The 144,179-nt window shown below is 44.4% G+C and overlaps 1 protein-coding gene across 2 annotated transcripts; it reads left to right on the top strand.

Annotated features, from left to right (window-relative positions):
* The first annotated feature begins 54,747 nt into the window (after positions 1 to 54,747).
* ddo (D-aspartate oxidase) lies at positions 54,748 to 117,488 on the top strand. 2 transcript variants are annotated; one of them, XM_073055904.1, is made up of 5 exons: positions 54,748 to 54,974; positions 69,818 to 69,992; positions 77,178 to 77,286; positions 84,520 to 84,696; positions 116,539 to 117,488. In XM_073055904.1, the coding sequence occupies exons 2-5, from the start codon at positions 69,821 to 69,823 to the stop codon at positions 117,110 to 117,112; spliced, it is 1,032 nt and encodes a 343-aa protein (XP_072912005.1). In that variant the 5' UTR covers positions 54,748 to 54,974; positions 69,818 to 69,820; the 3' UTR covers positions 117,113 to 117,488. The 2 variants fall into 2 exon arrangements, with proteins under 2 accessions (XP_072912005.1, XP_072912006.1); XM_073055905.1 differs by lacking the exons at positions 54,748 to 54,974; positions 69,818 to 69,992 and adding an exon at positions 76,137 to 76,252.
* The last annotated feature ends 26,691 nt before the right edge of the window (positions 117,489 to 144,179 follow it).

Here is a 144,179-nt window from a genome sequence, read left to right as displayed (position 1 = left end):
GAGAATATATACAATATACATCCTGAAATTCTTGTTCTTCACAGACATGCATGAAAACAGGAATGTGCGAGTGACATTAAAAACATTAGAACCCCAAAGCCCCCTACCATCCCCCCCACACACACGTAACAGCAAAGCATTGACACCACCCACCTTACTTCAGCAAAAAAAAAATCAGCACCCTCCACCCAATAGCAAAGCTCCCAAGAAAGACCATGATCTGCTGTACAACAAAAACTAATCATAATGAACCTGATTCTGCTTCCAAATGTATAGATGGTCTGGCCTGTTGAGTAGAAAACTGGCAAACTGAAATTAATTTAGGTAATTGAGAGGTAATGCACTTGGGGCATTTCAACAAGACAAGGGAATATAAAATAAATTGTATTAAGTGGGGTGGTAGAGGGAAAGGGACCTTGCAGTACCTGAGAATAGATTCATGCAGCAGCGCCGGTCAATATGGTGACTGCAAAGCACATGGGATGTTTGCTTTTATTACCCAAGTCACAGAGTATAAGGGTAGGGAGATTATACTGGAGATGTAAACATCCCTAGTTAGGCCACTTGCACTCCTGGTCACCACGTTATAGGGAAGATGTGATTGTACTCGAGCGGGTGTAGAATACGTTGCCAGGATTGGAATATGTAGCCATCAGGAAAGATTGGATAGATAAGGGAAGTTTGGAACAGCAGAGGCTGAGGGGTGGTTTACGAGAAATTAACATGATTCTCATAAATCGGGCCTAAATGGAATAAATGGAAAGAACCCATTTAGCTTAGTAAAGTGTGGGAGGAGGGGTTTAATCAATCAGTGCAAACAAATATGGTGGAGCCGAGGGGAAAATTGGATCAGCCATTGTGAAATGGTGGAGTAGTCTCGATGGGTCAAATAGCTTAATTCTGTTCCTATATCTTATGGTGTTACAGTGTACTTCATTAAGAGTTAGAGGCGATTTTGTATGTAACCAAATATTCTTGCAAATTTCTACAGATGTACAGAGGAGAGCAACATTTCCCAATTTTTTTTTTCCTTCACGGCTGTGTAGACCAATCATTTCTCTGAGCAGAATTTTTTTAAAATATGGCCTGAAAACAGTACAGCACTTTAAATTTTTTATAATATGCATACAATTTTTTTTTTTTTTTACAATACGTAGATAAGCCTACAAGAGGCTGTACTTGATCTGGTATTGGGAAATGAACCGGGTCAGGTGTCAGGTCTCTCAGTGGGAGAGCATTTTGGAGACAGTGATCACAATTCTATCTCCTTTACCATAGCATTGGAGAGGAAAAGGAACAGACAAGTTAGGAAAATGTTTAATTGGAGTAAGGGGAATTATGAGGCTATCAGGCAGGAACTTGGAAGCATAAATTGGAAACAGACGTTCTCAGGGAAATGTATGGAAGAAATGTGGCAAATGATCAGGAGATATTTGCGTGGAGTTCTGCATAGGTATATTCCAATGAGACAGGGAAAGGATGGCAGGGTACAGGAACTGTGGTGTACAAAGGCTGTTGTAAATCTAGTCAAGAAGAACAGCGTATGAAAGGTTCAAAAAGCTAGGTAATGATAGAGATCTAGAAGATTATAAGGCTAGCAGGATGGAGCTCAAGAAAGAAATTAGGAGAGCCAGAAGGGGCCATGAGAAGGCCTTGGCGGACAGGATTAAGGAAAACCCCAAGGCATTCTACAAGTATCTGAAGAGCAAGAGGATAAGATGTGAGAGAATAGGACCAATCAAGTGTGACAGTGGAAAACTGTATGGAACTGGAAGAGATAGCAGAGGTACTTAATGAGTACTTTGCTTCAGTATTCACTACGGAAAAGGATCTTGGCAATTGTAGGGATGACTTACAGTGGACTGAAAAACTTGAACATGTGGATATCAATAAAAAGGATGTGCTGGAGCTTTTGGAAAGCATCAGGTTGGATAAGTCACCTGGACCGGACAAGATGTACCCCAGGCTACTGTGGGAAGTGAGGGAGGAGATTGCTGAGCCTCTGGTGATGATCTTTGCATCATCAATGAGGACGGGAGAAGGGGAAAGGTTCCAGAGGATTGGAGGGTTGTGGATGTTGTTCCTTTATTCAAGAAAGGGAGTAGAGATAGCCCAGGTAATTATAGACTAGTGAGTCTTACCTCAGTGGTTGGTATGTTGATGAAGAAAATCCTGAGAGGCAGGATTTATGAACTTTTGGAGAGGTATAATATGATTAGGAATAGTCAGTATAACTTTGTGAAAGGCAGGTCATGCCTTAAGAGCCTGATTGAGTTTTTTGAGGATGTGACTAAACACATTGATGATGATACAGCAGTAGATATAGTATATATGGATTTCAGCAAGGCATTTGATAAGGTACCCCATGCAAGGCTTATTGAGAAAGTAAGGAGGCATGGGGTCCAAGGGGACCTTGCTTTGTGGATCCAGAACTGGCTTGCCCACAGAAGGCAAAGTGTGGTTGTAGACAGGTCATATTCTGCATGGAGTTTGATGACCAGTGATGTGCCTCAGGGATCTGTTCTGGGACCCTTACTCTTTGTGATTTTTATAAATGAACTGGATGAGGAAGTGGAGGGATGGGTTAGTAAATTTCCTGATGACACAGAGGTTAGAGGTGTTGTGGATAATGTAGAGGGCTGTCAGAGGTTACAGGGGACATTGATAGGATGCAAAACTGTGCTGAGAAGTGGCAGATGAAGTTCAACCCAGATAAGTGTGAGGTGGTTCATTTTGGTAGGTCAAATATGATGACAGAATATAGTATTAATGGCAAGACTCTTGGCAGTGTGGAGGATCAGAGGGATCTTGGGGTCCGAGTCCATAGGACACTCAAGGCTGCTGCACAGGTTGACTCTGGTTAAGAAAGCATATGGTACATTGTCCTTCATCAATCGTGGGATTGAAGTTAAGAGCCGAGAAGTAATGTTGCAGCTATATAGGACCCTGGTCAGACCCCACTTGGGTCACTGTGCTCATTTCTGGTCACCTCACTACAGGAAGGACGTGGAAACCATAGAAAGGGTGCAGAGGAGATTTACAAGGATGTTGCCTGGATTGGGGAGCATGCCTTCTGAGAATAGGCTGAGTGAACTGGGCCTTTTTTCCTTGGAGAGACGGAGGATAGAGGTGACCTGATAGAGGTGTACAAGATGATGAGAGGCATTGATCGTGTGGATAGTCAGAGGCTTTTTCCCAGGGCTGAAATGGCTATCACAAGAGGACACAGTTTTAAGGTGCTTGGAAGTAGGTACAGAGGAGATATCAGTGGAATGGGCTGCCGGCAATGGTGGTGGAGACGGATACGATAGGGTCTTATAGGAGACTCCTGGACAGGTATATGGAGTTTAGAAAAATGGAGAAATTATGACAACCATTTGCATCGTTAGCTTCATTGAGATGGTACCTCAGTGCAGAACACAGATGGAAAATCACTTAACCCCAAACAACATTCTTTAGTTACTTGCAGTAGAGTTATTTATAGTAGTAATTTGATGAAAGTGTCTTTTCTGGGATCTGTACTTCTGATCCAAGATGCCTTCTCGGGTCACTTGGGATTAACATTTGCCTTTCCGGTGGAAGTCTACTATTGGAATGATGCTGGGTAAACTTCTGCGATCAATTATACGTCCCATTGCCTAATTCCACAAGATGATGATAAGCAAATAACTCCAAAAGAGTCTACCACACTGCTAGCAAGGAAGATAATGAAGAGGAGTAGATGATAAGCAAAGGTATGTAGGTGCTGATGCTTTGACTATAGGCCACTGCCTTGGGGAGAAAACTAAACAAAAACAGGCCAGAAGTGACAGGCCCAAGTGAGATAGCTGTGAATAGGAACAACTATTCCTATTTTTGAAGTTTTGGCAGAAGTTTTGAGAACTTCTGCCAAAAGACCAAATGCTTGGAGAAGCTAAAATCAAAACAAGTCATTCAGACTCTAAAGGAGATGATGATCTAATTCTCAAGTACCCTGGCAAAGGACACACAGGGAAGTTGCTCTTCAATCAGATATAGTCCATAGAGCCAAAGAAAAGTACAGGACAGAAACAGGCCCTTTAGCCTCTCTAGTCCATGCCAAAACCATTGCCTACTCCCGTTGACCTGCACTGGGACCATAGCCCTCCATACACCTACCATCTATTTACCTATCCGAACTTCTCTGAAACGTTGAAATCGAGCTCATATTGACCACTTGTGCTGTCAGCTCATTCCACACACTCATGATCCTCCGAGTAAAGAAGTTTCCCCTCATGTGCCCCTTAAACTTCTCACCATTCACCCATAGCCCATGGTGTCCGGTTGTAGTACCACCCAACCTCTGTGGAGAAAGCCTGCTTGCCTTTACCTTATCTAAACCCCTCATAATTTTGTAATCTCCTCTCAATCTTCTATGTTCAAGAAATAAAGTTCTAACCTATTCAACCTTTCCTTATAATTCGGGTCCTCCGGTCCCAGCAAGATCCTCGTCAATTTTATTTGTACTCTTTCAACTTTATTTACATCTTTCCTGTAGGTAGGTGACTAAAACTACAGACAATACTCCAAATTAGGCCTCACCAATGTCTTATACAACTTCAACATAACATCCCATCTTCTGTACTCAATACTTTGATTTATGAAGGCAACGTACCAAAGGCTTTCTTTATGACCCTATCCACCTGTGACACTGCTTTCAATGAATTATGGGTCTCAGAACCCTTTGCGCCACACTGCTACGCAGAGCCCTACAGTTCACTGTGTAACACCTATCCTGGTCGGTCCTCCCAAAGTGCAACACCTTTCATTTGTCCGCATTAAATTCCATTTGTCATTTTTCCAGCTGGTCCAGATCCCTCTGCAAGCCATGATAGCCTTCCTCACTGTCCACTACACCCCCAATCTTTGTGTCATCTGAAAGCTTGCTGATCCAGTTAACCACATTATCATCCAAATCACTGATATAGATGACAAACAACAACAGACCCAGCACTGATCCCTGTGGCACACCACTAGTCACAGGCCTCCAGTCAGAGAGGCAACCCTCTATCACCACTCTCTCGCTTCTCTCACAAAGTCAATGTCTAATCCAATTTACTACCTAATCCTGAATGTGGAACAAATGAGCTTTTTGACTAACCTCCCATGTGGGACCTTGTCAAATGCTTTGCTAAAGTCTATGTAGAGAACAGCCATTGCCTTGCCTTCATTAACTTTCCTGGTAACTTCCTGGAAAACTCTAAGATCATTTAGACATGACCTACCATTCAGAATATCCCTGATCAGCTCCTGTCTATCCAAGTACTCATATAATCAGGTCCCTTAAAATAACTCCCAATAACTTTCCCACTATTGATGTCAGACCCACCGGACTATAATTTCTAGTTTATTTTTAAACAGAACATTGGCTATCCTCCAATCTTCTGATACCTCAGCTGTCACTAAGGATGATTTACAAGCCTCTGCTAGGGTCCTGGCAATTTCTGCACTTGCCCCCCGCAGGGTCCAAGGGAACACCTTGTCAGGCCCTGGGGATTTGTGGTTGTTCAGTCGTTAAGTCAAGTCCGACTCTTCGTGACCTCATGGACTCCTGCTCACCAAGCCTTCTTGTTGGAAGCTGGCCCTCCAAGATCCCCCAAGGTCATACACATTGTCAGAGTAATATTATCTATCCATCGTAGCCTCTGTCCTCGTCTCCTCGTTCTACCTGACATGAGAATCCCACTTTTTAAGAAAGGAGCGAGGGAGAAAACAGAGAACTATCGACCTGTCAGCCTGACATCGGTGGTGGGAAAGATCCATTATTAAGGATGAAATAGTGGCATATCTAGATAGCAGTGATAGGATTGGGCCGAGCCAGCATGGATTTACCAAGGGTAAATCATGCTTGACTAATCTGTTGGAGTTTTTCGAGGATGTAACCAGGAAGTTAGACGGGGGAGATCCAGTGGATGTAGTGTACCTCGATTTTCAGAAGGCATTTGATAAGGTCCCACATAGGAGATTGGTGGGCAAAATCAAAGCTCATGGCATTGGGGGGAAGGCATTGACATGGATAGAAAACTGGTTGGCAGATAGAAAGCAAAGGGTAGCGGTGAATGGGTGTTTCTCGGAATGGCAGGTGGTGACTAGTGGGGTGCCACAGGGCTCGGTATTGGGACCACAGCTGTTTACCATTTACGTTAATGATTTGGATGAAGGCATAGAAAATAACATCAGCAAATTTGCTGGTGATACTAAGCTGGGTGGCAGTGTGATATGTGATGAGGATGTTAGGAGAATTCAGGGTGACTTGGATAGGTTGGGTGAGTGGGCAGATACTTGGCAGATGGTGTTTAATGTGAATAAGTGTGAGGTTATCCACTTTGGGAGTAAGAACAGGAAGGCAGATTATTATCTGAACGGTGTAGAGTTGGGTAAGGGAGAAATACAAAGAGATCTCGGAGTCCTTGTTCATCAATCACTGAAGGTGAATGAGCAAGTGCAGCAGGCAGTGAAGAAGGCTAATGGAATGTTGGCCTTTATTAAAAAGGGAATTGAGTACAAGAGCAAGGAAATCCTCTTGCATTTGTACAGAGCCCTGGTGAGACCACACCTGGAGTATTGTGTACAGTTTTGGTCTCCAGGGTTAAGGAAGGACATCCTGGCTGTAGAGGAAGTGCAGCGTAGATTCACGAGGTTAACTCCTGGGATGTCTGAACTGTCTTACGCAGAGAGGTTAGAAAGACTGGGCTTGTACACGCTGGAATTAAGGAGATTGAGAGGGGATCTGATTGAAACATATAAGATTATTAAGGGATTGGACAAGATAGAGGCAGGAAATATGTTCCAGATGCTGGGAGAGTCCAGTACCAGAGGGCATGGTTTGAGAATAAGGGGTAGGTCATTTAGGACAGAGTTAAGGAAAAACTTCTTCTCCCAGAGAGTTGTGGGGGTCTGGAATGCACTGCCTCGGAAGGTAGTGGAGGCCAATTCTCTGGATGCTTTCAAGAAGGAGCTAGATAGGTATCTTATGGATAGGGGAATCAAGGAATATGGGGACAAGGCAGGAACCGGGTATTGATAGTAATTGATCAGCCATGATCTCAAAATGGCGGTGCAGGCTCGAAGGGCTGAATGGTCTACTTCTGCACCTATTGTCTATTGAGAGTCCTCTCCAAGGAGCACTGTCTTCTCACGATGTGTCCAAAACATTTGAGCTTTCATCTCTATAGTCTGTGTCTGTCTCCTGAGTAACTACAGATGCAAAAAATTCACTCAAGTTCTCACCATTTCTTTTAGCTCCACACATGTACCACCAGAGGACCAATTTTGTCCCTTGCAATCTTTTTGCACTTAACATATCTGTAGAATCCCTTAGGATTCTCCTTCACCTTGTCTGCTAGAGCAACCTCATTCCTTCTTTTAGCCTTCCTGATTTTTTTCCATGTGTTCTCTTGCATTTCCTATAATCCATAAGCCCCTCATTTGTTCCTACCTGCCTATACCTGTTATGCATCTCCTTTTTTTCCACCTCAAGGGTCTCAATATTCCTTGAAAACCATGGCTCCTGGGACCTATTTTCTTTACCTTTTAATCTGACAGGCACACGCAAGCTTTGTACTCTCTAAATTTCACTTTTGAAGGTCTCCCACTTACCAAGTACACCGTTGCCAGAATGCAACCTGTTCCCGGCCACACTTGCCAGATCCTTTCTGATACCATCAAAATTGGCCAAACACCAGTTTAGAATCTCAACCCTCAGACCAGACCTATCCTTTTGCACATTTACTTTGAAACCAATGGCATTGTGATCACTAGATGTAAAGTGCTCCCCTAAACAAACTTCTGTCACCTACCCTTATTCCCTAATAGCAGATCAAGTATCACATACACTCTCCTTGGGACTTCTATGTGCTAAGGAAACTTTCCTGAACACATTTAGAGAAGAGGAACTATTTTCTACGACAATTGCAAGATTTCAAGAAACTATTAAGGAAGAAAGCTCCGTTGAAGGACGACTTTGGACTTGGCTGTCCACAGAAAATGGCACATCTGCTCACAGCTGCTCTTTAAAGGAGCTTTAAACTGCAAACTACTTTTGCCACCCCTTGAACACAACAGATGGTATAATCACTCTGCTTTGAGTGCTCCTTTTATTGTTTGGCCACATGTCCCACAAACACTCTTTAACTGACAAAAATATGCTGCTGACTAATCTTTTCAATCCACTTAATCTCTTGCCTACTCCTATAAATTCCCTCTTGTATCCATTCATTTCGGGTCAGAATAGATTGAGGATCTATTTACATTTTCCTGGAAATGACAGTGATCTCTGCTGAAGTGTCAAATAGTGAAGAGGTTGCTTGATACATGAAACAGTAGGAGGTCAGAGGTGCCGTTCAATCATTTCTAACATTACTCTTTTGTACCACTGCCATCACATCTTCAGTCCAGCAACTTCCAAATCCTCCATCTGAAATAATCAGTCCCTCAATTTCTGGCGCTTTCACGATCATACTAACAGCTCATATTGCTTGGAAACTAGGGCCTTTTCCTCATACACACGTTCTTGTTATCAAACTATGTTGGAGCACTGTTTCCATTTGGTGTAAATCTATGACTTTACAAACAGCCACAGTTAGAAGATGGGGTGAGCAACTAACCTACATGTTGTTCCGTGGTTTCAGGAACCTGGCAGTTGAATGGAAATGTCAAGGACTGCAGTCATAAAGAAACCACATGGGCAGTATTGCCCCAGGGCCACCCTCTTGGATCAATAACTCGCTGCCCCAACCCCATCTCCCCAGTGACATCTGCTTTCCTCCTCTTGCAGTCTGCTTTGTTACACTCGGCTACACCTTAGCCAGCAAGACCAGACAACACTTTGCAGAACTAATGATAGGTCAGTGTTTGGAGGAAGTCCCACCCAGAGTATTGAACCCTTACCACAGCCTCACTAAAATTTTTGTGTCCCACTTTATTCCATACTCTATGGAGATTCTCTCTTTGATCTAATCCAATGTCACAGAGGGAGCTTACAGAAAAACCTGTAATGGTGAAGAGTCAACACCAAACTCAGATCCAGCAGTACCGTTGATAACCTGGAACGTGCTGGGTAACAACATTGAAAACTCCGAGCTTGACTAACTTGGGCCACCGGTCACATGTAATTCTGTGCATATTTAAAGCACCATTCTGGGAAATCAGCAAGATATCAGGAATATTGTACATTCCCCATCGGAGAAAGATGACATCTGGCCTTCAAACAGATGAAATAACTTATTTGGAACCTCAGGCCAACTGTGTTTAGGTTCATTGGAAGTGACAGGAGAGTTTTGTCCCATAACTTCCATTGAATTCCTATCAAGTCCAAAACCAGCCTTTTATTCAGATATGTCAATATCTTTACCTCCAGTATTTTTGTTATCGTTGTTGGATGTTTCCACCTCAGAAGTTATAATGCAGGAACAAACTAATTGGGCAGGAAACCATAGATGAATTGATAAGTTAAACTGTCCTTAAAAGTTGCTTAGATGCATACATGAATGGAAACATTCAGAAGTTTATCAGGAAACTGGATGGGTATCTTGGACCATTTTGTCAAAGGACCTGCTTGTGCACTGTATGATTTGAAAATGACCTCCAGCAGACAGTTCTCCGAGGGTGCTTGGGTAAACCGTAGAACGTAAGCCTACCTGTTGCAGTGGGCTTTCAAGGGCCACACAAGTTACAAACGTAGCTCAGTTGTCAATGTTACTGCATCATGGATGCAGAGACACACGTTCAAGTCCCAGTCCAGAAGACACTCGTACAAATCCCCAGTGCAGAAATCCCAATACAGCAGCAGGAGAATTCAATCAATTAAATACATAAATGCAGAACTTAAAGAAAAGATCAGTCTTTGTCAGGTTACTATGAAAGTGAGAGATTGCTACAAGAGTCCATCTGGGTCATTAAAAAGTGCTCAAAATACACAGGAGGATGGCACCCTTTGAGCCACAGCTGATATCGCAGCACAACGAACTCCAATCGTAACTACAAATCCAGTTGTTGATTTTGCACGTTCCTCGAAATCTTAAAGGAATTTAAGACCGCTTTCAAACAGTTAGAAGACAGACTGGATCGGATCAACGATAAAGTGGACAAACATGCTGAACACTTATCTCGCATCGATTCGACTTCTGAAGATTTAGAAAGTCGTGTTCGATACTTGGAGACTCTCTGTTCCAGCTTAGAGGAAAAATCTAACAAACTTCTTTCCAAAATGGTGGATCTCGAAAATTGCAGCAGACGCTGTAACATCAGAATTCTGGGATTACCAGAGGCGACTGAAAAGGGATCAACCGTGAAGTTTTTCGCCAAGTTTCTCTGTGAGTTATTCGGGGAAGATTTGCTTCCGAAGCCGCCCGAGCTCGAACGGGCACACAGAGTTTACGTTCACCCTGGAATTCTGGGCTCCCGTCCGCGACCAGTAGTCTTGTGTTTCCATCAATACCAGGTAAAACACAGTCTGATCGTAGAGGCGCATCGCAGGGGGTCGCTTCCTTTCAAGGATACAACCATTCGCTTTGTGGAAGATTTTGCACCCCAGACCTTAAAGATGCGCGCTGAGTTTAAAGGCGCAATGAAAGTGCTTTTTGATCGTGGTTTCAAACCTTCCCTTCGTAACCCTGCTGATCTGCGAATCAAGCTTAATACCGGGAAATACAAGTGGTTCAAATCAGCGAAGGAAGCTGAAGCGTTTGTGGCAAGTCTTCCGGCTATCCAGTCATCTTCGGAATCTGATTGGACCTCCTAAAATGGTGGATAAGTACTCCTCGTAGTAAAATTACTTTCTCTGGACTCGGAATTCACTTGAATCACTCAGACATTATTCATTGATTTTGCACGTTCCTTAGGGAGTCTAGATCTTGAAGAACAAATACACTAAACATTAAAATTTGTACCACAAGGCTAGAGAGAGAAAAAAAATAACATCAAGGATTTGGGTTGATTTCTGTAGGGATTAGCGTTAATAAGCAGCAGTTGGAGACTGTGGGAGTTTGTGATGGTGCCCCGTGTTTTGATGGTCAAAGTGAGCATAGCAGGGCATTGAGCTCATCTGGAAGGGAAGCACTATTGTCACCTACGTCACTTGATTTAACTTTATAAGAGTTGATAGCAGACAAGTCCTGTCATAGCTGTCGAGCATCCTTCAGTGATTCAAATTTAGTCCGGAATTGCCACTTTGCCCGCGAGATGGCTTTCCGGAGATTGTACCTGGACCTCTTGTAACTTTCTTGGTCACAAGACTTGAATGCTTCTGATCTGGCCCTCAGCAGACCGCGCATCTCATGGTTCACCCAGAGCAACTGGTCACAAAGCAATTAAGCAAGTTCAACTGCAGATTTGACTCACAGGTCACATTCCTAAGACCTCCTTTAGTGGCCATTCAGCAAACCAATGCCCCCATCCTTAGTTGTCAAGAAAAAGGCAGTGAGAAAGCTGTTCAAAAATCTAAATATCAAGGAGATGGCTGGCCTACACTCTATTTCCCCTGTCATCCTTAAACACTTTGCTAATCAGCTGTCTACAGCCTTCAGAGATATTTTCAATGTGCACTTCTAGCGTGTTTCAAGATATCTGTTATTATTCCAGTCCCTGAAAACTCAAAGATTACAGGACTCATTGAGTCCAGGGCCAGTTGCACTCACATAAGTCACGATGAAAACTCTGGAGAGGCTGGTCATGTAATCGCTGGTTTTGTTTTTAGATCCACTGCAGTTCACCTGCAGATGATGCAGTTAGCATTAGTCTGAGCTTCACACTACAGTTCATCGACTCCTCCAGTACACGTCAGCATTCTCTTTGCCCATTTCAGTTCAGCCCCCAGTGCCATCATCCTACGCAAGAGAAACTCTCCAAACTTAACAGAGCGGGTCCGGTCTGCAGGTGGATCACAGACTTGCTCTCTGACCCGAGCAAAGCACACCTCTACATTCTGCTCACTCAGCACTGGTGTGCCACAGGAATGTGTTCTTTCCTCTCTCCTAGTTCCTCTATTGACCATTAATTGCCTCTCCAGTTAGACCGATAAGAGTTTGTGGTTGACACCACTGCCATTGGACAAATCACCAGAAATGACAAATTCAAGTACCACCAGGGTGTGGACAAACTAGTGCCCTGGAATGATTATCATGGCAATGCCTATCAACTTCAGGTGAAATGTGTCGGCACTCCACCCACTCATCATCAACAATTATACAGTTAGCTCCATTTCAATTTTCAGGTTTCTAGGCATCGTTATTCCACAGGACTTCACGTGGGAGGACTGTATCTCCTTCATGTACAAAAAGGCTCAGCAGAGGATGTACTACTTATGGCAGTTGGTAAAATTCTATCTTCCCCAGAACATACTGATGCAATTGTACACTGCCGTCATAGAGAGCATTCTCACATCAGCCATTTCTGTGCGTTTTTGTGCAGCATCCTTTCACAATATGCAAGAACTACAGAGACCTGTCAGATCAGCAGAAAAAGTCATTGGCTGCAGTCACTACATCACTGCAGGACCTTTATCTGCCCAGGACAAAGAAATGGGTAGGAAAATCATTGCAGACACTAGCCATTCTGCAAGCAGCCTTGTCTGAGATCTCCTTTCAGGAAGGTGTGATAGAGCTATTAAAACAACTTCTCACCATTTCCCCCAGGCAATTAAACTGATCAAGCACTCTAGTTGGCCCTCACCACTCCCCTTTATTACCCCAGTCACAGCACTCTACTGCAAACACATTAAACCACCTTTTATAGTGCTGTTTACATTGTGAATACAGGTAAGAACATACTTGTGCACATTTTATTCCATATCCATACTTCTAACTTCATTTTTATATAATTCATCATAATTGTTGAACATTGTCGCTTTTTGTTGCCTGTCGCACCAACACGCCTAATCCATGTAAATGTGTGTGGCAAATAAAACTGATTCTTGATTCATAACAAGGAAACTGTAACAGTTCAGGATGGAGTTTAGCAGGAAATTAGAAAGTAAAGAATTAGATTAAATTTGTTTACACTAGCTGGTAAACTGTTAGGAAAAGGACCATAGCATTAAGATTATACTTAAGCGCAAGTTTTCAAGCAAGGGAAAGGTTTGATACTTCTGCTGGAGTTGTGGCTGTGAGACTAGAGGTGAAGCAATGGGACTGGGAAACTTCATAATAACTTCATAAATAAGGAATGTGTAAAGCCGCTGGTCAGGTGTACACAAAGCTTCATTAAATATGGCTTAAAACTTGCAAATATGTTATTTAACACTACTTAATAGAGTCTACAAAACATAATGAACTTGTAAAACAAGGGAACATACTTACTTCTTGCCTTTGGAAGCTGCCTTTGCAGAGTCTGTTCTGAGCTGACCTTCAAGGAAATTTGCCAGTAATGCCTTCAAATGCTCATGTGATCTCCACATTTCACAAAGTTTTGGATGGGCACGCCATGTGGCCCAAACCCTCTGGAATCTTCCAAGGTATTACCAAATTAAACTTTGCATTAGTCAATCTGAAATCCTTGAGTCCTAAGTATCTGATTATTTACTTGTTAACAATGCATCAAACCATTAGTAAAACCTGGCCTGGAGTTCTTAAGAGCCAAACCGTTGCGCTTTCCTGCAGGCCTTGAAGTGCTTTATTAATTAGAACCGGGTATCTGGTCTTAGCATTATAGAATCATAAATAAATTTCAAATTGATTAAATAAACTGGAAAAGGAATAGAATTTTAAGTATCCAGTGAGGTGGGTCAGATAGATCTCCTCCTTGCTGATTGTCAACACAGGCACAAATGCAAGGATGTGCGCTTAGCCCACTGCTCTTCTCTCCTCTATGCTCGTGATTGCATGGCTAAACGCAGCTCAGAGATCATCTACAAGTGTGCCCGTGACATCGCTATTGTTCGGAGACCCTCAGATGGTGACGAGGCGTAAGGGAAATGGATCTGCCAGTTGAGTGGTGTCGCAACAACAGCCTCGAACTTAGCAAGACCAAGGAACCGAGAGAGGATGTCAGGAAGGGAGAACACACGCCGTAGCCCTCATCGAGGAGTCAGCAGTGGAAAGGGTGAGCAGCTTCAAGTTCCTGGGTGCCAACATCTCAGAGAGATATTTCTGAGACTAATGCATTAATGCAATCACCTCAGCTTCATTAGGATTTTGAGAAGATTTGCTAAGTGTTCAAAAACGCTTGCACATTACGATAGATACATGGTGAGGAGTATTGTGACTGGTTGCATCACAGCCTGGGATGGAGCCTCCAATACACAGGATTGCAATAGGCTGCAGAAGGTTATAACTGACACATTAGCACACTGATAGAAAGGTAAGATTTACCCTTCTGAGTAATGTGCGCCTGTTTTTTTTTCCATTCTGGTGAATGACTGTGAAGAGCTTGCAATGGTTGATGTATCGTCTGACCACACCCTACCGGGTTTATGCAGCCCTGAAACTTCAAGTTGACAAAAAATGGAAACAAATGCCAAAAACATAGTTTTGCATTATCTTCTAGAGAAATCATTAAAAAACAAACATTGAAATCAGCCGATCTTTGTTGGGGGGAGGCCACTCAATTGTAGGCCTCCTGTTTTATTCTTATGGTGTTATGGGTTTCAGAGGGCTGCAGCTTGGGCTGTGCTGATTGTTCTAGTTCCTAAGGTGCTTGCAAACCAGATCTTTATGTGTTGGCCGTGCCATCTCATCTCCTGTGATTGAGAAAGGGAGAGATGATTATGGACTTCAGAAAGGGTAAGACGAGGGAACAGCAGTCCTCGTCGAGGGATCAGAAGTGGAAAGGGTGAGCAATTTCAGGTTCCTGGGTGTCATCATCTCTGACAATCTATCCTGGGCTCATCATATCAGTGCAGTTACAAAGAAGGCACGACAGTGGCTATATTTCATTAGGCTTTTGTCGAGGTTTGGTATGCCACCATAGACACTCGGAAATTTCTACAGATGTACCGTGGAGAGCATTCTGACTGGCTGCATCGCCGTCTGGTATGGAGGGGGTTTTGCACTGCACAGGATCAAAATACGCTGCAGAAAGTTGTGAATCAACAGAGTTAGCTCCGTCTCGGGCTCCAGCCTCACCAATGTCCAGGACGTCTTCAAAGTACGATGCCTCAAAAAGGCGGCATCCATCATTAAGGACTCCCATCACCCAAGATGTGCCCTCTTCTCATTGCTACCATCAGAGCTACCAAAAAGGTACAGGAGCTCAAAGCACACACTCGATGATTCAGGAATAGCATCTTCCCCTCTGCAAAGAGATCTCTGAATGAACTTTGAACCCATGAACACTACCTCACGACTTTTTTCTTTTTTTTTTGCACTATTTATTTAATTTAACTTTTTAAAGTATATTTATACATCTTTTTTTATTTATTCATTCATGGGATGTGGGCATCGCCAGCTAAGCCAGCATTTATTGCCCATCCCTAGTTGCCCTTGAGAAGGTGGTGATGAGCTGCTTTCTTGAACTGCCGCAGTCCCTGAGGTGTAGGTACACCCACAGTTCTGGTAGGGAGGGAATTCCGTGATTTTGACCCAGCGACAATGAAGGAATGGAGATATGTGTCCAGGTCAGGATGGTGAGTGAACTGGAGGGGGATTTTCAAGTGGTGGTGTTCCCAGGAATCTGCTGTTCTCATCCTTCTAGATGGTAGTGGTTGTGGGTCTGATAGGTGCAGCCTCAGGAACTTTGGTGTGTTGTTGCAGTGCATCTTGTAGACAGTACACACTGCTGCAACTGTTCATTGATGGTAGAAGGACTGGATGCTTGTGGAAGGGGTACCAATCAAGTGGGTTGCCTTGTACTGGATGATGTCAAACTTCTTGAGTGTTGATGGAGCTTCACTCATCCAGGCGAGTGGCGAGTATTCCATTACTCTCCTGACCTGAGCCTTGTAGCTGGTGGACAGGTTTTGGGGAGTCAGGAGGTGAGTTACATGCTGCAGGATTCCCAGCCTTTGACCTGCTCTGGTAGCCACGGTGTTTATATGGCTAGACCAGTTCAGTTTTCTGTCAATAGTAACCCCCAAGATGTTGATAGTAGGGGATTCAGTGATGGTGATGCCGCTGAATGTCAAGGGACGATGGTTAGAGCTTCTCTTGTTGGAGATGGGCATTGCCTGGCACTTGCGTGGCTCGAATGTTACTTGCCACTTGTCAGCCCAAGCCTGGATATTGTCCAGGTCCTGCTGCATTTGGGTATGAGCTGCTTCACTATCTGAGGAGTCACGAATGGTGCAGAACATTGTGCAGTCATCTACAAACTTCTCCACTTCTGACCTTATGATGGAAGGAAGGTCATTGTTGAAGGAGTTGAAGATGGTTGGTCCTAGGGCACTTCCCTGAGGAACTCCTGCAGTGATGTCCTGAGGATGAGATGATTGATCTGCAACCACCACAACCATCTTCACTTGTGTTAAGTATGATTCCAACCAGCAGAGGGTTTCCCCCTAATTCCCTTTGACTCCATTTTAGCTAGGGCACCTTGATGCCATACTCGGTCAAATGCGGCCTTGATGCCTTACAGTAATTATTATTTTGTAATGTAATGTACTACGGCTGCTAGAGATATTAAACCTGATTCTGATCCTGACTTCCTGAAGCAATAAACCGTATATCTGTTCCTCTTCCTGTCCTCTATATTTTAATGTTTCTGTGAGCCCCACCTGTATAAGTAGTAATACGTCATGGTAAAAAAAAATTAGAACATTAAAAAGCCTCTTAGGTCAGAAAATCTGAGAAAACAGCACGATGAGAGAAGCAGGGTCACAATAGACAATAGACAGTATGTGCAGGAGTAGGCCATTCGGCCCTTCTAGCCAGCACCGCCATTCACTGTGATCATGGCTGATCATACACAATCAGTACCCCGTTCCTGCCCTCTCCCCATATCCCTTGACCCCGCTATCTATAAGAGTATCTAACTCTCTCTTGAATGCATCCAGAGACTTGGCCTCCACTGCCTTCTGGGGCAGAGCATTCCACATATCCACCACTCACTGGGTGAGAAAGTTTTTCCGCATCTCTGTTCTAAATATAGGAGACGTCCAAGCCCAACGCTTGTGTCCAGTGCTCAGTAAAATCACCGACTGATACGGCTGAGTCCTGAGCTGCTCACAGCAGATGCAATGTCCACTACTGTATCAGTGTTAGTGTTGGACATTCTTCTGGAAACAAAGTCTCATCTTCGCAATGAGAACAACCCCCCCCCCCCCCACCCCCGCCCATTATGTTGTGTGGTACACAATGTATATGCTAATGGGGTAGACTCAGAGCCCCCCTGGAAGCCCAAGACAGGTTACATGAAGCACCAGCAGCAACCGTAAAGATGCAAGCTCACGTCCCAACATATCCCTCACACTTACATTACCCCTAGTCAGAGGATAAACCTGCTGCAATGAAGAGTGAGGGGGACGTGCTGGGAGGAGTTCCAAGTGTACCTGAAGGTGAGGCCCAACAAGACTCATCTCAATAAAACCTGCAAGCAATAGCTAAGTGATCTCTCAGATAAAAGTGCTGCAGTCAACAGCTAACAGGCCGAGGAGGCTGCAAGGAGGATTAGTGGACAGAGAGGTCTTGAGAAGCAAGCACATATCTCCCTGAAGGTGGGGACAAAACTGTACAGGATGGTAAAGAAGGTGTGCAGCATGCTTGCCTTCATCAGTCGGAACATTAAGTATAAAAGTTAGGAACTCAAGTTGCATCTGCATGAAACTTCGGTTGGCCACATTTGGACTATTGTGTGCATACTCTAGGAAGGTTGTGCAGGCTTTGAGTGGATGCCTGCACTAGGCCTGTATCCTTCTATGTCTACCTAAATGTCCCTTAAATGCAGAGGCTGAATCCCATTTCACAACCTCACCTACCATCATCAACATCAGCACATGCCATGTTGCATGACGTGGACAATCATGGTCATGACCACGATTGTACTTGGCGAATTTTTCTAGCAGCCCAGATATCAACCAGTTTCTGCGTAAAAGAATTTTCTCCTCAAAGACGTAATGTAGCTAAGCTTCTGGCCAGTGATGGCAAAGGTCAAGAGGAACGGAGTGATGGCAATGCCATTGATGAATGCCAGTGAAGACCACCGTTTGAGCCTCGAGCTGCTTGTGGTTTGTATTGTCTAGGATTTACCATCCCAATAATCAGGTGCTACTAATTCTGCTCTTGTGCTTATATTTACTATTTCATTAACTGAGGAATTAATGAACTTTTTAAAGTCCTTTTTAAACTTCATTTTTTTACACAGCTGGGCATCGATATCAAGATGAGCATTTCTTGCTCAACCCCATTTGCCCTTGAGAAGTGGTGACAGCTACTGTCTGGGACAGCTGCAGTGCTGATGGGGAAGAAAAAGCTTGCACAGCACTGTGAGGTAGGGAGCTGCAGTTACTGCGGAGGGCTGGCAATATACTTCTGAATCATGAGGGGACCCCACAGGTACATACATAGACCATAGACAGTACAGCACACAAACCGGTCCTTCAGCCCACAATGTTGTGCAAAATTAACTAAACTAATCCTTTCGGCCTACACAATGTCCTTGTCCCTCCATCATTGATAGGTCATTGATGCACCTATCCAAGAGTCCTTTAAGCTCATCAGAGGTCAATTAGACTGCGGACGCAGCTGGATTCTGAAGTAAGCAACTGGAAAGTCACTTAGATGATTACCATATATCTGCAATATGGTATCACTTGGATATCCGCACTGCAAGTACATTGTTTGTTTTAATCCTTTGCCTTGTAGGAAAAATGGTTGGCATCGTACTCACTTTGTAACTGTCCAATCATGTTCATTACCGTTGGTTTAATCTTAAGCAAAATGTTTGGACAAAGATTAGAGTCGCGATCAAAACATGGGAACAGCAAAGTTGCATTACTGCCAAGCTTCAGGTTAATGGATAATTATTCCACAAATTCTAGACCTTTGGTTCCACTGGAAATAACCTTTCACAATATGTCCTGCAAAACCTTTTCACCATTTTGAATAATTCTTTGTCCCCTTAATTCTCAGAATTAGAATCAGGTTTAATATCACTGGCATATGTCATGAAATTCGTTGTTATCTGGCACTGGTACGTTGCAATTCATATAATAAAGAACTATAAATTACAATAAGAAACTATATATATATCTATATATAATAATATAACTACAATTTAAAATTAAATAACTAGTGCAAAAAGGGAGCAAGAAAGAAGAACAAAAATATTGAGATCGTGTACATGGTTTCATTGTCCATTCAGAAACCTGAATGTGGTTTTTGTGGTTTACAAAATTATGAGAATCATAGATACTGAGAAATTTTTCTTCATAGCAGCAGTGCCTTAGACCAAAAGGTATAGGGTTATGGTAATGAGGAAAAGGTTTAGAGGGGATTTGATGGCTGTTGAAATCTGGGACACACTAAGAGGGTTGTACATGGTGACATTTACTTATTTATTGAGATACATTGTGAAATGGGCCCTTCCAACCTTTCAAGTCATGCTGCCCAGCGATCCCTTGATTTAATCCCAGCAATTTACAACGACCAACTAACCTACCAAATGGTGCGTTTTTGTACTGTGGGTGGGAACCTGAGCACCCAGAGGAAACCCACGCAGTCACGGGGAGGCGTACAAGGCAGTGGTGGGAATTGAACTCAGTTCGCTGGTACTGCAGAGTGTTGTGCTAACCATTACGGTACCATGCCACCCCAGCACAGTAACTTCTTAAAAGTTCTGAGATACTCCCACAACTTCTAAGAAGCATCTAGATGAGCACTTTAATCACCAAAGTATTGAGTGCAGGTAAATGGGATTTCTATAAATAAGAGCACAAGACATTGGAGCAAAATTAGGCCATTCAGCCCATCGAGTCTGCTCCACCATTCCATCATGGCTGAATTAATATCCCTCTCAACCCCGTTCTCATGCCTCCTCCTGTAACCTTTGAAACCCTTACTAATCAAGAACCTGTTAACCTCCGTTTTAAATATACTCAATGACTTGTCCTCCACAGTCGCCTGTGGCAATGAATTCTGCAGATTCTCCACCGTCCGGCTAAAGAAATTCCTCCTCATCTCTGTTCTAAAGGGGTGCCCTCCAAGTCTGGGCATTTCCCTCTGGTCCTAGACTCTCCCACTATTGAAAACATCCTCTCGAAGTCCACTCTATAAAAGCCTTTCAATATTTTGATGCGTTTCAATAATATTCCCCCCTCATTCTTCTAAACTCCAGCGAGTTCAGGCCCAGAGCCATCAAATACTCCTCATATATTAACTCTTTCATTCTCAAGATAACGCTCATAAACTTCCTCTGGACCTTCTCCAGTGCCCAGTACATGCTTTCTTAGATAGGGGGCCCAGACCACTCACTCCAAGAGTGGTCTGACCACTGCCATATAATGTCACAGTATTACATCCTTGCTTTAAATTCTAATTCTCTTGAAATGAAATAATTATCTTTGCAATATTGTCAAGGCACCTGAAAGCATATGATTAAATCATTTCAAAGTCGTTAATATGCTTTGAAGTGGAAAGGGACCTGGCAGGTTTTAAGTTCACCTGGAAATGAAGAACAGGAGATGTGAGGAGATTTTATGGTTTGTGTTAGACAGTGAATGTTACAACCACTCAGCTGAGATGTTCTTTCTGCTTGCATTATCTGACCTTGACCCTCTGTCAGCTTTCCAAAATCCATTTCAGGTAAATGAGCCAAGGAAGACTGACTCAGTAAATGTTTGCTTAAACAACATGCCACATGGCCTTCAAAAAAAAAAGTCCTCTTGCCTGCAGATGGAACAATCTAGCATAGGACACAGATTCTTACTGAACGGGTCTTCCAGAGCAAGTGAGCTGAGAAGTATAGGTGGTTCTGTTGTCCTGCGGAAATGTGTACAGGTCAGAATGTTCCTACGTCTCTGTTGAAGCTCGTGGCTCACATTACCCATGCTTTGGGCCACATGACAACAACCTCTCTCTCAATGTCAGCAAGACCAAGGAGATGATTATTGACTCCAGGAGGAGGAAACCAGAGGTCCATGAGCCAGTCCTCATCGGAGGATCAGAGGTGGAGAGGGTCAGTAACTTCAAATTTCTCTGTTTTATTATTTCAGAGGACCTGCCTGGGCCTGGTACGTAAGTGCAATTATGAAGAAAGCACAGCAGCACCTCTCCTTCCTTAGGAGTTTGCGGAGATTTGGCATGACATCTAAAACTTAGACGAACTCCTATAGGTATGTAGTGGAGTGTATGTTGACTGCTCGTCACAGTCTGGTATGGAAACACCAATGCCCTTGAATGGAGAATCCTACAAAAAGTAGTGGATATGGCCAAGTCCATCACGGGTAAAGCCCTCCCCACCATTGAGCATATCTACATGAAACACAGGAAAGCAGAATCCATCATCAGGGACCCCATCACCCAGGATGTGCTCTCTTTTCTCTGCTGCCATATGGAATAAGGTACAGGATCCCCAAGACTCACACCACCAGGTTCAGGAACAGTTATTATCCCTCAACCATCAGGCTTCTGAACCAAAGGGGATAACTGCAATCAACTTCACTTGCCACATCACTGAAATCTTCACACAACCAATGGACTCACTTCAAAGGACTCTTCATCTCATGTTCTCAATATTTATTGCTTATTTATTTATTATTTACACAGGTCTGCACTCTGGTTGAACATCCAAGTTGGGCGGTCTTTCATTGATTCTGTTATGGTTATTCTACAGATTTATTGAGGATGTCTACAAGAAAATGAACCTCAGGGTTGTATATCGTGACATATATGTACTTTGGTAATAAATTTACTTTGAACTTGCTTATACGTTGCTGGCTCTGGATTTTTATATATTTATGGCCAAATTGGGTGAGGATGGCAGATTCCCTTCCCTGAAGATCGGTAGATTGTTTCTCAAACAACTACCCAGTGGTTTCCTGGTTAACGTTTATTAGATCATCTTTAATTCCAGATTTAATTACTTGAATTTAAATTCCCCAGTTGCCAAACTCATGGTCCTGAACTCTGACAGTTATTTAACCAAAATGCCACCAAGCACCTTTATTCTTATGTTCTTATTTTTTCTTGTGACTAGCAAGGTGCAAATAGTTTGCTGTGTCCAGAGAATTTATTTCATGGTCACTGCCCTTTGCTGGAGGACTCCCCAGCGACACAGTCATCAATTCTCTGCCATTCGTCACTCCTCAAACATTCAACTCCCACTTATATTTGTAATTAATTATACGGACTTACTGCTAAGCAAAATGTAAACAAAGGCTAAATTCTTGAATACTAGGAATTCTATACAGTCTTAATGAGGTCCCCCCAAAAGGGAAATGTAACAACATAACATAAAAATAGCATAACCATTTCTGAATGTTCCCCTCCATTTAGACAATAGTGTATGCCTTTATTCCTTCTAGCAAAATGCACTGCACTGTATTCCATCTGTCATTTCTTTGCCCATTCTCCCAATCTGTCCAAGTTCTTCTGCAGACTCCCTGCTCTCTCAATATTATAAGCCCCTCCACCTGCTAACTTGGCCACAAAGCCATTGATTCCATCAATTCAGTTTATAAACACATAACGTGAAGAGAGACGGACCCGACATCAACATCTGTGGAACACCAGCCAAACAGAAAAGATCCCTTTACTCCAGTCTTTGCCTTCTGACAGTCAGCCAAACTCCAGTCCATGCTGATATCATTCCTGTAATACCATGGGCTCATACCTTGTTGAGCAGACTCATGTCTTTTGTCCCTCTCCCTTCTTAAAATGAGGAGTGCATTTGCAATTTTCTAGTCCTCCAATACTAGTGATTCTTGGGAGATCACTTAATGTCTCCTCAATCTCTTTTGCCACCTCTTTCAGAACCCTGGGGTTTAGTCCATCTGGTCCAGGTGACCTATCTACCTTCAGACCTTCCAGTTTCCCAAGAACCTTCTCCCTAGTAATAGTGACTACACTCCCTTCTGCCCCCCGACACCCCCCGAATTTCTAGCATGTTGCTGGTGTCTTCCACAGTGAGTAAAAGGCTCAGTAGAGAGTCCAAGCTGCACAGACAGGGTCCAATCCAGAAAGTCGCCCACTTCACTGGAATCCAACAGAACCTCTTGTGTGTGTAGCTGTTGGGGTGTGGAGGGGGACAGAGAGAATGACTCGGTCATGATACTGGAAGGAGAGGCCAGGTGGAGCTTACTAGGTAGAAGGTCCTTCATCTCTGCAGTGGGCATTTGATGCATGAGTGACTAACGGTTCCACAGAAAGCACTCAGGATGTTTCTCCACCACTGCTCAAACTGCTGGGGAGCTAAGGGACCTCTCCATACCTGCATGGGTTCTGGAGGTGTAGACGATGTGGGTCCTGCACCCTGAACTGGTTCTGGAAATGGAACTGGGGTTCTGGCCGGTGATCTGGAGTGATCACTCCAAGAGACGCTTGTCAATTGAAGGGCCAAGGTTTTGAGGTCAGAGGGCATCTCCCAGGCAGACTGCTCATCTTTAAAGCACTCTAAGAGGCCAAGATGGCAATGGGCCAGCAGTGCTTTCACATCCCAGCTACACTCTGCCATGAGGGTCTTGAATTCCATGGTATCACCTAGCACTAAGTGCATCTTGATGCAGGTGAAGTATCCGATCCACTGCCCCCCCCCCCCCCCCAATACCCCTTCTACTTCCTGGATGGTGCATCGCAGCATTAAATTCCCATAATTGTTGCCAATAATAGTTTTATTGTTCCAGGTCATAGCTCGCCCAGTCAGGAGAGAGATGATGAAGGCAATCTTGGCTCAGTCTGTAGAAGTGCAAGATGTACCGTGAGAGGAATTTGCAGCGTTGGGCTGGGGATTCATGGATCCATGTTTATTCGGGGCTCTGAGGGAGGAGGCTGACTGGTGCGGGGCTGAGATGGAGAGTTGGTTGAGAGGGGTGAGCAGATGGTCAGTGGCTTCATGCTGCTTTGGGACCATACCGTCCTTTTGATGGATGACCTCCTTTAGGTGAGCGTACCCTGCTGGGTCACCCACCCTGTCAGGGAAAGTAGAGGAGGCTTGACAGAGAGCAGTAAACAATATTTTACTAATAAACTGCAAAATAACAAGCCACAAGGGGCCACAAAACAAGAGAGAACAAACATAACACAACAAGGTAATTGAAGGCCTGGAGCAAATTGGTTGAGGCTAGCTGGTTGAATGGGTGAACAAAAGACTGTGGATAAGTCCTGCTGAAGGATCTCAGACCAAAACGTCAACTGTACTCTTTTGCATAGTTGCTGCCTGGCTTTCTGATGTTACTCCAGCATTTTATGTGTGTTACTTGGATTTCCAGCATCTGCAGATGTTCTCTTGTTTGTGACTGTGGATAAGAGCTGGGTTTAAATAGGTTGCAGGTGATGAGCTGAAAACAGCGGCAGAAGACGCCTGTTAGCTGGGAGATGCAGGCCTGACAATTAATTTAGTTTGTTGCTTAACAAAGATTTTATTTCCTACAATGAATTGTAGTAAATGTATTTGGAGAAAGCCTTTCAATCACGTCCATAAAAATAAGAACAGTTGTTTTTTTTTGGAAAAGAGTACAGTCGGTGTTTCGGGCTGAAACCCTTTGTGTGTGTTGCTCGGATTTCCAGCATCTGCAGATTTTCTCTTATTTGTTTTCTGTTATCTTGTAATACCCTGGTTAAGATTCTTACTGCTAATGCTGTAGGGTATTTCATTTCATAGCTTTTTGCAGAAGCACTGTGTCCTGCTGACAGCACATTTGGGTTGTGGCTAAACTTAAGGGGCTATGATATTCAACTTGGGAATGTTGTCTCAACCAATCAGGATGGTGGAATTGGGAGAAGGTTCTAGAGAAAGCTGGGCAGAGGGAGATTTGTGATGGACACTGGTGGGGTTCATGGCCTTTTTGGCAGATGCAAAGTGGAGAAAATTGGGAGAGACAGCTATAGGATTCAATCCGACAGGAAGATGCGATTGCAAGGAAGGATTCCAAGATGTGAAGTTTTACCGATGATTGGTGATGAGAATTCAGCACTGTGAGTTGCAGTCATACCCAGCTTTTGGACAATACGAGCTCCGATGATGTGCACATTTAGACTGGTTTAATTGTAATGAGCCCTTTTATTTTTTCCCTTCCTCTTAATAACTGGTTGATAAAGCTGAAATTAGTAAATACACTTCCTTTAAATTTGTTTGTAGTGTACGACTGGTTATTTCTTGCCGACAGATAATTGTGTATAGATAGTATTTACACAGCAATTGCTCAAGTTGGGGTTCCGTTAATCGAAACATCCTAATTTTCCTGTTTGGTTAGACCCAAATCATACCGACTCTAGACGTATATTGTTTAAGAAAGATGGCCTTCTCGCTGCTGAGTCCCGTGGCTGTGAGCAGAGCTGGCTTATGGAGCCAGGAGCTCAGTTAGGGGGGTATATCTGATCAACGGGGAAAAGTCTATGAAATGAAACTCTGGTAGCAGATACAGAGTGAAAGTAAAATTTTGTTGGACATATAGAGTAACTGGTACAGAGCATTAATACACAGAGAGTGTGCTTATAGCTTACTGAGGTGGCAACACAGGTGGGTTGAACATCGACATAAAGTGTACAACATAGGACAGGCCCTTCGGCCTACAATGTTGTGCTGAACCAAATAAATTACCAATCAAATGGACAACTGAGCTAGCCCCTTATGCCTACACAATGTCCATATCCCTCCATTTTCCTCATATCTTAGCGCCTATTTAAGCATCTCTTAAAAGTCCCTAATATACCACCACTCCAGGCACTCCCACTCTCTTTGTAAACAACTTGCCACTCACATCTCCTTTAAAATTACCCTCTCTCACTTTAAATGTGTGCCCTCCAGTATTGGACATTTCAATTGTAGGAGAAAGATACCAGCTATCCAGCTTTATCTTTACTCCTCATAATTTTATAAACTTATCAGATCTCCTCTCAGCCATTGCCATTCCAGAGAAAATTTGTCCCATCTTTCATTATAGCACGTGTACTCTAATCCAGGCAGCATCCTGGTTAATCTCTTCTGCACCCTCTCCAAAGCCTGGACATCCTTCCTATAATGGGGCGACCAGAACTATGTGCAATCTCCAGATGTGGCCTAATAAAGCTGCAATATAACTTCCTGGCTTTTGAACTCAATGTCTCAACTAATGAAGACAAGCAAGCTATGTGCCTTCCTAACCACCCCATCAACCCGTGTAGCCACTTTCAGGGAGCTATGAACTTGGACCCCAAGATCCCTCTGCTCATCTGCACGGTTGAGGGAAACACCTTGTCTTTTTGTGTTTTTGCATTTGTCACTGTCTCTTTGCAACATTTTTCATTTGTCCAAGTTAAACTCCATTTGCCAATTCTCTGCCCATATCTTGCAATTGATTTTTATCCCACTGTATTATTTTCTAGTCATCCACGCTGTCCACAACACCATCAATCTTCATATCATCTGCAAACTTACTAAACCACCCATGTAAATTTGTATACATCACAAGCAGCAGAGTCCCAGTTCAGGCCTCTGTGGAACACCACAAATCACCGACCCCCAGCTAGAATCCATCCCTTTGACCGCTACCCTCTGACTTCTATGGAGTTCTAAATCCAAATGGCCAACTCACCACGGACATGCATCTTAACTTCTGAATGAAGCTCATATACACTCAAAAACTTCTATAGTTATACCGTGGAGAGCATTCTGACAGGCTGCATCACTGTCTGGTATGGAGGGGCTACTGCACAGGACCGAAAGAAACTGCAGAAGGATGTAAATCTAATCAGCTCCATCTTGGGCACTAGCCTACAAAGTACCCAGGACATCTTCAAGGATCGGTGTCTCAGAAAGGCAGCGTCCATTGTTAAGGACCTCCAGCACCCAGGACATGCCTTTTTCTCACTGTTACCATCAGGGAGGAGGTACAGAAGCCTGAAGGCACACACTCAGCGATTCAGGGACAGCTTCTTCCCCTCTGCCATCCGATTCCATAATGGACATTGAATCTTTGGCTACTACTTCACTTTTTTTTAATATACAGTATTTTTGTTTCTGCATGCTTTTTAAAATCTGTTCAATATATGCAATTGATTTGCTTGTTTATTTATTATTTTTTTAAAATTATATTTATTATTATTCTAAATTTTTTTCTCTCTGCTAGATTATGTATTGAATTGAACTGCTGCTGCTAAGTCAAGAAGAAAAAGGAAAAGTATGTGAAAGCTTAGGAAATTAGACTCAAACAGAGCCCTGGAGGATTACAAAGAAGCCAGAAAATAACTCAAGAAGGGAATTAGGAAAGCCAGGAAGGGCCATAAAAACTCCTTGACCTGTAGAATTAAAGGGTGTCCCAAGGCATTCTATACATACATCAAGAGCAAGACAATAGCTAATGAGAAGGTGGGACCACTCAAGGATAAAGGGGGAGCATTTGCTTGGAGGTGAAAGATGAGTGTGAGGTCCTTAGTGAGTACTTTACATCAGTATTGACCAAGGAGAAGGACATGGAGGATAGGGAGATCAGTGCCGGGAGTGCTAGGACAACTCTCAGTAAAGAAGGAGGTAATGTTGGGTCTCCTAAAGAGAATTTAGGTGGATAACTCCCCAGGGCCTAGTGGGATATACCGCAGGTTATTGAGAGATGCAGTTGAAGAGATTTCTGGTGTCCTGACCAATATCTTTGGTCACGGCAATGAGTTCAAGTTCTTGGAGCTTACCGGATATGTGTCACCGGATTCCAATATGACCCAAGTGCAGAGCGAAACGGGTTGATAGTTCACAGACTTTAATGCGAACAGTTAAAAGGGAAAAGACTCTAGGCCAAACAGGGCCGTTAACTAAAACTCTCAAATGGAAAACAAAGCCTACACCATGGCTGAAAGGAATAACTAAATATAAAACAAATACTGCTAGTCTTCAGAATCTATTTGACTCGACAGTCCAAATTTTCAGGCAAGGCCGATTGCAAGCAGGCAGTGAAGTGTTGCTGTGCTGTGTCCAAGTCTCGACAAGCACTACGATGGAATGAATGGAGTTACATACTATCACAATGGTAATAATTAGCTGACACATGCATATTCAAGAGCGCCATTGCCGTATCTGCTGTGCTGCCGAATCCATGGTTGTGACAATCTGCCCCTGAAATCCCACATCTCACAGGAGGAGCATTCCACCCCATAAACCATCTGCCTAAGGACTAAGGATTTACAGACAATAAGGAAACCTTACCTTTGAGTTCCACACTTACCTCGCTTGTTCTCGCTGAAGCCTGTTGAGCCAAATCCTGACCACTCTAACGTTAGCCCACTTCAACAAGGATAGGATAGTGAAAAAGGCATTTGGTGTGCTTGACTTCAGAGGCCAAGGGATTGGATATAAGAATTGGGAAGTCATGTGATGGTTGTATAAAATATTGCTGAGACTGCACTTAAGAGTATTATCTACATTTCTGGTGGCCACACTACAGGTGGGAAGTAATGGCAATAGGGACAGTGGGGAAGAGAATGGAGGGCTTTAGTTATAAGGAGAGATTGGATAAACTGGCTTTATTCCCATGGAATGTAAGAGGCTAAGGGGGTGACCTTACTGAGCTTGATAAAATTATGAGGGTCATAGAGAGGATAGATTGTCTTTCTCCACCCCACCCCACCCCCAGGAATGGAAAGAATAGATTTAGAGAGCACAGGTTTAAAGTGAGTGGGGAGAAATTTAAAGGAAATCTGAGGGGTAAGCACTTCACTCAAAAGTATCTGCTACCAGAGGAGGTGGTAAAGTGGATACAATTGCAACATTTTAAGACGGGTACTTGGATAGAAAAGATGTTGAGGGATGTGGGCTTAATGTGGGTACACGGGATTAGTGTAGACTGACATCATGGTTAGCATGGATGAGATAGGTGACAGGGCCTGTTTCTGTGTTGTGCTTTTCATTGATTCTACAACGATGAAATGAACAAGCTACTGTTTATAAAACAGAAGAAATCCTCTGCTGCCCGCCTGAGCGTCCATCCAGCCCCAGTGGCGGCATGTCAGACTCCATAATGAAGGGCATCATTACCCTCGTCTATGAGCAGAAGGGGAACAGGGACATCTTCAGGAATTGAATGTAGATCAGAAGATCCTGTCCAAGGCCGTCACCAACAGGATCAAGTCTGCCGTGGAGCAGTCAAGCCTATGCTGTGCCTGGCGGGAAGATCTTTAACAGCCTCACGCTGCTGAGTGATACCATCACCCATGCGAAGGACAGGGCGTGGACACTGCTTGGCCAGGAGAAAACCTTTGGCAAGATATCACACATGTACAGTACGAGAGGGACATGCTCTCCAAAATGGGCTTTGGGGAAGGGAAAAGGAATCGGATCCCACCGCTCTACACAGACATCTGTTGTGCAGTCCAAATCAATGGGTGGGAAACAGATACGGTAGCCTCCCCGTCTAGTCGGGAGTCAGGCAGGGTTGTCCACTCTCCCATCTTGTTTGTGTGCTGTATAGAACCCTTTGCCGAAGCATTCAGAAAGAATGGAGGGGTGACATTGCTGGGTAGTGGAGTGACTGGAGTGAAAAACTCCCCATATATGGATGTCACCATCTTCTGCTCAGATCAGAGGTTGGTCCACAGATTGAACGGCATCAGGGTCACCAGGTGCCAAGGGTCTATCCCAGTGGCCACCCATTTCAACCGCATGAAGAGCGTGGCCCTGCCGTTCGGCAGCTGGCCCAACCAATCCGGCGTCCCTTTCACCGGCAGCTCTGATAACCTGAAGGGTTCTGATTCGGAGGGGCTGAGGGTTGCAACAAGAATTGGCTGGAGTGGATTGGGAAGGTAAAACAGCACTGGGACCGAGGATTGTGGGAAGAACCTGGTCATCAGGTGTGAGTTGCTCTTAGATCTGCTGTACTCGGTGCTGGTGTGGCCCGTCCCCTGCTCCCCCAGGCTGGGATTCACCCGAGTCATCTTGAGATTCATCTGGGGATCTTGTATGAAGAGGGTCAGACAGGTTACTGTGCAGAAACTCCTGGACAATGGAAACAGGCAAACACGTGCACAACATCACCCTCACCCTGATGTCCACCTGCAACTGCATCAGGCTGTGTGTGTGTGGAACCTAAACACATGGGGACCAAGTACCACCATGCGCCAAGGTTCTATCTACGATCTCCCAGTGGCCACCCATTTTAATTCCACTTCCCATTCCCATTCCAATAAGTCCATCCATGGTCTTCTCCACTGTTGTGATGAGGCCACACTGAGGTTGGAGGAACAACAATTTATATTCTGTTTGGGTAGCCTCCAACCTGATGGCATGAACATCGACTTCTTAAACTTTCAGTAATGCCCTCCCTTCACCATTTCCCATTCCCTTTTCCCTCCCTCACCTTATCTCCTTGCCTGCCCATCGCCTCCCTCTGGTGTTCCCCCTCCCTCTTTCTTTCTTCCATGGCCTTCTGTCTCTTTCACCAATCAACTTCCCAGCTCTTTACTTCATTCCCCCCACTCGAGGTTTCACCTGTCACCTTGTGTCCTGGTGTTCCTCTCCCCCCCCCCCCCCCCCCACCACCTTTTAAATCTACTCCTCAGCAATTTCTTTCCCCCAGTCCTGCCGATGGATTTCGGCTCAAAACGTCGACTGTACTTTTTTCCGTAGGTGCTGCCTGGCCTGCTGAGTTCCTCCAGCATCTTGTGTGTATTCATCAGTACTAATGAAGGGTCTCGGCCCGAAACGTCGACCGTTTACTCTTTTCCATAGGTGCTGCCTGGCCTGCTGAGTTCCTCCAGCACTTTGTGTGTGTTCATCAGTACTAATGAAGGGTCTCGGCCCGAAACGTTGACCGTTTACTCTTTTCCGTAGGTGCTGCCTGGCCTGCTGAGTTCCTCCAGCACTTTGTGTGTGTTGTTTTCATCTACAAGAGTGGTTCTGGCCCTGTTGCCGTGCAACGTCCCAGACAGCTGGATGCTGACACACTACCGGTCTTCCGTGGAATAGCTCTTCCAGACCAACACCTTTGACCACAAGTCTCCAGACAGTGGTCAGCACAGAGGTTCCCGCAGACACTTCAGGAGAAGGATTTGTTGGACGGGGTAGGGTGGTTCCCTAAGCAGACGGTCAAGACTATCTGGCAGATGACTCATTGCCAGGCCTCACCAACAGGCAGCTGGCTGGCAGTGAGAGCGGCCCTACCAGTCAGGTCCTTCCTGCATTTCTGGGCCATCGCGCCACTGCAAGCTGCCCCCAGGGGGACTTTAGTGGGGACGAGATGGCTGCTCACCTCTTTGCCGACTGAGGGTTTGCGAAGAGGGTGTGGAGAAAGGTACCGGGGCCCGTGTCACAGTTCACCCCGAGCGGCTGTAAGACAGAGGACTCTTTGAACTACAAGCTGTTACCAGGGACACACACAGACATTGAGTGCTGCTGCCAAATCAACAGCTCAGTGATAGACACCTTTGGTCTGTCTGAAACTCGTTGGCCTGCCAGCACATTGAGATGCCAGCAGAGGAATGCGGCTGACAGACTGCAGGAGTACAGGTGCATGCTGAGACACTGCAGCTTGGTGCAGGGCCTGCTGGGGGAGGACCCACTCAATATAGGGCTCTTCAGTGACTGGAGAGAGAGGGGCCGGATTGGGTGAGGAAGCCTCTCAATTACTGCAATGTTATACCATCCTAGGGGCCACATGAGGGGCAATAGACCTACTGGTTTTCTAAATAATGTAATAGGACACGACATAAAGCGTTGATTCTGAATGTAAGTGAAACCCACCTGGTTTCCTTGGCTGCGTAAGTCTAGGGAATACACACCCTGCTCCCACCAAACCTGTGAGATTGAGACTGCTCTCCCACCCCAAACCCTGGATGCTGTGTAATTTGCTCAGTGCCAAGAAGTAACAGGCAGCAAACTGCGTACAATTAGAGGAATCGTATTTACGAATTTCAATTTACCTAAAGGGACAGTAAAGAAATTTAAAAAACCCAAAAAGGGCCTATTATAATTAAACAGTCAAACTTGCACAAATTGGGGCTCAACTTTTCCAAAATTCATGCATATTCACCCATCTGCAGTCGACTGTGTCACCTTCCTCCATTGAATCCCGGTTCCCCACCGGATCGAATCCTACAACCGGTTCTCTGCAGTGTCTTCTCTCTTCATCCCCCACCGAACGAAGGACCCAGCTCACATTCCAAAGCACCGGTTATCTCTCACCATAACCCAAACACTGCTTCTACAGAAAGACCATTACGTCAGCAGTGAAACCTCTCCCACAAGATTGCAAAGGCATTGCGTGGCTTTTGCTTGTAATTTTTAAATAATGAATGAAGTATAATTTGATTTTTAAAAAGTTGAAAATATGAAGGACCACACCCCTTCAGCTTGTTGTACGTTATTGACCAAAATCCAGGCTGCTGCTTTGCATTCAAGTCAAGTTCACATTGAATTGTCATTCAGCCATACATGATTACCTATGAGTACAGCCAAACGAAGCAGAGTTACTCCAGGACCATGGTGCGAAACACAGCACAAGGCACATATAGCACATGTAAGAGATCAGTAAAATGAAGTCTCACACAAAAAAAAGTCCAAGACCCTGAATTTTTTAATGTTGCTGCAGTCCACAAACATTATGCAGCATGTCTTCTGCTGAACGAACACTAGGGAGCAGCATCAGCACCAGCTTGGATGCTGTGTTCCACCGCCTCTGGTAGAATTTACCAGCTCCAACAGCTCTGTTTTGGGTGGCTGTAAACAGGCGACACTGCGGCTCGAGGCCTATTCCTCATTCTACAGAGGTCACACAGCTCACCTGCCGTCCGCCAATAAATCAGTGAATTAGACTTGCAGTATTCCACATTAACAATGTCCAGCAGGGTCTTGCGTTCACAAGGAAAGTGACTAGGACAGTCACTTAGCGTTAGACGGCACAGCGTCTTTGAGCACTGATTCCTCTGATGCCTCTCCGATGCACCAAGTCCAACTCCTTCAGTTTCTCCGCCAATGAACAACTCACTGATGGGGTAGACCTGCAGTATTTTAAATTCTTAATGATTCTTGCAATCATAATGTTGTAGCCCGGGGGAAAGTACACACTCAGGACAACAACTGCTTTTTCGGGTTTTAATTCCTTTATGTGTTTTAGATGTTTAAGAGCCAGAAGAGGGTCTTAACACTGTGGTAAACTATGTATACCTGTCTGGACACGCCCCTCTGCTGACTGCTCCTGTGGCTCCTCTCACAGACCCCTGTATAAAGGCGATTGGAGGCACTGCTCCTCCCTCAGTCTCCGAGATGCTGTGCTCCGGTTCGCTGCTAATAAAAGCCTATCGTTCACCTCCCGTCTCCGAGAGTTATTGATGGTGCATCAAAAACAAAACGAACGACTTTACAATTAGGACCTGCCATTACAATCTCCGTTTAACCTTCGATCCACACACTTGTGTATCAACCAATTGCGTATGCAGTATAAAAATACAAAGAAAATCGCACAAAACTAATACAGTACTAATATGGTGGTGGCAATTCTGAAGGAACACAATACAAACAACATTAGAATCCCCCCAACCCTGTACCTTATACATAGCAACAAAAAATGTAAGTGAATACATTTCATCTAAGACGTCTACTACTCTTTAGTACACCCGTGCTGAACCCCCGAACGGAGACTAAACATTCACGTTATGCGGTTACATGCACAATGAGTCATGATACAATAAAGTTAGACGAAAGGTACACTTTGGCACAACTTTTACAAGATATTGCCTGGTAGTTAAGTTACAGGAAGACTGACCTACTTGGCCGGTGAGGAACTTTGCAAGCCACGCTATCCAGCGTCGAGTTCTTTACTCGTGAAAATCTAAAGCATCCACACTTAAAACATGTCAAATTACTGATATTCCCGATTCGCCAACAAGCATAAACGAATTCACGTGGATATCGTCAATTAATGCTCACCTTTCCTCACCATGCCTAGCACCTCTGGGGGAACTTGATTCCAACGCCCCACCAGCTCCTGCGGCAGAAAACTAAATGTTCTCTCCACTATCCCGCGTGTGCGTAATGTCGTCACCATCTCCACTTAAAGGCACAGACAACTATTCTAGCATTACCCGGATGAATGCCTGAGTACACTTTTTAACGCTAATGAATAGCGTTCGATGGTCACTCGGTTACAATAAAATATACGTTTAAAAAAGACATTTAATTATGACAGCATAATTTCAACATGTGAATTAATTAATCAATTACTTAAAATGGAACTATTACCTTTCTTTATTGAGATACAATGCGGAACAGGTCTTTCTGGTCCTTTGAGCCACTCCGCCCAGTAATCCTCCGATTTAATCCGAGCCTAATCATGGGACAATTTTCAATGACCAATTCGCCTCCAAACCTGTATGTCTTTGGACTGTCGGAGGAAACCCACAAGGTCACGGGGGGAATGTGCAAGCTCCTTACAGGCAGCAGCGGGAATTGAACTATGATGCCACCCCAAGAGTTAAGCCAAGTTCAGATCAATGTTTGAATGCTTGAACCTATGCCATTCAGAATGCCTTCCATCGGCTCTGAATCAAAGAGAGAGAACGTGCTAAATTCTTCCCCTGATTAAATAGACACTGGGATTAACACACAAACTTGCCATTTCTTTCTTCCTTCTGAGACCAGTTGAACATGACTGTAGAAGGAACAAATGTAACACGTTATGAATCCTTTGAATTTTCACAGGCTTGGAATATTCGTTTAATAGTGGGTACATATTGATTTCCCTGACGGCTGGTTTTAAAGAAGCGCTGTCTCAGAATTGAATTGAATTTATTTCTTATGTCCTTCACATACATGAGGAGTAAAAATCTTTTATGTTACATCTCTGTCTAAATGTGCAATTTGCAATAATTTATAACAAATAGTATGTACAATGGGACAGTCAATATGGCGTAGAAGTACAATTGTGTCAGTGTGAATTAATCAGTCCGATGGCCTGGTGGAAGAAACTGTCCCAGTGCCTGTCGGTCCATGATATGAAAAACTGACTTCAACTTGCACCTGCATCGTGCCTTTAATGTGGAAAGTACTCTCAGCTGCAAACCGTGAAAAAGATAACCCAACTCTCGAACTGGGTGGGGAGAGTTTGCGGAGAAGTAAAAACAGATTTCATAGATTGTTTTAGAGATATGGAGAGGGCGATTTTGCAGAACGTCCATGAGAGCTGGCTGAAGGGTTTACCATTAATGAGAGTAAAGGTACAGGAATACACAGTGCAACTGAACAGAAAGCAAGGTACGTGGAAGCCGCAGAGATTTGATCTATTTACTTGGAGAGGTCAGGTGGAATAAGTTGGTGAATTGGCTTGTTCTTGTCACACATACTGTTCAGTGAAACGGTTGTCTTACATGCCATCTGTACAGATAAGTTTACAAAGTATTAACAGAATGACACTTTATTCTGTTATTGTTTTACCTTGTATTATCTATTGAGGTAGTGCAAGGTATAACAGTATCAGAACAAAGTTCCACAGTACAGAGAAAGTGGAGTACAGATAGGTGTAAAGTGCAAGGTCACAACAAGGTAGATCATGGCACTGAACCCATCTTATTGTATTAGGGAAATGGCCAATAGTCTCATATGCCTTTCGTGGTAAAGTACGTGTACTTTACAGACAGGGATAGATAATGGTTAGACAGGATGGACAATGTTCAGAGAGGGACGGACAATGTCTAGACAGGGATGGACAATGTCTAGACAGGGATGGACAATGTCTAGACAGGATGGACAATGTCTAGACAGGGATGTTAGAAAGGTGGATAAGATGGCAGGAAACTGGAGAGTGAGCCAGGGCTGGAGCTAGAGCAGGAAACCTGGGATGAGAGAGGCAAGTAGGCAGGAAACCTCAGGGGAGGGAGTCAGCAGACAGGAATCCTGGGAGAAGAAATGGATTTCTTCAAATCCATTTTCTAAAGATAGAAAACGGATTCAAAGGAAGACTGACATTTCTGAAGTTCAAGACACCCAAAGTTGCAGCCCATGCTGGTGATGACAGGGCCCTCAAGCAAATGTTAAAGATGAGGCATTCACAGTTAGATACAAGCAGAAGTGCAGACCGTTGGTGTGCTGAAGGGATTGGCGCTGGCTTTACCCCTGTTTGACATCTATATTAACAACAACCATGTTGTGAATATTGCTCATAATGTTCACCAAAATTGCTGATATTGTGGACTGTGAAGGGGGCTATCTAAATTTAGAATAAGTTTGGGAGTTACACCAATTGGGAAGTGGGCCAGAGAAAGGCAAATGGAATTTACCTGGAAAAAGTGCAAGGTATTGCACTTTGGTCAGTTAAACCAGGGCAGGACTTACGGAAGCTCTGGAGAGTGTTGTAGGACAAAGGGACTAAGGGGAGTAAGTAGGTTGTTCCCTGAAAACAGAGGCACAGGTAAGCGAGAGTGGTGAAGAAGGTGTTTCTCATGCTTGCCTTCACCAGTCAGGGCATTAAGTACGGGAATTAAGACTTTGTATTATAGCTGCAGAAGATGTTGGTGAGACTGCACTTAAAGCACTGTGCAGTTCTGATCACTGAGGTACAGGAAAGACATACGAGGAGTTCCTGGAACTGGAGGGCGTAAGCTATGAAGGGAATTTCTCCCTGGAATGTAAGAAGCTGAGAGGTAACTCTATAGAGGTATATACAGTGCTGTGCAAATGTATAGGCCCATATATACAGCTAGGGTGCCCGAGGCTTTTGCACAGTACTGTATTTGTCAATGTGGAGCGGAGAGTGAGTTTGCAAATCTGGCGGGAGCAAAGGATGTTGGGAATGGCGGGGGGTGGCGCTCCGCGGGAGGGGTGTGGGACGGGTGGCAGAGGAGTGCCGGGGCGGGGGTGGGGGGGCATGGATGCAGACGCACACAGACCTGAGACAACAGGCGAGGATGGTCGTGAATATCAGTAGCTCGGGCTGAGGCGTTTGATGTTGTGGTGTTCGGCGAGCTTGGCAATTTGCTTCGGGATGAAATGTCAGCCAGCCAGTTACCAAGCTCGGGAAAGACGGCAACATCAAACACCAGGCAAGGTCATTTGATTCCAGGCAACTGGTTCATTGACACCACGGTACAGAATGTCTCTCGGATGCTTCCTGTTCCCTTCCCTTGTCCCAACCATGATTCCCCTTCCCTCTCTCAGCCCCCAATAGAAACCCCTATCAGAATGAGGTTGGTCGTCACTCACTCATGTCATGAAATTTGTTTTTTTTTGTGGCAGATGTGCGGTGCAATATGTAGAATTATTGCAGTACTGTGCAAAAGTCTTAGGCACCTTAGCTATACGTATGTACTTTTGCACAGAACTGTAAAATCATGAGGGTCATAGACAAGGTGAATTGTCACAGCTTTTCCCTGGGGTAGGGGAGGACATAGGTTTAAGGCAAGAAGGGACACTTTTAAAGAGTCCTGAAAGACAGGCTTTTCACACAAAGCATGGTGGCTGTATGGTACGAGCTGCCAGAGGAAGTGAAGGAGCTGGTACATTTATAACGTTTGAAAGACAGTTGATCAAGGACGTGGTTGGGAAAAGTTTAGGGGTCAAAGTGCAGGCTTTGGGCGTGCAGCTTTAAGGCAAGGTGTTTACTTTTAATCCACAAGTTCTTACAGGGGCAGCACAGGTAGTCTGCCCCTCCTGTGAGACGTGGGGGGGGGGATCACGGAACGCCAAGTGTCTGAGGCAACTCCGCCTGTTGGGAGGTGCGCCCAGCGGCAGCTCGTCACAGACGGCGCAGAGCTTCGGAAGTGGCAGTTAGACTCGGTGAAGAGCGGCCCGGAGTCTGTGAGTTATAGACGGGCGTTGCAGGGTGATGGTCACAGTGTAAGGAGGCCCCTGTGTCTGTAGCACTCTGGAGGCGATGGCCTCTCAGGGAAGAACAGTAGCAGCTAGATCAACGGCACCGTGGCTGGCTCTGCGGTGCAGAAACCTCAACAAGTCACAGCGACAGGCCACTCTATGACCACTGGGGCTCTGCGGAGGTGAGCCAGCCTCCAGCGTGGTGTGTTGCCTCCATGGAGCCAGGGGGAACTATGTCTCTGAGTGGGCATCTGACCTTCAGAAAGGGGCAGAGTGAGCATCTAGGGTCCTCCGTTCATATTAGTGCTAACAACAAAGGCAGGAAGAGAGATGAGGTCACGCAAAATGAATACAAGGAGGCTGAAGGTTACAACCCTATACCTCGAGGTCTGTCATCCTGGGCTTACTCCCCGTGCCACGTGGGATAAGAACTAGAACAACAGAGCAGTTGAACGTGTGGCTGAGGAAATGGTGCAGGAGGTAGGGCTTCAGATATCTCGATCATTGGGCTCTCTCCCAGGATAGAAAGACGGGTTGCACCTCAGGAGGGGGCACCAAAATCCTTGCGGGGGAGTTTGCTACTGCTACTCGAGGGTTTAACTAATGCGGCAGTGGTTGGGTTGAGGAGAAGCTGGAGATTAAGTCAACTAGGAACAGAGATGAGTTTAGAGCCTGGATTAGCATATGGAAGTATGATGTTGTAGCCTTTACAGAAACTAGGCTGGAGCAGGGAAAATCTAACAGGTTGAGAGAGAGGGATATAAAATAGGTGGGGAGTTGTTTTGCCGAACGGGGAGACTGTCACAGCTGCAGTTAGGGAAGACATCTCGGTGGGCTCGTTTAGCAGAGCTACGCTGGTTCAGCTCAGAAATAAGAAGGGTGCTGAGCCGGCTGCCGTACGCTCTGCTCACGCGCGACTGGACGGCCAAACACCTGAGCAATCACGTTGCCCAGTTCGCTGATGGTGGGCCCCATCGCCAGCAACGATGAGCTGGCCTACAGAGAGGAGCAGGAAGAGATTGAGGCCTGATGCCAGGAAAATGGCCTCTTCCTTACTGTCAGCAAGACAAAGGAGATGGTTATGGACTTCACACCATTCACACCCCCCCCCCCCCCCCTTTACATTGGCGGCACAGCAGTTTCAAACTCCTGGGAGTGCACATCTCATGCATGTTCCCGGAACACAGTTCAGAAAGATCACCAACACCTCTACTCTGTAAGGAGGCTGAAACAAGCTGGATTTGGCACATCCACACTCACGTTATTCTCCAGGTGTGAAGAGGCATCACAGCTCGGTACGGAAACGGCACTGCGGCAGACAGCGGGGCTCTACAACGGGTGGTCAAAACTGCCCAACACATCACTGGCACCAGCCTACCCGCCATCAAGGACATATGTTCAGAAAAATGCTGGAAAAAGCCAGTAACGTCATAAAGGATCCCACCCACCCTGCTCATGGACTGTTTGTCCCACTCCCACCGGGGAAGAGCCTACGCAGCTTCCACACCAGGACCACCAGCCTCAAAATCAGCGACTTATCCCCAAGCAGTAAAGCTGATCAACACCTTCCACCTCTGATTTAATATCTCTCATCTGTCACCTTATGTAGCACCTGGTATCGCTATTTGGACATATAATCAACCTACGTATATAAACCGTCTTAAGTATTCATATTTTCAGTGTCTAGTTTGATTGTGTTCTTTGTATTGGATCCAGAGTAATGATTATTTTGTTCTCCTTTACACTTGCGGAATGGAAGTGACATTAAGCAATCCTGAATCTTGAATCTGCTGAGTTCCCCCAACATTTTGTGTGTTTGTGTGTTGCTTTGACAGTGGACATCCCGCGGCGTGATGTGTGGTGAGCTATGTCATTGTTTTGCTATTCATCTACAACTAAACGAGAATATGAAACGAAAGTTGCCAGGCTTTAAAACATAGGGAAGAATCCCTTCATCATATTCTCTGAAAATGCAGTCCAGATCTTCATCAAAAATGTACTAAACCTCCCATATTAGCAGATTTTTCACTCCTTTTATTGTAAAGTTCCATGACTCACATTGTCATTTCTGTTCAGGTCATTTCAGTCAGAACTGCTACATGCTGGCTTTCAATGTGACACTGATATCATAAGACATAGATCAATACAGTACCTTCGACCCTTGATCTTGTGCCAAACTAATTAAGCTAAGGGTATTTAATCTTTCTGCTGACACAAAGTCCATATCCCTCCGTTGCTTGCACATTCATGGGCCTTATCTAAGAGCCTCTAAAATGCACCACTCTTTTCAAACAAAACTTCCCCTACATATCTCTTCTGAACCCCCTTCCCCCCCCCCCCCCACTCACTTTAAATCAGAATCAGGTTTAATATCACCAGCATGTGTCATGAAATTTGTTAACTTTGCGGCAACAATTCAATGCGATACATGATAAATAAACCATCAAACCCGAATTACAGGAAGTATATATCCGGTATGCATATTAAATATCTCAATTAAGATAAGTGCAAAAACAGAAATTACAAAAAAAAGTAGTGAGGTAGTGTTCACGGGCTTGATGTTCATTTAGAAATCGGATGGCAGGGGGAAGAAGCTGTTCCTGAATGGCTGAGTGTGTGCCTTCAGGCCCCTGTACCACCTTCCTGATGTTAACAATGAGATGTGGGCATATCCTGGGTGGTGAGGGTCCTCATTGATGAAAACCTCTTTTCTGAGGCACCCCTCCTTGAAGATGTCTTGGATACTATGTGGGCTAGTACGCATGGTGGAGCTGAATAATATTACAACTCTCTGTAGCTTGCTTTGGTCCTGTGCAGTGGACCGTCCCCTCATATGCAGAATGTCAGAATGCTCTCTGAGGTACATCCGTAGAAGTTTTCAAGTGTTTTAGGTGACAAATGAAATCTCCTCAAACTCCTAAAGAAATATAGCCACTGCCTTGCCTTCTTTATAGCTGCATCGATATGCTGGGACCAGGTTAGGTCCTCAGACATATTGACACCCCCAGGAACTTGAAATTGCTCACTCTTTCCACTTCTGATCCCTCTTTGAGGATTGATATGCGCTCCCTCATCTTTCGCTTTCTGAAGCCCACAATCAGCTCTTTGAACTTACTGACAATGAGTGCATGGTTGTTGCTGTGACACCACTCCACTAAGTTGGTATAAATTGCTCCTGTACGCCCTCTCATGTCCGTCTGAAATTCTGCCAACAATCAGAAAATTTATAGATGGCATTTGAGCTATGCCTAGCCACACTTGCTCTCTAGTATTTGACTTCAGGGAAAGGATACCATCTAATCCTATAAATGTCTATCGGCTCTTCCCTCAATCTCCACCTTAGGTTCTGTCCAAAATCTTAAACAAGATGTAAAACTGTAATTTTTACAATGGAGGTGATTGCCTCCTGCTCCTCTGCTTTAATCATCAACACTTTTTTCATAATAAAACTTAGACAAAAGATTAAAACGCTGGAAACACTAAGTTGGTTAGTCAGCTTAGAAGGAAAGAAAAATAGTGTTAATATTTTGAGTCTGGGAATCCTTCATCATAACTGGGAAACAAAGAACACAAGTTAGTTTAAGTAGGGCAAAAAATGGGGGTCTCTTCCACCTAAAATTAACTTTTATTTCACTTAATGATTCGACAATGCTTGACAATTCCGTTGAATATAAAGAGAAGGATTTTCAGTAGTTTCATGATTCCAGCCAGGGTATGTTATCTTGTCCAGGCATTTTACTCCCTGCTGATTAAAACAAAACAGGAATCCAGAAAAACTATTTCTCAGTCTAAGCCATAAAAAGGGTCAGAAAGAAATGATTAGTGACATTGAGTTTGAATAATATTTTTTACAATAAAGTCAAACAAGTTATATGAATCTATGTTTTGAGGTAATTTTCTACTTCTGAACAAGTATGAATGTGGCAAAAAGGAAATATTTTCAGGACATGAAAGGAATTTAAGGAAAGTGGTGGCATTAAATTATATTGCCAAAATGGAGAAAGGGGAGAATGCTTCTAACAAAAAGAGAATGTGTGTGAATTCTGATCAAAGGCAGAGATAAATTGCCTCTCAAAGTTCAAAGTAAGTATATTATCCAAGTCACCATATGTCACCATATACAACCCTGAGATTCATTTTCTTGCAGGCATACGTAATAAATCCATACTAGAATAATAACCATAACAGAATCAACGAAAGACCGCTCCAAATTGGGTGTTCAACCAGTGTGCAAAAGACAACAAACTGTGCAAAAAAGAAAGAGATGATAATAGTAACAATAAATAAATAAGCAATAAATATCGATGATAAGCTTCCTTTGGCAGCCTGCCCGAAAGACTAGGGAGAGGGGTAACTTAGACCTAGAATTATAGTAGGTTAGTCAGCCACTGAGATTGTCCCTAGTGTGTAGGTTCTTATAATTTGTAACTCCAAAGCACACACCTAATCAAAAGAAAGACACGGGAGCTTGGGGATAACGTGATGCTCCGTTTATGCTTTAGTGAGGTTCATGCATTGTGGCGTGCTGACGCATGGCATTCACGTATAATTCACCTATAACCCACAATGAATTATCTAAACAAACAAAGAATGCTTAATCAAACAATATATTTGCAATATTATTCAAATGCTAAATCTTCTTCTTCTTCGGTTGTCCATCGGAATCTGATGACGATGTCCACTCCTTTAACGATGAGATCTTTGATGACTATACAGTCCTATCCTGGACCCACAAGTTCTATTGCAGGTGGGACATGTATATGTGGTAGTGGTAGTCGTGATGGCAACCATGGCTGCATTTCTCCTGGCTCTCTTCTGCTGCCTTCTCATTGTTCTTTCCATCTCCAGAATACGAACCCCGTCCCTACACAGCTGTCGCCCAGTGTTACGGTCGGCAGCAACATCCTCCAGGTCCTCAGGTCTGATTTTGCACTTCCTTAAAGCATTCTTCATCTGATCCTTATAGCACTTCTTCAACCCTCCAGCTGAGCATCAACCATGATGTAACTGGCTGTATAACACTCTGTGGGGTAGCTGACATGGGGGGCATCCTTATCATGTGCCCCTCCCACTGCAACTGACACTGGGTGATCATGGCCTCAATACTTCTAAATACACAACACTACACCCTGCTTAGCTCTGAACTCGAACTCAATATAGAATGCATCTCAACTTATATATAGGGTGTGTGGTATGTATCTATATACTGTATACACACAGTATACTATGTAATACAGCTACTATATGGACATCCATGGCATGGTCAATTTTCAATTGTCCCATTTAGGCCTAAAGGTGTAGGCCCTGTGGAGGATTTCTTACCCTGTGGGATAACTTCTTTCCTGACGGGTGGGGGCCGGGGGTATCACTCTGTTTGGCAGGTGGGACTTGTGGCTGTGAAACAATCTCAGATTCTAGGACCTGCACCATGCTGGTTGTTGGAGTTGACTTTGGGACCGGAAGAAGTGCCTCTGACAGCTCTGGACACCCATCTTCTCTAACATTGACTCCACTCTCCTCAGCTGATCGATGTTTCGTCTCCGGATGACATCAAGTGCAGTCCCCACTGTGTAGGATAGTGGTCCACTACTGCCCTTCATCTTTCCAAGTACCCACTTTTAATCCCCTCTGTAGTCCCTTGTCAGGAATGTTTGTCCAAGAGTGAAATATAGAACCTCCTTGTTTGAGGACCCCCTCAATTTCTCTCAGCTGATTATCCTGCACATACCTTCGAAGGTTGGCTTTGAGAAGATCCCAGTATGACCGCAAGGGACGATCCAGGAGCAGCATAGCTAGTGAGTTGTTGGTTGTGGAGTGAGTTGCATTGCGATATGCAAGGAGGAAATTGGTGACCTTCTGATTCGGTCTCAATGTAGTGTGCTCTCTGACATGCTTGCATTTGTTCTTTTAGACTTTGGACCAATCTTTCCTCTAAGCCATTAGTAGCTGGGTGGTATGGTGCACGTGTAATATGTCTCCTTTCATTCATTTTCAGGAATGACTGAAACTGTTCTCCCACAAACTGTGGTCTATTGTCACTGATTAAATGTTCTGTAACACCAGACCTTGATGAAGAGGCTTCTCAGCACGTCAGCAGTGTGCGAGGCTGTAGTGGAGGTCACTGGGAAACTCTTCTGGTCGTTTTGTAGCTGCATCACCTACTACCTAGAGATCTATGCCCATGGATGGTCTGGCAAAATCCATATGAATCCTCTGCCTCTAGAGGCACTGCTCTTGGCATCTTCTGGACATGTTGGCATCCCGAACAGTGCAGGGTAAGCTGCTCAATCTGTCATCTATCCCAGGCCATCAGACAAAGCTACAAGCCAACGCTTTCATTTTGACCACCCCTAGATGACGTTCATGTGGCTCCTCCAACACTTCAGCTCTCAGCTTGGGTGGTACAGCAACTCTCAATCCCCACATAAGGCAACTCCCATCAAGGGCAAGTTCGTCCTGCTACTGGTAAAAATGGGATTTCTGCTGCACATTTCAGCCATTTTGGGTTGCTACGCAGACCTGAGACAGTGTGGAGTCTTTTCTGGCTTTCCTTTCGATTACCTCTGCTGTAGCAGGGAGAATATGTCAAGAGGAGTGTCCTCTTTTATAAACTTTTCAGGTATTGCCTTTCCCAATGATAAACAGGACAATCCATCAGCATTCTCATGACTAGTTGTCCTCTTGAATTCCATCTTGTAATTGTGTCCTCCAAGAAACAGAGCCCCTCTCTGCATTTATGTTGTTCGGTTAGTGAGACACCCGTCTGTGGAATGAAAATGGACACCAGTGATTGGTGAACAGTAATGAGGGTAAACTCTCTACCAAGACAAGTACTGGTTGAAATGTTCTACACCCCAAATCAGACTTAAGGTCGTTCTGCCATTCTGTGTGTATTTCTTTCTCTGCAATGGTAAGGCAGTGTTTGCAAAGGCTATGGACCATTCACTTTCATAACGTGTGACATGACTGCACCATTACCGTAAGGTGAGGCGTCACAGGTAAGCTTCACTGTACGATACGCATCATAATGTGTGAGTACAGTGTCTGACATCACCATTTCCTTTCCTTTTTGAAAACACCTCACACTGCTTTGCCCATTGCTATTTCTTCCCGATCTGTGGAAAGTTGCCAAGTTTAACGGGACAAATCCTAAGAAGGACTACAACTGTGACATGTCCTTTGGCCTGGGGGCATCCATCACTGCTTGAATTTTCTCAGCACACTTGCGTAATTCTTGTGCGTCAATGGTGTGACCCCAGCAAGTGATGCTTGGTTTACAGAATTCACAATTATTGCATCATGCTCTAAGGCCATAAGATTTTAATCTTTTTAACACCATCTTGTGATTTTGGAGATGGTCCTTGTGATCCTCACTGGTAACAATGAAGTCATCCAGGTAACACTGGGCAGCCTTTCAGCACCTGGTCCATGACTTTCCGCCAGAGTGCAGGTGCAGACACTGTTCCAAAAATAAACCTATTATAGCAATAAAGCCCTTTGTGAGTGTTTATGGTGAGAAGCACTTTGGACTCTTCATCCATTTCCATCTGTAAGTCAGCCTCAGCTAAGTTCACTTTGCTGAAGTGTTTCCCTTCAGAAAGGTTTGCAAAGCTACCTTCTATGCTGGGCAGAGTGCATTGCTCTACTCTTAGTACTGGGTTGATGGTGACCACCACAGAACCTCCCAGACCCATTTGCCTTAACTAGTGGGACCACTAGTGTCGCCCATGGGCTCCACTCAACTTTGAAAGAAGTCCCTTCCACCTCCATGTGGTCCAGCTCACTGACCGCCTTATCACAGATGGTATAAAGAACTGGGTGGGCTTTGTAGAACTTGGGTGTGGCATCTTCATTTGACACTATGTTATCCTTGTTGGCTAGAAGAAACTACCGTCTACAAATAGACTGTACTTGACTTGATGATGCAAGGGCAGGAAATGCAGACAAACCAGCTGTCTTTGCAATGTTGGTTAGATGAGTAAGAAGGTGATCTAGTTAGGTCAGCTGGCCTTGAGCCAATAGGATGGAGATCCACCAGTTCAACTGATAAGGAACACGAGAAGAGTCAGGAGCTCCAAATACTCTCCAACAACCAGAGACCAACCATCGCAGATAAGGAGGACCCCACAGATATGTGGAGATCAGGACTACGGGAAACGCCTGGCCAGCATAGACTCCTTTCTCGAGCAATACGTTTTCTCTTCATTCACTGTTCATGGAGGCCCAGAGATTCTAGTGGGCTGCCCAAAGATAGCTGGTCTGTGAACCCACATGCTTCCAGTTGAGGCAATAAAGGCTCCTTGTTGGTAAATACAGATTCTCTGTGCCTCACTGATCATTATTACTTGAACTGATTCTTATAAGACCCTTAATATGTTTGAGTTTTTCGGTGTCATCCTTGGACACTTCTGTGGTTTCATCCAGTACCTTTCTTAAGTCACTTTCCGTTGACTCTACTGCAGGGGATGTGACATGCAAACGGTGGATGGATCTCCAATCAAGTTGTAGTTGTCTCAGCAAATCACGGCCCCACATTAGTGGCCCACCTGTTTTTAACCACATACAAGTCCAGTGTGGCTTGTTGGTTGTTGTATTTCACTGTTATGAATGTCATTCCCACAGGAGTTATCTCTTCTTCATTATAAGTTCTCAGTTGGATATCTGCAGGCTTTGTTTCAGTGTCTTTTGAAATGCCTTTCAAACACATTTTGTGGAATGGCTGAAGCAGCTGAACCAGTATCTAATTCCATTTTAATTGATTTGCCGTTCATTTTTGGTGTAAGCCATGATTGTCTCTTGCTAGTTTTCACATCGTGTAGCTCAAGTCCTGTGTCACTCTCATCATTGTCAGATTTTTCATCAGTAGCATGCCAATTAGTGCTCTTTTTGAAACAACACCTTGACGTTTCATCTTTTTCACTTCCCTGTGCAGTGCATTAATCTTTCTCTGCCCTACATGCTCTATATATGCATCCTATTTTGTTGCATTTTCTGAAAGTTTCACCTTTAAACCTGCATTGGTTGGGTGTACATGAGCCCCTGCCACGGTGGTAACACGATTTATTCAGCCTGGCTGGTTTCTGTTGTTACGAACCCTGTAACTGGGTCACTTACCAGCAAAGATAGAGAGGTCCGTTGAAGTCTGATGGTACTATTTTTAACAGTATTTATTAGTAAAAATACACAAAAATAATATCAATGCAAACATACAGATAATATACGTCGTCAATACTAAATCTAAAAGTGCGGGTATAATAATAATCAATAAGAAATAGCTCTATCATTGTCTAGGGGATACTGTATTGTCCGATAGAAATGTAAAGTTCGTTTCAGTTCACACAGGTTTCAGCCTTTGGGGACTGCTGGGTTTTCAATTGTTGGAGAGAGAGATTTTGAGAAAAGAAACTTGCCAGCTTTCCTTTATCCAATCTTGATCCGTATTCATCCTTTAGCGAGGCTGTTCCGTGGAAGACTTGTCATCCGGGCAAGGATGGACACACACACAAGCCCCCACCGGTCTCATACGTTTCTCCTGGTGTGTCTAAAGGGGTTGTTCCCCAGACCCTCTTTTATCCTTACTCACGGGGTCTCAGATATCAATCAGGTTGGGATGATGCAATCCCTCAACCAGCCCACTCTGGTCGTCCCCTGAGGGCTTCACTGAATAGTACAGTACTCAATACACAATTCCGTCTCCAAGAGACAATGGCCGTTATCAGTGGCTTTGTTTTCGCTGAGGCCAGGACACATTCCAAAACCTTGGGGATTCTGCGTGTCTCTCTCTCATTTCCTGGGTCCCAGACCCGAATTAATAGCGGTCTTGCGATTCTCAAAAAGGAGGAGGTGACTTTGTACCCTTCGGCCCCTCAGAGTTGTGGCACATTCGTAACACTGTTTACACGCTGTAGTTTTGTCCATGCTCACTTTCGTTCCTGACTGCATCTCACTTTCATCTCTGTCTGCCTTTTCCATTGATACAGCTATTTCAACTGCTCTTTTAAGTGTGAGTTGTGCTTCTGTTAGGAGCCATTTTGAATGCTTTCTTGTATGATTCCATAAACTAAACAATATCTCAGTGCATCATTACTGAACTGACAATGCTCAGACAACTTGTTTAATTCAGACATGTGCAATGGAATGGACTCCCCTTCTTTTTGATTCTGATTATGAAACCGCAAGTGTTCTGTCATCAACAATGGCTCCAGCTCTAAATATGTCTGCATTGCTTACATGATACCAACAAAGCTCATTTCGGTTGGATTGCTTGGAGTAGCCTGAGCAAACTGTACCCTTTTCCAGCCATTGCACTCAGCAGAACTGGCTCCCATCTTTCATTAGCTTCAAAATTCTGTTTAGTTCACTCAGTATACAACATCCAGTTATCTCCTGTGCAGTTGAATATGTCTATCTTCCTAATGTAGCCATTTGTACTTTTGTTATGTTTGCCTCTTTGTTTCTAATCGAAAGAAAAACATGGAACCCAAGGATAACGTGTACTCTGCTTTTACTTTAGCCAGGTGCTCACTTTTGATGTAGTAGCATAATTAAGTACTTTTACATATAACCTGTTATGAATGAGGAGCAACTCTGATGGGCAGAAGGGTACAGAATCGCAAAGTCCCCCCCCCCACCTTTTTGAGAATCGCAAAATCGCTATTATTTCGGGTCTGATACCCAGGAAATGAGAGAGATACACAGCATGTCAGTAATGAGAGAGAGACAACGCAGGGATACACAAAGGTGGAATGTCTCCTATTGACAAAGAGAGAGATTACTGTTATTGTCTCTTGAAGGAGACATTGTGTATTGAGTACTGTTCTATTCATTGAAACCCCTCAGGGGGCAACCAGAGTGGTCTGGTTGAGGGATTGCATCATCCCAACCTGATTGACACCTGAGACCCCGTGAGTGGGGATAAAAGTAGGGTCTGGGGAACACCCCTCAGACGCACCAGGAGAGACGCTACGAGACTGGTGGGGGCTTGTGTGTGTGTCCACCCTTGCCTGGGTGACGAGTCCACCACGGAACGGTCTAGCTAAAGGATGGAGATGGATCAAGATCGTAAAAGGAAAGTTGGCAAGTTAATAGCTGTTATTCTCTCTCTCTTTCTCTCTCTCCAACAATTGCAACACCGTGAACAACAACTACTGCAGCCTGCATGAACTGAACTGAACTTTATATTTCCATCGGACAATTCATTATCCCCTAGACAACAATAGAGGTTATTTCTTATTGATGATTATTATACCCGTACTTTTAGGTTTAGTATTGATGACGTATATTATCTGTATATTTGCATTGATATTATTTTTGTGTATTTTTACTAATAAATACTGTTAAAAATAGTATCATCAGACTTCAACGGATACTCCTATCTTTGCTGGTAAGACACCCAGTTATGGGGTTCGTAACAACTTGGGGCCTCGTCTCGAGATTTGATACCAAATTGGAGGGCCAGGGAATTGGGCTTTTAAGTCCAGACTTGGATCTGGTTGCGTGGGTAACCAGACGGGAATCCAGCAAAGATGGACGTAGACGAATTTACAAAAAATCCGACTCCGGAGGTGCTAGAGGATGCCACAAAGTCGGACTTGGTAAATATTGTGAAAAGATTAAAACTCACAGAGGTGAAGTCGTCAATGAAAAAGTGGGAGATACAGAGGACCATAGCTCAGTATTATGTTAATAAGGAGGTGTTTTCGGCTGAGGTAGTGGAACCTACCCCTGAAAAAGTACCAGCTAGTGGGACGGTTCAGTTAGAGTTGGAAAAATTGAGGCTAGACGCGGAAGAAAAGCAGAGGGAGCATGAAATTAGGTTAAAACAGCTGGAAGCAGCTGAAAAGGAGAAGGAAAGAGCTGGAAAACAGAGAGAGTATGAGGAGAAGGAGAAACAGAGGCAGCATGAGCTGGACATGGAGAAGTTAAGGCTAGAGCGAAGAGCTCAAGGGGCAGACCGAGAGGAGAGGTTTAATGTTAGTAGGGAGTTTAGGTTAGTACCTCCGTTCAGGGAGATGGATGTTGATAGTTATTTCTTGCATTTTGAAAAGGTGGCAGTGAATCAGAAGTGGCCCAGAGATCAGTGGGTGGCGTTGTTACAAAGTGTGTTAAAAGGGAAGGCACAACGGGCATATGCGGCGTTGTCTGTGGAAGAGGAGGAGTATGAGAATTACGAGGAAATAAAACAGGCCATTCTTCGGGCCTACGAATTGGTACCTGAGGCCTATAGACAAAAGTTCCGAGATTTAAAGAAAGTGTGGAATCAGACGTATGCAGAGTTTGCCTATGAGAAGGGTGTGCTCTTGGATCACTGGTGTGCGGCAGAAAAGGTGGAAGAGGATTTTTGGCGTTTCAGGGAGTTAATTCTGATTGAGGAATTTAAAGGTTGTGTTTCGGATGATATCCGGATGTACTTGAACGAGAAGCCGAATAAGTCCATATCTGAATTTGCCAGGTTCGCAGATGAATATGCCCTAACCCACAAGACAAAGTTTTCCTCGACTAAGAGTTACCAGAAAGACCGTAGGAATGGTAGAGAAAGCCCGCCGGCTGAGGCAGAAATTCAGCCGGGAGCTAGTGGTAAAAGTAAGGAGGAAGAAAGTCAAGCTGGCAGGAGGGTTCCTGGCTTGACCTGTTTTAATTGTGGAAAGGTTGGTCATATTGCATCTAAGTGCTTTGCTCCGAGGAAGGAGACGGGAAAATGGAAAGCAGCAGTCCCTACAGGATGTATTGTGTCGATCAGCAAATCGACGAGAAAGCCCCAGGTAGATAGAATACGAGAGGGGCGTGAGAAATTTATTTCAGAAGGGACCGTGTCTGTGAAAGAGGGAGTAACACCAGTTCCAGTGCGGATCTGGAGAGATACTGGAGCTGAGCAGTCATTGATTCTCAGTAAGTTACTAGATTTTGGTCCTGAGATGGGAGAGGTAGTTTTGAGAGGCATAGGAAAAGGGACAGAAGCTGTGCCTTTGCATAGGATCATTATAAATTGTGAGCTGGTATCTGGACCAGCTGAAATAGGGGTGCGATCAGAATTCCCGAGAGAAGGCGTGGACGTCCTTCTTGGTAATGATTTAGCAGGTGGTGAGGTTTGGTCAGCAATGAAGCTGATGAGCCAGCCTGTAAGTGTTGAGGACCTGCCCCTAGATTCCAAGATCTATCCCGCATGCGCGACCACTCGCAGCATGTCGAGAAAGGCAGCTGAGAATGAGACCGGTTTAAATCAGTCCTGTATCGATTTGGCTGAGACGTTTTTACTGACCCTGTACCAAGAGGGGTTAGAGGGTGGTAAAACGGAGAATAGGGAGGTGAAAGAGAGTAAAGGAGAGGAGGTAGACCTACCCTTAGCCAGGAGGAAATTTATAGAGGCACGGAGTAAAAATGAGAAACAGATAAGGCTGTTAGAAGGTCCAAGGTTGGACATGGATGATCTGTCTGGCTTGACAGAACTGTTTGAAGAAGTTGAAGAATTTAAAGATGTTCCCGATAATGAAATAAGGGCAGTCCTAGATGAAAAGGATGCCATTACCTTGAAGGAGTCTGCTGGGTTGGCAGATGAGGTTGTTTCAGCCCGCAGGGTTGAGTTTCCTCCGGAAGGGAGTTGCCCAGAGAGTAGCTGGGAGGATCAGGGGAACTTAGAATTTGAAAAGGGGATGGGTATTGAAAGCCTGGAAGAGGCAGATGTCCCGTTTGAGTGTGTTCAAGATGTGGATGCACGTGGTACTGAACCTAGTAATGAAACTCAGGAAAAGTCTGAGGTATCTGATTTGGTTGAAAAGGAACGCAGTCCTTTTGGGTCAGATGGACTTGGTTCAGTGAAGAAAGGGTTAACCTTGTTACTAGTGGGAAGTGAGAATTCCCAGTTGTTTGTGTTCAAAGGTGTGTTAAAAGTTAGTGAGGAGATAAAAGGTGGTGATGTGGATATTATTATTGAAGGAGAAGGGAAAAGTGTAGTTCCTAAATTGAATGAAGAAAATTTAAAGTCTGGATTGGTTTCAGAAGCAGTAACCAGGCTGAATGGCTTGTTAACAAGGTGCCTGTGAATCAATTACAGTTTGATGTGGAATGTAAAGGTACTCCACTCGCTGATGTTATTCAAGGGTGTGCTGTGAAGAGGCAGAATTTGAAATGTTGTTTGGACAAAGAGGGATCGCTTGCAGATATTAAACTGAAAACTAATAGAATGAAGGGTCCTGAAGATAAAACTAATGACTTGCTTAAAAATAAAGAATTGTGTGGAAGTTCAGAAGATGGGCTAAGTTTGAAAAACATTGTTGATAAAATAACTCCTATGAAAGGAGTATGCAAAAGCCTATTCCACACTGGTGAGCAAGCTAACCACGTGAGAGTTAACTGGAAAAGGGGCGAAGGTTGAAAAATGCCACTTTAAATAACAGGATCTGGTTTTAAGGGATTTCGACAAAGCATGTAAATAATAAAGACAACACCATGGAAGATTGACTGTTAAGTTTGAAAGTAAAATAAAGATTAGTATTTGCATAAACTTTTGTAATAAAGACGTAAGCTAAGATCACAACTCTTTAGTTTTGTTTTGCTGAAGAAAAGGAATAAAAATAGGTGGTTATTAAATTGGAGTCTGATGCTACAGGAATTTATTAAGGTACAAGATATTAGGATATTAAAGGAAGTGACAATGTAATCGCTAAATGTTTAGATGCTAAATTGAATGTATAACTGTATTACTCTGTAGTGAAAAACTCTTTTGTATTGTGTTAGATTCTGAAATTCTGTAAGACTCTGTATTAGTTAATTTTTCCCTGTGGTAAAAATTCTTAGAAGGATGGGGATGTTACGAATGAGGAGCAACTCTGATGGGCAGAAGGGTACAGAATCGCAAAGTCGCCACCCCTTTTTGAGAATCGCAAAATCGCTATTATTTCGGGTCTGATACCCAGGAAATGAGAGAGATACACAGCATGTCAGTAATGAGAGAGAGACAACGCAGGGATACACAAAGGTGGAATGTCTCCTATTGACAAAGAGAGAGATTACTGTTATTGTCTCTTGAAGGAGACATTGTGTATTGAGTACTGTTCTATTCATTGAAACCCCTCAGGGGGCAACCAGAGTGGTCTGGTTGAGGGATTGCATCATTCCAACCTGATTGACACCTGAGACCCCGTGAGTGGGGATAAAAGTAGGGTCTGGGGAAACACCCCTCAGACGCACCAGGAGAGACGCTATGAGACTGGTGGGGGCTTGTGTGTGTGTCCACCCTTGCCTGGGTGACGAGTCCTCCATGGAACGGTCTAGCTAAAGGACAGAGACGGATCAAGATCGTAAAAGGAAAGTCGGCAAGTTAATAGCTGTTATTCTCTCTCTCTTTCTCTCTCTCCAACAATTGCAACACCGTGAACAACAACTACTGCAGCCTGCATGAACTGAACTGAACTTTATATTTCCATCGGACAATTCATTATCCCCTAGACAACAATAGAGGTTATTTCTTATTGATGATTATTATACCTGCACTTTTAGGTTTAGTATTGATGACGTATATTATCTGTATATTTGCATTGATATTATTTTTGTGTATTTTTACTAATAAGTACTGTTAAAAATAGTATCATCAGACTTCAATGGATACTCCTATCTTTGCTGGTAAGACACCTAGTTACGGGTTTCGTAACAAACCCATAATGAATTACATAAAGAAAGAAAGCCTCAAACAATATATTTACAATATTAAATATTTCAGTAATATCTGAGTACTGTAATAGCTGGATCCTGGACTTCCTGTCAGATCTCTGGGAGGTGGTAAGTATGGGCTCCCTCACCTCTGCCCTTCTGACCCTCAATACAGGTGCCCCTCAGGGCTGTGTACTAAGCCCCCTCCTTTACTCTCTGTATATCCATGACTGTATCACCACCCACAGCTCCAATCTGCTGATTAAATTTGCTGATGACACTACACCGATTGGCCTAATCTCAAATAATAATGAGGCAGCCTACAGAGAAGAAGTCACCACCCTGACACAGTGGTGTCAAGAAAACAACCTCTCCCTCACTGTCGCAAAAACAAAGGAGCTGGTTGTGGACTACAGGCTAACCCCTATTGACATCAATGGATCTGGGGTTGAGAGGGTGAACAGTTTTAAATTCCTCGGCATAAACATCTCCGAGGATATCACGTGGTCTGTACATACTGGCTCTGTGGTGAAAAAGGCACAACAGCACCTCTTTCACCTCAGACAGTTGAAGAAGTTTGGAATGCCCCCCCCCCCACACTAAATCCTAAGATCTTTCTACAGAGGCACAATTGAGAGCGTCCTGACTGGCTGCATCACTGCCTGGTATGGGAACTGTACCTCCCTCAATCGCAGGACTCTGCAGAGAGTGGTGTGGACAGCCCAGCGCATCTGTAGATGTGAACTTCCCATGATTCAGGACAATTACAAGGACAAGTGTGTAAAAAGGGCCCGTAGGATCATTGGGGACTCAAGTCACCCCAACCACAATCTATTCCAGCTGCTACCATCCGGGAAGTGGTACCGCAGCGTAAAAGCCAGGACCAACAGGCTCCAGGACAGCTTCTTCCACCAGGCCATCAGACTGATGAACTCACGCAGACACAACTGTATTTCTATGTTATACTGACTATCCTGTTGTACATACTATATATTATAAATTACTGTAAATTGCACATTTAGGAGACGTAACGTAAGTATTTTTTACTCCTCAAGTATATGAAGGATGTAAGTAATAGTCAATTTAAATTCAATTCGAACAACATAGGTGAGCGGAGAAAACTGGAGGGATGTTGATGGGAGTGTGGGGAGAATAAAATGGGTTTAGTGTAAATAGGTCAGCACACACTAGATGAGCCGAAGGGCCTGCACACGTTGCCTGTGACTGCGGCGACAGTCAAAGGCACATGACATAGCCGCACACCCGTGCCAAGACCTCCAGGAACCATAAATGGGATGAGCTGAGGCGCACTCGGGGGGCACAGCAGGGCAGCTTGGCGCCGGGACGGGATCATTTCGGTTCCAGGTTCATGAATGATTGCGCGGCGGCGAGCAAAGTAATAAACCGCCGTCAGCGGAAGTTCAGCGAGAAGGAACACCGGAACTCGGATACTTCTGCGGGAGCAGGGATCCATTCGTCTGCCAAGAGAGGGACGCCTGTGGAAGCTTCGACCCTACGGTGCCGAGGTTGGTTCTCTCCTGGTTGGCGGGGTACAGAGAAGACTGTGCAATCAGAAATTAAATGCGTTAGAGGGACTGAGCTAAACCTCTCCAAATTCCACTGTTTACGTTATCAATGCATCACACATCGCCTCCTTAATTTGAATAACAATTATTGTCAAGCGTCTCTTCGTGTTCAAAGCAGTTAATGCCGGCTTATTTGTGACCCGTGTGTCGGGGTCTTCTCGGAGATGGCGAGTGTTTGAGATGTCAGGTGTTTAAGGTGCTTTTCCTCTTGGGTAGCAAAGTCCCTGGTGAACTCTGCATCGCTGCTGTGTACAGTCTGTAGTTCCTCCTATAGTTTTTCTTTTAAAGTTGCGAACTAGTCCAGATATGAAAAAGTCGACCAGAGCAGGAAAAACCCAGAATACTTTTCTTTTAAGCAGTTTATTAAAACCTGGCCACATTGCCACAAACAATATTATATAAACACGACACGCCCCCCCCACGGAGGGTCTCAGTTCAATCCTGATGAAGGGTCTCCTTCTCCGTCCCCGCCCCTACCCCCCACTCTAGCATCGCCCCTCTTCCTCTCCCGTCCCGAAGAAGGGTTTTGGCCTGAAAGTCAACTGTTTACTCTTTACCACAGATGCTGCCTGACCTGCTGAGTTCCTCCAGCATTTTGCGCGTGTTGTGCTGCAGAATCTCTAGTGCTTATAAATACAATTGTTACTAATAACAAGTATTCATTTCAGCGGATGCTGCCCGACCTGCTGAGTTCATCCAGCTTGTTTTTAAGTATTACCAATGATGTGATGTCATATTAAATTACCGAAGGGAAGGTGTAATTTTGTTTTGTTTTGCGAACTATCGCACATTAATAGGATCTCTGTGTACCTTTCACAAGTTAACACCAAATGATAGCTGCTAACTATAATTGGCCCACCGGGTGGCCAACTTAATTTGAAGTTGCCTTTTACCTTTATAGAATACATATCTCAAAAAGTAGATAGTTTTAGACAGAACGTGTAACATTGAGTGGTCCTCCAACCTCTTGCAAGGATTCCACTGCAACACTTCAACCCTTAACTGTACCTGCTTCCTTCTCACTTAATTGCAACTTAAAATTGCAAATGGGGGAATTTAATTAACGTAATTGAGCCGTCCTGAATGACTGATAGAAATATTTGATGCCACAGGAAAGACGTTTTGATGGAGTAACTTTTTAGAAAAAAAAACTTAATCAGCTATCGAAAACTTATTAAGTGTTTCTACTAACGTACATGTCTACATGTGTGTGTGATAGGGACAGAGTAAGACGCTCTGGAATCGCCCTGTTATGCAATGGCTTGTGTCCTTTGCGACGTTCAGTATTTTCTTTCCCGTTTTTGCAGCCTATTTGAGAAGTTCAGCTCTGTCACGTGACCCCGAGATAGGACTTCCAGTTAGCACTTCGGTCGATTTTCCATTCCTGCCGCGAACACTTGACGAAGCTGTGCTTGGTGCTGTTTTTAAAAACGGCGTTCAGTGTCTTGTTCCTGCCGTGTTAAGGCTTATTTCTGACTGTTTCACGCGACTCGCGGTATCCGGTATCGTCTGAGTTTGCGGGTCTCATTCAATATCAGTGTCATGTTACCGATTTTTTTTCCTTCCCAAATCAGTTCCTCTCAAACAAAAGCTTTTGATACGGGTTGCAGTTCTGGTGCAAAGACAAGACCATTTGCGAAGTTCATGGTCTAACTACAGTAACACCCTCAAGAATGCTGGAGGAACTCAGCAGGTCAGGCAGCATCTATGGAAATGTCGACGTTTTGGGCTGAAACCCTTCTTCAGGAGTGGAAAGGAAGATGCCAGAATAAGATGGTTGGGGGTGGGGTGGGGTGGGGAAGGAGGCTAGCTGGAGGGCAAAAGGTGAAATCAGATGGGTAGAGAAGATAAAGAGCTGGAGAAGAAGGAATCTGATAGGAGAGGGGAATGGGAAGGGGGTTTAAAGGTGAGAAGAGTTCAGAGTGGGGAATAGAAGAAGAGGGGAGGGGTGATTTTTTTTTACTGGGGAGGAGAAATTTATATTCATGCCATCAGGTTGGACGGTACCCAGATGGAATACGAGGTAAACATGAGGAAATCTGCAGATGCTGGAAATTCAAGCAACACACACAAAATGTGTGTTTCCTCCCCTTCCTGTTAGTGAAAGCCCTAGACCAGGGGTTCCCAACCTTTTTCATGTCATGGAACGCAGCAGGACAGGCAGCATCTACAGGGAGAAGCACCGTCGACATTTCGGGCCGAGACTACAAGGGTGGAATACAAGGTGTTGGTTGTGGACTGCAGGAAGAATGGAGACGGGCTAACCCCTATAGACATCAATGGACCTGGGGTTGAGAGGGTGAACAGCTTTAAGTCCCTCAGCATAAACATCACCGAGGATCTCACATGGTCTGTACGTAATGGCTGTGTGGTGAAAAAGGCACAATAGTACCTCTTTTACCTCAGATGATTGAGGAAGTTTGGTATGGGCCCCCAAATCCTAAGGACTTTCTACAGGGGCACAATTGAGAGCATCCTGACTGGCTGCATCACTGCCTGGTATGGGAACTGAACCTCCCTCAATCGCAGGACTCTGCAGAGAGTGGTGCGGACAGCCCAGCGCATCTGTAGATGTGAACTTCCCATGATTCAGGACATTTACAAGGACAGGTGTGAAAAAAAGGCTCAAAGGATTATTGAGGACCCGGGTCACCCCAACCACAAACTGTTCCAGCTGCTACCATCCGAGAAACAGTACCACAGCATAAAAGCCAGGACCAACAGGCTCCAGGACAGCTTCTTCCACCAGGCCAACAGATTACTTTAACTTATGCAAACACAACTGTATTTCTATGTTATAGTGACTATCCTGTTGTACATACTGTTTATTATAAATTACCATTTAGGCAGACATAATGTAAAGATTTTTACTCGTGTATGAAGGATGTAAGTAATAAAGTCAATTCAATTCACTTAGGCTGCTAACAGGGGTAATTATCAGGAGTGAGATTAGTGGGAAGGGATGAATGGATGAGGATTGAGGGAGCGAGAGTGGAGGAGGTAAAGGCGTGTTTGGTGGTTGGATCCCTTTGGAGATGGTGGAGCTTGTAGAGGGTGATGTGTTGGATGTAGGGGCTCATGGGGGTGGTAGGGGAGGACAAGAGGAACTGTCACTGTTAAGGCAGCGGGAAGATGGGGTGAGTGTGGATGTGTAGGAAATGGAATCAGAATCAGGTTTATTATCACTGGCATGTGATGTGAAATTTGTTAACTTAGCAGCAGCAGTTCAATGCAATACATAATCTAGCAGAGAGAGAAAATAATAATAAATAAAAAAACAAGTAAATCAATTATGTATATATTGAATAGATTTTAAAAAGTGCAAAAACACACTTTAAAAAAAAGTGAGGTAGTACTAAGATGTGGTGGAGGAAGGGAACCCCCATTTTTCTTTTGTAGAAAGAGGAGGTTTCTGATGTCCTGGTAAGGAAATCCACATCCTGAGAGCTGATGCATGGAGACGAAGGAACTGAGAAAAAGTAATTGTATTTTTACAGGAGACAGGACGGGAAGAGGTATAGTCATGATAACCGTGGGAATCAGTAGATTTATAAAAGTTGTAGGCGGGAAGAGGTATAGTCATGATAACCGTGGGAATCAGTAGATTTATAAAAGTTGTAGGCGGGAAGAGGTATAGTCATGATAACCGTGGGAATCAGTAGATTTATAAAAGTTGTAGGCGGGAAGAGGTATAGTCATGATAACCGTGGGAATCAGTAGGTTTATAAAAGTTGTAGGCGGGAAGAGGTATAGTCATGATAACCGTGGGAATCAGTAGGTTTATAAAAGTTGTAGGCGGGAAGAGGTATAGTCATGATAACCGTGGGAATCAGTAGATTTATAAAAGTTGTAGGCGGGAAGAGGTATAGTCATGATAACCGTGGGAATCAGTAGATTTATAAAAGTTGTAGGCGGGAAGAGGTATAGTCATGATAACCGTGGGAATCAGTAGATTTATAAAAGTTGTAGGCGGGAAGAGGTATAGTCATGATAACCGTGGGAATCAGTAGATTTATAAAAGTTGTAGGCGGGAAGAGGTATAGTCATGATAACCGTGGGAATCAGTAGATTTATAAAAGTTGTAGGCGGGAAGAGGTATAGTCATGATAACCGTGGGAATCAGTAGATTTATAAAAGTTGTAGGCGGGAAGAGGTATAGTCATGATAACCGTGGGAATCAGTAGATTTATAAAAGTTGTAGGCGGGAAGAGGTATAGTCATGATAACCGTGGGAATCAGTAGATTTATAAAAGTTGTAGGCGGGAAGAGGTATAGTAATGATAACCGTGGGAATCAGTAGATTTATAAAAGTTGTAGGCGGGAAGAGGTATAGTCATAATAACCGTGGGAATCAGTAGATTTATAAAAGTTGTAGGCGGGAAGAGGTATAGTCATGATAACCGTGGGAATCAGTAGATTTATAAAAGTTGTAGGCGGGAAGAGGTATAGTCATGATAACCGTGGGAATCAGTAGATTTATAAAAGTTGTAGGCGGGAAGAGGTATAGTCATGATAACCGTGGGAATCAGTAGGTTTATAAAAGTTGTAGGTTGACAGTTTGCCTCCAGGGATGGAGGTAGTGAGATTGAAAAAGGTCAGGGAGGTGTCAGAAATGGGCCAAGTGAACTTCAGCTAATCCATCTGTCTTTGTTTATTATAAGAATACTGTAATATGTATGTAAATCTCTTATCACACAGCTCTCCCAGTTACCCTGATGGTTTACCCTTTACTCACTGGAATCTAAAAGAATGGTGGGGGGGGGGGGAAATCTCATTGAAACCTATCAAATGTTGAAATTTATGGTAACTTAGCAGGGTTTCGGGATGTGGGTTGAAATCGGATCACCTGGAAGATGTCCCAGCACCCAGGACATCTTTGAAGGGGTGATGCCTCAAAAAGGTGCCATCCTTTGTTAAGGACCCCCATCACCCAGGACATGCCCTCTTCTCACTGTTACCATCAGGGAGGAGGTACAGGAGCCTGAAGGCACACACTCAGATTCAGGAACAGCTTCTTCCCCTCTGCATTCCGATTTCTTAATGGGCATTGAACCTATGAACACCACCTCACTTTTTTTCCCTCTTTTTTTGCAACACTTATTTAAGTTTTTAAATATATTTGTGTATACGTGCTGTAATTTATAATGTTTTTGTTATGTATTGCAATGTATTCCTGTTACTTAACAACGAATTTCACGACATATTCCAGTGATAATAAACCTGATTCTGAAACCCATGTGGTAGTGGGACTCCTCATCAAGGTCAGGATGGAAAGTAAGAAATGAAGATTAGCCTTATTTGTCACAGTATTGTGGTTGAGGGAAACTTTGGATAAGAAAGAGTCTTTTAAAAGTTGATTAGTCACTGAGTCCAAATGAAAAGTGTCCCAGGCTGTTAGATGAAGACAGGGAAAGAGCCCTGGCCACCAAGGTTCAATCCTTCCAAGCTGCAGGAATGGTGCCAGAGGACTTTAGTACTGGGAATGTTTTGTTTGAAGGTGGTAAGGATAAATGGAGAAATTGCAGGCCAGTTAGATGAGCCATAAAATTGTTGGATTCAGTTCAAAGGGAACAGTATAATGCTTTATTGCTACAGGTACAGATAATTGTAGGAGTCAGCATGAATTTGTTCAGGGACGGTCACGTCTGACTAAAACATAAAATGCTGGAAAAACTCAGTAGATCAGGCAGCACCTGTACAAAAAATAAATGGTCAACCTTTCTGATCTGCGTTCCTTTGTCAGAACTTTGGAAACAAATGGAAGTTTGTTTTCATGAGCTAAAGGAGGTGGAGAAGGGGTGTGTGCATAACAGAAGGAGTGTCTGTAAAGAGCTGGGAAGTTGATTGGTGAAAGAGATAAAAGGCTGGAGAAGGGGGAATCTGATAGGAGAGGGAAGGAGGTTATGGGCAGGTAGGGAGATAGGAATGATGAAGGGGTGGGGGGGCAATTACTGAAGTTGGAGGAATCGATACGGGAATGCAAGGGGGTGTCTGTCACAATGGTGATGATCATCAGCATATTGGGCTTCTTGGCTGTGTAACAAGTTGTTAATGGTGAGCTGGTGCCTCTGGCTTGGCGCACTAGGCTTGGGATGAGAAAAAAACTCGGCCAACATGATTACAAGAAAACTCCGATTGGGGAAAAAATGCTGGAAAATCAAAAATACTGGAAATTTTTAAATGCTTCAATGGTGAAGCAGCATAAGTGGAAATAGAAGTAACTCACCACTTCAGATGTGGGACCTTCCATCAGAGCTGAGAGAGAAATGTTAATCTAGATAATGGAGAAATGTGGGTGAAACCCAAGGAATTTCTCCGAGGTAGGTGGGATAAGGTTCAACTGCTAGGCCTGTGTAATATGTTACTAATGTGGCTCTGGTATACAGCGACGTGCCCAGCAGGCACAGAGAGGGGAAGAAAGAAGGCAGGCAGACAAAAATACGGTGGCTATATACACGAGAAAGATGCTGGAAATCCAGAGCAACACGTGCAAAATGCTGGAGGAACTCAGCAGGTCAGGCAGCATCTATAGAAATGAATAAACAGTCAACACTTTGGGCCGAGACCCTTCTTCAGGACTGGAAAGGAAGGGGGAATTTATAAAAAAAAGTTGGGGGGGAGGGGAAGGAGGCTAGCGAGAAGGTGATACGTGAAAGATAAAGGCTGGAGAGGAAGGAATTTGATAGGAGAGGAGAGTGGACCATAGGAGAAAGGGAAGGTGGAGGGGACCCAGGGGGAGGTGATAGGCAGGTGCGAAGAGGCAAGATGCCAGAGTGGGGAATAGAAGAGGGAAAATTTTTTGTAGCAGGAAGAGAAATTGATATTCATGCCATCAGGTTGGAAGCTACCCAGACGGAATATAAGGAGTTGTACCTCCATCCATGGGGTTGCCTCATCTTGGTTGTTATTTAGACAGAAAGATGGAGCATATCTAAAGTTACAGCAAATTCAATATCAAGTCTGGAAGGCTTCAAGGTGATGTTTCTTGAGTTTGCTTTAGGATCTTGGTGTAGCAGTGCAGGAAATGACATAGTAAGATCAGGTCAACAGGAAGTTCAGGGTCATTCCTACGGTCTGCGTGAAGGAGCTCCAGTCTACATTTGTCTTCTCCAGGGGAGAGGAGGGCATTTTGTGAACACTGAATTATCCTGGGCTGGAAGGGGCACAAGTACATTGCTGCTTTGCCTGGAAGGAATGTTTATGGGAAGGAAGAGGTAGAAGGACAAACTTGGCATCTCTTGCAATTGCATGGAAAATGCCGCATATTGATAGGGAGGGATTAGAGCAGATGACAGAGCTGTGAACGGAGTGATTCCTGTGAAGTTTTGAAAGGGGAAGGGATCTAATAGTGGAACCTTATTGGAGCTTGTGGAAATTGCCAAAGATGACCTGTTGAATGCTGAGGCAGTTGGTATCGATGGCAAGGACTAGGGAACCTCTGCCTCCTGTTCTTGTTCTGCCTGAGGGAGAATGGGTGAGGACAGAGTTGGGGGAAATCAACGAGGCTTGGTCAAGGGCTCTGCAGAGGGGATGTCATGGTTCAGGATGAAGGAAGACAATTCAGAGTCATTCATGTGAAGTTTGTCATCATTGGAGCGAGTTTAGTCTGCTTGGTCAGGTCTCTCTCTCTTGTCATTCGCAAGTTGTTACACAGTCCAGAAATATTAATGTATTATAGAATATATAGCATGAAATTGGGACCTTCTGACTAGTCCTGGTCTCCTTACTAATGGTTGCTCATGTTTGGCCCATGACCCTCCAAGCCTCTGTCCTCTATGCACCTCTGCAAACACTTCTTCAATGTTGCAATTGAACCTGCCTCTACTGCTTCCACAGGCAGCTCATTCCAGCTACTCACTATTCTCTGTGTAAACAAGTTACACAGAAGTTTGTGTTTTTTGTTGTTGTGCCATATAACACGGGCGGTTATGGTTGTTCCATCACCAGGGTTGTTCTGGTAAATTTTTCTACCAAAGTGGTTTGCCATTCTCTTCTGAGAGAAGTGCAAGGAGTTTTAAATCTCTTTGATCTTATTTTTGTATGTGTATCCTGGGGAAAAGACACCTCATGTTTTTATAAACTTCTGTGGTCATCCTTCATTCTCCTGCTCTCCAACACAGTCAACCTTTCACCGTAACTCGGGCAGAATCGTTCTGCGCCTGAATATACTAACACTATCGATGATTCTCATGATCAGTGTTAACCGAGGTAATAAGCACATGCGATATTCCATAACTATGCCGTGTAGCCCAGAATGAGCTTGTGGCACAGCGATGACTTAATAGCAATAACGATGAACATGATACTTCCTTCAGAGGAACTGAAGGATGTTCTACCAACATCGAGGAAGCTTGAGGCTCACAGGTATCGCTGTTTCAAGGGCGAATAAAGAGTGGATGGCGATGGATATCTTTCCACCATGTTTGCTGCAAGTCGAAATCCAAAATAATCTGCGCAGGAATGAAGTAAAAAGTAATGTAAACACCCTACGAATAGAAAGTGATGTTTGTACAAAACAAACGGCGCCTCTAGAGGCAGAATAGTCAATGAGAGCTCTACTTTTGATGTAGTGTGTGTGGATTTTAAAAAGGCTTTTGAGGTCCAACATGGCAGGCTGTTTAAATAAAATAAAGACCATTGGAGCCAGTGGGGTGTAGCAGGTTGGATCCAAAGTCGACTCGGTGACAGGAAGCAAAAGATAATGGTTGACTCTTTTTATTACTGCTAGTGAAGTTCCATGGAACTCAGTCCTCTGGCCCTTACATTTTATAGATTAGTTGTTTTGTTGTGCAGGCACGGTGAAATGATAAAGACATGACAAGATAAAAGCTTTATACTACAGGGAGACTCAAAGTTCACAGTATATTTATTATCAAAGTCTGTATGCAGTATACAAATCTGAGATTTATCTTCCTGGAGACAGCCAAGAAACGCCATGAAACCCGTTCAAAGTAAACGTCAAAAACCCAATGTGCAAAAGCAAGCACAAATCACGCAAATGGCAAAGGAAAAAAACAAGCGGATGACACCCAGAATATTAAACGTCAAACAGCAGAGTCCTTGAAACAGTCCAGGAATGTTCAGTGTAGTTCAGTTCAATTTAGGGCAGCGTCATTCCTTGACTGCAGGCCGCAGAGCTAGCCCGCCCTGGAAAATCGCGCAAAATAGCAATAAAAAAAAACAAACCAGGAACACGTAACATGAACTGCAGAGTCCTCTAAGTACGAGCCCAGACCACAAATCGTGCCAATCACACCTTCCCCAAGACTCCTAAACCTTCCTCTGGCAGCAGCGAGTGAGAGGGAGGGAGGGCGAGACGGAGCAAGATGGACATTCAAAGATTTGGATGGCGCTGAATGCCTGTTCGCCTTCTGCTCTCGTCCTCATTGATGTCAATCTTGCTCGGCGGATCGGTCGAGAATTGGAGCCGATCACGGGTTCACGCTCCGACATTACTCCTCGCCCTCTGTCCTGAAGAAGACGTGGAGAGTTTGGCAGCAGAGTAGCCAATGAGATTTAGTCTGGAGAAGTGTGAGTGAGTGTAGTTGAGGAAATGCACTGTAACCCCTGGGTCGCCTCAGGCATCGCTCAAACTCGTTCTAGTCTAGGGGGAGCAGCCTTCGGCCCCGCCAAACTGGGTAATCAGCTGGTGTGGATGCTGTGTGATGTCCCCGCCTCGCCCAAAAAACAGACAGTACACCTTATGCGATTAAATGAGTACAATTTATAAAGATTACTATAACTAAGCGATTACTAACGATACAGTATATATGAATAAGAGAAAAAAAAAAGAAAAGGCGCCAAACTTATCAAAGTCCAAACCACTTCGTGCACAACCGTTGGAGCTCAATTACTGAAGTCTTCTGGTATTCGATCCCCTCCGAATTCCTCGACCCGCCTCCTGGGACCCCCACGGTGGTCGACCAGACGCTCCACACTCCTCTGTCTCCGTCTTCTCTCATCACCGAAAACCTTGGGCCGGGGACCGTCGCCCAGCTTCCAGCATCCCGTCCTCTCTCTCTCACTCCATCGCCCCGACTCCCCAAAATCCCCACCAACAATCAGTTTACAGTCCCAAACAAGCTTCCAGCACTTATCATAACAAAGACGCTAGCACTCCTACTATTAACACAGGCGCCAGCATTCCTACTTTTAACAAAACAAAGACGCTATTTTGATTACATACACAGTAACAAAGAAAAAGAAAAAAAACCCCGTTACACTCTCCCCCCACCAAATAAAAGTCATGTCCTCATGACTATTAGATAACTCGTCATCTTTCCTGCCAACACACCGTAACCCAAGCACAAGCAGTGACATCTCCTCCCCACACAGTAAACCTCACGCCCTGTTCCTTAGGTGCTATATAGGCCAACTATCTGGGCGTTCCCAAACCCTTCTGAGACCTCCGTACCCCCCTCACCTAAACCCTTAGGCTAGGACACAGCTGGGGATACCTTGGGTCCACTACCAACTCCTCTTTCAATCTCTCACTCATACCCCACACTGCACACAGCTAACCCTCCCCACTACACCTGACTCAGTGGAAGAAGGGCCAAAGGTCTCTTCCTCAATCGAGGGAAAGTCAGCAAAAGGCAGCATGTACCACACATCCAGCACATCAGCCTTTGAATCCGTATTCTTCCTCATTTCTTTGATCGGTAGCTGCCGTTTGATCTTCTCCAAACGGAAACACGTGACCTGCACTGCTCCTGCAGTCTCTTCAGCTTCCTGCAATTGAGATTATCATCTTCTCTGGCCCCTGGCTCAGCAGTTCTGACTCCCGCATCCCGGCCATCTCAATCTGGAATGCAGTTACTCCAACAGCTTCTTCCACCCCGACCTGAAAAGCAGCAGTTAAAGATTGGTCACCCTCCAGTTCAGTATTCACTGCACTTCTCTCCAGCTTCTTTTTTTCCTCCTCATGACTTCTTCCAGATCAACCTTCAGGTGTTGTACTTCATTTGAACTGTCGATGGTCATCTTCAGGTTCCCTTCAAGCTACCGCTTCCCCTTTCCAAGATTTGTCCGCAATTTCTTCACCTCCGCAAGCTCCCTTCTCCAGGCTCTCAGTTTGCTGTGGCCCTCAGTCAAACAACTTTCTTCATTCTCTCCAATTTGTATGTCTTTCAAATGGTTCCAGATCACTCTCTCCGGTCTCTCAGTCTTCATTTCAAACTTGATTCCGTAGAGACAGACACTCACGAGCTGCGACCTTCGCCAGCCCTGGCACGTGTCCAGAAAACACTGTAACTCTGTAGTTCTCAGCCGCTCCAGCAACGACCTCACTTCATATTCTCCTGAGGCAAATCCAAATACCAAGAGATCATCCACATACGTCAAAATTCCAAACGCCTCCACACCCCCATGGTCTTCCACATGCCCTGCAGGAAGGTTGCAAGGGCTCCGGAGATACCCGGTGGTATCTTTTCGGACCGGAAAGACTCCTAGGAAACTTTTAACCGCCGTCTTCTCCTTGGCGGCCTCACTCATCGGGATCTGGCAACATCCACTCCTCAGATCCAGCACCTTAAACCTCTTCGCACCACTCAGATAGGCCATCGCCTCTACGGCCCAATATAATCCACACACACACGCTGCCTACGTCTGCCACGCTGTAGGGGCCAGTCGCCGCAACCTCTGCCTCACCGAGGTGTCTTCAGCAGTCAACTCCCCTCCCTGGTGGTATTTCGCAGCGTCCACTAAGAGGGTCTCACCCTCAGATACTCCTCCAGGCCATACCACCACCGGCTCTTGTTTGAATTCGGTATCGGCCCAAGGCTGCTACACACGTCCGCACAAGCAGCTCGAAACTCTGGGTGCATCGATAATGCCTCCAAACAGCTCTCACCCGCCTCCTCCGGGCAGGCCCCCAAGCGCACCAACAGGATATTGGTTCTCTCCATAACCGAAACGCTGCCCGTCTCAACAGTGTCCGGACACATCAGCATTAACGATTCACGAACCTCAGTCATCTCCACGTTTGCCTCTAAGAACTCCATTTTCACTGACCAACAACCGTCGTCTTTATAATCACCGGCACTGGTACCCCAAATCTCCAGTGCCGTCAATGTCATCAAGGGTAAAGGCTTCCAAAAACGGTTATAACACAAACTGTACAGCAACTTAACCGGTGCCCCGGTGCCGAGGATGGCTTTAACTTGACTTCCATCCATCTGTAACAACACCTGAGTGCGTGGTCCCTCTAAGCCTTCAGGAATAGGGTCTGTTCCTTGCGGGAGTTCCTTGGTACATTGCTAGGAACGTGCTCCCCCCGAGACCCCAAGCCGTTCCCCCACTGGGCCTCCTCTAAGTTTCCCGACATCTCTCGGATCAACGGAACAACTGATCCCCTTGACAGATCCCCCTGTCTCCGCAAGCAATTTATCTGCCCTCCTAACCAAAAGAGATACCCTAAAAACTTCCCACCAATCTCCTGCCACGGATATGATAAGCCCCCCAGCTGCGGCATTTGACTTCCAGTCGAACCACACGCATTTTCCCACACTTTCCCAGAACTGGCAGCTGTCACTTCGAGATAATTGCGCCCGACAGTTCTAACAACGCTACCAGCCCGCCTACTCAAACTTTCAACCAATCCCTGTCGCTTTCCCTCAGCCAAGCACTGCCACTCACCCAACAACTGAGAGGTCTGCTCCGCCCACGTCTCCGCCCCTTTAGGGCTGGACATTATTCCAACAACCGGGCGGAGCCCACCACTGCTGAAACATTCCAACCAGACCTTCCTCGCTCTCTTAACTGCATGGACAGCCCATGACCCCACCACCTTTTCGTCAGCGCTAGTCGGAACTCGAACAACGACCTCCGGGCTACCCACAGCAGCCACCCCACCCAACACACATGCAGAGATAACCGGCAATCACACACCCACAAAGGCACACCAGCTCTTCGCCGCAGACACAATTCAAAGAGGGCGATCACACAGCTTCCACAGAAATCAATCCCGGACGAGCCCCCACAATGTAACCCCTGGGTCGCCTCAGGCATCGCTCAAACTCGTTCTAGTCTAGGGGGAGCAGCCTTCGGCCCCGCCAAACTGGGTAATCAGCTGGTGTGGATGCTGTGTGATGTCCCCGCCTTGCTCAAAAAACAGACAGTACACCTTATGCGATTAAATGAGTACAATTTATAAAGATTACTATAACTAAGCGATTACTAACGATACAGTATATATGAATAAGAGAAAAAAAAAAGAAAAGGCGCCAAACTTATCAAAGTCCAAACCACTTCGTGCACAACCGTTGGAGCTCAATTACTGAAGTCTTCTGGTATTTGATCCCCTCCGAATTCCTCAACCCGCCTCCTGGGACCCCCACGGTGGTCGACCAGACGCTCCACACTCCTCTGTCTCCGTCTTCTCTCATCACCGAAAACCTTGGGCTGGGGACCGTCGCCCAGCTTCCAGCATCCCGTCCTCTCTCTCTCACTCCATCGCCCCGACTCCCCAAAATCCCCGCCGACAATCAGTTTACAGTCCCAAACAAGCTTCCAGCACTTATCATAACAAAGACGCTAGCATTCCTATGATTAACACAGGCGCCAGCATTCCTACTTTTATCAAAACAAAGACGCCATTTTGATTACATACACAGTAACAAAGAAAAAGAAAAAAAACCACGTTACACTAAGGCTGGAAAAGGTGTGGCAATACGTGGAGGAACAGAATGGATGTCCACACATCCTTAAAAGTATGATGGCAGGTTGAAAAGGGTGGTTAATGTGAAAGCTGGAAGTGTTCAGTTCTATGAGCTGAGGCTATGGCAGAACTTGAGGATGCTGGAACAGTTTTCCGAGTGACCTGCTTCTGTTTCGTGTGTCTGCTGTCATTCAGTGCTTTCACAAATGCCCTGCTTTTTTACCGTACACCATAATCAAGTGAATGGTGCAACTGTTTGAAGTAATTTCACCCCACATTAGGGGCACAGTAAGTTAGTGGGCTAATAGATATATGTATTTTGGAGCACGCATTGAGGTTGTTGTGTAGTGAAAGGAATGTACCATCTCACCAGCGACCTTTCCACCCAGCACTTTGCCCCCAACTATGAGGGAGTCTGTGGCGGCCATATTGGCTGTATCAATTGCTTCAGAAGGCAGAGAATGGAAGCGGGCTGCCCTTGATGCTAAGTGACTGCCTGTGAAGTTGGGCCAATTTCGCTCGTTCTCCTGCTATGTTCAATCCTCCCTCCGCAGCACTGAGGGTCTGAGACTGTCCTGGCTGCTGTGCTTCGTGTCTGCGCGCTTTGTGGCGATTTGCTCCACTGATATGATGAACTGAGGCCAAGGCTTTGGGCCTTCTCTGGGCTTTCGGATCTAAGGACTCCATTTGGTTCAGAATGCTGTTACTCGCTTCTTTTCCTAGCATGATCTGTGATTTTTCTCTGCAGCACATTATGTATGGGTCTTTTTTTAAAAATTGGGTTCTTTCAGGTTTCTTGCTTTGTGGCTGCCTGTAAACAGACAAATCTCAATGTGTATAATTTATATATACTTTGATAATAAAAGTAAATGTACTTTGAAGGAATAACAATACCTTGATCAGTGGTCAAGAACTAAAAATATTAAATAGATCAGGGCATTGAATAAAATCTAGTCAGTAACTGGAGCCACAGATCAATTAGATTGTTGAACGAATTCATGTTTCAGATTTGCAATTTATTATTGGATTGCTTTTATTCTTATTGGAATTGTAACTCTGATTCTTGCCGGGAATATTTATGCTGTGGTTTGCTTCCCCCCCCACCCCCCCCGCCCCTTATCCCCAGGTCATGGATAACGTCCAGGTTGCTGTGATTGGAGCCGGTGTAATCGGAATGTCTACTGCGTTGTGTGTTGCCAAGGCCGTCCCTAACTGCTCTGTCACTGTGATTGCAGAAGAGTTCTCTCCACACACGACCAGTGACCTGGCTGCAGGAGTCCTCAGCCCACACTTCTCTCCCGGTGGGTTCACAAGGAACGAGTCCGAGCCGCTGGGTTTCGGTGCAAAGCAATTGATGCGAGTTAAGAAATGGTAGATTTCCTAGGAACTGAATAATCTGTGTGGTTGCATAAGGGAACAGCAGCCACAAGCTACGTCTGTGTACTGCCTTGAACATCTTAAAAAATAATCCGGAGCGGAAGGGACTGCTGAATAAAATTTAACACTGAGCTTTCTAAGCAAGTATTAGGAAAGGTGAATCAGGTTTAATGTCACTGGCATATGTCATGAAATATGTTGTTTTGTGACAGCAGTAGAGTGCAATACATAAAATGAAAATTACAATAGGAAATGTATATTTAAAAATTAAATAAGTACAGGTTTCCCCCGCTATCTGAAGGTGGAGCGTTCCTGTGAAACAGTTTGTAAACTGAAATGCCGTAAAGCGAAGAAGCAACTACCATTAATTTATATGGGAAATTTTTTGAGCGTTCCCAGATCCAAAAAATAACCTACCAAATCAAACCAAATAACACATAAAACCTAAAATAACACTAACATATAGTAAAAGCAGGAATGATATGATAAATATACACCCTATATAAAGTAGAAATATTGTAGGTACGGTGTAGTTTCACTTATCAATATCGGGAAGACAGCGAGCCAAAATCGATTTCAGGGAAAAAAAATAGGCACGTACACGCCTACGCACGCACGTACACGCCTACGCACGCACGTACACACATGCACAAACAACTGCCCGCGCAAGGCTTCACGGTCATTGTAGTCTTTCTCAGGGTAAACACACGTATAAAGTGGGCATCTTTTTTTCATAAAAGCGAAAATCCTCTTTGGTTAGCGAAATCAGGTACTAATGTAGGTCTTTCGTAACAGCGGGCTGTCGTAAACGGGGGACACCCGTAGTGCAATAAGACAGCAAAATAAGAAAAAGATTTGAGGTTGTGTTCATGGATTCATTGTTCATTCAGAAGTCTGACGGTGGAAAGGGGGGAGAAAAGCTTTTCCTGAAACATTGAGCGTCTGTCTTCAAGCTCCCGTACCTCCTCCTTGATGGTAGCATGAGAAGAGGGCGTATACTGGGGGATGATGGTCCTCAATGATGGATGTTGTCTTTTTGAGGCATCACTTTTTGAGGGTGTCCTTGATGCTGGGGAGGCTATTGTCCGCAATGGAGCTGACTGAGTTTGCAACTTTCTGAAGCTTTTTCCGATCCCGTGAAGTGGCCCCTCCATACCAGACGGTGATGCAACCAGTTAGAATGCCCTCCACGGTACATCTGTGGAAATTTGCGAGTCTTCAGTGTGTTACGAACCCCGTAACTGGGTCACTTACCAGCAGAGATAGAGACATCCGTTGGAGTCTGGTGATACTATTTTTAACAGTATTTATTAGTAAAAATACACAAAAATAATATCAATGCAAATATACAGATAATATACGTCGTTAATACTAAATCTAAAAGTGTGGGTATAATAATAATCAATAAGCTGTATCGTTGTCTGGGGATAATGTATTGTCCGATGGAAATATATAGTTCGTTCAGTTCATACAGGCTGCAGCCGTTGGGGACCGCTGTGTTGCAATTGTTGGAGAGAGAGAGAGATTTGGAGAAAAACTTGCCGGCTTTCCTTTATGATTTCGATCCGTCGGGTGTCTCGTTGTCGTGGCCGTTCAATTGTGACCTCTCCTTTAGCTAAACCGTTCTTCCGTGGTGAGCCCGCCACCCAGGCAAGGGAGGACGCACACGAGCCCCCGCCGGCTTTTGCTATAAAATGCTGTTACGGGATTTCTAGCGTTTCTCCTGGTGTTCCAGGACCCCTCTTTTATCCTTACTCACGGGGTCTCAGATGTCAGTCAGGTTGGGATGATGCAATCCCTCAACCAGCCCACTCTGGTTGTCCCCTGAGGGGTTTCAGTGAATAGTACAGTACTCAATACACAATTCCTTCTCCAAGAGACAATAGCCATTATCAGGGGTTCCGTTCCGCTGAGGTCAGGACACATTCCAAACCTTGTGTATTCTGGGTGTCTCTCTCTCATTTCCTGGGTCTCAGACCCGAAATAATAGCAATCTTGCGATTCTCAAAAAGGAGGGGGTGACTTTGTACCCTTCGGCCCCTCAGAGTTGTGGCACATTCGTAACAGGTGACATACCAAAACTCCTCAAACTCCTGAAGAAATATAGCTGCTGTTGTGCCTTCTTTCTAATTGCATCAATATATTGGGCCCAGGATGTTGACACCTGGGAACTTGGAACTGCTCACCCTTTCCACTGCTGAACCCTCGATGAGGACTGGTGTGTGTTCCTTTGATTTTCACTTCCTGAAGTCCACGATCAGTTCCTCAGTCTCACTGATTTTGAGTGCAAGGCTTTTTGGAGAGCCAGTGAGATTGCCGTGGGTCCATTGTGGGGATCGGCAAATAGCAGCGGATTCAGGCAGTTGCTTAGGCAGGAGTTGATTCTGACCATGACCAACCTGTCAAAGCAGACGTTAGTGCATCTGGGCAATAGTCATTGAGGCATCTTGCCCTCCTCTTCTTGGGCACTGGTACGATTGTCACCCATTTGAAGCAGATGGGGACCTCTGACTGCAGTAGTGAGATACACAAAATGTAATTGAACACTCCTGCCAGTTGGTTGGCACGGGGTTTCAGTGCCCTAGCAGGTGTGCCATCAGGAGCTGATGCCTTGCAAGGGTTCACCCTCATGCCAGATGTTTTGACACCAGCCCCCAAGACGGTCGCCAGATGCTGCAGGGATTTGCACAGGTGTGGCTTTATTCTCAACTTTCAAAATGTGTATAAAAGGCGTTGAGCTCATCTGGGAGCGAAGCATCACTGCCATTCATGGTGTTAAGTTTTGCCTTGTAGGAAGTACTGGCCGGCAAACCCTGCCAGGGCTCATGTACATCAATTCCGTCTCTAACTTCAATTGGAGTTATTTTATTTTTGCACTTCAAACAGCCTTCCATAGGTTGTACCTGGACTTCTCGTAGTCCTGGATTACCAGCGTTGAATGCCTCAGATCTAAATCTCAGCAGGTTCTGAACCTCCTGGTTCATCCACGGCTTTTGTTTTGAGTATGTTGGGTATGTTCTCGGAAGCACACACTCGTCCGTACGGGTCTTGGTGAAGTTGGTGACTCCTGTGGTGTATTCATTCAGATCCAAAAACGAATCCCGGAATATTTCCAGTCCACCAAACTCAAAGCAGTTCTGCAAGGGCTCCTCCGCCTCCCTTGACCCTTGTCCTCACCACTTGCGCAGTGGACCTTGGTCTCTGCCTGTACGCTGGGAGTAGAAGTACAGCCATGTGGTCAGACCTGGCAAAGTGCCGCCGTGGAATAGCACGGTAAGCGTTCTTGATGGTGGTGTAACAGAGGTCAAGTGTGCTGGCTCCTCTGGTTGCACAGGTGATGCGTTGGTGGTAGTTGTTCAGGGTCTTCTTCAAGCTGGCTTGGTTGAAATCCCCTGTGGTGATAAGGGTGGCATCGGCGGTGGGGGGGGCGTGCTGTTTTGTGACTGCTGATCACGGTGCTCAGCTACTCCAGTGCCTGCCTGGCATCGGTCCACCCCTACCAGGATGATGGCGGAAAACGCCCTCAGCAGATAAAATGGACGGCACTTGACCACTTGGTGTTCCAGGCCGGGTGAGCAGGACTGAGACAGAACCAGCATGTCTGTGCACCACGATGATGGCCAGTCTATTATCGTGACTGGTCGCCTGATTGGAGGTTTTAGGGGCATCGGAACAAGGGTGACACAGGACCGAAACCCCAGAACTTTGGGTCACCATAGCCGAAGACACGGGAACGGAAATCAGATTGCTCAAGATGCCAGAATTGATCTCAGAAGATTATTGGAAGGGAGGAGCAGACAAGGCCATGGGAGGGTTTATCTATATAAATCAGATGACGAGGGAACATGGCTGCTCTGAAAGGAGATATTTGGAAGGGCTGGCATGTCACGAGTGTGCCACCCAGGAGAGTGTGCCACCCAGGAGAGTGTGCCACCCAGGAGAGTGTGCCACCCAGGAGAGTGTGCCACCCAGGAGAGTGTGCCTTAAATTGGAGTCATCTAATGCAAGCCTCTTGTACTAGATCAAAGTGACTTCCTTCTACTTCTGACAAGGAAAGGGACAGAACTGGGAAACTGAGCTGATGACAGAAAACAAAGATCGTGTTCTTATATCTGCTCGTGACGTTAGGAGACCATTCAGTCCATCAAGACTGTGCAGTTCTCAGGGCAATCCTACTTCTCCCATCCCAACACTGATTTCTCTGCCACCTACTCACCATGGTAGCGTAGTGGTTAGCGCGACGCTGTTACAGCTCGGGGCATTCCAGAGTTCGGAGTTCAATTCCGGTGCTGGTCTGTAGGGAGTCCTCGCCGTGGAATGCGTGTCTTTTCCCCGGGGGCTCCAGTTTCCTCCCACAGTCCAAAGGGATATCAGGTAGGCTAACTGGTCATTGTAAATTGCCCCCTGATTAGGTTGGGGTTAATCGGGATAGACAGTCAATGTGCCTAAATTAAATGAAATTATTTGTAATGCAGGGAGGATGTTGTTGCAAAGATACAAGGCAATAATCCAGCAACTGGATTTTGGTTCTAGACCTGTAGATTTTAAAACTATTGGATGTTACTCTTATTAACACTCAAGCACACTTTCCTCTTTTTTTTCATGTTATGCAGTAATGCAATTTCCTAGGGAGCTCTGCAAGTTTAAATGGAGTTGGGAAACATACAAGTTCTTTGGACCCTGACTTTGGCAAACCTATCCACGTTTCTGACACAAGCATTCTGGATCCCATTGCTGATTCTGGCTGTAACCTGACCCATAACACTGGACAACAAATTGTTTTCAAAAGTGTTGCTTCCTCAGAATTTTTTTTAATGTTTATGATCGACTGCTTGAAGATGAACACAGATATAATTTCAGACTACTTGTGTCACGTAGGAATTTGGAGAAACAACAAATTAACTTCTATTGAATATAATGTGTTTAATTGCATAATGGTGCTGATGCTTTGCAATAGTTCAACTAAGTTAAAAATGTTTTGTTAATGATTTTCATTTGTACTCAGTGTCTGAGGCTTCTCGTTTAAGTGTCCAACAATAATTCGCCAGCATTGATGGATTCCAGTTGCCCTGGTAACTTTTCTCCATTATCGCAATGTCCTGGTGAAACCTTTCACCATTCTCGTCACTGACAGCGCCAAGATTTGCAAGGAAGAAGTCTAAATGGGAATTCAGAAAATGTATCTTTAGTGACATGTTGCATTTCATGGTTTTATATGCTTGAAGCATGCTTTCAACCAGCTGCATGTAGTTTGGTGCTCTGTAGATGCCGAGAAAAATTCCAACAACTTCCTTGAATGCCTTCCATGTGATTTTCTCTGGTCCCACTAGAAATTCTTCAAATTGCCTGTCTGATTTGTGGACCAACAAAAATGCTTTCCTTAATCTTGGCATCAGTTATTCTGGGAAACATCGGTCTCAAATATGAAAATCCTTCATAGAAATTTTTGTGCCTGGTGATAATAGATTCCATCCTTACATCCTGAACCCAATTATTATTACTAAAACCTGTCCTGCCATGCAGCAGCCGCACCACCTAAGCATGCCCAAGCACGCCTGGACAAGATAGGAAACTTTCCAGCTTACATTGTAGGTAACATTTTAATGGACTTCAATTATGAATTGAAATAATAAACATAAGTTTATTTAAAAACTGTTGCGTGATAGGGAAATTTCATGGTGATTTTCATGATCAGTAGCACAAAATTCATATGATACACCTAAAAGTATTCAGGAAGCAAAATCTTTGTTGTCCAGTGTAATCGCAACTCCTGCCTGCAGCGCATTGTGAACCTTCAGCTCTCACCACACACCTTCTAGATCCCCAGCTGTCATTTAAGAGTAATGAGTAAGCCAGCAGGGCTTCTGAACTTTGGATGCCAGATTAATCATGGTTTTATTGTTTTGAATAATTCACAAATAACGTTTACTGAATAGATTGTTTACAAACATTAACCCTTAACTTTATTTCTCTGGTCTTATTGGTCTTGCTGGTTTATATCTAACTGTACCTACCATGAACTTTGCATTCAGTTTTACCTTTCACCCTGTCATAAGATGTTAAAATGAAAATCAGATGCCGTTGGCAAGTAAATTTAGCCAGTCCAAGACATTGCGCAATCTAGTGAAAACTGTTAACTTTTGAAACTTGCGTTTCCACTTCTATAGAATTCCAAGACAGAGTGGTGAGTTTTACATTCATTAATGAAGAATGTCTATTTTTGAAAAGATTGGGCTTTGTAATGATGGCAAGATGGTCAGAATTTGCTGTTTATTATGTTTCTGATAATTCTGCAGTCTGCATCTGTTCAGGATATAACTGAATGGTTTTCCATTTTAGGGTTATAAAGTTGTACAGTGCAGAAACAGGCCATTCAGCCCAATGCCCATGCTGACCAAGATTTCCATTTGCTTGTACGCCTCTGAACCATTCCTATCCATGTACCTGTCCAAATGCCTTTTAAACGTTGCTAACGTATCTGCCTCTTGACAGCTCATTCCATATACCGACCAACTTCTGAGTGGATGAGGTCTTGTGACGAGAGCTTCTGAACAAAATGGAGGCAGGCACGTTGCTGAGAGTGTACTAGAGCACTTGTAAAAGCCAGTGGAAGAAAGGGCTGATGTGTGGATAAATCAGAGATTCAAAAGTCATAGGGATATTAGGAGGGATCCCCACAATGTGAAAGGGCCAAAAGAGCTGGTATTTTTAAATATGTATCTAACCAAGCTTCTAGATCCAGTATGTTGGGTTGAGGGTGGATAAATCCCCAGGGCTGATGAGATGAATCCCAGGCTCACAGGTGTGAGAGGGGAAATTGCCGGGCTTTGAGAGATTTTTAATCTTTGCTGGCTGCAGGTGAGGTGTCAGATTAACTGTGGTATCTTTATTCAGGAAGGGGAAGCAGGGATCTTCACTGAGGCTGGCTGGTGTGTTGAGTTTTTCCCAGTATTCTCTGCTTTGGATTATCATTGGCTTTTGTCCACCGTCATAGATCCTGGCCTTTTCCCATGTGACAAGACACACATGTGTGACTGCGGAACATGGAGGGATGCTTGGGTTTGACTGATCCTGCTTTTAAAAAATATTTATTACCTTGTTGACTTCAGAGACTCCGATTAGTCGTCAGAGGCGCTGGTTTGAGGACACCTATGCCCACGTCTACTCCATTGCCCAGTCTGACGAGGCCCCTGATGTTGGTGTGCAGTTTGTGTCTGGGTAAGGAGGCAATCTTCATTACGTTATGTAACTTGCTGCAGCTTCTCTACGTATGGTCACCTTTTGAGCTCTCAACTGTCCAGTGAAATTTGAAGACAAGTTTTTGAATGCTTCCCACCTCTCTCGTGGAATGAGAAGGCCCAGGGTAGACATTTTGGCCCCTGGTGCCTGTTTTTGAAGGAGCTATCCAGTCAGTCCCATTGCTTTCCTTCCTCTTCTCCCTCGGCCCTGAGGATTTCTTTTCCTCCTTTTCTGAATGTTCCTGATGATTTTTTTCCCTGTGTTTCTTGATAGAGCATTTCAGATCATAGCAACCCGCTGAATTTAAAGGAAATTCTTTGCATCCAACCCCAGCTCCAACACTCCCTCCCCTCACCAACAACTAAATTTTAACTTATTTTCTTGAACCCTGTCAGTGGCCACAACTTTTCAATGTTTACTCCATTGTACATAATAGTTAAAGAACAGAAGGCCGGTGCTTTGGCCAATATTGCACCCTCAACCAGAGCAATGTGTATTGATTAGCCAAAGTGTTTTGCCTGCTGGCTTCATGCTTATAAATGTAATACTTTCAAAAGTTCTGTAAATGCGCGGGCAAGTTCTGTTGATGTTTGTTCATTTCAAGCTGCTTTACATAGAAATGGAGGCAGGATATCTTGAAAGCAATGTGTGGTGCTGACTGCTGTGAGATACTCCTATGAGGCCTCACTTGGAGTACTGTGAGCAGTTCTGAGCCCCTTATTTAGGAAAGGATCAGCTGACATTGGAGGGGGTTCAGAGAAGATTTACAAGAATGATTCCGGGAATGAAAGGGTTATCATCGGAGCAGTGATTGAAGACTCTGGGCCTGTACTCGCTGGAACTTGGACGAATGAGGGGGCGGGGGAGGGGGGGCCTCACTGAAACCTATTGGATGTTGGAAGGCCTAGATAGAGCGGATGTGAAGGGGATGTTTCCTTTGGTGGGGGTGTCTAGGACCAGAGGAAACAGCCTCAAAATAGAGGGACGTCCATTTAGAACGGAGATGAGGGGGAATTTCTTTAGCCATGGGGTGGTGAACCTGTGGAATTTGTTGCCACATACACCTGTGGAGGCCAGGTAACTGGGTGCATTTAAGGCAGAGATTGATAGGTTTTCGATTAGTAAGGACACAAAAACTTATGGTGGGAAGGCAGGAGAATAGGGTTGAGAGAAAAATGGATCAGCCATGATGAAATGGCAGAGCAGACTCGATGGGCCAAATGGCCTAATTCTGTTCCTATGTCTTGTAGAGGAGGTAGGCAGATTTGGGAACAACTATATCTGATACGCATTTTGAGGCTATCCCATTCCACAGAGAGTTGGTGACCTTCGGCTTTTCCTGGTGTTGACCCGTGCTATGATTGAGAATGTTGGAGGTTTGCGGTCACATTAGGGAGCTCAAATCCTACCAAAAAATCAGTGGATACAGCCTAGTATCATGGGTAAAGCCCTCCCCACCACTGAGCACATGCAGGAGAGCAGCATCCATCATCGGGGGCCCCCACCACCCAGGCCATGCTCTCTTCTCACTGCTGCCATCAGGAAGAAGGTACAGGAGCCTCAGGACTCACACCACCAGGTTCAGGAGCAGTTATTACCCCTCAACCATCAGGCTCTTGAACAAAGGGGGATAGCCACTGAACTTCACCTTCCTCCATCATTAAAATGTTCCCATAACCAACGGGCTACTTTCAAGGACCCTTCATCTTATGTTCTCAATATTTATTAACTTATTTCTTCTTATTTTTTACCTTTTGTATTTGCAGTTTGTTGTCTTTCGCACACAGGTTGAATGTCCAAGTTGGTGTGGGCTTTCATTGGTTCTGTAAAGGTTATTCTCCAAGGGATTTACCAAGTATGCCCAAAAGATAACAAATCTCAGGGTGACATGTATGTACTTCGAAGTAACAACAATCAAATGGGTGACTGTGAATGGAGTACGTAATCAGCAACATTGAAAACCACCACGAGGAATGTATAAACCTGAAGTGACAACCTGTGCTAGTTTCTAAATAACAATATTTGTTTGCCAGAAGTGCTGTTAACGATTAGTGTTCTGAAGTCAGATTTAGTCCTGGTTAAAACCCCCACCTATGGTTTTGCCAGGATTGTCAGGTGGCGTGATAGTGTAGTGGTTCATGCAATGCCTTTACAGGGGCAGCTCTAAGATCGGGCAGCCCGTACATGATCCCCGTGACTGTGTGGGTTTCCTCGTGCTTTCCAAAGATGTACGGATTAGAGAGTTGTGGGCATGCTACGTTGGTGACCGGAAGTGTGGCAACACTGGCAGGTTGTGGACTGTGTTGGTTGTTGACGCAAATGATGCATTTCAATGTATGTGTGGGCAAAGCAAGCCTGTCTTTAAATGACTGTGCAAACTGCATGAAATCTCTAGCAGTGTCTTTTCAAAAAGAGAGTTTTTGCATTTAAACAGCATTCTTCACGCCTCACAGTGAGCAAACTATTTTTAACATGCTAGTCGCTCCGGTGTTGTGAAGAGGTAGGTTTGTTCTTCTTCTCCCCCGTTCACCTTGCAAGCAGCAGGCTACAACAGCGATTGCTAGCTGCATTGTAGATCTCCAACAAGCAGACACACTGCCATCTACTGCATGGAGCGTAGACACAAGAGATCCCGTAGATTCTGGGAATCTTGAGCAACTCACGCAATTCTGGTGAAGGGTCTCGGCTGAAACGTTGACTGTTTATTCCGATGGTGCTGAACTTGCTGAGTTCCTCCAGTATTTTGTGTGGTTTTTTTTTTATACCATGGTGTGTATGTGGCAGTGTGACCTGTCAAGGCCCTGGGATGACCAGGTCACCCAGCGTGATCCCACAACTGGGAGGTTCCAACCTGGCAGCCTGGGGTGTTCTCTCTGCAAATGAAGAACATCAGGGATGGCCACAGTTAAGTAGGTAAAAGGAAGATGCCCCGTTTGTGGATCCGAAGAGAATCTGAGGCCATAAGCTTAAAATAAAATGAAAAGTGAAAAAACTTAGCAGATCACAGGAAAAAAAAAGTCGAAAGTAGAAGCAGGAGTAGGCACTCGACCCTTTGAGTCTTCTCTGATATTTAGTACATATGATCATGGCTGGTCATCCACATTCATACCTTGTTCCTGCCTTCAGCATTTAGGACTGTATCCAACTCCTCCTCCAATAAATTTCCTGATCTGGCTTTAACTGCCTTCTCTGGTAGAGAATCCTACAGGTTCACATCTCTCCTAGTGAAGAACTTTCTCCTCATCAGATTCTATCTCTACATCTTGGATGCTCCTCACCATCAGGACCGCCCTTTCTACATCTAGTCTGCCCCATCCCATTAAAAGCTTCAATGCCGTCTCTTTTCGTCTTTTAAACTTGCAGATATAAACTCAGTTGTCCCAGTCTCTCTCTATGCAGCAGACCTGAATTCTGGCGATGTTTGGTGGTCCTATGCCCCACTCCTTCCACAGCAAGAACATCCTCCTTCAGGTTAGGAGACCAAAGACCCAAACAAGATCAGGCAGCATTTTGTTTGTTATTTCAAGAGGACACAAGTTTAGGATGTGGGGGCTATGGAACGGGTGCAGAAGAGGTCTACTGGGATGCTGGATTAGAGAGTTCAGGCTGTTTTCTCTGGAATCAGGATCAGGTTTCATATCACTGGCGTATGTCATAAAACTTGTTACCTCAATGGCAGCAGTACAGCTGCCTCTCGGTTTAGGTGGACAGGCTCCGAAACTCCTCTGCTCTGACTTCTCTCCGCTTCACACGCCGACTCCAACTCGACCATGTCTCGACTTCACTCCGACCACTTCCCCTCGAACACGCCTGGCATCACATCTGCATGCCTCGACCCTCGAGTCAGCCTCAATTTCGCTCGCCTCTTTGTTGTTTGTGGGTAATCATTCACCAAACTTTTCTACAGAAGTAGTGTTAATAATGGAGTATTTAGTTGTATCTCTTGTTTGTGAACCACCAGCAAGCTGACGCGCATCTTCAGTAGCGCCATCTTAGACTAGAAGTGTTGGAGCTGTCCTCATGACCTTTGACGGCAGTTAGAAAGGATAGGACAAGAGCTGCAGGCCAGTCAGACTTCAGCAGTGGGGAGGTTACTGGAGGGAGTGCTGAGGGACACGAGTTACCAGCAGTTGGATAGACCATCTGTTTTGGAGGAGAAAACTTGGCCTTTTGCATGGAAATCATGCTTGACAAGCCTTTTAGAGTTTTGAGGAGGTGACTGGAAAGGTAGGTGAGGGTAGAGCAGTGGTTTGTCTGTCTGGACTGTAACGAGGCCTTTGATAAGCTCTCGTCTGGCCTTGAAGGTGAGGTCGGATGGAATCCAGGAAGAGCTGGTTGGGTACATTCACCACTGGCTCACCGATAGGAAACAGAGGGTGGCCTTGGAATGGGGGCTGGTGACATGATGTTCTGTGGGGGTTGGTGTTGGGCCAATTCATTATTTATATAATTTATCGTTTATATAAATTATTTATTAAATTTATGTTTGGTTGAGTGAACTCAGCCTTTTCTCCTTGGAGCGACGGAGGATGAGAGGTGACCCGATAGAGGTGTATAAGATGATGAGGGGCATTGATCATGTGGATAATCAGAGGCTTTTCCCCAGGGCTGAAATGGCTAGCACGAGAGGGCACAGTTTTTAAGGTGCTTGGAAGTAGGTACAGAGGAGATATCAGGAGTAAGTTTTTCTATGCAGAGAGTGGTGAATGTGTGGAATGGGCTGCCGGCGACGGTGGTGGAGGCGGATACGATAGGGTCTTTTAAGAGACTCCTGGACAGGCACATGGAGCTCAGGAGAAGAGAGCTATGGGTAACCCTAGGTAATTTCTAAGGTAAGGACGTGTTCGGCACAGCTTTGTGGGCCGAAGGGCCTGTATTGTGCTGTAGGTTTTCTATGTTTCTTCTATGTTAAATTATTCATTATTTATATAAATGATTTGGATGCAAATGTAGAAGGTAATCAGCAGGTTTGCAGATGACACGAAATTATGAGGTGCTATTGATTCAGAAAGGTTTTTGTAGATTACTCTGGGAGTGGATCAGTTAGGGAAGTGGGTTAAGGAGCGGCAAATGGATTTCAATCTAGTTAAGTGTTGGGTGAGAGGAAACATAGAAAAACTACGGCACAATACAACAGCTTCTTCCCCTCTGCCATGGGATCTCTGAATGGTCCATGGACAACGAACACCACTTTGTTAGTCCTTTTATTCTGCACTATTGAGTTTGCTAATTCAGAGATCTGTCCCTGCACTGTACTGATGCAGCAACATAACACACTTTACATCAAATGCCAGTAACAATCTGATTCTGATGCAGTTTGGAAAGTCAGATCAGTGTAGGATTTGTGCTGCGAATGGTGGGGAACTTGAGAGTGTAAAGAGACAGAGGGATTTGGGAGTGCAAGTGCATAGCTTGTTGAAAGTGGGGTGACAGGTAGGCAGGATGGTGGAACAGTGACCTTCATCAGTCAGAACATCGAGCGTAGGAATTGGAACATTGGTGAGGTTGCACTTGGAGAACTATGTACAGTTTTGTTTGCCCTGTTATAAGACCATAAGACATAGGAGCAGAATTAGGCCATTTGGCCCATCGAGTCTACTCTGCCATTTTATCATGGCTGATCCATTTTCCCTCTCGGCCCCGATCTCCTGTCTTCACCCGGTATCTATTCATGCTCCATCTAATCAAGAATCTATCAACCTCTGCCTTAAATATACGTAAAGACTTGGCCTCCACAGACACCTGTGGCAATGAATTCCACAGAGTCACCACTTCCTGGCTGAACAGAGTCCTCCTCATCTCTGTTCTAAACGGACACCCCTCTATTTTGAGACTGTATCCCCGGTCTCGGTTTATGGGAAAGATGTGGTTAATCTGGAAAGAGTTCAGAAAAGATCTATGAGGATGTTGCCAGGACAAGAGAGCCTGAATTATAGGGAGAGGTTGGTTGGGCTAAGTCTTTATTCCTTGGAATGTTTATATTTAAATAAAAAGAGAGAGGGGTGACCTTTATAGATCATATAAATTTATGAGAGGCGTAGATTAAGTGGATGGTAACAGTCTTTTCCTCAGGATAGAGGAATCTTAAACTAAGGGGCACAGTTTTAGAATGAGAGGGGAAAAGCGATCTAGGGGGCAAGTTTTCCATGTGTTAAGTGGTGAGGATATGGTATGAGCTGCCAGAAGTGGTTGAGGCTGGTTCCAGCAGTCTCCTTTAAGCAGCACTTAGGTAGGTTCATGAAAGGGCGGATCCTAGAGGGATAAGGGCCAAACGCAGGAAAGCGAAACAGGCTGGGTGAGCACCATAGTCAACATGGACTCTCTGGGCTCCCTTATGTGTTGGTCTATGACTCGGACTCGAAAATGCTGGAATTACTCACCAGCTTGCGCAGCCCCTGTCTTTTGGGGGAGGGGGAGAGATAAGTACTTGGTTCAAAGATTTTTTTTCATCAAAAATCTTTAAAGAAGACAGTGCTGATGTTTGTGACCCGGACTAGGTGTGGCCTGCTGAATCCTGCTGCCAATATGCATCACCGAAAATTCAAGTTAATCCTCCAAATATTGGCGTCTGAATGCAGTCAAGGTTTTATTTTGAAAGTATGTATGTGCTAGATATATGGTACTGGTATTTGAAGAGTTTAGAACTGGGTTCTACGTTGTAGGCCATTTGATGTGCCAAATGGCCCTGCCAAGAAAAGCTATGATCTACGCACCATCGTGTATCAGAATGTAGTGTAGAACCATCTCCATCTGAACTAAGGAATCTAGGATAAGATGATCACAGAAAGACAGACGATTCAGCATCAACTTGGACTAATTGAACAGAAGATCACCAAGCAACAAGGAAAGAGAAGGGAGAGGGACTGGAATTTTTTTTTTCCCCCCCGAGGGGCCTTTCTCTGTAACACAGTACAATTCTTATACTGTGTTATGAAAACTTACCAATTTAAAAGCAAGATTAAGGCAAAGGGACAGAGTCCAAACTAATTCAACCTAAGGCTTGTGGGTCCAATACTCAAGCTACAGTTACATACCTGTGCTGAAAATATCCCAAAAGCAGGACAAAATTTGAAACCAGTCACAAACTATCAGGACAGGCAATTAAAGCTTGATTAAGTTTTTAAGACGGCTAATAACGTGGCATGGTGCCCTAGACTAAGAGTGAATACATGTGATGTATAATTAAAAGTTCTACTTTCTTTACCTTTCAAGGTGGGAGCTTTTTAAGGAGCCTCCTGAGGAAAGGATGCCGTTTTGGTCTGATATTGTGTTGGCGTTTCGTGTTATGAATGATTCGGAGCTGAAGAGGTTTCCACAGGCCACGTTTGGTTGGGCGTATACCACTCTGCAGTGTGAAGGTACTCAGTACCTACCTTGGTTGTGGAAAAGGTAAGTCTTTCAACACCCGTAGAGAGGAACCCTACTCGATCGCAGAAGACGCAAGTCTGTCAATACAGATACAGAGAAACCCTGTATTTCTCTTTTGAAGTTTCGATGGTGTAATGAAAGTTGTCACTTAAGGGTCACGCATGATGATGAATGTACGATCATCGAGAGGGAGAGAAAAGGCATCGAACGAGTGTATCTAACCGCATCTCTTGCATTTGCTAAGCATGTTTAGATTCAGACTTTTTTTTCCCCTGAGTGCCGGAATCTGTGATGCTTCTCATCACATTAGTGAAAAGTCACTACTGTGATAAATTCCACTAAATTTCTTAATCGTTGTTGCCCAACTGTGCCATCGTCAACAGACTATGCAAAGTAATACAGCACTTTGGACCTCTTTGTGACCATCGGACATGGGTAGTTTCTTTATTAACGAGCGAAGAATGGTCTCAAGAGCCATCGACTGTACATTTTCAACGGCCTGCTGTCTGTCCTTGACCTGGTTGCATGGATAATTCAGGCTGAAAGGTCTTCTTTGTTCCATAACTCTGTGACCGCAGGGAATCGCTGCCACCTTCATCACCAGGTTAAATGTGTCATCTTCATCTTGAGACAGGAGTAGCAGTGAGTCCTCACGACATGAGGAGTGCAAATGACATGATTTGGTACTTCTTTTCTTGATTAGGCATATAAACCATTCAGTTTTCAGTACCCCAGTCTTCGAGTTTCCAAATTGGTGCATGAGACAGTCAGACTGTATTGGATTTGACAGATTAAATCACAAAGAAACCTGCTGCCTAGTGGCACATTGAGGGCTCATCAATGTATGACAATTTTAGAACCCCTTTTGAACTGTAGTACCTTGTCAAAGTCGGAATTCTAAAGTTGGCCCAATAATTTTGAAGACTTGCAGTGAAGCACTAGTGTCATCTTAACAAACCCATGCGTTAATTTCATCTGGCAGCTAGCTCGTAGCCTATCAGCAGTGACGTCGTTAGTCGAGGCTTGTTTGCAGTCGACGCCCCCAGTGTGTGTTTCTCTTTATCTGAAACAGTACCTGAAATTCCCGTGCTTAGTTACTCGTAAAGCTCATTCCCGTTTAGTGATTTGGGTCCAGACTCTACACCACTGTGCCACCCAAGAATATTCATTCCCCACCTGGTCAGCGGACGTGGGCCAGGGATTCCAGGGGGTCAGTGCGGGTGTTGTATTTCTTCTCTATCCGTCTGACAGAGCTTGGAATGGTGTTCGAGGAGGCCGGTGTCAGCAATGCAAACATCAGCTGCATAATGATGTCAACTAGGTTCTCGATGCTGAGGATGTTAGCCTGGGGGTAATTAGTAATTGGTTTATTACTGTCATGTGTACTGAGATACAGGGAAAAACTTTTGTATGCCATACAATACACAAGTATGTTATGGTAGTGTAAACATAGTGTTACAGTTGCAGAGAACGTGCAGGTAGGGTTAAGGGGCGAGGGCTACAATGAAATAGACTGAGTAATCTGCTGTACTGTACAAGACGTCTATTCAAGAGTCTTACAACAGTGGGACAGAAGTGGTCCTTGCTCCTGATGGTACATTAGAGAGCTGCAACTGTAAACATGACATGGCCATCTTGAAGAGTGTGGATTAACTGCCTGGCACCTTGGACCACATTCAGTTCAGATCCATGCAGTGACTGTGACAGCCTGGGTTATAGCTGTGTCCGCTACTACCAAGAAATCTGCACCCATGGAAGACTTGGCCAAATCCGCATTAACCCCCGCCCCCCCGCCAAGACAATGCAAGCCAGTCCCCGAGATGGAAAGACACTGCTCTTGGTATCTTCTGGATGTGTTGGTATCCTGAACAGTGCATGGCAAACTGCTCGATCCACTCATCTACCCTAGGCCGCCAGACAAAGCCTCAAGCCAATGTTTTTATCTTAACCACCCCTAGATGACCAGCACAGGGCTCCTCCACTCTCTAGTTCTCAGCTTGGATGGTACAATAACTCTCAGTCCCCAGAGAAGGCAAGCCCCAACAAGGGCAAGTTCATCCCAGCGCTGGTAAAAATGAGGTGGGGGGGTGGGGGGGGACTGGATTTTCTGCCGCTCATTCCAGCCATTTTGGTTTGCTATGTAGATCTGAGACATTGTGAGGTCTTTTCTGGTTTCTTTTGGATCATCTCTGCCATAACAGGGAGAAGTTTGATTTGCGTTGGGGAGAGTGCGTCAGGAGGAGTACCCTCCTTAGTAAATTTTTCAGTTATTTCGAGGTTAATGGGACAATCCATCAGCATTTCCATAATTAATTATCCTTTTGAATTCCATTTTGTAATTGTGACCTCCAAGAAACGGAGTCCATCTCTGCACTTGTGCTGCCGCTGTTAGTGGAGCGCCCTTCTGTGGATTGAAAATGGACACTGATGGTTGATGATCGGTAATGAGGGCAAACCCTCTCCCATACAAGTACTGGCTGAAACACTTTACACCTCAAACTGGACTCAAGGCCTCTCTTTCAATCCGTGTGTAATGTTTCTCTGCATCGGTAGGGAATGTGTTACAAAGGCGATGGGGTGTTTATTTCCACCACTCGTAACGTGACGTGATTGCACCATTACCACAAGGTGAGACGTCACAGGCAAGCTGCACTGGACGATGTGGATCATAATTGTGTGAGTTCAGTCTCTAACATCACCATTTCCTTTGTCTTTTGGAAAACCACCTCACACAGCTTTGTCCGTTGCCATTTATTCCCGATATGTAGTAGTGAGTTCAAGAGGTAGGGTATCATAGCCAAGTTTAGCAGGAACCTATATAGTAATTGACCAGTCCTAAAAAGGACTGCAACTATGACACATCCTTTGACCTTGGGGCATCTACCACTGCTTGAATTTTCTCTGCACATTTGCGTAATCCTTGTGCGAAAATGGTGTGAACACAGCAAGTGATGCTTGGTTTAACAAATTCATACTTGTTGTTTCATGCTCTGAGCATGAAATAACCTTCTAATCTTTTTGAGATCCTCACTGTCTTGAGATTTTGGAGATGTTCCTTGTCAGCCAGGTAACGCTGACTACCTGGACAGCCTTGCAGCACCTGTCCGTAGCTTTCTGCCAGATCCAAAAGTAAACCTATTATAGTGATAAAGCTCGTGGTGTTTATGGTGAGAAAGACTTTGGACTTTTCTTCCATCTCCACCTGTAGGTAGCCCTCAGCTAATTCCACTTTGCTGAAGTGTTTTCCTCCAGAAATATTTGCAAAGATATCCTCTATCCTGGGCAGAGGGTATTGAGCTACTTTCAGTACTGGTTAGATGATGACCTTAAAATCACCACAGACCCTAACAGACCAATTCTTGGTCTGAGACCATTGGCATAGCTCATGGGCTCCACTCAATCTCGGAAAGAATTTCTTCAGCCACTGGCTACTGTTACGAACCCCGTAACTGGGTCACTTACCAGCAAAGATAGAGAGGTCCGCTGAAGTCTGATGGTACTATTTTTAAACGTTTTTATTTATAAAGGGGCACAAAGGTAAGGTTAATACAATAATTCAGATAATATACGCCATCAATACTCAATCTAAAGTGCGGGTATAGTAATAATCATCAATAAGAAGTAGCTCTATCGTTTTGTCTAGGGGTAAAAATATTGTCCGATGGAAATATAAAAGTCTCTCGAGTTCATGCAGGCTTTTAGCCTTTTGGGGACCGCTGGGTTTCACGTGTTGGAGAGAGAGAGAGATTTTGGTGAGAAGAGAAACTTGCCAGTCTTTTTGGACGCAAACCGTTGAATCGGGAACGTGGGTTCCCCGTTGTCAGTTCGAAGTCCTTTTCGGTGTTATCAGCCACTTGTTCCCCAGGCTAGGGGAAACGAACCACTCGTGGCTTCCGAATAGCTTCCCGTTATCACGGGAGCGATGAGCGATGGTGTCTCCTTCTGGTGCGTCGCTCGGGGACTGCCTCCTGCCGCCCCTCTTTTATCTTGACTTGCAGAGTTGTAGATGTCAATCAAGGTGGGGTGATACAATCCCCACCTCACATTGTCCGAGGGTGTGCACGTAGCCCTGATAGCTGGCACGTAGCATAGGGTCGCAATCCACAAAGGTGTCTCCAAGAAACAATGGTCAAAATCCGTTGCGTTGTCTTTCTGAGGATTCTCTCTCATTTCCTGGGTCCAAGACCTGAATTAATAGCGATCTTGCGATTCTCAGGAAGGAGGGGGCTGGGATCATAACACTACTTTATCATGGATGGTATAAGGAACCGGATGGGCTTTGAAAACCTTAGTTGTGGAATTTTCATTTAACATTATTTTACCCTTGATATGTTTGAGTTTTGCAATGCCATCACTGAACACAGCTGTGGCATCATCCTGTACCTTTCTTAATTCACTTTCAGTTGACTCTGTTCTCTCTTCCCTGTGCAGTCCATTTATTTTTGTGCGCCCAACAAGCTCTTTGTGGGTGTCCTACTTTGTTGCATGTTCTGCAAGTTTCACCTATAAACCTGCATTAGTCTGGTGTGTGAGAGTTCCGGCTGCAACTGTAACACAATTTGTTTGGTCAGGTAGGATTTTGTTTAGGCATTATAATTTTGTTCACGCTCACTTTCATTTCTGACTGCAACTCAATTGTGTCTCTGGCTGCTGTTTCTACTGATACAGCGATTACAATTGCTCTTTTCAATTTGAGTTGTGCTTCAGTAATGGCCAGTTTCTCTGATTGCTCTCTCGTAAGATTTGACAAAAACTAAATGATCTCTCAGTGCATCATTAAGCCCAACACTGATCTGACAATGCTTGGACAACATCTTCAAAGCAGCCACATAAGCTGAAATGGACTCTCCTTCCTTTTGATTTTGCTTATAAAACCTAAAGCATTCTGCAGTCAGCAATGGTTTTAGTTCTAAATGTTCCTGGATTACATTCATGATATCAGCAAAGCTCATTTCGGCTGGTTTGGTTGGATCAGTCAAACTTGTAAGCAAACTATGCTTATCGAGCTATTGCACTCGGTAACACCAGTTATTTTCATTGGCTATTTCATTTGCTTCAAAATACTGCTCAATTTGTTCAGTGTACATCATCCATTTATCTGTTGTGCAATTGAACACATCAGTCTTTTCAATGTAGCCAGCCATCTCTGCTTCTTTAATATTTATTATCATCATCGCTCGGTACTCACTGTTCATGAACCAATGAATGTTGTCTATTTTCTGCCTTTTTTAAAAAAAACTCTTAACATCTTTCATTCCCCTTCCAAAGTAAAGCAGTGCTTCGACAGGTAGATAGTCAGCTTGTAGGTTTTTATGCTTTGTAACTCCAGAAACGAATTGAAAGAAAAACACAGCTACCGGGGAAAATGTGTAGGTTTTCTTTAGTGAGGCACTTACATATAATGTGGCAGCATAATGATGTATGCCATTAATGTACGACTTGCAAAGAACCCATAAGGAATTATGTAAACAAAGAATGCTTAATCAAACAATATATTTACAATATTACTGAAATATTGAAAGGTTTCCAGTGCTCTTTCCAAGTATGAAGAAATCCATTGTGGGGTGGGCTATAATTTTTATGTTATTTGGCTGAAGCACTCTGTCTATGGAAGGATCAGTGATGCTACCTGGGGTAGAGCAAGACCAAGATGATTGGCAGATGTCAGTAAATCCACTAAATAACAAAACCCTCTTTGAGATGCACTCTGTACACGAACCGAGCCTTAAACTTTGGAAGCTTTCTAAAGGGGTCAGTCTGAGGCCAGCCAGATACAGTACTGTGCACGTGTCTTATAGCTATAATAAAAATAGGCTTTTTTGACACTGTTCAACAGAAAAAGACTCTTGCACGTCAAAGTGAAAACAGATCTCTACGAAGTGATCTAAGTTAATTACAAATGTAAACCACAAAATAACTAATTACTCACCCCTTTCAAGTCGGTTTTTACAGGCAATTACAGGCTTGAATTTGTGTGGATAGGTCTTGATCAGCTTTGCACCTCTGGATACTGCAAATTTTGCCCCATTCTTCTTTAGAAAACTGCTCAAGCTCTGTCAGATTGCATGAGGCTTATAAGTGAACGGCCCTTTTCAAGTCCAGCCACAAATTCTCAATTGGATTGAGGTCTGGACTCTGATTTGACCACTCCAGGACATTAACTTTGTTGTTTTTAAGCTTTTCCTGTGTATGCTTGACTTTATGCTTGGGGTCATTGTCTTGCTGGAAAATAGATCTCCCAAGTCGCAGTTCTCTTGCAGTCTGCATCAGGTTTTCCTCTTCCCCTGTATTTTGCTGCATTCATTTTACCTTCTATCCTCACAAGTGCTCCAGGGCCTGTTGCAGTGAAGCATCCCCACAGCATGATTTAGCCATCGCTATGCTTCATGCTAGGGATGGTGTGGTTTTGATGATGTGCGGTGTTCGGCTTACATCAAACATAGCATTTAGTCTGATGGTCAAAAAGTTCAATTTTGGCTTGATCAGACCATAGAACCTTCTTCCAGCTGACTTCATAGTCTCCCACATGTCTTCTGGCAAAGTCTAGCCGAGATTTCATGTGAGTTTTTTTTCTCCAGCAGTGGCTTTCTCTCCCATCAAGCTACGACCACTTGAGAAACAGTTATTGTACGCACAGTCTCTCCCATCTCAGCCACTGAAACTTGTAACTCCTCCAGAGTTGTCATAGGTCTCTTGGTGGCCTCCCTCACTAGTTTCTTCTTTCACAGTCACTCAGTTTTTGAGGACAGCCTGCTCTAGGCAGATTTATAGTTGTCCCATATTCTTTCTATTTCTTGATGATTGAATTAACAATACTCCAAGGGATATTCGGTGACTTGGAAATTTTCTTGTATCTTTCTCCTGATTTGTGTTTTTTGACAACGTATTTGCAGAGTTGTCTGGAGTGTTCTTCTGTCTTCACGGTGTAGTTTTTGCCAGGATACTGACTCACCAGCAGTTGGACCTTCCAGACACAGGTGTATTTTTACTACAATCAACTGAAACACCTTGACTGCACACAGGTGATCTCCATTTAACTAATTATGTGACTTCTGAAACCAATTGGCCGCACCAGTGATGATTAAAGGTGTATACTTATGTATTAAAGGTGAATACTTATACTATCAATTATTTTGTGTTTTACATTTGTAATTAATTTAGATCACTTTGTAGAGATCTGCTTTCACTTTGGCACAAAAGTGTCTTTCCCTGTTGATCAGTGTCAAAAAAGCCAAATTAAATCCACTGTGATTCAATGTTGTAAAACAATAAAGCATGAACACTCTGGGGGTGGGGGTTTGAATACTTTTTATCGGCAGTGTATATAGCTAGGGTGCCTAAGACTTTTGCACAGTACAATGCGGAGCGGAGAGTGAGTTTGTAAATCTGGCAGGAACAAAGGGCGTTGGTAATGGCAAGGGTGGAGCACTGCGGAAGGGGTATGGGACGGGTGGCCGAGAAGGAGTACCGGCAGCGGGGCTGGGGGTGGGGGGTGCAGGTGCAGACACACGCAGCCCTGGGGGCACCAGGTAAGGGGCTGTGTGTACACCTAAGACTTCTGCATAGTACTATATATTTTGAGATTTTTGATGTACAGTACAATTACTGTCATGGTGTTGTTGGAGTTTACCCCCACTGGGAAATTGCAAGGGAAGCGATACAAATGCTGAAGGAGATCACTGCAAAAATAAACACCTAAACTATATCATGGCTCCCGCAGCAGCAAGATAACCCCAAGGCTTCGTGTTAAGACTGAGCAGGAGATTCGCCACCTCGTAGCATATGGAGTAGGTCGCATTCCTAGCGGCTCTCTCTTTTAATATATTTTATATCCCACTAACAGATCCCTTTTAGTTTTGATGATTTACTACTTCTACTGAAGGATTTATTATTTTTACTGAAGGATTCACGACTCAATTACAATGGCCGATAAAAGTCGTTCTGGTATTGAATTGAGAAGCGGCAAGTCTTTCCCCGAAATGGAGCAAACGAAACAAACCAAGAAAACGGAGGAACCTGTTACACTAGCGGGAATATTTTCTTCAATACAAGACATGAAGTCGGAATTCGGATCGCTTAATATTAAAATTGATAAGTTGGCCGGTTCAAACGCGAAGCTCGAAAAAGCTATTTCTACGATTCAAGACTCTCTGGAAAACTTGGACTCTCAACTTCAAACACTTCAGTAGACTACAACCTGAATCGAGAGTGAGCATGATCTATTCAAGCAAACTATTAAAGATCAAGGAATGAAGATATCTTCGATGGAAAAGAAAATCAATGAAATTACCTCGGAACTATCTAAAACAAAGAAAAGAATGATTGATTTAGATAGTAGAGGGCGTCAGAGGAATCTGCGTATTCTGGGACTGCCTGAAAATACTGAAGCTGGCGATCTGTTAAAATTCTTTTCAGGTATGCTGTACTCACTTTTCAATGAGACCCTCGAAACTAGCCCCTTAATTGACAGAGCTCACAGAATTCCATTCTCTCGCTGTTCAGCCGAATTACGTCCTCGAGCAGTTGTACTTTCTTTGCATTATTATACAACTAAAGAAGCTATTATTCGAGAAGACAGAAAGAAACGGAAATTATTCTTCAATTCAACACAAATTCGTATAGTCGAAGATTATCGACATGAAATCTTTGCTGAAAGGAAGAAATATCGAGAAGTTATGAGTGAAATGTATAAATTAAATTTAAATCCCTCCCTTCACTTTCCAGCAAAGCTGATAATTTTTCCTGAAAAATCTCAATCATTGAGAATCTACTCTCCTCAGGAGGGATGGGAGTATATTAAAAACCATAAAGTTAAGCCTACTGAATAAAATATTAAAGTTACTCCGATTACTCAATAGGCAATTTTGAAGTATCTGCTGTATGAGTTGTTTATGGAGATTTTGAGTTAAGTACATGTTATACCTTTTCATTCTCTGGTAAGGGACGTGGTCGATTTAATTTCTTCCTTATCTTATTAATAATTAGTACATATATAACTGTCTTGTAGAGAACCTTTATAGTATTGTACTTTAGTGGTCTGTGTAGGACCTGTTGTGTATTAACCTTCTTATTTCTTTTATTTACTTCAATACTTATAGTTTTGTGTGTGTGTGTGTGTGTCTGTATATATATATATATACTCATTTACTTTTCTTTTTCGAGAGAAAGAATATTGTTTATAACATTATTTGCCCGGATTTATTCCTTCTTTTGAATATATGTTTAAGCTACTTTAGCTGATTCTAAGATGGCCGTTGTTGATTATGTTTTTATTAATGTTAGACATAACATTATAGTAGTTGAATTCTGTTTGTGCCTTTTATTATGGCTATTTTCCGTGGGATTTTTGCTTTTTTTTATTATATGGAGCTGCAAGATGGAGAACAGGGTCAAAGGTTATTGGTTAGCATGGGACCAGCCTATCGGTTCCTTCCTTTCTATCTATTGGTTGGTGGGAGGGGAGAGGGGTCTATTAAAGTAGGTTCTTTTCTTGATCGGGCAGTTCTTTTGATGGATTTCTCTTTCGTAAATGCATCACTCTTTCTGGTTGCACCCGCGCCTTTTGGTTTAATCTGTACTTGCGTAACATTTCTTTTATACAATATTAAACTCAATTTTAAACATGGATGTTAATAAAATCAATATAATATCTTGGAATTGGAACGGTGTCAATCATCCCATTAAGCGTAAAAAGATTTTTAAGAAATTAAAAACACTTAATGCTGATATTATTTTTGCGCAAGGAAATCATATACGAAAACAGGATGACGACAGGTTTTTTCGCTTTTGGAAAGGGCCCTTATTTCACTTGCTGTCGGATAGTAAAACAAGAGGCGTTTCTATATTTCTTAGCCCCAAAATCCCTTTTGTACACCTTAAGACTACTACTGATTCGATTGGAAGATATTTAATTGTTACTGTAAACCTTTTCAAAAACAATTAATAGCTATCATTTATAAACAGTTAATGAATGCTCACATGTCGCCTAATGATAGGGTTCAACGTACCTGGGAAGTAGAACTTCAACATTCACTTTCAGATAATCAATGGAGTAAAATTTATTACTTAGTCAATAATTCATCTATCTGCGCACGCCATATCTTAATTCAGTTTAAGATAGTACACAGGCCCATATGTCCAAAGATAAATTGGCGCATATTTTTCCGAATATAAGTCCTATTTGTGACAGATGTAACGCAGAAGTGGCTACTCTAACTCATATGTTTTGGTCATGTGTAAGTTTAAATAATTTTTGGAGGGATGCGTTTGGAATATTATCTAAAGTTATAGATATGGATGTTCAACCTAATCCACTTACAGCAATTTTTGGGATTATTCCAGAGGAAGCAAGCAAAGTGTCTGCTTCCGCCCAACATGTGATAGCTTTTTCAACTTTACTAGCTAGGAGAGCTATTTTGCTACATTGGAAAGAATCTACTGTTCTCTATTGGCTCTCCTCCATTATGTCTTGTCTAAGCTTGGAGAAAATTAGAAGCCGGACATTTGATACATCCTTTAATTTTGAACAAGTCTGGCGACCTTTTATTCAATATTTTCACATGATTTAATTTATTTTTAGTTATTTATTTTTTCCAATTTATTTTTCTTTATTCTCTTTGGCGAAAATCCTTATCCATGAAGGTTCGGAGATGACTGGAAGGATGTGTTTTTTTTTTCCTCTCTCTGTTTTTTCGAATTTTATCCTCAATTGGACTGCCCAATCTTTCTTTTTCTTTTCTTTTTCTTTCCTTTTTTTCTCTTTCTTTTTTTTTGTTTTTTGTTTCAGTTTAGTTAGTGGGTTTTTTTTTCCTTATCAAAAAAATTAAAAAAGGAAAAAAAAGACTGAGCAAAGATTTCAAAAGAAATTGATCACAAGAAGTCTGCTTATGTCACGTTTACTTGAGGTGATTGTTGTACATGACTGATGCTTTCATCTAGTAAATCTCCATTAAATAAATATAGTTTGTTCATGGCCACATTTCTCTAGGTAATGGGAATCCCTGATCTAAACCAACCTGGGGTCCACAGACCTCTTGGTTAATGGTCAGGGTCCCCGGCACAAAAATGGTTGAGAACCCCTGGTTGAGATGGAGTAGCTGACCAGAGGGTGGAAAAAGTGTATTAATGCTGATCTGGACTCTATATACAAATGAGTTGCTGGACTTAATTAGTTGATGCTCTTAAATAATAACAGCTAATACTGTAGCTGATGCCTTGAGGAATTGAGTTTTCCAAATGTCCAATTTGTTCCAATTATGATGTTTGAAAATTGTAAGCATTTTTATATAATTAAGAATTGATACAGTTAGATTTTCTGGGAAGAATTCTGTCTTTAATAAATCATAATGTTCCCAATGTTTCTATATTTCTAAATTTCTTTGATTTAGAGGAGGCCAACTCTGTCAGCCTACAGAGCAGTCCCACACCCCACTAATTTTCCCTGTAAGTTATATTTACATTATTTGTAAATACTTCCCCCAGATTCTATGGTTCAGATACTTACTAGGAGCAATTCACAGTGAACAATTGACCTACCAAGCTACGCGTCTTTAAGCTGTGGGAGGAAACCAGAGCGCACAGGGGAAACACACAGTGAATGAGCAAACTCCCCCCCGGATGTCAGCAGCAGGTTAGGATTGAGCCCAGGTTGTGAAGGAACAGCTGTACTCCCCGCACCATTGTCTTAGGGAAAACATGACTGGCAATTCGACAGAAAGCTGGTGCTGTTTCTGAGCAGTCAGGTTAAATCACAAAGACACATGTCAATTTCTGGGAAGAAACTCCTTGCTTCCTGTTTATGGATGCCATAAAATATCTTGAGTTCATTAGTTTCTGTGGCTAACTGGGGCCATAAAAAGTAAATGAAATCTTTAGATGCTGCACATCAATGAGTGATTTGTATCCTAAGCTGTGCGCTAAAATCATAAATTTTTAATTAAACTTTCCTTTTCTAACAAATCTTGATTCTGATGGTTATTTTGGATGAGTTGAAATGCGAAGTGAAGTGTGAAGATTTCAGCAGCTCACTGCTGAGGGCTGGTAACTCATAAAACTCAGAAATAAATGACATTCATTGCTGAATTAAGAAGTTTGATTGCAGTGACAGGCTTGATTTTAAAAACGACTATTTAATGGTTCTGCTGAAGAAAGAGGCACAACATCCTGAAAATGGTGTGGGTGGGGGGGGTGGGTGGGTTACTACTGAAGACTCACATTTTGTGGAATTACATGGCTATGGTGAGGCTTTGCAGTCCGGAGTCGGTGAGCAGACTGATCTTGGACTTGATCAGCGAATGGACTTCGGGTCGATGGACTCAACTGGGTTTGGAATGCTGTGCTTGCTTCTGTTGTTTGCATGGTTTGTGTTTTTTTTCCTGTTTTGCTGCAGATTGGTCTATTTTTTTTAAAAATTGGGTTCTTTTGGGTTTCTTGCTTTATGGCTGCCTGTAAGCAGAAGAATCTCCAAGGCTGTATCATTTATACATACTTTGATAATAAATATACTTGGAATCTGAATCTTCGTGTATTTGCAGTGCCACTCTTCTGCCACTTGGTGTCGCACTCGTGCCTCACTAATGGCAAAGACACACAAACCATCCAAACACCAGGAAATCTGCAAGATGCTGGAAATTTAAACAGCAACACACACTCAAAATGCTGGTGGAACACAGCAGGCCAGGCAGCATCTATAGGGAGAAGTACAGTCGGCGTTTCGGGCCGAGACCCTTCACAGAGGTTAGGACTGAATACAGGCCGCTGGCACTGTGAGGCAGTAGCTCTACCAGCTGTGCCACTGTGCTGCCCCAATGGGTGCAAACAACGTTTGGCAGTGGTGCTGCTGAACCACTCACATGACCAAGAACTGTAGCTAATTTCTGAATGTATTTAACATACCAGCATACTTGTGCCAGCTCTCCATCACTGCCGTTTTAAACAAATATAATTTTGTCAAGATATTGCACAGTTTGTTAACCAGAGGGAGAGGGTCAGCCATGATATAACTGGTGATCGAGCAGACTTGGGGGATTATGTGGACTTCTCTCACTTGTTACTTTGAGCCTCGTGTAATCGGTATCTTTGGACAAGAGTTTATCAGGTAATACTACTTGGGCAGTCGGTAGTCCTCCAAGTGAGGACTAATACTGTGTCCCACTAATACTGCAAGTGCTCTAATACTTGCAGTCCATCATCTGAATTCAAGTGTAGTACCAGGTCACAGTGCATCTTTACTTGTCTCGTTGACACAACTTTACTTGTTGAATAGTTCCTGGGTGGACAAGTGGTTGTGGTGTTGAGTGGGCAGCACAATGGTGAACAAATAGATCCGATGCCTCACAGTTCCATCCTGATCTCCTGCTCGGCCGGGGTGAAGTTTGCACGTTTTCCCTGGGAACACATGGGTTTCGTCTAGGTGCTAAGGTTTCCTGCACATCCCTAAAGATGTCCAGGCTGGCACTATAATTGACCACTGTAAATCATCCCAAGTGTGTAGGTGAGGGGTCGAAGGTTTGGGGCTGGAAGAAAGCGATGAGGAGATGGGAACATGCGTCCCAGGGGAAATCAGTGGGAGAACGGAATTGCTCTGGGAGCTGGCGTTTAAGAAGATGGGTTGAAATGGCTTTCTTCCAACTCTTAAGGAAATAGTGAAATGAAAGAAATATATCAGTTTCTTCCTGAGCCTTTCCCACAGAGGAAACGATGACCTACTTCCACTGGCCAACGAGCTCGGTGTGGGATTTGTAGCCCCCAAGCGGGTGGGGCAGCAGATACTTTGTGGGGATAGTGGAGAAAATCCTGTATACATGGATGTACAGTGGAGATTGGTCCCGTCATGGTCTGGTATGGAAGCACCAATGCCCAAGACCGGAAAAGCCTGCAAAAGTTCAAAGTAAATTTATTATCAATGTACATATACGTCACCATATACAACGCTGAGATTCATTTTCTTGCGGGCATACTCAATAAATCCAATAATCATAATAGAATCGATGAAAGACCACTCCAACAGGGTGGACAACCAGTGTGTAAAAGACAACAAGCTGCAAATTCAAAAAGGAAGAAGAAATGAGAATAATAAATAAATAAGCAGTAAATATTGTGAACGTGAGGCGAAGTGTCCATGAAAGTGAGACCATAGTTCAGTGATGGGGCAAGTGAAGTTATCCCCTCTGGTTCAGGAGCCTGATGGTTGAGGGGTAATAACAGTTCCTGGACCTGGTAGTATCAGAATCAGAATCAGAATCGGAATCGGACTTTAATCGCCAAGTACCTATGCACATACAAGGAATTTACTTCCGGCAGATGTTGTCTCTCTGCTCATAACAATAATAATGATAAATATAAATGAAAATATAGATTATACATACAGGTAGTGCAATCCAAGTAATAGTTAGCCGACAGTTAACCGGCAGTTAACTGTTCAGCAAAGTGACCGCAGTAGGGAAAAAACTTCTCCAGTGCCTATTAGTCTTAGTCTGGAGGGATCTGAAGCACTTACCAGACGGAAGCAGATCAAACAGTCCGTGCGCAGGATGGAAGGAGTCCTTTATGATGTTCCCCACCCTCTTCTTCAACCTGGAAGAGGACAGGTCCACAATAGAGGGCAGGGAGGCTCCAATAATGCGCTCGGCAGTCCTCACTGTGCGAGTCCTGAGGCTCCTGTACCACCTTCCCGATGGCAGTAGTGAGGAGAGAGTATTACGTGCGTGGTGGGGGTCCAATGACGGATGCTGCTTTCCTGCAACCACGCTCCATGTCGATGTGCTCAGCCGTGGGGATGGCTCTACCCGTGACGGACTGGGCGTTGGTCCTTCCGTACCGGGCTGTGACGCAGCCAGTCGGTGTACTTTCCACCGCACATCTATAGAAGCTTGTCAAAGTTTGAGATGTCGTGCCAAATCTTTGCAAACTTCTAAGGAAGCAGAGGTGCTGCGGGTCTTTCTTCAGAATGGCACTTACACCTTGGGCCCAGGACAGGTCCTCCGAAATCACAACGCCAGGGAATTTAAATTGCTGACCCTCTCCACCTCTGATTTCCCCAGTGAGGACCGGCCCATAGACTTCAGCTTTCTTCTTCCTGAAGTCAATAACCAGCTCCTTGATCTTACTGACATTCAATAAGAGTTGTTGTGGCACCACTCAGATAGATTTTCAATCTTCCTACTATACGCTGATCCGTCACCACCTTTGATGTGGCCGGCGACAGTGGTGTTGCCAGCAAACTGAACTATGGCGTTGAAGGTGTGATTAGCCGCACTGTCTTAAGTATAAAGCAGGTAGTGGACACGTGGCAGTCCATCCCCATCACGGAGCACATCTACAGGGAGCACTGCCATAAGAAAGTACCCATCATTAAAGACCTCCACCATCCAGGCCATGCTCTCTTCTCGCTGCTGCCATCAGGAAGGGGGTACAGGAGCCTTGGGCCCCACGCTACCAGGTTCAGGCACTGGTATTACCCCTCAACCATCAGGCTCCTGGACCGGTGTGGGCAACTTCACTCACCTCAGCTCTTAACTGATTGCACAACCTAGGGACTCACGTTGGAGGACTCTACAGCTCGTGTTCTCAGCATTATTTATTATTTTGTATTTGCACAGACTGCCTTCGTTTGCACACGGGTTGGTCGTCAGTCTTTGTGAGAGGCTTTTCATTGACTCTTTGTTCCACTGTGAATGCCCGCAGGAAAATGAATCACAGGGTGGCATATGGGTGACAAACACTCAGTGGCTGTTTTAATAGTTATAGGAATGTAGCAAGTAAAGTGACCTCGCGGGTAAAACCCGGCGTGGCCTTCTGCCGCTGTAACCCATCCTGTTCAAAGCCTGATGTGTCGTATGTTCAGAGACGCTCTTCTGCACACCACTGTGGCTATTTGAGTTACTGTTGCCTTCCCGTCAGCTTGAAACCAGTCTGACCTCCCTCATTAATGGGAGAACTGCCGAGAGCTTTGTTTTTCACACCGTTCTCTGTAAACTCTAGAGACTGTTGTCTCCCCGGAGATCAGCAGTTTCTGAGATGCTCCAGTCACCCTGTCTGGCGCCAATGTGGTCCCAGTCACTTCGATCACAGTTCCTCCTCGTTCTGTTGGAAACATGCTCTCGTGGCATAGGGGTCCACTCAGTGATCGTAACTGCTCGATATCCCCAATGTATTTTTACACAGACGACAAAATGTGCTTTTCACAGTGAAGGGACTTGCAGAATTTTGTTTTGAACGGCGCTTCGGCAAGGTAACAGAAAGACTTTGACAGGATTAAGATGCACGAGACAGAGAGAAACGGATGAATTTTCGTGTTGCGGAACCAATTCACACCGTGCAGGAATTAGGAGTGAGAGCTTTGGGCCGGATGCTGGAATTATTTTAAGAATAAGGCCGACAGGGAAGACAAGCTGAGACAGATTTTATAGCAACAGAGATTATGGAAATGAATGGGGGAGCTAAACTGGAAAATTAGATCAGCACATCTGAAGGCACTAATTAGAGGTGGCTGGGTTGTGGAGAGGAGAGGAAAGAGGAAGTGGCTGTGCTATTGAAAGCTGCTCAGTGGCAAAGAGTAAATTAAACAAATACCCTGTATTCGGGGATCGAGGGCGGGAAAGTTAAAACCCAGCATTCGGCTAAGGTGTATGGCTGGGCTGGGAGGGTAGGAGGAAACTGCCCCCCCCGCCCCCGAATGGCAGTACATGTAGTGTTTGGGCACGAACAGAACAAAAACAGGCATGGTTGAGTCTAGTATCGACAGCTGGTAGGATGGATTTTACCAGGTTGGTGGTCTGAGCAGTAGAAACTATATCCAGAATGAGGACGGGCTCAGCAAGAGGCAGAGGCACGTCAAGTGTCACCACACTTCCAGTAACAACACAGCATGCCCACAATTTACCAACCCTGATCTGAATGTCTTTCGACTGCGGGAAGAAACCCGTACGGTCACGGGGAGAACGTACAATCTCCTTACGGGCAGTGGTGGGAATTGAACCCTGGCCTCTACACAGCTGTGCCGTCTTGGAACGTTCACCGCACCCGTTTTCGTGGGATAAATTTGTTCCCGTGTACGTGGCATTAGTGCAGATGTCCAGCAGCCTTTTAATCCACAACCACTGTAACTCTGGGTATCTTTCATACGATCAATAACACACAGCAGGATATTCATCTGCTGGCTTCCAGTCAGTTTCACTTCCCCAGTTTTCTCCACAATTTTTTTTTCCTCCTCAGGTATATAATTCAATTCTATTTTTAAATTGCTCTTAGGAAGTCCATTGCAAGTTCCAACGAAATTACTTTAAAATAGGTTCTGCTTCTCAATTTTGTTTTTTGCCACTCATCTCTGATACTAGAGAAACACGTTTCATTTTTAATCTAAGCGCAAGCTATTGGTTTTAACTGCCTCTGCTGTACAGAGTACTAGTTCTTCTGTCATTTCACCTAACTAAATTCTCTCATCCCCAGCACCATTCTAGTGAATCTTACCTGAAGTCCCTCTGAAGCCTTTATCCCCACACACCGAGTAGATAAAGGGGTTTGGAATTGCCACAATTGGACGTGGTGCTTTAGCCTGTGCCATTAAGAGGGTCAGTATAACTTTATTTGCATTTTACACTTAATGAAAATCTAAGACACCAGGTGTTTCATTAACCAATTCCAACTACCTGCAAAGAGTTAATAAAAGCTCCCCCTCAGAAATACCAGGTGGGGTTTCAGGAACTAAAGCCGTATGAAGACAGCAGATAATATCGGTGTTCTAACTTGCCCTCTCACATTATTCCAGTAGTGCTGAGCGCCGTTACTAATTACTCCTGAACCCACAACAGCACACCTTGTGACCTCTGTTCTCTTCAGGTGAATGTTGATGTCCATCGGGGTACTAGCCTCCGTAGTATCCAAGACATCTTCAAGGAGCGGTGCCTTAGGAAGGCAGCGTCCATTATTAAGGACCCCCAGCACCCAGACCGTGCCCTTTTCTCACTGTTACCATCAGGTAGGAGGTACAGAAGCCTGAAGGCACACACTCAGCGATTCAAGAACAGCTTCTTCCCCTCTGCCATCCGATTCCTAAATGGACGTTGAACCCATGAACACTACCTCACTACTTTTTCTATTTCTGCTTTTTGCAATACTTATTTTAATTTAACTATTTAATGGACGTATTATACTTAATGTAACTCATTTTTTATTCTATATTTATTTATTGAGTATTGAATCGTATGGCTGCGATTAAGTTAACAAATATCGCGATATATGCCAGTGATATTAAATCTGATTCTGATGGTATCCCAGAAAGTAGAGCATTGCCCTTTGTAGTCAGAGCAATGGTTTTCCGATGTCTGTCTTGCTGCCTTATTTCATCAGAGTAATTTCATTCAGCACAATCCACCAGCCAAGGGCAGCTGAGAAAACCTGAACTGTCTGCCCATTTACTTGGTGAGTGATCTTCGGGACTGAAGGCCCTGCTGTCTCTTCGCTCTGGCGGGGATCTCCTGTGAGCCGGCATGCAAACAGGAGCTTTTCTGACAAGGTTCATGAGCTGCAGCGGCTGGGATCTGAAATTTGGAGCGGAGGCTGCAGATGGCTCAGTCACCGTCCGTAAGGAGCTGAGGTGACAGCAGGTCGCTGAATCCTTCATCAGAACTGAGGACTAAGCATATTACATTCGAGGCAGAGCTTGGCGTGGGAGAATAATTACAGCTTCTTTCCGATTTACCAGGACATCGCCGTCTACTTTGTCTCAGCATTGTGCAGCCTGCACTGTTTCAAGTCCGGAATGCAGAGGAGAGAGCCAATTAAGAAGAGTTAAGAGATTTCGGCAGAGATGGCCTCAGGACAGACATCGAGCAGATTTGGCTGTGACAGCTGTGACTGCAGTCTTGCTGACCGTGCGTGAACCCAGATAAGTGACAAGGAGACTGGTGTGCTTCCTTTAGAATTGTTCAGCACTTAATTGCGCTCAGAGTTGATTCAGAAAGAATGGGTGCAACCTGTTTAAGGAAGGGATACTGATACATGAAGCTGCAATTCCTTTATCTAACCCAAGGTAGGTTTAAAGAAAGACCAACTAACGAGATGCAAGATGCAACGTTGCTTTGTGGTATTCATTCCCAGCGTTGTGTTTAATGACCTGCCTCACAGACCTTGATCTTGACAGTACGCTCTGCAGTTATAATAAAGTGCTTTTTAGCAAAGTGTAAAGAACTGTCTATTTGGATACACGAATGTGAAGGGAATGGAGGGATTTATGGATGATCCTCAGGAAGAAGGTGTTTCGTGTAAATTGGATCAAGGTCAGCATGGCGTGATGGGCCGAATGGCCTGCCCAGTGTTGCGCTGTTCCACGTTTCTTTATTTTTACATCAGAAATACTCCACTTGCCTTAATGTGCTTCTGCACAGCTCTTTGTTGGGTAGTCTCGGGACGAGCACTTTCAGCCCCTCCCCACAGTGTCAAAGTCAAAGTTGAGTTTTATTGTCCTATGCACATGTACCTGTATTCACGGGTGTGGGGGATAACTTCACTCGCCTCATCACTGAAGTGCTCCCACAACCAATAAATTCACTTTCATGGACTCTTCATCTCATGTTCTGAATATTTATTGCTTATTCATTTATTATTATTATTCTTTCTTTTTTATGTTTGCAGTTTGGCGTTTTTTGCACACCAGTTGAACGCCCAAGTTAGTGCGGTCTTTCATTGATTCTTTTACGGTTATTATTCTATTATGGATTTATTGAGTATGCCGACAAGAAAATGAATCTCAGGGTTGTATATGGTGGCATATATGTACTTCGATAATAAATTTACTTTGAATTTGGAAAGACTTGCAGCAGCAAATTAGGCAGATGGCAGAATATAAACTTACTTGCAGATAGCATCACATACGCAGCATTTACAAGAAAGACACGTTAAATGTGAATTAAACAACCTTTGCAAGAAGGAACACGATAAGAACAGAACAAAAAGACCATTTTAGTGCAGAACGATCAACGTGGTCATAGAGTTCTAAACTCTTAAAGATTTGGGTTGTAATCAGAATGTCCCGTGAAATGAACAGTAACTGGGGTCCATAGCATCTTCCTGGGCATTCCTTTGGGACTGAGGATCGCTTGCTGCCTCTCTTAATTTTGTGGGTTCTAAGGTCGCTGCTGAAGCCAACATGGGAACTGAAGTCACTTGCACAGACGGGGCAGGAGGGGTTTGAAGGGGCAGTGAAGGGGTGCACTTCCCTGCGTTCACTGGGATTCTGTGTTCCACAGACGTGTGGCTTCAGGCTTCTCAACACCCTCCTAAGTGGCCTCTTACCCCTCGGTGAACTGTCTTGGGCCAGTCATTCCCAGGGTCACTGGGGATGCCGCATTTCCTTGGATTTTGTTTCCCCTGCTGATCTCTTCCCGTGACAGAGCTTGGAGTAGATTAACGCACACGAAATGCTGGGGGAACTCGGCAGGCCAGGCCCGAAACATCGACTGTCCTCTTTTCCCTGGCCCGCTGGGCTCCCTCAGCATTTTGTGTGTGTTGCTTGGATTTCCAGCACCTGTAGGTTTTCTCTTGTTTTTCCTTGGAGTGCAGTGTCCGTTACGGGAGGCATTTGGCCTGCTCGTTGGGATATTGGCGCATTTGCAGGGCATCCTCTGAACCAGTTCCCAAAAATGCCCCACGTAGCTCGAGAGACTACTGAGAGAGCACCAAAGCAGCTTTAATAAAATGCAGTGCAACAAACAATCTGCTGGAAGAACTCAGTGGGTCGAGCAGCATCTGTGGAGGGAAAGGGATTGTCAATGCTCCTTGGGTCCTGATTCAGGTTTCCCCCATTTCTCCCCCACAGATGCTGCTTGGCCACTGAGTTTCTCTTCGTTGAACCAGATTCCAATTTTGGACGCTTTTTGTGCCCATGTAAAACTCTTCCAGCTCTCCCACGTTGCAAATGCTCCTCCCAATCAGAAATAACTTCTATTATTTTATAAAGGTTGGAGAGCAGGACCTAGTCTTCAGCGGTAATGCTCTGGATATTCATGCCAACCCTGCAGAGGGCAATGGAGAGACAAATCTCATTTGAGTCTAAGACACCTATCACATCCAGATTTTTCTCCTGAAGGGCAAAACTATGTTCAATAGTTTCTATAGTCACCTTCACAGAAACTTAATTCCCATCTTTCGCTCTGAGATTTAAATCCCAGACCTGGGCTGCTCGGTCGAATCACATAGTGTCTCTACCACCACACAGCTGAAGATCCACGGGTTACTCGAAAGAGAACAATAAATCAGTATCTTTTTGATTTTCTGGTGACATAGAAATGTAATCTTATAAATAAATAATATGTAAGGTGACTTCCCCCCCCCCCCCCCACAGCACGCGGATGGCATTAAACTAGAGAGAGTGTGCAGAAAAGATTTACAGGGCGTTACCTGGAATGAAGTGCTTGAGGTTAGGCAAGGTCTCTTTTCCCTGGAGTTGAGGAGTTTGGCTGTCTGGTCACCCCTCAGCCTGTCTCCCATGCTAAAACTGGAAAGCAAAGGTTGGATGTGAGAGAGGGGGCATTTAAAGGAGGCCTGACAAGTAAATGTTTCACGCAAAGGGTAATTGGTATCTGGAATGAGCTGCGAGTGGAGTCAGGAACGGTGAGGACATTTCATAAGCGTCTGGGGCAGGTACTTGAATGGGCAGGGCATAGAAGGGTACACGGGATTGGCACAGTTAGGTGGGAAGCCTCTCAGCCCACTGCATGCCAGTCCTCAGATCAATCCCAATACCCTCGATCGCTTTTCTCTCTCACGTGCCCATTAACTTGCCCTGTGTTTTCCTACCACTATTGCATATTGGGGTAATTTACAGTTAACCCACTGATCAGCAAGACTCTGGGACGTGAGCGGAAACCCGAGGGGTCTGTGTGGGCACGGAGAGTACCCGTTCCGGAGGTCATTGAAGCTGCGCTCCGTCGTTATGTCACCCTATTTCATTTGCATATTCAAATGGAAGATAAGTAATTAGGATTCTGCATTTCCCTGTCTTCCTCCAGTGCGGGGTCAGTGGATAAGAGCACGATGGTAGAGTTGCAGCCTCTGACTGCACTGTGCAAACCTCTTAGCCACAGATATATAGCTGGGGTTCCTAAGGTACTGTAGTTGTCAACATCGGACAGAGAGCGAGTTTGTAAATCTGGCGGGAGCAAAGGATGTTGGGAACGGTGAGGGTGGAGTGCCACGGGTGGGGTGTGGGACAGGTGGCAGAGGAGTGCTGGGGCAGCAGAGTTGGCACAGCTGCAGACACACCTAGCCCCTGAGACACCAGGCGAGGTCACCTGATTCCAAGCAATTGGTTTATTGACCATTACAGAATGTCTCTCTGGTGCTTCCCTCTCCCTCCCCTCTCCTTTCCCCTTTTCCCATCCCTGATCCCCCTCTCCCTGCCCCCTTCCCACTCTCAGTCCACAACAGAGACCCATATCAGAATGCGGTTTATCATCACTCACATATTTCATGAAATTTGATCTTGTTTACAGCAGTTGTACTGCGCAATACATAAAATTACAGTACAGTCCAAAAGTCTTAGGCACCCTAGCTATATATAATGTACCTAAGATTTTTGCACAGGACCGTATCCTAGTTCAATCCTGACCTCGTCTGTTGTCTGTGTAAGAGTTTGGATGTGCTTCCTGTGGTCACATGGATTTTCCTTGGTGATTTGGTTTCCCTCCACGTCTTAAAGACGTGTAGTTTGATTGGTTAAGTAGCCACTGACCTTCACTTGGTGTGTAGGTGAGTGTTAGAATTCGAGTGGAATTGATGAAAATTGGGTGTGGGTGGTGAATAAAATGGGAGTAGTGTAGGGTTAATTTACAGTACCTATGAAAAGTATTTCCCCCCACCCCAGAAGTTTTCCTGTTTTATTGTTTTACAACGCTGAGTCACAGTGGATTTAATTTGGCTTTTTTGACAGTGATCAACAGAAAAAGACGCTTTCGTGTCGAAGTGAAAACAGATCTCTACAAAATGATCTAAATCACTTACAAATATAAAACACAAAATAATTGATTGTGTAAGTATTCACCCCCTTCAATATGACACACCAAATCATCACTGGTGCGGCCAATTGGTTTTAAAGTCACATCATTAGTTAGATGGAGATCACCTGTGTGCAGTCGAGGTGTTTCAGTTGATTGTAGTAAAAATACACCTGTGTCTGGAAGCTCCAACTGCTGGTGAGTCAGTATCCTGGCAAAAACTACACCATGAAGACAGAAGAACACTCCAGACAACTCTGTGAAAAGGTTATTGAAAAACACAAGTGATGAGATGGATACAAGAACATTTCCAAGTCACCGAATACCCCTTGGAGTACAGTTAAGTCGATAATCAAGAAATGGAAAGATTATGGCACAGCTGTAAATCTGCCTAGAGCAGGCCGTCCTCAAAAACTGAGTGACCGTGCTAGTGAGGGAGGCCACCAAGAGACCTGGGGGAGTCACAAGCTTCAGTGGCTGAGATGGGAGAGACTGCACATACGACAACAGTTGTCCAGGTGCTTCACTGGTCACAACTTTATGGGGGAGTGGCAAAGAGAAAGCCCCTGTTGAAAAAACTCATGAAATTTCAGCTAGAGTTTGGCAGGAGACGTGGGAGACTCTGAAGTCAGCTGGAAGAAGGTGTTGTGGTCTAATCAAACCAAAATTGAGTAAGACGAGACCCTATTTCCATGTTGAATGACCCTAAGATTGCTAATTTATATTAAAGTGGTTGGCCAAATACCACAGGAACATGCTTTAAGTTACTAAGGGGTCCTACATATGGACCCAATAACCTGGGTCACAATTCCAGATCACTGTTAAGTACCTCAGTTGAATTATAGGGATAAGTTGTAGACATGTTCTCTTCACACTGTCCAGCTAATGCATTCAGAATTGCAATATGTGTGTAGGACTGAGTGCGTATCTGGTAAAGAGGAGCAATTCTAACAAGAAAAAGATGAGAGTAAATGAACGGATTCTGTTTGGTACGCACTGAAATACACAGTTTCATTTACGTAAAATTGAGCAGAGTTGAATTAAGTACCTGCATGTTCATGCTCAATGTCAGCCAATTAGGTATGTAACCATGGTAACTTCTTCACTGGCACTTCCCTGAGGCAATCTGGAGTGTCTGCAATCTGAAAGGAAACTGACTTGTGACAGGTATTTGTAAGTGGTGCAAGATGAAGCCGCTTAGGTGGAGATGGCCGGGGGAGGGAACAGACTGAGCACCAGCAGCAAGTAGGTTAGGCCAGAGACGAGAGAGTGGTCAGACAAAACTTTCCATGGAGTTGGTACTCGTGCTCACAACGGAGCAGCAGCAAGAATTCGGTGGGCTGAGTGAGGTTGGACGGTCCATTCTGGGATGACAGCTGGGGACATGTTGGGAGTGGGGCGTAGGGTAGATTAGAACTGGGAGTTCAGTCAGAGATGTTTCTTGCAGGCCTGGAAATGTTTCAACAGCAGGCTGAGCCCATGACTTTTGATTAGCTCTGTTTCCCTTTTCACAGGCACTGTTTCTGTCTTTATAATGTGCAGCTTGTTTGGGGCGTGGGGGTGGGATGTCCCCGGTGGGTTTGTTGCAGACAACGTCTGCAAACATCAGTGACTAGGAAAGAGAAATCAGAACCAGGTTTATTATCACCGGCGTGTGTCATGAAATTTGTTAACTTAGCAGCAGCAGTTCAATGCAATACACAATATAGAAGAAAATAAATAAATAAATCAGTTACAGTATATGTATATTGAATAGATTAAAAATCGTGCAAAAACAGAAATAACATATATTGAAAATGTGAGTTAGTGTTCAAAGCTGTTCCTGAATCGCTGAGTGTGTGCCTTCAGTCTTCTGTACCTCCTACCTCTAATGCCCTGCCCTTGGAAAACATCGGTTGCGTGGAGAGGGGAGACTTGCAGGTTGGGCAACTGCCGGTCTTCCATTAAAAAAAAGCCTTGCCCAGGCTTGCGCCCTGGAATCTTACCAAGGTGCAAATCCATGGTCTATCAAGACAAATGGAGGCCTACTATATCACCTACCTGACGGTAACAGTGAGAAAAGGACATGCCCTGGGTACTGGGGGTCCTTAATAATGGACGCTGCCTTTCTGAGACACCGCTCCTTGGAGATGTCCTGGGTACTTTGTAGGCTAGTACCCAAGATGGAGTCGACTAAATTTACAACCCTCTGCAGCTTCTTTCGGTCCTGTGCAGTAGCCTCCTCCCCCATAGCAGACAGTGATGCAGCCTTTCAGAATGCTCTCCATGTTACATCTATCTATAGAAGTTTTTGAGTACATTTGTTGACTCAAATCTCTTTAAACTCCTAATTAAGTATAGTCGCTGTCTTGCCTTCTTTATAACTACATCAATATGTTGAGACCAGGTTAGGTCCTCAGAGATGTTGACACCCAGGAACTTGAAACTGCTCACTCTCTCCACTTCTGATCCCTCTATGAGGATCGGTATGTGTTCCTTCGTCTTACCCTTCCTGAAGTCCACAATCAGCTCTTTCATCTTACTGACGTTGAGTGCCAGGTTGTTGCTGCGGCACCACTCCACTAGTTGGCATATCACTCCTGTACACCCTCTCGTCACCACCTGAGATTCTACCAACAATGGTTGTATCATCAGCAAATTTATAGATGGTATTTAAGCTATGCCTAGCCACATAGTCATGGGTGTAGAGAGAGCAGAACAGTGGGCTAAGCACACACCCCTGAGGTGCACCAGTGTTGATCATCAGCGAGGAGGAAATGTTAACACCAGTCCACACAGATTGTGGTCTTCCAGTTAGGAAGTTGAGGATCCAATTACAGAGGGAGGTACAGAGGCCCAGGTTCTGCAACTTCTCAATCAGGATTATGGGAATGATGGTGTTAAATGCTGAGCTGTAGTCGCTGAACAGCGTCCTGACGTAGGTGTTTGTATTGTCCAGGTGGTCTAAAGCTGTGTGGAGAGCCATTGAGATTGCTTCTGCCATTGTCCTATTGTGGCGATAGGCAAATTGCAGTGGGTCCAGGTCTTTGCTGAGGCAGGAGTTCAGTCTAGTCATGATCAATCTCTCAAAACCTTTCATCACTGTAGATACTGTGCAATCGTCATTAAGGCAGCTCACATTATTCTTCTTAGGTACTGGTATAATTGTTGCCTTTTTGAAGCAAGTGGGAACTTCTGTCCGTAGCAGTGAGAGGTTGAAAATGTCCTTGAATACTCCTGCTAGTTGGTTGGCACAGGTTTTCAGAGCCTTACCAGGTACTCCATTGGGACCTTTCACCTTGAAAGGGTTCACCCTCTTCAAAGACAGCCTAATATTGGCCTCTGAGACGGAGATCACAGGGTCATCAGGTGCAGCAGGGATCTTCATAGCTGTAGTTGTGTTCTCCCTTTCAAAGCGTGCATGGAAGGTGTTGAGTTCATCTGGTAGAGAAGCATCGCTGCCATTCATGCTATTGGGTTTCTCTTTGTAGGAAGTAATGTCTTGAAAACCCTGCCAGAGTTGCCATGCATCCAATATCGCCTCCAACCTCGTTCGAAATTGTCTCTTTGCCCTTGAAATAGCCCTCCATAAATTATACCTGGTTTTCTGGTTCAGGCCTGGGTTACCAGACTTGAATGCCTCAGATCTAGCCTTCAACAGACGACAATACCTCCTGGTTCATCCATGGCTTTTGGTTTGGCAATGTATAATAAGTCACACCCACATAGGTTTTAATGAAGTCAGTAACAACTGCAGCATACTCATCTAGATTCGAAGATGAATCCCCGAATTAAGTCCACTCCACCGATTCAAAGCAGTCCTGTGCTTCCCTTGATTAACACCAATTAACAACAACCAGGAAATGCTCGAGTGCTTAACATCTGCCTTTGGTAATTTGTAAACTAAGGTCAGGATCAGGATAACTAGAATGGATGGCACTTAATCACTCAACATTCCAGATCATGAGAACAAGAGTGTGACAAGACCACTACGTCCTAGCACCATGAAGAGTTTATCATAGAACACTGACCCCCACCTTCCCCAAATGTTCCTCTGATCGATCGGTCCAGTAGTTTGAGAACTTCTCGGGCGGGACCACCATATCCATCATGTGTTGAGCGAGCAATGTCTCCGTGAAACACAGAATGCAACAATCCCTCATTTCCCTCCGAAACAGCAATCATGCCTGTTCTTCACTGGCTGTACATCTGCTAACAAGCTGCTGGGTAGAAGAATTTTAACATCCTGCTGTTTTAGTCTGGCTTGGAGTCCTCCCCATCGACCTCTCTTCCAACCATGGCGATGTATCTTTGCCCGCTTAACAATGCCGTACCTGCATTCCTGAGAGTTAAATGCACCGAGTCCTGTCCTGCTCATGTCCCATTCCCATCAGGGTGGAGACTATGTAGCGTCCACGCCTGGGCTACCAGACTCAACAACAGTTACTCTCCCCAAGCAGTAAAGCTGATCAACATCTCCAACCACTGATTCAATTTTTTGCACAGAATATGATCTGGAGTAGCAATTATTTTGTTCCCCTTTACACTTGCGTACTGGAAACGAGATTAAATGATCTTGAATTTTGACGGTGGACACAATTGACCCACTGCAACGCTGGGAGGGATTTGACTAGCCTTTCATTGTTGCTGTTACCAAATACAGGTGAGAGACCCTCTCCTGTGTGATGTGCATTAGAAATGGGGAAAATGGACAGTGCATCACAAGTACTAGCAAATGAGCATTGTCGTGCATTTTGAAATGGAACATTTCAACTTACTCATAGTTTAGTATTGAGTCAGCCTGTGAAGTTGCAATGTGTAATCTGATGAATATGGTCACTCTGATATTGAACTGATGCTTGGTAAATTATCCTGATGTCATTTGTGGCAGCTTGGGGTATGTAAAATGAGCCAACTGGATTTTCTACAAACCAACTGTGATTGTTTTAAAACTCTACAAGGCTGCGAAGCATTTTGGAAATTGTGAGATGCAGAAAGGGTTACAGTACGTAAGCACGAGACCTCCCGGCCTGCCATTGTCTGGAGCTGTGGCTGTAAAGCCCATCTTTCTCATTCTGGGGTGGTTGAGATGTGGGGGCGAGATGGTTAATGCTTGCCTGAGCTAAGATGCTCGGCTGCTCAAAGTGCAGATTCCAACAGCATTTGATGTTAATGTTTCCTTCTCTTCCCAAGCCTAATGGCTGTCACAATATCTTATTGCTATGTTGCCTTTCAGATCAAGTCTAATATTATGGAGTTCAACCAGATGGGTTGGAGGAGATGAACCTTCCTTTATCAAGAGGTTTCTGAATGTTACACTTTCTCTACCCAAGAGGGTTGTGGAGGCTCAGTCACTATATTTAGGGGAAAGATCACTAGATTGGTGTATATTAAGGATACCAGGATATAAATAGGGGTTGTTACATGTCGTTCAGGGGAAAGATTAGCTTATTGATGTTACCGAATGGCAAAGCAGGTTGGTAGGTTAATGAATGGCCCACTTTAGCTTCTGTTTCTAATACCTTTATATTATTAACTTTAGTTCAAAGTTATTTTGCGTCTTTCCAGTTTCTTTTCTCCCCCTTTTGTTATAGATTTATATAAGATGAAGGCTTTGACTGTTTTTATTGGGGTTTTTTTGTTCGCAGTGAAGATTTATTGATTAAATTAAGTTTTAAGTGCTATGTTTATGGCTGAAAAGTGTAGGTTGAAAGCATATCCAAGAAGGGGTCATGCATTAATGGACCAGGCACTGAAGATGTATGTTTTGAACATTTAAGACTGCTTCTCAGGCCTCACGATCTTGTATCTGGCTGAGGCAATAAAAGTAGATGTCTTATTCCAGATCCACTTATCTGAGAGAAAGGGGATCGTTTCTTTAAACGGAGAGGAAAGATGTGGCTTTATGACCCTGATGAGCCTGTGAATGGGCAACAAATCAGAAAAGTTTGTGGGGAACATGGAGCGATGATGTGGAAAAGGCACTGGAGGAAGCAGTTATTTTGCCTAGTCCCATCAAACTGCACTTGGACCATACCCCTCTTATCCATGTACTTCTCTTAAATGTTGAAATTTAACCCACATTCACCACCTCCGCTAGCACCTCATTCCACACTCTCACACCCTCTGAGTGAAGAAGTTTCCCCTCATGTTCCCCTTAAATATTTCACCCTTCACCCGCCACCCGCCACCCCTAATTCTAGACTCACCCAATCTTAGTGTAAAAGGTCTGTTTACATTCTATACCTCTCATAATTGTGTGTACTTTTATCAAATCTCCCCTCATTCTCCTAGGCTCCAGGGAATAAAGTCCTATTCAATCTTTCTCTATAACTTGGGCAACATCCTTGCAAAATTTCTCTGCACTCTTTCAATCTTATTGATACCTTTGCTGTAAGCAGGTTACCAGAACTGCACCCAGTACTCCAAATTGGGCCTCACCAATGTCTTGTATAACTTCAGGGTCTAGGCTTGACTCATTTCTGATCATGTGAAGTTCAGATACCTTTTGCCTCCTTTGAGGTACCTTTACCTCCTGCACTTCACTGTGAATGGTTGTGTTTTGCTTTTAATTCAGGCACAAGCAAATGTGGTATTTGGTGTACACCCCTATTGTGTTTGAACTAAGGGCTGTTTGGAGTCAACTATACTGGCATGGGTCTGGAGGTCAGATGGAGGAAGGAAGGGAGACAGTGAATCAAAATTTAAGTAAATAAATGAATTTAATGATGACATATTCCTGCCTGAGTGCCAATTTGGATCCACTCCAATATGTCTACCGAAGCAACAGGTCCACAGCAGATGCTGTCTCATTGGCTCTTCACACAACCCTGGAATATCTGGATAGTAAAGGTTACAGCTCAGCACTTAACACCATAATACCCTCTAAACTAATCAGTAAACTTCAAGACCTGGGCCTCAATACCCTCTTGTGCATTTGGATCCTGGATTTCCTCACTTGTAGACCACAGTCAGTTTGGATTGGCAAAAACATCTCCAAAATCTCCATCAGCACAGGAGCCTCCTGCTCTAGATGGATGGATAGATAGATATACTTTATTGATCCTAAAATAAATTCCAGTGTAATGTTTTTGACACCTACTCACTTTACACCTATGACTGTGTGGATAAGTACAGCTCCAGCACCATGTACAAGTTTACTGATGACTCCACTGCTGTGGGCTGAATCAAAGGTGGTGATGAATCAGCATGCAGGAGGGAGATTGAAAATTTGGCTGAGTGGTGTAATGACAACAACTTCTTTCTCAATGTCAATAAGACCAAGGAGCTGATAATAGACTTCAGGAAAGGGAAACCAGGGGTCTATGAGCCAGTAATCATTGGAGGATCAGAGGTGGAGAGGTTAAGTAACCTTAAATTCCTGAGTGTCACTATCTCAGAGGTCCTGTCCTGGACCCATCATATAAATATAATTGCAAATAAAGCACAATAGTGCCTGTACTTCCTCAGGAATCTGCGGAGATTTGGCATGTCATCAAAAACTTTAGCAAACTTCTATAGATGTGGGGTGGAAAGTGTGCTGACTGGTTGCATTACAGTCTGGTACAGGAACACCAATGCCTTTGAGCAGAAAATTCTACAAAAGGTAGCGGATTTAGCCAACTACATCATGGGTAAAACCCTCCCAACCATTGAGCACATCTACATGGAATATTGTCATAGAAAAGCAGGACCCATCATCAAAGATCCTCAGCACCCAGGCCTTGCTCTCTTCTCACTGCTGCCATCAGGTAGAAGGTACAAGAGCCTCAGGACTCACATCACCAGGTTCAAGAACAGCTACTACCCATCAACCACCAGGCTCTTGAACAAAAGGAGATAACTACACTCATTTAAGGACTCTTTGATCTTGTTATTTCATGCTTGTTATTTGTTGCTGTTTATTTATTATCTGCATTTGCACAGTTTGTTTACAGTTACTGTTCTATAGACTTGCTAAGTGTGCCCTCAGAAAAAGAACCTCAGGGTTGTGTGTGGTGACATCTATGTACTCTGATAATAAATTTTACTTTGAACTTTATTTATGAGACACAGACTTGCCTTCCAGATCTAATCACGTGAATTTGACTGCCCTGCAGCCCTATGGGAATCAGACTGTCTATGTATTAATATCCTGCAGCTGGGGCTACTAATAAGTTAACCTCACCTTCCTCATAAAGCACAGAAACAGGCTCTTGGGCCTCAACTGCTCCATGCTGATCAAGACTCCAATCTAAGCTAGTCCCATTTATCTGTGTTTGACCCATATCCCTCTAAACCAGGGGTTCCCAACCTTTTTTATGCCAAGGACCAATACCATTAAGCAAGGGGTCCATGGATCCCAGGCTGGGAACTCCCATCCTATCCACGTACCTGCCCAAATATTGTTAATGTACTTGCCTCAATCACTTCCCATGACAACTCATCCCATATACTGACCACCCTCTTGGTAGAAAACGTTGACCCCCCCCCTCCCAGTTATCTTTTAAATCTCTCTCCTCACACACTAAACCTGCAGAATGTCCTGTAGTTCTTGATGCCCAACCCCGGAGGAAAGGTCTGTATGTATTGACCCTTTCTGTGCTTCTGATCGGCATCGCCCCTCATTCTCTTCCTATGCTCAAAGGAATAAAGTCCTGACGTGACACAGGAGGCACCAGAGAAAGAGAGATAAGGAGAGGTGGGGGAGACAGGATGAGAGAATTGGCAACAGTTTACAGGTGGGAGATAAAATTGTCCTCGATGTAAAGCACTAAAGTGGGGAGAGTCACAGATCCTGTCATTAACAGGTCTTGTGGGATTGTATATGGAATTGTGATGCTCCTTTTAATAATCAATGTTTCATTGTTCTATAAAAGCTGTGTATTAACAAAGACTGTATTGTTAATTGCAGGTTAAAGGAGGCAGGAGGCCGGATACAGGTGGGGAAGGTCATGGATTTCTGGGAGCTGGATGGGAAGTATGACGTTGTTGTGAACTGTTCGGGTATTGGGGCCAGGGCACTCACAGGGGACATGGAAGTATATCCAGTGAGGGGCCAGGTCCATAAAGTTCACGCTCCTTGGCTGAAACACTTTGTCCGTACAGATGATGGAACCATTTACATCTACCCAGGAATCAACAGCGTTACCTTGGGTGGAACTAGACAACGAGGAGATTGGCGGATGTCAGTCGACCCGTTGGACAGCAAGACCATTTTCGAGAACTGCTGTGCATTTGAGCCAAGTCTCAGGCACTGTCGGAAGCTTTCTGAAGGGGTCGGTCTGAGGCCAACCAGGGATGTTCTGAGACTGGAAAAGGAGAGGCTGGAACGAGGCGGCCGTCGGATGTTTGTGGTCCACAATTACGGCCACGGTGGGGCCGGAGTTGGATTCCACTGGGGAACAGCAAAGGAAGCGGCTCAGCTGGTGAAGGAGATCATACTGGAAGTAGGACGTCGACCCCTTCACGCTACGTCAAAACTGTGAGCGGGGAAGGACTGAAATCTGCAGCATCACTTTCCTGCACCACATCAGTCATTGTAAATTGCCCTGTGATTAGGTTAGGGTTAATTGGGTTTGACGGGTGGCGCGGCTCAAAGGGCTGGAAGGGCCTGTTTTGCACTGTATCTCTGAATAAGTAATAGGGTTTAAATGTACAGATCAACTGGTATATAAGCTTCACAGACTGGTGCCTTATATTGTCTAATTTTCTTAATGATTAATGTTACTGACTGTGATTAGAAGTCGCACATTGCTGATTGGTATTTTCCGCCTCATTATTTTAATCGTTCTCTCCTGGTGAGAGTTGGCAATGTAAAGAATGTAATAAACTACCATCTGGAAAGATGAGAATTGGAAATTCCATCCATGGTCATCTTCGTTGTTAAGGTGTGATCTTTGCCTTCGTTTGGTGTTGGCTTCGATGTACCTCAAATCGGGGAGCCTAGAACAGAGATAACTCTGAAGGCTGGCATCCTAATACCCAGCCTCAATGACTTGCGTACCTGCTGAAGTTAGTTCATTATCAGGCAGTGGAAAAGCATTGTTTGTATTTACTCAAGATGCCGGAAATCCAAAGCAACACACCCAAAATTCTGGAGGATCTCAGCAGGTCAGGCATCATCCATGGAAATGAACAAACGGTCGATGTTTCAGTCCTAATGTTGGGTCCCGGCCCAAAACGTTGACCGTTTGTTCATCTCTATAGACGCTGCCTGACCTGCCGAGTTCCTCCAGCATTTTGTGTGCGCTCGCTTGATTTTACACCTTTGTACCCGAGTTCAGCGCTTCGTGGCGTCAAAGAATTCAACGTGAAAACAAAAGAGACTGCGTTTGCTGGAACCTGGAATGGTAACAAGACTGAATACTGGAAATGAGTCGAGCAGCGTCTGCGGAGGCAGAAGTTCTAAGTTGATCAGGGTGGAGAGGGAGGTCGCCAGAATGCAGTGGAACAAGGAAGAGGCTGGGACAGAGTCTGGAGGTGATGGGTGGAACCCGGTGGAGAGGGGATGATCAGTAAATGAAACCAGGTTGCAGAGGGGATGGGAAAGACGAACTAAGGAAAAGAAGCCAAGATGGATGGATGATTGTGGGTGAGAGGAGAACATTGGCAGTGGGAGAGGGCAGGTTACCAGAAATTGGAAAATTACCTGTTCTTACCAGAATTGAATGCTGTCTTTCTGCTTTTTTTTTTACACAATATTCCCCAGTGCCTGGGTGAGAACACTGGAGCCCTGCTGTTGCACTTACCAGCCCCTGTTGGACATGGTTGTTTCCATTTTAATTTAAGGTTGGAACTTGTTTGCCCATTAGTTAAGTTAATTAGCTGTAGCTGTAAGTATATGAATCAGGAGGAGGAGTAGGCCACTTGCCCATCAAACCTTGTCTGCCACTTAATATGATCATGCTCCATTAGATTCTAGCCTTTCAACTTTTCACCTTTATCAAGAATCATCAAAGTTTGCCCTAAGAATATTCAAAGACCTCCAGCCCTGGCCAAGGTTCCATCACAGTCATTGCAGCTTGTAGCGTGTCCCCTCCTGGAGCTGGTAGGGGAAGACATGAAACAAAATATAGGTAAGGATGTGTCCGGTCAGGAGACAGAAAATTCCTCTGCACAAAGAGCTTTTCATAAAGCATCTGTGATTGGGTCCAGAGTCAAGAACATCCAAGACACAACTGTAGCCCTTGCCAAATAAAGCAGGCTCTCCATTGAAGTACAATATTACAGCAATGTTTACCCACATTTAAGGTAACTTCACCTTTGCCAAAATAACATCGGGATATCTTCCAGTACTGGCCATTTCGACCTTACAGTGAATTCTTGCGGTGTGTTTGATGCGATTGTTTGTAGTTGTTTCACTTGTTGAGTCCTGCCCAGGAGCTCTGTCTCATGTGATTGGGGAAACAATAACTCAGTTCGCGGTAAAAGGCAGGATCTCCCGGAGGCTACCCATTTCAGTTTGACTTCCCATTACATTCTGACATGCCTGTTCATGGACTCCTCTACTGCCATGATGAGGCCAAATTCAGGTGCGGGGAACAACTGCTCATGTTCTGTCTGAGTAGCTGCCAACCTGATGTCATGAATATTGATTTTTCCAACTTCTGATAATTTCTTCCCCCACTCTCTTTTTCCCATTCCCTATTCTGGTTACCCTCTTACCCCGTCTCCTCACCTGTCCATCCTCTGGTTCACCTCCTCTTTCCCTTTCCTACATGGTCCTCTGTCCTCCTCTTGTATTAGATTCCTTCATCTCCAGCCCTTTAACTCTTCCACCTTTCCCCTCAGCTGGTCTTACCTATCCCTTCCTTCTCCCCCACCACCTTATCCTGGCTTCTGCCTCCTTCTTTTCCAGCCCTCATGAAGGGCCTTGACCCCAAATGTCGACTGTTTATTCCCCTCCACAGATGCTGCCTGACTTGCAGAGCTCCCCCAGCATTTTGCGGTTGCTCAAATTTCCAGCATCTGCAGGATCTCCTGTGTTTATGATGAGCTGGGAGGCTGGATTCTGCATTTGGTGGGTGATGTTCTATGGCCTTATGAGGAGTCTGCTGAACTGCGATTGTGTTATTTATCTCAAGGAGAGAAATCGGGCAAGATTAGGACCATGGACTGGTTAGGCAAGTGATCACAATGGGCCAAGTGGCTCCCTTTTAGATTGTGGTGATCATGTGGCTCCATTTTAGGACTCTGCATGCTTCCATATGGCATAAAATGTGACGATTTTCAGACCATTATCTATGCGGGCTTTCAGGGCTGCAGCTGTTCCGCATCTGGGTGCCGCGGTAGTGTAGTGGTTGGTGTGACACTTACAGCTCGGGGTGTTCCGGAGTTTGGAGTTCAATTCCGCTGCCGTTCCGTAAAGAGTCTCACACGTCCTCCCCCTGGAATGTGTGGGTTTTTTCCTCCAGGTGCTCCGGTTTCCTCTCACAGTCCAAAGGTGTTCCGGGGTAGGTTAATTGGTCCCGTGATTAGGTTAGGGTTGCTGGTACAGTGTTGCTAAATATGTAAAAACCTGCTGATTCTCAGCATGGTCAGACGTCTGCATGGGAGCTGACCACAGTGGAGTTGTTTTGTACCATGACTAACTACTTCCCCAGTGCCGTGGTTCCAGGGGATGCTTCCAGCCTGTACTGGGCCTCCATCATCTCATGGCCATCCATGCTAAAGTTGGGTTTATGACCTCATGAATCTTGTCAGGGGAAAATGAAAGTGACTGTATTCTCCACGCCAAACATCAACGCTTTAAACAGCCACACAGTGTTGGATAGTGAAAGGTTGTAATCTTCTCCACACACACCCCTGAAATACATTTTTTAAAATTTCCCTTGGAGAATTAATGAATCCAAAACAGGGGCTGGTTGAAATATTGGGGTGGGGAAAGGGATTGACTGGTCACATGACAGGTTTCTCCTGCTAACCGATGGTGGTTATTTCACACACTTCCAGACGACAGAGACGCTGAGGCCATCGAGGTCTGGGTCCTGGCTGTCAGCTGAAACTTATCCTTTTAACCAGCCGGTGGAAGCTCTTCTACTCTCAGTCACGCCAGGTGCTTCCTCTCTGATTGACTGAAGATGTTAGGATTGGAAAGTAAAGGTTGAAGCCCGGCCTGGAACGACCTCCTGTCCCACCCAGCTATTGGCTGGGTGTTGTTGTTGGTGCATCTCCAACAACTCAAGCATACTTACAACTGCTTTGGTTAGTGCAGCACCAACACCAACACCGTCCAGGCCAAAGCAACCTTCTTAATTGGGTCTCAATCCATCATTCTAAACAATCACTCTCCCTACACCCCCTGTGGCTGCACTGCCTTACAAGGAGCACTGTGGCAACTTGCCAAGGGTTCTTTAGCAGCACACCACAAGCCCTCAGCCACCAAACATGTAATGAGCCCCTACATACCTCTGGAGCATAACACAGAGTGTTGGGCACTAATTATTCTCTTAACTAACGTTGTTAAGCCCTGGTGCTTCCCGTTTATTGTGACTGGCACTGGATTCCGCTTTCTACGATTATTGAATTCGGACTCTCGATCAGAGCAGTTTGCGGAGTCCTTGCGTTTGTGGAGAATGACGTGTCACGCGGGGTTCTGCGGTCAGGCCTCTGATGCTCTGTCCGCCGCTCCTCCCCATCTGGGTCCAGTCCGCCAGCGACCATCGTAAAAAAAAACAACGACAAGGGAAGTAAGTTCTTCACCACCTGCAGGTTTCCTTCCAGTGAACCGCATTGTTACTGGATTTCTACCGAACGGCAATGCACCTTCTCCGGGAGGGAGGCAGGCGTGCAGGAGTTCAAGGTGGCTCACCACCGCTTTCCCAAGGGTAGTTAGGAAGGGGATATAAAGCTTTCCAAGCCATGTCCAGATACCAAAAAATAAGTAAAGCAACAATATTCCACCATGCAAGCAGCTTCTGTGAGCTGAGATTCGTCCTCTGGGTGAAGCTGCTGTAAAGGTTTACCTGTGTTCTCACCATGGTAACACACAGGGTGTGACTAGCAGAGCTGCCTCTGCACAGTGATCCAGGTTCAGTCCTGACTCACCCAACCTCAGCAGGAGAAACCTGCTTGGACTTCACCTATCTGTACCCCTCATAATCTTGTATATCAAATCTCCTTTCAATTTTCTATGTTCTAAAGAATGCAGTCCTAACCTATGCAATCTTTCTTTATAACTCAGGTCCTCCAGACCTGGCAGCATCCTTGTGAATTTTCTCCGCACTCTTTCAGCCGTGTTTACATCTTTGCAGTAGGTAGGTGACTAAAAATGCACACAATACCACAAATCAGGCCTCACCACCGCCTCAAACAACCCAAACATAACATCTCGTCTTCTGTACTCAATACTTTGATTCATGAATGCCAATGTGCCAAAAGCTGTCTTTACAACTCTATCTAAGTGACGCCTCTTTGTGTGCCTGTATTCCTAGATCCCTTTGTTCTACCACGCTCCTCAGTGCTCTACTGTCTACTGTGTAAGACCTACCCTGGTTGGTCCTACCGAAGTGCAAAATCTTGCACTTGTCCGCATTAAATTCCATCTGTCATTTTTCAGCCCGTTTTTCCTGCTGATGCAGATCCCTCTGCAAGCCACGATAGCCTTGCTCACTGATACTACACCCCCAAGCTTGGGGTCATTCACAAATATGCTAATCCAGTTAATCACATTATCATCCAGATCATTGATACGGTTGACAAACAACAAAGGACCCAGCACACCACTAGTCAGACGGTAGGCCTCCAGTCAGAGAGACAACACTCTACTACCGCTCTCTGGCTTCTCCCACAGAGCCAATGTCTAATCCAATTCACTGCCTCATTCTGAAACCCGAGCGACCGAACCTTTCTGACCAACTTCCCATGGGGGACCTTGTCAAATGCCTTCCTAAAGTTTCTGTAGACAACATCCACTGCCTTGCTTTCATCCACGAGCAAGTTGTTAGACTAATTGACTATGGTGAATTTCCCTATTGTGGAAATGAGTGGTAGAAACTAGGAGTAGATTAGACAGTGGGGAGAATAAACTGGGATTAATGTAGGATCGGTGTACAGGGTGGTTGATGGTCAGTGCTACCTTTGTGGGCTGAAAGGCCTGTCTCCATTACGTATCACTCTATGATTAATGGGGACCATTTGGCCACTGCTTGCTCTTGTTATTTTAGGGGCAGGATGCTAATAAGTGTTGTTGCTACCAATGGGTAATCTTCCCCCCCAGGCGCAGGACTTGTTGCTGAGACACAACAGCAACACTCATACTGTAGGTCGATGTACAACGCCGTTAGCTCTGGCTTCAAACCGATGAAAGAGCAGGATGTCACACTTTTCGTTTTATAGTGTTGTCTCTAGACAGGAACTGACCTCCCTGGAGCAGTTTCCCTTTAATACTTATAAGGAGAAGCACTGTCAACATTTCGGGCCGAGACCCTTCGTCAGGTCTCGGCCCGAAACGTCGACAGCGCTTCTCCCTATAGATGCTGCCTGGCCTGCTGTGTTCCACCGGCATTTTGTGTGTGTTGTTGTTTGAATTTCCAGCATCTGCAGATTTCCTCGTGTTTTCCCTTTAATACTTATTTCATCAAATTGTTGAAGTATTTAAATGTTTAAGGGCCCGGTAATAAATAAATCCACAGCAACAGGCCCTTTGGTTAAATTTGTCCAAGCCAACCAAAGTGCCTATCCGTGCTAACCCCACTTTGCCACCGTTCCTACCTATGTGCCTGTCCAAATGTCTTTTTTAAACGTTGCAATTATACCTGCCTCTACCACTTTCTCCAGCAGCTTATCCCATTTGTCCACCACACTCTGTGTGGAAGAGCTTGCCCCCTTTCAGATCCCCTTTAAATTTGTGTCCTCTCACTTTAAACCAGAGCTGTCTAGTTTTAAACTTCCCTATCCTGGGACACAGATTCTGACCGTCTATCCTATTATATAAACCTCACCGCTCAGCCTCCTTCACCCCAGGGAGAACAGTCCCAGCCTACCCAGAACTCCTTATGACTCAATGGGATTAAAATTGAAAGTATATTTATTATCAGAGTATGCGTGCAGTATACATCCCTGAGATTTGTCTTCCTGCAGCCAGCCACGAAACAAAGAAACCACCATGGAATCTGTTTAAAAAAACCCAAAGTGCAAAAAAAAACAAATCATGTAAACGAGAAAAAATGAGCAAATAACACACAGAATATTAAACAACAAACCGCAGAGTCCTTGAGACAGTCTAGGAATGTTCGGTTTAGTTCAGTTCAATTTAATGCTGTGCTGTTCATTAACTGTAGGCCACAGAGCCACTCCACTCTGATCAGAATCACGCAAAATAGCAATCGAAAAGAGTAACCAGAAATGCATACAGCATAAACTGCGGAATCCTCTAAAAACGAGTCTAATCTACAAACCATACCGATTAAATCTTACCCAAGACTCCAGCACCTTCCTCTGACAGGACGGAGAGGGAGAAAGACCAGTCAAATGCAGGCAGGTGGCATTAAACGCCCATTCACCTTTCACTCTCATCCTCATTGATGTCCATAAGACCATATGACGTAGGAGCAAAATTAGGCCATTTGGCCCATGGAATCTGCTCCGCCATTCAATCATGGCTGAACTTATTTTTCCTCCTCAGTCCCATTCCCCACCCTTCTCCCTATAACATGTCCAATCAAGAATCTATCAATCTCTGCCTTAAATACACCCAACGACCTGGTCTCTACAGCTGCATGTGGCAACAAATTCACCACCTTCTGACTAAGGAAATTTCTCCGCATCTCTGTTTTGAATGGACGCCCCTCTATCCTGAGGCTGTGCCCTCTTGTCCTAGACTCTCCCACCATGGGAAACATCCTTTCCACATCTACTCTTTCTAGGCCTTTCAACATCCAGAAGGTTTCAATGAGCTCCCCCCTCTAAATTCTAAATTCCAGCGAGTACAGACCCAGAGCCATCCAACGTTCCTCGTATGACAACCTTTTCATTCCTGGAATCATCCTTGTGAACCTCCTCTGGACCCTCTCCAATGCCAGCACATCTCTCCTAAGATGAGGGGCCCAAAACTGTACACAATACTCAAGGTGAGGCCTCTCCAATGCCTCATAAAGCCTCAGCAACACATCCCTGCTCCTGTATTCAAAGTATAGGCACAATGCCTCTCAAACGTACTCCACCTTTCAGTAATTCAAGCCAATACTTTATCTAATGAATACCTCAGCATCCAAAATTCCAGCAGCATTAGCCTGGAAAATAAGCTTCAGTGCCCCAGAGTTCAGAAAACCAAAGATCTGCAACCCTCCCAGCTGAGAGACATATGCCAAAAGATGAAGGCCATTCATTTAATCATGTTGATGAAGGTACCAAGTCTAATCCCACCTTCCAGTGCCAGAGGTCCAGCCCTGCAGGTCACAGCGCTTCAAGTGAGCTCTGTCGTAAGTGTGATGAGGGATTCTGCTTTTGCTGTCTTCTGAGCACCAGACGTATCCTCATTGCTCTTTTTAGTAAAGAGAAATGAGGACATGTCTTCTATAAATCTTGGCTTTTTGACCCATCTACTGAGGGAAATGGGATGGTGGAGATACATCTCTATCAAAAGAGGTCCTTCCCTCCGCTAGCCAGCCGGTCACGTTTGGGAAAGGTGCTTAGCAGCCCCCCCCCCCCCCCCCCCCCCCCCCCCCCGATCAGGATCACATGAAGCAGTGGGAACAGACGGTGGCTGGTGCACATCACAAGTTCTGGTTTTGCGACCACTGACGCCAGGCAGACAGTTTCTAAAGAGCATTGATAACGGCTCGGGTCACCCGTCTTGCAAAGACACTGCCCAGAAGAAGGCAATGGCAAAACCACTCCTGTGGAAAAAACCTTCCAAGAGCATTCACGGAAAGTCCGCAGTCGTCCACGTCAGACAACGTGGCACATAACAAATGGACTGAGGGAAATAACTCCTCCCCATTTACTCCATACTTGCATGAATTTATGCAGCACTAGGGGAGGGTGGGAGAATAGAATTGCCAATATTTGAGGTCAAAACCCTTTCCTCCCGATGGATGTTGCTACTGAGTTCCTGTAGCAGAATGCTTGTTGCTCCAGTGAGATTCCGCAACAGTCTCTTGCGTTGCCACTAACTCTCCCCCTTCTGATCCAGTAATCGCTCCGCTGATCCAATCTTCTCCGCAGTTCATTGCTATATTATCCTGGGACTTTTGGCACTCCGTTCTAAATGTTCTAGGCATAGGAGGCAAATTCTCAGCATCTCCCCTATCAATCATCCTCCAAAAGCTAATTATAGGAGCCAACCCATCTATTTTTTTTCCGTCTGTAGGAGCCAAGTACTTTCTGTGGCGCGCTTATTTTGGTAATCTGTCACGTGGGTTGGGCGCGGCCGAACCAACTGTGTGTCGTTCGGTATTTACGCTTGGCTTTAGCTGTTTAGTCTAGTGCAGAGGGAATGGTATTTGTTTACCACTAACTCGATCGATAACCTCAACACTTAGCTAATTGGAATGCTTATTATGCTAATCACGCTATCATGCCGCGGAGTATCGCTGTTATATCGCCAATTAGACCGCTTAGTTACGCTAATTTGAACTAAGATAGCTATCTCGCTAATTCTGATTGGGTTAGTTTTTTTAAAAAAATCACGGTACGATCGTTCGACTTTGCTGGTTTCATAATGAAGGATTGAGCGTCCCCTTTCAGTTTGGAACTTTGTTATCTGGGAGGGCGTCATGCAGCGGTGATTACTCTGGAATCTCAGGGAGTTTTGGTTTTTCAAGTAACAGCTACTCTGCTCAATGAGATCACCTCTTATTCAAGTTCTCTCCACACAACGGCTGAAATCAATAGACAATAGACAGTAGGTGCAGGAGTAGGCCATTCGGCCCTTCTAGCCAGCACCGCCATTCACTGTGATCATGGCTGATCATACACAATCAGTACCCCGTTCCTGCCCTCTCCCCATATCCCTTGACCCCGCTATCTATAAGAGTATCTAACTCTCTCTTGAATGCATCCAGAGACTTGGCCTCCACTGCCTTCTGGGGCAGGGCATTCCACATATCCACCACTCTCTGGGTGAAAAAGTTTTTCCGCATCTCTCTTCTAAATGGCCTACCCCTTATTCTTAAACTGTGGCCTCTAGTTCTGGACTCACCCATCAGAGGGAACATGCTTCCTGCCTCCAGCGTGTCCAATCCCTTAATAATCTTATATGTTTCAATCAGATCCCCTCTCATCCTTCTAAATTCCAGTGTATACAAGCCCAGTCGCTCCAATCTTTCAACATATGACAGTCCCGCCATTCCGGGAATTAACCTTGTGAACCTACGCTGCACTCCCTCAATAGCAAGAATGCCCTTCCTCAAATTTGGAGACCAAAACTGCACACAATACTCCAGGTGGGGTCTCACCAGGGTCCTGTACAGCCGCAGAAGGACCTCTTTACTCCTATACTCAATTCCTCTTGTTATAAAAGCCAGCATGCCATTAGCTTTCTTCACTGCCTGCTGTACCTGCATGCTTGCTTTCATTGACTGATGTACAAGAACACCTAGATCTCGTTGTACTTCCCCTTTTCCTAACTTGACTCCATTTAGATAGTAATCTGCCTTCCTGTTCTTGCCACCAAAGTGGATAACCTCACATTTATCCACATTAAACTGCATCTGCCATACATTTGCCCACTCACCCAACCTGTCCAAGTCACCCTGCATTCTCATAACATCCTTCTGACATTTCACACTGCCACCTAGCTTAGTGTCATCAGTAAATTTGCTAATGTTACTTTTGATCCCTTCATCCCTTCAATATACATTAATGTATATTGTAAAACAGCTGCGGTCCCAGCACCAAAACTTGCAGTACCCCACTGGTCACAGACTGCCATTCCGAAAGGGACCCGTTAATCACTACTCTTTGTTTCCTGTCAGCCAGCCAATTTTCAATCCATGTCAGTACTCTGCCCCCAATACCATGTGCCCTAATTTTGCCCACTAATCTCCTATGTGGGACTTTATCAAAAGCTTTCTGGAAGTCCAGGTACACTACATCCACTGGCTCTCCCTTGTCCATTTTCATAGTTACATCCTCAAAAAACTCCAGAAGATGAGTCAAGCATGATTTTCCCTTCGTAAATCCATGCTGACTCGGACTGATCCTTCTACTGCTATCCAAATGTGTCATAATTTCCTCTTTTATAATTGACTCCAGCATCTTTCCTACCACTGACGTCAGGCTAACCGGTCTATAGTTCCCTGTTTTCTCTCTCCCTCTTTTCTTGAAAAGTGGGACAACATTAGCCACCCTCCAATCAGCAGAAACTGTTCCTGAATCTATAGAACATTGGAAAATGATTACCAATGCGGCCACGATTTCTAGAGCCACCTCTTTAAGTACCCTGGGATGCAGATCATCAGGTCCCGGGGACTTATCAGCCTTCAGACTCAACAGTCTATCCAACACCGTTTCTTGCCTAATATAAATTTCCTTCAGTTCATCCTTTACCCTAGTTCCTTTGGCCACTATTACATCTGGGAGATTGTTTGTGTCTTCCCTAGTGAAGACAGATCCAAGTACCTGTTCAACTCATCTGCCATTTCCTTGTTCCCCATAATAAATTCACCCGTTTCTGTCTTCAATGGCCCAATTTTGGTCTTAACTATTTTTTTGCTATTTACATACCTAAAGAAGCTTTTACTATCCTCCTTTATATTCTTGGCTAGTTTACCTTCGTACCTCATTTTTTCTTGGCGTATTGCCTTTTTTGTTATCTTCTGTTGCTCTTTAAAAGCTTCCCAGTCCTCCGGTTTCCCGCTCATCTTTGCTATGTTATACTTCTCTTTTATTTTTATACTGCCCTTTACTTTCCTCGTCAGCCACAGCCGTCCCTTACTCCCCTTAGGATCTTTCTTCCTCTTTGGAATGAACCGATCCTGCACCTTCTGCATTATTCCCAGAAATACCTGCCATTTTTGTTCCACTGTCTTCCCTGCTAGGGTATTGTTCCATTGAACTTTGGCCAGCTCCTCCCTCATAGCACCATAGTTCCCTTTGTTCGACTGTAATATTAACACATCCGATTTTCCCTTCTCCTTCTCAAATTGTAGGTTAAAACATATCACATTATGGTCACTACCTCCTAATGGTTCCTTTACCTCGAGGTCCCTGATCAAATCCGGTTCATTGCACAACACTAAATCTAGAATTGCCTTCTCCCTGGTAGGCTCCAGTACAAGCTGTTCTAAGAATCCATCTCGGAGGCACTCCACAAACTCCCTTTCTTGGGGTCCAGTACCATTCTGATTCTTCCAGTCTACCTGCATGTTGAAATCCCCCATGACAACTGTATCATTACCTTTGCGACATGCCAATTTTAACTCTTCATTCAACTTACACCCTACATCCAGACTGCTGTTTGGGGGCCTGTAGATAACTCCCATTAGGGTCTTTCTACCCTTAGAATTTCTCAGTTCTATCCATACTGACTCTACATCCCCAGATTCTATGTCCCCCCTCGCAAGGGACTGAATATCATTCCTCACCAACAGAGCCACCCCACCCCCTCTGCCAGTCAGTCTGTCCTTTCGATAAGATGTTTATCCCTGAATATTCATTTCCCAGGCCCTGTCCGCTTGAAGCCATGTCTCTGTTATTCCCACAACATCGTACTTGCCAATTTCCAACTGAGCCTCAAGCTCATTCTACTTTATTTCCTCATCCAGAAAGTACTGAATGGAGTGGGGAGAGCGATGTTGAGAGAATGTTCCCATTGAATAGGAGGGTCTAGGATCTGTGTGCACATCCTGGGGGGGGGGCGCAGGGGGGAGAGAGACCCCTTTAGAACTGAGGGTGGTGAATCTGTGGAATTTGTTGTCATGGAGGGTTGCAGAGACCAAATCACTGGGTGTATTTAAGCAGAGATTGATAGGTTTAGCTGCAAAGGTGTAATAATAACAGGGTTGTTGTGGTGGGAGATTTTAATTTCCCAAATATTGATTGGCATCTTCCTAGAGAGAGGGGTTTAGATGGGGTGAAGTTTGTTAGGTGTGTTCAGGGAGGTTTCTTGGCACAATATGTAGATAAGCCTACAAGAGGAGAGGCTGTGTTTGATCTGGTATTGGGAAATTAACCCGGTCAGGTGTCAGGTCTCTCAGTGGGAGAGCATTTTGGAGACAGTGATCACAATTCTATCTCCTTTACCATAGCATTGGAGAGGGATTGGAACAGACAAGTTAGGGAAACGTTTAATTGGAGTAAGGGGAAATATGAGGCTATCAGGCAGGAACTTGGAAGCTTAAATTGGAAATAGATATTCTCAGGGAAACATACAGAAGAAATGTGACAAATGTTCGGGGATATTTGTGCGGAGTTCTGCATAGGTATGTTCCAGTGAGACAAGGAAAGGATGATAGGGCACAGGAACCATGGTGTACAAAGGCTGTTGTAAATCTAGTCAAGGAGAAAAGAAGGGCTTATGAAAATTTCAAAAAACTAGGTAATGATAGAGATCTAGAAGATTATAAGGCTAGCATGAAGGATCTTAAGAAGGAAATTAGGAAAACCAGAAGGGGCCATGAGAAGACCTTAGTGGACAGGATTAAGGAAAACCCCAAGGCATTCTACAAGTATGTGTAGAGCAAGAGGATAAGACGTGAAAGAATAGGACCAATCAAGTGTGACAGTGGAAAAGTGTGTGTGGAACTGGAGGAGATAGCAGAGGTATTTAATGAATACTTTGCTTCAGTATTCACTATGGAAAAGGATCTTGGCAATTGTAGGGATGACTTGCAGTGGACTGAAAAGCTTGAGCATGTACAGTAGATATTAAGGAAGAGGATGTGCTAGAGCTTTCAGAAAGCATCAAATTGGATAAATCACCAGGACCAGATGAGATGTACCCCAGGCTACTGTGGGTGGTGAGGGAGGAGACTGCTGAGACTCTGGCGATGATCTTTGCATCATCAATGAGGACGGGAGAGATTCCAGAAGATTGGAGGATTGCGAATGCTGTTCCCTTATTCAAGAAAGGGAGTAGAGATAGCCCAGGAAATTATAGACCAGGAAGTCTTACTTCAGTGTTGGTAAGTTGATGGAGAAAATCCTGAGAGGCAGGATTTATGAACATTCGGAGAGGTATAATATGATTAGGAGTAGTCAGCATGGCTTTGTCAAGGGCAGGTCGTGCCTTACGAGTCTGATTGAATTTTTTGAGGATGCGACTAAACACATTGATGAAGGTAGAGTAGTAGATGTAGTGTATATGGATTTCAGCAAGGCATTTGATAAGGTACCCCATGCAAGGCTTATTAAGAAAGTAAGGAGGCATGGGATCCAAGAGGACATTGTTTTGTGGATCTAGAACTGGCTTGCCAACAGAAGACAAGGAGTGGTTGTAGATGGCTCATATTCTGCATGGATGTTGGTGACCAGTGGTGTGCCTCAGGGATCTGTTCTGGGACCCCTACTCTTAGTGATTTTTATAAATGACCTGGATGGGGAAGTGGAGGGATGGGTTAGTAAATTTGCTGATGACACGAAGTTTGTGGATTGTGTGGAGGGCTGTTAGAGGTTACAGCGGGACATTGAAAGGATGCAAAACTGGGCTGAGAAGTGGCAGATGGAGTTCAACCCAGATAAATGTGAGGTGGTTCATTTTGGTAGGTCAAATATGATGGCAGAATATAGCATTAATGGTAAGACTCTTGGCAGTGTGGAGGATCAAAGGGATCTTTGGGTCTGAGTCCATAGGACACTCAAAGCTGCTGTGCAGGTTGACTCTGTGGTTAAGAAGGCACATGGTGCATTGGCCTTCATCAACTGTGGGATTGAATTTAAGAGCTGAGAGGTAATGTTGCAGCTACATAGGACCCTGGTCGGACCCCACTTGGAGTACTGTGCTCAATTCTGGTCGCCTCACTACAGGAAGGATGTGGAAACCATAGAAAGGGTGCAGAGGAGATTTACAAGGATGTTTCCTGGATTGGGGAGCATGCCTTATAGGTTGAGTGAACTCGACCTTTTCTCCTTGGAGCGATGGAGGATGAGAGGTGACCTGATAGAGGTGTACAAGATATTGAGAGGCATTGATCAGGTGGATAGTCAGAGGCTTTTTCCCAGGGCTGAAATGGCTAGCATGAGAGGACACAGTTTTAAGGTGCTTGGAAGTAGGTACAGAGGAGATGTCAGGGGTAGGTTTTTTACGCAGAGAGTGGTGAGTGCGTGGAATGGGCCTCCGGTGGAGGCGGAAACGATAGGTTTTAAGAGACTCCTGGATAGGTACATGGAGCTTAGAAAAATAGAGGGCTATGGGTAAGCCTGGGTAGTCCTAAGGTAAGAACATGTTCGGCACAGCTTTGTGGGCCGAAGGGCCTGTATTGTGCTGTAGGTTTTCTGTATTTCTAAAAATAAATCAGCTGAACAAATTTAGATGGCCAAATACTCCTATATTTTATGGTCTTGCTCTTATAGAATATATTAGTCTCAAGGAAAATCTGGTGACTTTTAGGTTGTTAAGTTTAACAAAGCAATTCCCAAGCACAACTTCTGTGCAAACTTCAGCCTGCAGTAAAATAACAGCAAAAATCAAATCAATTGATCTAGATAAATGTAAACATGTAAGATGCTGCCAGACTTGTCTGCACTGCAGGAGACCCCACATTGTTACCACGATCTGAAAATGACAGTGTTAGTGCATGGTTTTGATGGATGGAGCACCTCCACTTAATGAGAATGGAAATGGCTGAGCTGGAAAGTCAGAAACCAGAGGCACAGAGTGTCATTAGTCTCAATTCGGTTGCTGAGGTGCACTGTCAGGTCAGATTTGAAGACCGCTAGCCACTCTGTACCATGCACATGGAACAGGAGCTCATTTTCATCTGTGTTAATGCTGCAGTGGTGTTTTCCTTCATAAGAAAATGGATCAGGTGCGATACCCACCAGATTTCATCATTACCCCAGCTTACTAAAGTAATCCGGTGATTCTCAAGCCCTCTGGTGACCACTTCACACGTGTGTAGTTTCACCCGAACCTGAGGCTTCCGTTTTGTTAGGCTTTCACATTCCCGTGATGTTCTGCGGAGACTGTCTGCATCACCGTTCAGTATGGTTGGGGGAGGGGGTGGTTAGTGCACAGGATTGAAGAATGTTGCAGAAAGTTGTAATATATTTAGTCAGCTCCATCATGGGTACTAGCCTCCGTAGTATCCAAGACATCTTCGAGGAGCTGTGCCTTAGGAAGGCAGCGCCCAACATTAAGGACCCTCACCACCCAGGACATGTCCCCTTCTCGTGATTACCTTCAGGAAGGAGGTATAGAAGCCTGAAGGCACACACTCAGTGACTTGGAACATCTTCAACTCTCCCATCCGTTTCCTAAATGGACATTGAACCCATGAACACCACCTCCCTACTTTCTTAAAACTTACTTCTATTTTTGCACTACTTATTTTAACTTAACTATGTAAAATACATATATATATAATTACTGTAATTTAGTTTTATTCCATACTTATCACGTGTTACGTTTTACTGCTGCCGCAAAGTTATCACGACTTATGTCAGTGATATTAGACCTGACTCTGAATCTGATTCCATTGTACCTTGGCTCTTAAATTGAGGATCACAAGATGCAGAGCGCTCCAGAATCAAGGTGGAATTCACAAAGTAATAACAGCTTCGATAGCAGGTTTCTGCAGCCAGGAAAATCTTTCCTAAAATCACTCGTAAACTAGTCCCTGTCTGAAACGAGTGCTGCTCCTGGCTTCACCTCTCAGGTTCAGACGAGTTGAACTCCACTTTCCCCAGAACTGTCGCCTCCCATATTCTGATGGTTTTAATTACTCTGTGCAGTGGGTATATTGGTTTGTGTCTCATCTATGGAACTGCATTGGTTCATGGCGGTAGATCATCACTGTGGTCTTAAGAGCAATTTGTGGTCATAGACTATAGGCCGTAAGTCAAGTTTATTGTCATTTCGACCATAAACTGCTGGTACAGTACACAGTAAAAACAAAACAATGTTCCTCCAGGACCCTGGTGCTACATGAAACACGAAACTACACTCGACAGCACAAGGCTACACTGGACTACAGACCTGCACAGGACTACGTAAAGTGCACAAAACAGTGCAGGGCAGTACAATAATTATATAAACAAGACAATAGGCACAGTAGAGGACAAATTACAATATTGTAATAATAAATTATATAGATGTCTCTCTAGACTCTGGGTATTGAGGAGTCTGATGTCTTGGGGGAAGAAACTGTTGCAGTCTGGTTGTGAGAGCCCGAATGCTTCGGTACCTTTTCCCAGATGGCAGGAGGGAGAAGAGTTTGTGTGAGGGGTGAGTGGGGTCCTTCATAATGCTGTTAGCTTTGCAGGTGCAGCGCGTGGTGTAAATGTCTGTTATAGTGGGAAGACGATATTCTCAGCTGATCTCACTATCCGTGGCAGGGTCTTGTGATCCGAGACGGTGCAATTCCCAAACCAGGCAGTGATGCAGCTGCTCAGAATGCTCTCGATACATCCTCTGTAGAATGTGGTGAGGATTGGTTGGGGGGTGGGGGGGTGGGAAATGGACTTCTCTCAGCCTTCGCAGAAAGCAGAGACACTGCTGGGCTTTCTTGGCTATGGAGCTGGTATTGAGGGACCAGGTGAGATTCTCCACCAGATGAACACCAAGAAATTTGGTGCTCTTAATGATCTCTACAGAGGGGCTGTTAATGTTCAGCAGAGAGTAAGACCTACTCTAGGTGTGGAGAGAGAAAAAAAGACCGAGATCAAATGTAGGTATCTTATGGAGAATTCATAATGGGGAAAAGGAACTTGCAGGGAAATTAAAGAAATATTTTGTGTCTGCTTCATGGAAAAGAAAATAGTGAGTAAAATTTGTTGAAACTGAAAGCTGATAGATTCCAGGATCCCAATATTCTACATCCCAGAGATTTGAAGGAGGTGGACGCAGTGGCTATCATTCTAAATATTACAGATTGTGCGGTGACTCCTGCAGATTGTGTGGTGACTCCTGCAGATTGTGCGGTGACTCCTGCAGATTGTGCGGTGACTCCTGCAGATTGGAAGGTGACTCCTGCAGATTGTGCGGTGACTCCTGCAGATTGGAAGGTGACTCCTGCAGATTGTGCGGTGACTCCTGCAGATTGGAAGGTGACTCCTGCAGATTGGAAGGTGACTAATGGGACTTCAAGAAAGACAGAAGAGAAAAAGCTGTGAACCAATGACCTGTTAGTCTAAAGCTAAAAGTAGGCAAAATGTTGGAATCTATGATGAAAGATGTGTTTATAGGTCATCTCAAAAACAACATTAGATTGAACTGTCAGCATGGATTATGAAAGGAAAAGCATGTTTGAGCTTTTTTGTTGATATGACTAGTTGAATTCATGAGGGGGTCCTTGCCTGTGGTTTACTTAGATTGTCAGATGGATATGTTGGTCAGTGAGGTTGGAGCTCCTGGAAATACCGATAATACATCGATACTGGTACAGAATCAGTTATCAGACAGCAAACAAAGAGCAGTACTAATGTCTCTTTGTTAGGTTGGCAGGCTGTGACTAGGGGTTGATGTGAATGTGAGTTATTCACTATATTTATGATTTGGCTTATTTCCAAGGTGACTTGGCATGGCTGTGTATAGGGAGGGTGGGATGTGATGTAAAGGGCTTCAAGACAAGCTAAATAAGTGGGCAGTGAGATCAGAGGTATGATATAATGTCCGATTGTCTACTTTTGTTTACAAACGAGAGAATTTGGTAGATAGTGAGGGATTAGATAACGCATGGAGAGATTTAGTAGACTGAGACTGCATTCTCTAATTCTTGCAGATCTCAAAGTTCAAAAAAGCTCAAAGTAGATTTTATTATCAAAGTACATATCTGTCACCATAAACAACACAGAGATTCATTTTCCTGTGGGCACACTCAGCAAATCTATAGAATAGCAACTATATCAGGATCAATGAACGATCAACCAGAGTGCAGAAGACAACATACTCTGAGCAAATGAGCAAATAAATAAATAGCAGAAAATAATAAAAACATGAGATGATAGGATGAAGAGTCCTTAAAGTGAGATCATTAGTTGTGGGAACATATTAATGGACGGGCAAATGTTTGCAGTTGTCTCATTTGTTCAAGAGCTCAATGGTTGTGAGGTAGCAACTGTTCTTGGACCTGGCGGTGTGAGTCCCGAGGCTCTTGTACCTTCTGCCTGATGGTTATGAATTCCAGCACAATGTGACATGTAAGCTCCCTTGTCCAGCTGAATAATGGCTTCAAATTTCTTTACCTTCCCTGGATGATGCTAATCTCCCGAATAACATGAGCCGTGTCATGTCAGGTTTTGCTATGAATTACAAGGCACCCACAGCCTCTCTGACATCAGGCGAGGGGGTGGGGGTTAGAGTTTGGAATACACTGAGGGCCTGGAGTTTGGAATATACTGGGGGGGTGGAGTTTGGAATACACTGGGGGGGGGGTTAGAGTTTGGAATACACTGGGGGGGATGGTGTTAGCAATGTTCTGAGATGGTGGGTGGTGTCTGTGGTTCTCCAATTTAACAAGTATCTTCTGTATATGAAGGCTTGAATTGCCCAAGTCGTGCAGCAAGGGCTGGTGAATGGGAATTGTCGAGATGGGTTTGGGTTAGGCTGAGCTCAGATTGGGTTAGTAGACCGCAGAAATTGACCTGGCATCTTGAAGCGATTGTTTCTGTGATGCTTGACCGCATGGTTCTGTGGATCCAATTCAGTATCCCAAGGCTGAATAAGACTACAGCGTTCAGAATCTTTTTCCTGGGGTAGGAATGTCAAACACAGGAGGATATGTATTTAAGGAGAGAGGGGGAAAGCTTAAAGATGTGCCGAGCAAGTTTTTTTTAAACACAGGAGATGGCAGGGCCTGGAATGGGCTGCCGGAGGTTGTGTGGGTTGGGGCAATGTGTGCTGGAAATAGACATGACGGTGATGTTGAAGTGTCTGTTAGATAGAGATGCATATGTACAGGGAGTAGAAAGATATGGATCATATTTCGGCAAAAAGAGATCTAGCTTAATCTGGCATTATATTTGATATAGACATTGTAGGATGAAGAGTCTTTTTCTGAGCTGTAACTGTTCTATGTTTTGTGTTAACTTGGCTTTTTGAGGGAACTGGGTCAGTGAAAGGTGAGGCGTGGTAGCGTGCTGGTTAGCACGACTCTTCACAGCAGAGAAAGCCCTGATTCAATTCCCGCCGCTGCTCATGAAGAGTCTGTACGTCCTCCCACCATCCAAAAACATACCTGTCGGCAGGCTAATTGGTCACTGTAAATTGTCCCGTGATTAGGCCAATTTAATCAGGGTATTGCTGGGCAGCGTGGCTCAATGAAGGCCTATTCCATGCTGTGTCACAGTAAATAAAAACCAGTCAGTCAGTCAGTGGGGCCTGGCAGTGATATAAATGGGGAATCCAACGTCGGTGCAGTGATCATTCCTATAGTGGCGGAGGCTGCAGAAAGCCCGCCGGCGCCTCTACCTGCTCAGATCCTCAGAAGGAAATTCAGCCCTCTCCCCCCCCCCCCCCACCATTAACTCTCAAAAACCTCTGGAGATACATCACAGAAAGCATCCTGTCGAGATGTTTCACAGCTTGGTATGGCAGCTGCTCTGCCCAAGACCTCCGAGGACTGCAGTGAGTTGCGATCCCAGCCCTGTCCTTCATGAAGTCCGGCCGCACCCTCACCTGATTTTGTCTACAGTCCCATTTGCCTCGGGAAAGCATCTGACATAAACAATGGCCCCTCCCTCCACGATCATTTTCCCATCGCCCCTGCTTCCGTGGGGTAGGAGACTCAAAAGCTTGCAAACATACTCTGCCAGGTTCCGGAACACTTTCTATCCTGCTGTAATAGGACTCCTAGCTAAACTTCTTTTACAATTAAAATCATCTCTTGTTCTGTCAATTTACCTCATGCACCTTATTTGTTTTCCCTGTAACACTATAATCTGCTTTCTGCTATTGCCCTTCCCTGTGTAGTACCTATATGTACTTATGTTATGAAAAGGTCTGTGTAGATGGCATGCAAATGACGATTTTCACTGTTTCTCAGTACAGTGACAATAGAGTCATAGGGAAGTACTGCACAGAAGCAGGCCCACCGGCCCACCTAGTCCATGCAGAAAACATTTGAATTGCCTACTCTCATCGACCTGCACTGGGACCACAGCCTTCCATATCCCTACTATCCATGCATCTACCCAAACTTTGCTTTGCAAACGCCGCAGGGGACCGTGCTCTCTCCGGTCCTGCTCACCCTGTACACATCAGACTTCCAATATAACTCGGAGTCCTGCCATGTGCAGAAGTTCGCTGATGACACGGCCATAGTGGGGTGTGTCAGGAATGGACAGGAGGAGGAGTATAGGAAACTGATACAGGACTTTGTGATATGGTGCAACTCAAACTACCTGTGTCTCAATGTCACCAAGACCAAGGAGATGGTGGTGGACTTTAGGAGATCTAGGCCTCATATGGAGCCAGTGATCATTAATGGAGAATGTGTGGAGCAGGTTAAGACCTACAAGTATCTGGGAGTACAGTTAGACGAGAAGCTAGACTGGACTGCCAACACAGATGCCTTGTGCAGGAAGGCACAGAGTCGACTGTACTTCCTTAGAAGGTTGGCGTCATTCAATGTCTGTAGTGAGATGCTGAAGATGTTCTATAGGTCAGTTCTGGAGAGCGCCCTCTTCTTTGTGGTGGCGTGTTGGGGAGGCAGCATTAAGAAGAGGGACGCCTCACATCTTAATAAGCTGGTAAGGAAGGCGGACTCTGTCGTGGGCAAAGTACTGGAGAGTATAACATCGGTAGCTGAGCGAAGGGCGCTGAGTAGGCTACGGTCAATTATGGAAAACCCTGAACATCCTCTACATAGCACCATCCAGAGACAGAGAAGCAGTTTCAGCGACAGGTTGCTATCAATGCAATGCTCCTCAGACAGGATGAAGAGGTCAATACTCCCCAATGCCATTAGGCTTTACAATTCAACCGCCAGGAGTAAGATATGTTAAGTGTCGGGGTTGATTGTATTTAATGTATTTAAGTAAACTACTTAAGAACTTTTTAAAGCTATTATTAATGCTTTTTGAGAGAGTGATTTAGATGCATATCATATTTTTACTGAGTTAAGTATTGTATGTAATTAGTTTTGCTACAACAAGTGTATGGGACATTGGAAAAAATGTTGAATTTCCCCATGGGGATGAATAAAGTATCTATTTATCTATCTAATTGTTGAAATTTAGCTCACATGCACCACTTGTACTGGCAGCTCATTCCACACTCTCACGACCCTCTGAGTGAAGAAGTTTCTCCTCATATTCCTCTTAAACTTCTTACCTTTCGCCCTTAAACCATGATCTCTGGTTGTAGTCCCATCCAACCTCAGTGGAAAAAGCTTGCTTGCATTTACCCTTTCTATAGCCCTCATTATTTACACCAATTACCAATAGAGCAAATTAGTCACTTCCCACAGCTCTTCCTTCTACAATCTGAAGACTCACTTTCAAGAATTTACAACTTACGTTCTCGGTATTATTTATTAGTTACACAATTTGTCTTCTTTTGCACATTGGTTGTTCGTCGGTCTTTGTTTATGTACAGTTTTTCATAAATTCTATTGCATTTCTTTATTTTTCTGCAAATGTCAGAAAGAAAATGAATCTCAATGTAGTTTGTGGTAACACGTATGTACTTTAATAATCAATTTTACTTTTGACTTTGTCCTCATCCTGGCCCTCTGGTGGCTCTTTACAGTCACTGGCCAAGTCGTGACCAGACTGAGCAGTGGTGATCAGTTGTTGGGCCTCTCCCAGCAGCAGAGGAAAACACTAAACCTCTTTGTGATGTTCCTTGACTTGGCTGCTGCATCAGGGCTTTGGCTGGGTCTTGAGTTGACCATTCATTAACAAACTCAAGGCCTGGTTCCAACCACCACTGGCTTGCCATACTAACTGAGCCAAGAAGTGTTCAGAACATTCTGTATTGATGTCAAGCCAGTTCTGTTAAAGATCTTGTTGATTCAAAGTGACTCCAAGTGTTCTGTTGAGATTAGTAGCTATTCAATTGGTATTTCTATCTGGAATATGTGATTTAGGTTCCTCAGCCTTAGAAAAGGAGCGGCAAACATAAGCCTGATAATTGGACTCCAGAATTTCAGGGTTAGTAACTTGTTCCTTCAGCAATGGAGAATAAGTTTCCAATGGAACAGGAATTTTGATGATTTTTTTGTATGAAGATCTTTATCAATGTTGGGTGGACTGGTGTTCCAGCATTCCATAATTGAGGCTTCATGTGGCATATTCATCCAAGAGGCAATTCAACTGGTTTTACAATGCTCATTGTGATGCTGTATGTGATGTTTGCATCAAAACTTGTTCGTCATGAATTGCAATTCTTCATGTGAGCTAGAGACCAATATGGATTCATCTATGAGGAGAGGAAATGGTTCTCCAAAAACTTCCAACGTTGAACAAAATTCGATCAGTTTGATTGATTTTTCACAAAGTATAGGAGATGTGTGTTGAAGTGCCTTGTTTCAGTCACTGTCAATGCAGAACTCCTTTGATATTTTATTCTCATTGTCAATGAATATCTTTATTCCCTCACGGAACTCTCTTATATAAGTAGTACACTCATTCTGAGAACCAAATTCACAGTATCATAAAATGATCACAAACTGGAAACCATTCAGTCTATCATCTATAGTCTATGTAATTAAAATACAGAACTCTCCACTCCCTGCCTGCTTCTCATACTCTCTGGGTTCTTTTCCTTTAGCCAGCTTCCTTTAAAAATCTACAGCAGAATCTGCTACTATTATTTCCAGCAATATATCCCAGATCTTAACAAGAGATAAGTTTCTAAAGGTGACAGGAGTTGTGTGATTTTTACTATCAAGTTCTACCAAGGCTAAAATGTTAAGAAGGTACGGGAGCCTCAGGACCTCAAGTTCCAGCAATATCCTTTTAAATCTCCTCTGCACAGTTTCCAGCTTAATAGCATTTTTCCTCTAGTAGAGTGACCATGATGAAACACAAGATTCCAACTGAGACCTCACCAATGTCTTGTACAGCTGCAACGTAACATCCCAACCTCTGGACTCAGTGTACTGACTGATGAAAGCCAGCGTGTCAAAAGCCTCCATCACCACCCTGCCTACTGGCGACTCCACTTTCAGGAAACCATGTACCTGAACTCCAAGGTCCCTCTGTTCTACAACACTCTCCAGGCCTTGATGTTCACTGTGAAGGTCCTACCCCGATTTGTCTTCCCAAAATGCAACGCCTCACATTTAACCAAATTAAATTCCATTTTCCATTCTTCAGCCGATTTACCCAGCTGATCAAAATCACCCTGTAATTCCTGATAACCATCTTCAATGTCTATAGCCCCGTTTATTTTAATCACCTTCAAACTTACTAATCATAATACTTAACACTTTTTGAACTACGGTAATTTCTCAACTTGTTCTGCCACTTCCAATGAACTATTAAAAATGGACTTACTCATTCTATCAGATGTTACACTTCTGATTTCTCATCTGCCAAACACATGTCCATTGCACCTGCTTATCTTTATCACATTGAATTATATTATTTTCCACCTCACTATGCCTCCAGTTTGGTGTAAGATGAAAATATAGAAATTACACCCTACACTCAAATATAAGTCGTTACCATGGCAAGTAATGGTCCCTGTACTAACCCGTGGGAAACTCCTTTGTATACTTCCATCCAATCCAGAAAATGACTTTCCATCACTACACTGTCTGGCCAATTTTCTCAGTGTTCTGCTTCATCCCCTTCTATCTTGGCGACAAGCCTATTATACGGTTACCTCATCAAATGGCTTTTGGAAGTCCACGTCAACTATATTTCCTGTATCACTCTCCTCAGGGTCTAATACTTGAAATTTTTCCTCTCTGCAACAACTTTCAGTGAATCTCTAAATGTCTGAATCTTCAGGACCTCTACAATTTGCTCCCTTCATTCCCTCAGCAACATACAACATATTCCATCTGGACACAGTGATTTCTCCATTTTTAAGTGGAACTTCCTAATTTCTCCTTTTACCATATTTTATTCTACTAGGAATCACAATGACCTCTTCCTAAGCTGACATTCCAGCAGCACCTTCCTACTTGATGCAAACCAATGAGTGGGTACCTTTGAGAACGCGCCAGACATATCCAAACCAAAAGCCATGGATGAACCAGGAGATTCATCGTCTGCTGAAGGCTAGATTTATCACTTTCAACACTGGTGATCTAGAACTATACAAGAGGTCTAGGTATGACCTATGGAAGACTACGTTGAAAGTGTAAAGATTCCAGTTGAAATTTGAGACGGAATCAGACACACGCTAGCTCTGGCAGGGTTTGCTGGCCATTGCTTCCTATAGTGTGTAACCCAACATTACGAATGGCTGTGATGCTCCACTCCAACATGAGCTCAATGCCTTTTATGCATCTTCTGAAAGGGAGAATAAAACTACAGCTGTGTGAATCCCTGCAGCACCTGGTGACCCTGTGATGTCCGTGTCGGAGGCTGACGTCAGAACATCTTTCGAGCGGGCTCTGATTGTGTACCTGACAGGGCACTATAAATCTGAGTCGGTGGGAGGGATTAAAGGCACCTTCGGTCTCTCAGTGTTGCGGTCGGAGGTTCCCATCTGCTTCAAAAGGGCGACAAACTTCAGTGCCCAAGAAGGACAGGGTGAGCTGTCTTAATGAGTATCTCCCAGTTGGACTCACAGCTACTGTGATGAAGTGCTTTGAGAGTTTGGTCATGGCCAGAATAAACTCCTGGGCTCGCTGCAAATCGCCACAATAGGTCTTACAGTGGATCTCCACTTGGCCTTGAATCACCTGGACAATAGCAATACCTATGTCAGACTGCTGGTTATTGATTAAACTTCCGCGTTCATCTCATTCATACCCTCAGTACTGATCAACAAGCTCCAAAACCTGGGGTTCTGTACTTGCCTCTGCAGCCGAATCCTTGACTTCCTCATCAGGAGACCACAACCAGTGTGAATCAGAAGTAACACCTCCTTCAGTCGGCATTGGCGCACACCAAATGTGCATGCTTAGCCCAGAGATCTGCAGTAGAATGGGTGAACAGGTTCAAGTTCCCGGATGTCAACATCTCTGAGGATCTATGCTGGACCCACATATTGATGCAATTACAAAGAAGGCACGACAGTGGCTATATTTCATTAGGAGTCTGAGGAGACTTGACTTGTCACCAAAGACTCTCGCAAGTTTCTACAGGTGTACCATAGAGAGCATTCTAACTGGTTGCAACAGCATCTGGTACAGTAATTCATCGCACTGCTGCTGCAAAATTTCACAACATGCCAGTGATATCAAACCTGATTCGGATTCTGAAGTCATCATTTGCCATGCTCTCTGTCTCTGAGAGTGTATATCCCTTCTGGTGAATAATCAGTGCCATCTCTTCTCTTACAGCCTGCTGGATGCTCACATGCCAATGTGACAATTCTGGATACCTTTCTGCTTGCTGTCAGTACTTGTTTTCATGCTCTCTCTTTACCTCTTTTATGGTCTGGTTTCAATTTTTGTTAACAACTGCCATCTATCCGACGTTACCTTGCCTTGCTCTTCAGTTTATTTTTCGCTCTATCTTTTCTATCATCTAAGGAGCTCTGGCTTTAATTTCCCTTCTGTTTTCCCACACAGCCGGTGTAACATCTCATCTATAAAGGCTGCCATTGTTCACCTAGTTCCAGTTTATTCAATGCCAGATCTGTTCTCATCTCATTGAACCTGGCCCATCACCAATGGACTATTTTTATCTTGGACTGGTCTACCACATTCTTCCATGCCTTACAACATTTTTCTCACTGTTTGATATGCTTCTCTACTGAAGCTAACTCCACTTAACCAGGCTCATTTTCCAGGGTCAAGTCCAACAAAAGGGCCTTCTTTGTTTTTACTGATCAAAATTGTCCTCTTGAACACACTTAAAGACACCACCCCCCTCCCCTTTTCCATGTTTGCTATTGCTATCTTAATCTAAAATATAGTCTCTCATTATTACTACTTTGCACACCCTTGTAATTTTTCTTCAAATTTTCTCCTCAAAATTTTTAAAGTCCAAATGAGTTAATCTTATACCATAGGACCATAGGATACAGGAGGATTAAGCCATTTGGCCCATCAAGTCTGTTCCATTATTCAATCATGGTTGATAATCATTTCAAGCCTGCTCCCAATTAAAAACCTATCTGTTTCGTTTTGTAACTCCAAAACATGAAAATAATTGAAAACAAAAACCCGGAGCCAGGAATGACACGTCTTAGTTTTGGTTCTACGCTCATATGATGTGGTGGCATGAAAACATATACCATACACGCACTTTGAATATATAACTCGTAATGAATTATTTAAACTACAAAGAATGCTTAAGCAAGCAACATATTTACAATATCATTCAAATATTGCTGAAATAGTAAATACATAACAGTCCTCCCTACTGAGCTATAAATTCCAACTC

Source organism: Hemitrygon akajei, chromosome 9 (genome assembly GCF_048418815.1).
Source record: "Hemitrygon akajei chromosome 9, sHemAka1.3, whole genome shotgun sequence".
NCBI lineage: Eukaryota > Metazoa > Chordata > Chondrichthyes > Myliobatiformes > Dasyatidae > Hemitrygon > Hemitrygon akajei.
The sequence above is the reverse complement of the archived record's forward strand: the minus strand, read 5'-3'. Positions and strand labels throughout refer to the sequence as shown.

What these genes read in the sequence shown, in the direction of transcription:
- ddo (XM_073055904.1), top strand. Translation starts at nt 69,821, where the DNA reads ATGGATAACGTCCAGGTTGCTGTGATTGGAGCCGGTGTAATCGGAATG. An exon ending in CAGCCCACACTTCTCTCCCG is followed by an intron (nt 69,993 to 77,177) that starts GTGGGTTCACAA and finishes TGTTGACTTCAG; the next exon opens with AGACTCCGATTAGTCGTCAG. An exon ending in GGTGTGCAGTTTGTGTCTGG is followed by an intron (nt 77,287 to 84,519) that starts GTAAGGAGGCAA and finishes TTACCTTTCAAG; the next exon opens with GTGGGAGCTTTTTAAGGAGC.